This window comes from Lolium perenne, chromosome 5, assembly GCF_019359855.2.
Source record: "Lolium perenne isolate Kyuss_39 chromosome 5, Kyuss_2.0, whole genome shotgun sequence".
In the NCBI taxonomy this organism is placed as follows: domain Eukaryota; kingdom Viridiplantae; phylum Streptophyta; class Magnoliopsida; order Poales; family Poaceae; genus Lolium; species Lolium perenne.
Genome location: NC_067248.2, coordinates 204,432,886 through 204,577,064, shown reverse-complemented (window position 1 = coordinate 204,577,064; position 144,179 = coordinate 204,432,886). Strand labels below are relative to the sequence as shown.

General features: G+C 43.2%; 7 protein-coding genes across 18 annotated transcripts; 5 read left to right on the top strand and 2 right to left on the bottom strand.

The window, feature by feature from the left end:
* Nucleotides 1-25,187: 25,187 nt before the first annotated feature.
* On the top strand, nt 25,188-26,698 carry LOC127301431 (protein TIFY 10c). 2 transcript variants are annotated; one of them, XM_051331665.2, is made up of 4 exons: nt 25,188-25,508; nt 25,617-25,963; nt 26,048-26,105; nt 26,213-26,698. In XM_051331665.2, exons 1-3 carry the CDS (start codon nt 25,325-25,327, stop codon nt 26,057-26,059), a joined length of 543 nt encoding a protein of 180 aa, XP_051187625.1. In that variant the 5' UTR covers nt 25,188-25,324; the 3' UTR covers nt 26,060-26,105; nt 26,213-26,698. The 2 variants fall into 2 exon arrangements, with proteins under 2 accessions (XP_051187625.1, XP_051187624.1); XM_051331664.2 differs by having other exon boundaries at nt 25,193-25,508; nt 25,617-25,928.
* A 28,246-nt stretch (nt 26,699-54,944) lies between these two features.
* On the top strand, nt 54,945-60,919 carry LOC127301432 (uncharacterized). Its single transcript, XM_051331666.2, has 10 exons — nt 54,945-56,280; nt 56,893-57,051; nt 57,289-57,642; nt 57,726-57,789; nt 58,232-58,449; nt 58,529-58,642; nt 58,747-58,852; nt 58,928-59,139; nt 59,568-59,671; nt 60,254-60,919. Exons 1-10 carry the CDS (start codon nt 55,030-55,032, stop codon nt 60,405-60,407), a joined length of 2,736 nt encoding a protein of 911 aa, XP_051187626.1. The 5' UTR covers nt 54,945-55,029; the 3' UTR covers nt 60,408-60,919.
* Nucleotides 60,920-61,112: 193 nt separating this feature from the next.
* On the top strand, nt 61,113-66,114 carry LOC127301433 (20 kDa chaperonin, chloroplastic). Of its 2 annotated transcripts, none has more exons than XM_071820276.1 (6): nt 61,113-61,320; nt 61,413-61,582; nt 62,276-62,455; nt 62,761-62,916; nt 63,605-63,682; nt 65,801-66,114. In XM_071820276.1, the coding sequence occupies exons 1-6, from the start codon at nt 61,128-61,130 to the stop codon at nt 65,972-65,974; spliced, it is 951 nt and encodes a 316-aa protein (XP_071676377.1). In that variant the 5' UTR covers nt 61,113-61,127; the 3' UTR covers nt 65,975-66,114. The 2 variants fall into 2 exon arrangements, with proteins under 2 accessions (XP_071676377.1, XP_051187627.1); XM_051331667.2 differs by having other exon boundaries at nt 61,187-61,324.
* An 8,585-nt stretch (nt 66,115-74,699) lies between these two features.
* LOC127298137 (uncharacterized) lies at nt 74,700-76,036 on the top strand. Its single transcript, XM_051328080.2, has one exon. The coding sequence runs from the start codon at nt 74,818-74,820 to the stop codon at nt 75,829-75,831; it is 1,014 nt and encodes a 337-aa protein (XP_051184040.1). The 5' UTR covers nt 74,700-74,817; the 3' UTR covers nt 75,832-76,036.
* A 4,857-nt stretch (nt 76,037-80,893) lies between these two features.
* Nucleotides 80,894-97,396, top strand: LOC127301434 (uncharacterized). Of its 8 annotated transcripts, none has more exons than XM_071820271.1 (15): nt 80,914-81,377; nt 83,087-83,429; nt 84,513-86,305; nt 86,399-86,526; nt 86,600-86,875; nt 87,003-87,133; nt 87,667-87,698; nt 88,037-88,111; nt 88,297-88,362; nt 88,447-88,584; nt 88,666-88,781; nt 88,869-89,144; nt 89,243-89,373; nt 90,499-90,540; nt 90,754-91,073. In XM_071820271.1, exons 4-15 carry the CDS (start codon nt 86,407-86,409, stop codon nt 90,857-90,859), a joined length of 1,509 nt encoding a protein of 502 aa, XP_071676372.1. In that variant the 5' UTR covers nt 80,914-81,377; nt 83,087-83,429; nt 84,513-86,305; nt 86,399-86,406; the 3' UTR covers nt 90,860-91,073. The 8 variants fall into 8 exon arrangements, with proteins under 8 accessions (XP_071676376.1, XP_071676375.1, XP_071676372.1 ...); XM_051331676.2 differs by having other exon boundaries at nt 84,504-86,305; XM_071820270.1 differs by having other exon boundaries at nt 84,030-86,305.
* A 1,809-nt stretch (nt 97,397-99,205) lies between these two features.
* LOC127301436 (probable ethanolamine kinase) lies at nt 99,206-103,309 on the bottom strand. Its single transcript, XM_051331680.2, has 11 exons — nt 103,063-103,309; nt 102,715-102,806; nt 101,798-101,904; nt 101,381-101,486; nt 101,121-101,243; nt 100,892-100,983; nt 100,572-100,656; nt 100,325-100,430; nt 100,172-100,235; nt 99,680-99,772; nt 99,206-99,590 (listed from the first exon to the last, which is right to left on the bottom strand). The coding sequence occupies exons 1-11, from the start codon at nt 103,221-103,223 to the stop codon at nt 99,465-99,467; spliced, it is 1,155 nt and encodes a 384-aa protein (XP_051187640.1). The 5' UTR covers nt 103,224-103,309; the 3' UTR covers nt 99,206-99,464.
* A 7,965-nt stretch (nt 103,310-111,274) lies between these two features.
* On the bottom strand, nt 111,275-115,588 carry LOC127301437 (hypersensitive-induced response protein-like protein 1). Of its 3 annotated transcripts, none has more exons than XM_051331682.2 (5): nt 115,342-115,588; nt 112,883-113,103; nt 112,333-112,453; nt 111,975-112,163; nt 111,275-111,881 (listed from the first exon to the last, which is right to left on the bottom strand). In XM_051331682.2, exons 2-5 carry the CDS (start codon nt 113,069-113,071, stop codon nt 111,517-111,519), a joined length of 864 nt encoding a protein of 287 aa, XP_051187642.1. In that variant the 5' UTR covers nt 113,072-113,103; nt 115,342-115,588; the 3' UTR covers nt 111,275-111,516. The 3 variants fall into 3 exon arrangements, with proteins under 3 accessions (XP_051187642.1, XP_051187641.1, XP_051187643.1); XM_051331681.2 differs by lacking the exon at nt 115,342-115,588 and adding an exon at nt 113,733-113,891; XM_051331683.2 differs by lacking the exon at nt 115,342-115,588 and adding an exon at nt 113,745-113,853.
* Between the last annotated feature and the right edge of the window lie 28,591 nt (nt 115,589-144,179).

The window sequence follows — 144,179 nt, the reverse complement described above, 5'->3', positions numbered from 1 at the left end:
CTTGCTCAAATGAAAATGCTCAAATTGAATGAAAGTTGCGTACATATCTGAGGATCATGCACGTAAATTGGCTTAATTTTCTGAGCTACCTACAGGGAGGTAGACCCAGATTCGTAACAGCAAAGAAATCTGGAACTGCGCAGTAATCCAAATCTAGTACTTACTTTTCTATCAAAGACTTTACTTGGCACAACAAAACACAAAACTAAGATAAGGAGAGGTTGCTACAGTAGTAAACAACTTCCAAGACACAAATATAAAACAAAGTACTGTAGCAAAATAACACATGGGTTATCTCCCAAGAAGTTCTTTCTTTATAGCCGTTAAGATGGGCTCAGCAGTTTTAATGATGCACTCGCAAGAAATAGTATTTGAAGCAAAAGAGAGCATCAAGAGGCAAATTCAAAACACATTTAAGCCTAACATGCTTCCTATGCAGAGAAATCTTGTACACAAATGAATTCATGAAGAACAAAGTGACAAGCATAAGAGGATAAAACACGAGTAACTTCAAGATTCTCAACATAAAGAGGGGAAACTTAATATTATTAAGATGCATATAACCATATTTCCCTCTCTCATAATAACTTTCAGTAGCATCATTGATGAAATCCACAATATACCCATCACTTAAAACATTCTTATCATGGTTCATATGCATAGAAGTATCATTAATTTTGGCATAAGAAGAGTTATTCTCATTAATAGTAATTGGAGCAAAATTATTATCAAGAATTTGAACATGGTAAACAAGTTGCATATTAAAAGAATTGTTTTTGGTAATCCAATCATGACTATGACAAGTTTCATAAGGATAGTTATTACCTATATCATAGCATTCTTTATAATAATCATCAAAGATTGGAGGCACGGTGTCATCATAAGAAATAGAATAGTTATCTTTCACAGTCGGTTTATCTGTGTCCACACCATCATTGTTATTAGAAGGAGATGCATCAAGAACATAATGACCAGTAGCAAAAGGATTTTCAAACACCTCTTCCCCAAGCTTAGAATTTTCCATATCATTAGCAACAATGGTATTCAAAGTGTTCATACTAACACGTTCCATGGGTTTTTTAATTTTCGGATCAAACCATCCATGTCTTAAATCAGGAAATAGAGTAAAAAGCTCATTGTTGTCCATTATGCCAAACTAGTGTAAACAAGAAACAAAAAGTTGCAATTGCAGGATCTAAAGGAAATAGCTTTGAGTACTTACGGCGCCGGAGAATAGCTTAGTAGCCGAGATCCGGAGTGTGAGTACCTTTTACCTTTCCTCCCCGGCAACGGCGCCAGAAAATAGCTTGATGTCTACGTTCCCCCTCCTTTCCTGTAGACAGTGTTGGGCCTCCAAGAGCAGAGGTTTGTAGAACAGCAGCAAGTTTTCCCTTAAGTGGATCACCCAAGGTTTATCGAACTCAGGGAGGAAGAGGTCAAAGATATCCCTCTCATGCAACCCTGTAACCACAAAGCAAGAAGTCTCTTGTGTCCCCAACACACCTAATAGGTGCACTAGTTCGGCGAAGAGATAGTGAAATACAGGTGGTATGAATAAGTATGAGCAGTAGCAACGGTGCCAGAGAATAGCTTGCTGGTGTGTAGTTGATGGTGGTAGTATTGCAGCAGTAGTAACGCAGTAAAACAGTAAACAAGCAGCGATAGCAGTATTTAGGAACAAGGCCTAGGGATTACACTTTCACTAGTGGACACTCTCAACATTGATCACATAATAGAACAGATAAATGCATACTCTACACTCTTGTTGGATGATGAACGCATTGCGTAGGATTACACGAACCCTCAATGCCGGAGTTAACAAGCTCCACAATTTGTTCATATTTAGTAACCTTATAGTGTAAGATAGATCAACAGACTAAACCAAGTACTAACATAGCATGCACACTGTCACCTTCATGCATATGTAGGAGGAATAGATCACATCAATATTATCATAGCAATAGTTAACTTCGCAATCTACAAGAGATCATGATCATAGCATAAACCAAGTACTAACACGGTGCACACATCACACCTTTACACACGTGCAGGAGGAATAGAACTACTTTAATAACTTTGCTAGAGTAGCACATAGATAGTAGTGATACAAAACTCATATGAATCTCAATCATGTAAAGCAGCTCATGAGATTATTGTATTGAGGTACATGGGAGAGATGAACCACATAGCTACCGGTACAGCCCCGAGCCTCGATGGAGAACTACTCCCTCCTCATGGGAGCAGCAGCGGTGATGAAGATGGCGGTGGAGATGGCAGCGGTGTCGATGGAGAAGCCTTCCGGGGGCACTTCCCCGCTCCGGCAGCGTGCCGGAACAGAGACTCCTGTCCCCCAGATCTTGGCCTCGCGATGGCGGCGGCTCTGGAAGGTTTCTGTGGTTTTCGTCGAACGTATCAGGGTTTTCGATCCAGGGGCTTTAAATAGGCGAAGAGGCGGCGCCAGAGGGTCGAAGGGGTGCCCACACCATAGGGTGGCGCGGGCCCCCCCTGGCCGCGCCGGCCTAGGGTTTGGGTGGCCTGTGCCCCCTCCCTGGTGGCTCTCGGGTGTTCTGGATGGTTCCGGGAAAAATAGGAACCTGGGCGTTGATTTCGTCCGATTCCGAGAATATTTCGTTACTAGAATTTCTGAAACCAAAAACAGCAGAAAACAGGAACTGGCACTTCGGCATCTTGTTAATAGGTTAGTTCCAGAAAATGCACGAATATGACATAAAGTGTGCATAAAACATGTAGATAACATCAATAATGTGGCATGGAACATAAGAAATTATCGATACGTCAGAGACGTATCAGTTGGCGCCGGAATCTCTGGTGTTGCGCCGCACTACATCCCGCCGCCATCAACCTTCAACGTGCTTCTTGGCTCCTACTGGTTCGATAAACCTTGGTTTCATACTGAGGGAAAACTTGCCGCTGTACGCATCACACCTTCCTCTTGGGGTTCCCAACGGACGCGTGCTGTACGCGTATCAAGCTCTTTTTCTGGCGCCGTTGCCGGGGAGATCAAGACACGCTGCAAGGGGAGTCTCCACTTCCCAATCTCTTTACTTTGTTTTTGTCTTGCTTAGTTTTATTTACTACTTTGTTTGCTGCACTAAATCAAAATACAAAAATATTAGTTGCTAGTTTTACTTTATTTGCTATCTTGTTTGCTATACCAAAAACACAAAAAAATTAGTTACTTGCATTTACTTTATCTAGTTTGCTTTATTTACTACTGCTAAAATGGCCACCCCTGAAAATACTAAGTTGTGTGACTTCACAACCACAAATAATAATGATTTCTTATGCACACCTATTGCTCCACCTGCTACTACAGCAGAATTCTTTGAAATTAAACCTGCTTTACTAAATCTTGTTATGCGAGAGCAATTTTCTGGTGTTAGTTCTGATGATGTCTTGCCCATCTTAATAATTTTGTTGAATTGTGTGAAATGCAAAAATATAAAGATGTAGATGGTGACATTATAAAATTAAAATTGTTCCCTTTCTCATTAAGAGGAAGAGCTAAAGATTGGTTGCTATCTCTGCCTAAGAATAGTATTGATTCATGGACTAAATGCAAGGATGCTTTTATTGGTAGATATTATCCCCCTGCTAAAATTATATCTTTGAGGAGTAGCATAATGAATTTTAAACAATTAGATACTGAGCATGTTGCACAAGCATGGGAAAGAATGAAATCTCTGGTTAAAAATTGCCCAACCCATGGACTGACTACTTGGATGATCATCCAAACCTTCTATGCAGGACTAAATTTTTCTTCGCGGAATTTATTGGATTCAGCTGCTGGAGGTACCTTTATGTCCATCAGTCTTGGTGAAGCAACAAAGCTTCTTGATAATATGATGATCAACTACTCTGAATGGCACACGGAAAGAGCTCCACAAGGTAAGAAGGTAAATTCATTAAGAAACCTCTTCCTTGAGTGATAAGATTGATGCTATTATGTCTATGCTTGTGAATGATAGGACTAATGTTGATCCTAATAATGTTCTGTTAGCTTCATTGGTTGCCCAAGAAGAACATGTTGATGTAAACTTCATTAAAAATAATAATTTCAACAACAATGCTTACAGGAACAATTCTAGTAACAACTATAGGCCATATCCTTATAATAATGGCAACGGCTATGGTAATTCTTATGGGAATTCTTACAACAATAATAGGAATTCACCCCCTGGACTTGAAGCCATGCTTAAAGAATTTATTAGTACACAAACTGCTTTTAACAAATCTGTTGAAGAAAAGCTTGGGAAAATTGGTATACTTGCTTCTAAAGTCGATAGTCTTGTCTTGATGTTGATCTTTTGAAATCGAAAGTTATGCCTAGTAGGGATATTGAAAATAAAATTGTTACTACAGCAAATGCCATCCAAGTTAGAATTAATGAGAATATAAGATTGATGGCCGAATTGCGTGCTAGGTGGGAAAGAGAAGAAAATGAAAAAGAAGAGAATATAGCTAAAGTTTGGACTATTACCACCACTAGTAATGCTAATGCTACACAAGTTGCTGCACCTCCTACTATTACTAATAAAAGAATTGGTGTTAGCAATGTTTCCACTTCTAATGCAAAGCGCGAGAAACTCGCCTAAACCGCTAAATCGCTGAAACTGCCTGTGATAAAACTGCTGAAATTTTTTCCAACATTGGGGATGATGATCCCATTGCTTTAGATTATAATGGTTTGAATTTTGATGATTTCCACATCTCTGAAGTTATAAAGTTCTTGCAAAAACTTGCTAAAAGTCCTAATGCTAGTGCTATAAATTTGGCTTTCACGCAACATATTACAAATGCTCTCATAAAAGCTAGAGAAGAGAAACTAGAGCGCGAAGCCTCTATTCCTAGAAAGCTAGAGGATGGTTGGGAGCCCATCATTAAGATGAAGGTTAATGATTTTGATTGTAATGCTTTATGTGATCTTGGTGCAAGTATTTCCGTTATGCCTAAGAAAATTTATAATATGCTTGACTTGCCACCGCTGAAAAATTGTTATTTGGATGTTAATCTTGCTGATCATTCTACAAAGAAACCTTTGGGGAAAGTTGATAATGTTCGCATTACCGTTAACAATAACCTTGTCCCCGTTGATTTTGTTGTCTTGGATATTGAATGCAATGCATCTTGTCCCATTATATTGGGAAGACCTTTTCTTGACTGTTGGTGCTATCATTGATATGAAGGAAGGTAATATAAAATATCAATTTCCTCTCAAGAAAGGTATGGAACACTTCCCTAGAAAGAGAATGAAGTTACCTTTTGATTCTATTATTAGAACAAATTATGATGTTGACACTTCGTCTCTTGATAATACTTGATACACACTTTCTGCGCCTAGCTGAAAGGCGTTAAAGAAAAGCGCTTATGGGAGACAACCCATGGTTTTTACTATAGTACTTTGTTTCTATTTTGTGTCTTGGAAGTTGTTTACTACTGTAGCAACCTCTCCTTATCTTAGTTTAGTGTTTTGTTGTGCCAAGTAAAGTCGTTGATAGTAAAGTTCATACTAGATTTGGATTACTGCGCAGAAACAGATTTCTTTGCTGTCACGAATCTGGGCTGTTTTCTCTGTAGGTAACTCAGAAAATTATGCCAATTTACGTGAGTGATCCTCAGATATGTACGCAACTTTCATTCAATTTGAGCATTTTCATTTGAGTAAGTCTGGTGCCTCGATAAAATTCGTCAATACGAACTGTTCTGTTTTGACAGATTCTGCCTTTTATTTCGCATTGCCTCTTTTGCTATGTTGGATGAATTTCTTTGATCCATTAATGTCCAGTAGCTTTATGCAATGTCCAGAAGTGTTAAGAATGATTGTGTCACCTCTGAACATGTTAATTTTTATTGTCCACTAACCCTCTAATGAGTTGTTCTAAGTTTGGTGTGGAGGAAGTTTTCAAGGATCAAGAGAGGAGTATGATGCAATATGATCAAGGAGAGTGAAAGCTCTAAGCTTGGGGATGCCCCGGTGGTTCACCCCTGCATATTCTAAGAAGACTCAAGCGTCTAAGCTTGGGGATGCCCAAGGCATCCCCTTCTTCATCGACAACATTATCAGGTTCCTCCCCTGAAACTATATTTTTATTCCATCACATCTTATGTGCTTTTCTTGGAGCGTCGGTTTGTTTTTGTTTTTTGTTTTGTTTGAATAAAATGGATCCTAGCATTCACTGTATGGGAGAGAGACACGCTCCGCTGTAGCATATGGACAAGTATGTCCTTAGGCTCTACTCATAGTATTCATGGCGAAGTTTCTTCTTCGTTAAATTGTTATATGGTTGGAATTGGAAAATGATACATGTAGTAATTACTAAAATGTCTTGGGTAATGTGATACTTGGCAATTGTTGTGCTCATGTTTAAGCTCTTGCATCATATACTTTGCACCCATTAATGAAGAAATACATAGAGCATGCTAAAATTTGGTTTGCATATTTGGTCTCTCTAAGGTCTAGATAATTTCTAGTATTGAGTTTGAACAACAAGGAAGACGGTGTAGAGTCTTATAATGTTTTCAATATGTCTTTTATGTGAGTTTTGCTGCACCGGTTCATCCTTGTGTTTGTTTCAAATAGCCTTGCTAGCCTAAACCTTGTATCGAGAGGGATTACTTCTCATGCATCCAAAATCCTTGAGCCAACCACTATGCCATTTGTGTCCACCATACCTACCTACTACATGGTATTTCTCCGCCATTCCAAAGTAAGTTGCTTGAGTGCTACCTTTAAAATTCCATCATTCACCTTTACAATATATAGCTCATGGGACAAATAGCTTAAAAACTATTGTGGTATTGAATATATACTTATGCACTTTATCTCTTATTAAGTTGCTTGTTGTGCGATAACCATGTTTCTGGGGACGCCATCAACTATTCTTTGTTGAATATCATGTGAGTTGCTATGCATGTTCGTCTTGTCTGAAGTAAGGGAGATCTACCACCTTATGGTTAAGCATGCATATTGTTAGAGAAGAACATTGGGCCGCTAACTAAAGCCATGATCCATGGTGGAAGTTTCAGTTTTGGACAATATCCTCAATCTCATATGAGAATAATAATTGTTGTTACATGCTTATGCATAAAAGAGGAGTCCATTATCTGTTGTCTATGTTGTCCCGGTATGGATGTCTAAGTTGAGAATAATCAATAGCAAGAAATCCAATGCGAGCTTTCTCCTTAGACCTTTGTACAGGCGGCATAGAGGTACCCCTTTGTGACACTTGGTTAAAACATGTGCATTGCGATGATCCGGTAGTCCAAGCTAATTAGGACAAGGTGCGGGCACTATTAGTATACTATGCATGAGGCTTGCAACTTGTAAGATATAATTTACATGATACATATGCTTTATTACTACCGTTGACAAAATTGTTTCATGTTTTCAAAATCAAAGCTCTAGCACAAATATAGCAATCGATGCTTTTCCTCTATGGAGGACCATTCTTTTACTTTCATTGTTGAGTTAGTTCACCTATTTCTCTCCACCTCAAGAAGCAAACACTTGTGAACTGTGCATTGATTCCTACATACTTGCATATTGCACTTATTATATTACTCTATGTTGACAATATCCATGAGATATACGTGTTACAAGTTGAAAGCAACCGCTGAAACTTAATCTTCCTTTGTGTTGCTTCAATGCTTTTACTATGAATTATTGCTTTATGAGTTAACTCTTATGCAAGACTTATTGATGCTTGTCTTGAAGTACTATTCATGAAAAGTCTTTGCTTTATGATTCACTTGTTTACTCATGTCATATACATTGTTTTGATCGATGCATTCACTACATATGCTTTACAAATAGTATGATCAAGGTTATGATGGCATGTCACTCCAGAAATTATCTTTGTTATCGTTTTACCTGCTCGGGACGAGCAGAACTAAGCTTGGGGATGCTGATACGTCTCCGGCGTATCGATAATTTCTTGTGTTCCATGCCACATTATTGATGTTATCTACATGTTTTATGCACACTTTATGTCATATTCGTGCATTTTCTGGAACTAACCTATTAAGAAGATGCCGAAGTGCCGATTCTGTTTCTCTGCTGTTTTTGGTTTCAGAAATCCTAGTAACGAAATATTCTCGGAATTGGACGAAATCAACGCCCAGGGTCCTATTTTGCCACGAAGCTTCCAGAAGACCGAAGAGGAGACGAAGTGGGGCCACGAGGCGGCCAGACTACAGGGCGGCGCGGCCTAGGTCTTGGCCGCGCGGCCCTGTCATCTGGGCCCCTCGTGTGGCCCCCTGACCTGCCCTTCCGCCTACTTAAAGCCTCCGTCGCGAAACCCCCAGTACCGAGAGCCACGATACGGAAAACCTTACTGAGACGCCGCCGCCCCCAATCCCATCTCGGGGGATTCAGGAGATCGCCTCCGGCACCCTGCCGGAGAGGGGAATCATCTCCCGGAGGACTCTACGCCGCCATGGTCGCCTCCGGAGTGATGTGTGAGTAGTCTACCCCTGGACTATGGGTCCATAGCAGTAGCTAGATGGTTGTCTTCTCCCCATTGTGCTTAATTGTCGGATCTTGTGAGCTGCCTAACATGATCAAGATCATCTATCTGTAATTCTATATGTTGCGTTTGTTGGGATCCGATGAATAGAGAATACTTGTTATGTTGATTATCAAAGTTATGTCTATGTGTTGTTTATGATCTTGCATGCTCTCCGTTACTAGTAGATGCTCTGGCCAAGTAGATGCTGATGGCGTGTAACTCACACGTTCATTGGGAACCCCAAGAGGAAGGTATGATGCGCACAGCAGCAAGTTTTCCCTCAGAAAGAAACCAAGGTTTATCGAACCAGGAGGAGCCAAGAAGCACGTTGAAGGTTGATGGCGGCGGGATGTAGTGCGGCGCAACACCAGAGATTCCGGCGCCAACGTGGAACCTGCACAACACAACCAAAGTACTTTGCCCCAACGAAACAGTGAGGTTGTCAATCTCACCGGCTTGCTGTAACAAAGGATTAACCGTATTGTGTGGAAGATGATTGTTTGCAGAAAACAGTAGAACAAGTATTGCAGTAGATTGTATTTCAGTAAAGAGAATTGGACCGGGGTCCACAGTTCACTAGAGGTGTCTCTCCCATAAGATAAACAACATGTTGGGTGAACAAATTACAGTTGGGCAATTGACAAATAAAGAGGGCATGACCATGCACATACATATCATGATGAGTATAGTGAGATTTAATTGGGCATTACGACAAAGTACATAGACCGCCATCCAACTGCATCTATGCCTAAAAAGTCCACCTTCAGGTTATCATCCGAACCCCCTCCAGTATTAAGTTGCAAAGCAACAGACAATTGCATTAAGTATGGTGCGTAATGTAATCAACAACTACATCCTTAGACATAGCATCAATGTTTTATCCCTAGTGGCAACAGCACAACACAACCTTAGAACTTTCTGTCACTGTCCCAGGTGTCAATGCAGGAATGAACCCACTATCGAGCATAAATACTCCCTCTTGGAGTTACAAGCATCTACTTGGCCAGAGCATCTACTAGTAACGGAGAGCATGCAAGATCATAAACAACACATAGATATAACTTTGATAATCAACATAACAAGTATTCTCTATTCATCGGATCCCAACAAACGCAACATATAGAAGTACAGATAGATGATCTTGATCATGTTAGGCAGCTCACAAGATCCGACAATGATAGCACAATAGGGAGAAGACAACCATCTAGCTACTGCTATGGACCCATAGTCCAGGGGTAGACTACTCACACATCACACCGGAGGCGACCATGGCGGCGTAGAGTCCTCTGGGAGATGATTCCCCTCTCGGCAGTGGTGCCGAGGCGATCTCCTGGATCCCCCGAGATGGGATCGGCGGCGGCGGCGTCTCTGGAAGGTTTTCCGTATCGTGGCTCTCGGTACTGGGGGTTTCGTCACGGAGGCTTTAAGTAGGCGGAAGGGCAAGTCAGGAGGGGGCACGGGGGCCCCACACCACAGGCCGGTGCGGCCAAGGGGGGGGCCGCGCCGCCCTAGGGTTTGGGCACCCCGTGGCCCCACTTCGTTTCATCTTCGGACTTCTGGAAGCTTCGTGGCAAAATAGGCCCCTGGGCGTTGATTTCGTCCAATTCCGAGAATATTTCCTTACTAGGATTTCTGAAACCAAAAACAGCAGAAACAAGAATCGGCACTTCGGCATCTTGTTAATAGGTTAGTTCCAGAAAATGCACGAATATGACATAAAGTGTGCATAAAACATGTAGATAACATCAATAATGTGGCATGGAACATAAGAAATTATCGATACGTTGGAGACGTATCAGCATCCCCAAGCTTAGTTCTGCTCGTCCCGAGCAGGTAAAACGATAACACAGATAATTTCTGGAGTGACATGCCATCATAATCTTGATCATACTATTTGTAAAGCATATGTAGTGAATGCATCGATCAAAACAATGTATATGACATGAGTAAACAAGTGAATCATAAAGCAAAGACTTTTCATGAATAGCACTTCAAGACAAGCATCAATAAGTCTTGCATAAGAGTTAACTCATAAAGCAATAAATCAAAGTAAAGGCATTGAAGCAACACAAAAGAAGATTAAGTTTCAGCGGTTGCTTTCAACTCGTAACATGTATATCTCATGGATATTGTCAACATAGAGTAATATAATAAGTGCAATAAGCAAATATGTAGGAATCAATGCACAGTTCACATAGGTGTTTGCTTCTTGAGGTGGAGAGAAATATGTGAACTGACTCAACATTGAAAGTAAAAGAATGGTCCTCCATAGAGGAAAAGCATCGATTGCTATATTTGTGCTAGAGCTTTGATTTTGAAAACATGAAACAATTTTGTCAACGGTAGTAATAAAGCATATGTATCATGTAAATTATATCTTATAAGTTGCAAGCCTCATGCATAGTGTACTAATAGTGCCCGCACCTTGTCCTAATTAGCTTGGACTACCGGATCATCACAATGCACATGTTTTTACCAAGTGTCACAAAGGGGTACCTCTATGCCGCCTGTACAAAGGTCTAAGGAGAAAGCTCGCATTTGGATTTCTCGCTATTGATTATTCTCAACTTAAACATCCATACCGGGACAACATAGACAACAGATAATGGACTCCTCTTTTATGCATAAGCATGTAACAACAATTAATAATTTTCTCATTTGAGATTGAGGATATATGTCCAAAACTGAAACTTCCACCATGGATCATGGCTTTAGTTAGCGGCCCAATGTTCTTCTCTAACAATATGCATGCTTAACCATAAGGTGGTAGATCTCTCTTACTTCAGACAAGACGGACATGCATAGCAACTCACATGAAATTCAACAAAGAGTAGTTGATGGCGTCCCCAGTGAACATGGTTATCGCACAACAAGCAACTTATTAAGAGATAAAGTGCATAATTACATATTCAATACCACAATAGTTTTTAAGCTATTTGTCCCATGAGCTATATATTGCAAAGGTGAATGATGGAATTTTAAAGGTAGCACTCAAGCAATTTACTTTGGAATGGCAGGAAAATACCATGTAGTAGGTAGGTATGGTGGACACAAATGGCATAGTGGTTGGCTCAAGTATTTTGGATGCATGAGAAGTATTCCCTCTCGATACAAGGTTTAGGCTAGCAAGCCTTATTTGAAACAAACACAAGGATGAACCGGTGCAGCAAAACTCACATAAAAGACATATTGAAAACATTATAAGACTCTACACCGTCTTCCTTGTTGTTCAAACTCAATACTAGAAATTATCTAGACCTTAGAGAAACCAAATATGCAAACCAAATTTTAGCATGCTCTATGTATTTCTTCATTAATGGGTGCAAAGTATATGATGCAAGAGCTTAATCATGAGCACAACAATTGCCAAGTATCACATTACCCAAGACATTAATAGCAATTACTACATGTATCATTTTCCAATTCCAACCATATAACAATTTAACAAAGAAGAAACTTCGCCATGAATACTATGAGTAGAAACCAAGGACATACTTGTCCATATGCAACAGCGGAGCGTGTCTCTCTCCCATAAAGTGAATGCTAGGATCCATTTTATTCAAGCAAAACAAAAAACAAAAACAAACCGACGCTCCAAGAAAAGCACATAAGATGTGATGGAATAAAAATATAGTTTCAGGGGAGGAACCTGATAATGTTGTCGATGAAGAAGGGGATGCCTTGGGCATCCCCAAGCTTAGACGCTTGAGTCTTCTTGATATATGCAGGGGTGAACCACCGGGGAATCCCCAAGCTTAGAGCTTTCACTCTCCTTGATCATGTTGCATCATACTCCTCTCTTGATCCTTGAAAACTTCCTCCACACCAAACTCGAAATAACTCATTAGAGGGTTAGTGCACAATAAAAATTAACATATTCAGAGGTGACACAATCATTCTTAACACTTCTGGACATTGCATAAAGCTACTGGACATTAGTGGATCAAAAAATTCATCCAACATAGCAAAAGAGGCAATGCGAAATAAAAGGCAGAATCTGTCAAAACAGAACAGTTCGTATTGACGAATTTTAAAATGGCACCAGACTTGCTCAAATGAAAATTCCCAAATTTAATGAAAGTTGCGTACATATCTGAGGATCATGCACGTAAATTGGCTTAATTTTCTGAGCTACCTACAGGGAGGTAGACCCAGATTCGTGACAGCAAAGAAATCTGGAACTGCGCAGTAATCCAAATCTAGTACTTACTTTTCTATCAAAGACTTTACTTGGCACAACAAAACACTAAACTAAGATAAGTAGAGGTTGCTACAGTAGTAAACAACTTCCAAGACACAAAATAAAAACAAAGTACTGTAGGTAAAAACATGGGTTGTCTCCCATAAGCGCTTTTCTTTAACGCCTTTCAGCTAGGCGCAGAAAGTGTGTATCAAGTATTATCAAGAGACGAAGTGTCAACATCATAATTTGTTCTCATAATAGAATCAAAAGGTACCTTCATTCTCTTTCTAGGGAAGTGTTCCATACCTTTCTTGAGAGGAAATTGATATTTTATATTACCTTCCTTCATATCAATAGTAGCACCAACAGTTCGAAGAAAAGGTCTTCCCAATATAATGGGACAAGATGCATTGCATTCAATATCCAAGACAACAAAATCAACGGGAACAAGGTTATTGTTAACGGTAATGCGAACATTATCAACTTTACCCAAAGGTTTCTTTGTAGAATGATCAGCAAGATTAACATCCAAATAACAATTTTTCAGTGGTGGCAAGTCAAGCATATCATAAATTTTCTTAGGCATAACAGAAATACTTGCACCAAGATCACATAAAGCATTACAATCAAAATCTTTAACCTTCATCTTAATGATTGGCTCCCAACCATCCTCTAGCTTTCTAGGAATAGAGGCTTTGCGCTCTAGTTTCTCTTCTCTAGCTTTTATGAGAGCATTTGTAATGTGATGTGTGAAAGCCAAATTTATAGCACTAGCATTAGGACTTTTAGCAAGTTTTTGCAAGAACTTTATAACTTCAGAGATGTGGCAATCATCAAAATTCAAACCATTATAATCTAAAGCAATGGGATCATCATCCCCAATGTTGGAAAAAATTTCAGCAGCTTTATCACGAGCAATTTCAGCGATTTTAGCAGCTTTGAGCGGTTTCTCGCTTTGCATTAGAAGTGGAAACATTGCTAACACCAATTCTTTTATTATTATTAGTAGGAGGTGCAGCAACATGTGTAGCATTAGCATTACTAGTGGTGGTAATAGTCCAAACTTTAGCTACATTCTTCTCTTTAGCTAATTTTTCATTTTCTTCTCTATCCCACCTAGCACGCAGTTCAGCCATTAATCTTATATTCTCATTAATTCTAACTTGGATGGCATTTGCTGTAGTAACAATTTTATTATGATGATTTTCATTAGGCAAAACTTTCGATTTCAAAAGATCAACATCAGCAGCAAGACTATCGACTTTAGAAGCAAGTATATCAATTTTCCCAAGATTTTCTTCAACAGATTTGTTAAAAGCAGTTTGTGTACTAATAAATTCTTTAAGCATGACTTCAAGTCCAGGGGGTGAACTCCTATTATTGTTGTAAGAATTCCCATAAGAATTACCATATCCGTTGCCATTATTATAAGGATATGGCCTATAGTTGTTACTAGAATTGTTCCGGTAAGCATTGTTGTTGAAATTATTATTTTTAATGAAGTTTACATCAACATGTTCTTCTTGTGCAACCAATGAAGCTAATGGAACATTATTAGGATCAATATTAGTCCTATCATTCACAAGCATAGACATAATAGCATCAATCTTATCACTCAAGGAAGAGGTTTCTTCGATGTAATTTACCTTCTTACCTTGTGGAGCTCTTTCCGTGTGCCATTCAGAGTAGTTGATCATCATATTATCAAGAAGCTTTGTTGCTTCACCAAGAGTGATGGACATAAAGGTACCTCCAGCAGCTGAATCCAATAAATTCCGTGAAGAAAAATTTAGTCCTGCATAGAAGGTTTGGATGATCATCCAAGTAGTCAGTCCATGGGTTGGGCAATTTTTAACCAAAGATTTCATTCTTTCCCAAGCTTGAGCAACATGTTCAGTATCTAATTGTTTAAAATTCATTATGCTACTCCTCAAAGATATAATTTTAGCAGGGGGATAATATCTACCAATAAAAGCATCCTTGCATTTAGTCCATGAATCAATACTATTCTTAGGCAGAGATAGCAACCAATCTTTAGCTCTTCCTCTTAATGAGAAAGGGAACAATTTTAGTTTTATAATGTCACCATCTACATCCTTATACTTTTGAATTTCACATAATTCAACAAAATTATTAAGATGGGCAGCAGATCATCGTAACTAACACTTAAAATTGCTCTCGCATAACAAGATTCAGTAAAGCAGGTTTAATTTCAAAGAATTCTGCTGTAGTAGCAGGTGGAGCAATAGGTGTGCATAAGAAATCATTATTATTTGTGTTTGTGAAGTCACACAACTTAGTATTTTCAGGGTTGGCCATTTTAGCAACAGTAAATAAAGCAAACTAGGTAAAGTAAATGCAAGTAAACTAATTTTTTTTGTGTTTTTGATATAGCAAACAAGATAGCAAATAAAGTAAAACTAGCAACTAATTTTTTTGTATTTTGATTTAGTGCAGCAAACAAAGTAGTAAATAAAACTAAGCAAGACAAAAACAAAGTAAAGAGATTGAGAAGTGGAGACTCCCCTTGCAGCGTGTCTTGATCTCCCCGGCAACGGCGCCAGAAACAGAGCTTGATGGCGTGTAACTCACACGTTCGTTGGGAACCCCAAGAGGAAGGTATGATGCGCACAGCAGCAAGTTTTCCCTCAGAAAGAAACCAAGGTTTATCGAACCAGGAGGAGCCAAGAAGCACGTTGAAGGTTGATGGCGGCGGGATGTAGTGCGGCGCAACACCGCAGATTCCGGCGCCAACGTGGAACCCGCACAACACAACCAAAGTACTTTGCCCCAACGAAGCAGCTGAGGTTGTCAATCTCACCGGCTTGCTGTAACAAAGGATTAACCGTATTGTGTGGAAGATGATTGTTTGCAGAAAAAACGATAGAACAAGTATTGCAATGGGATTGTATTTCAAGAAGAGAATTGGACCGGGGTCCACAGTTCACTAGAGGTGTCTCTCCCATAAGATAAACAGCATGTTGGGTGAACAAATTACAGTTGGGCAATTGACAAATAAAGAGGGCATGACCATGCACATACATATCATGATGAGTATAGTGAGATTTAATTGGGCATTACGACAAAGTACATAGACCGCCATCCAACCGCATCTATGCCTAAAAAGTCCACCTTCAAAGTTATCATCCGAACCCCCTCCAGTATTAAGTTGCAAAGCAACAGACAATTGCATTAAGTATGGTGCGTAATGTAATCAACAACTACATCCTTAGACATAGCATCAATGTTTTATCCCTAGTGGCAACAGCACAACACAACCTTAGAACTTTCACACTGTCCCGGTGTCAATGCGAGCATGAACCCACTATCGAGCATAAATACTCCCTCTTGGAGTTACAAGCATCTACTTGGCCAGAGCATCTACTAGTAACGGAGAGCATGCAAGATCATAAACAACACATAGATATAACTTTGATAATCAACATAACAAGTATTCTCTATTCATCGGATCCCAACAAACGCAACATATAGAATTACGGATAGATGATCTTGATCATGTTAGGCAGCTCACAAGATCCGACAATGATAGCACAATGGGGTGAAGACAACCATCTAGCTACCGCTATGGACCCATAGTCCAGGGGTAGACTACTCACACATCACACCGGAGGCGACCATGGCGGCGTAGAGTCCTCCGGGAGATGATTCCCCTCTTCGGCAGGGTGCCGGAGGCGATCTCCTGGATCCCCCGAGATGGGATCGGCGGCGGCGGCGTCTCTGGAAGGTTTTCCGTATCGTGGCTCTCGGTACTGGGGGTTTCGTCACGGAGGCTTTAAGTAGGCGGAAGGGCAAGTCAGAGGGGGCACGGGGGCCCCACACCACAAAGCCGGCGCGGCCAAGGGGGGCCGCGCCGCCCTAGGGTTTGGGCACCCCGTGGCCCCACTTCTGCTTCGTCTTCGGACTTCCGGAAGCTTCGTGGCAAAATAGGCCCCGGGCGTTGATTTCGTCCAATTCCGAGAATATTTCCTTACTAGGATTTCTGAAACCAAAAACAGAAGAAAACAAAGAATCGGCACTTCGGCATCTTGTTAATAGGTTAGTTCCAGAAAATGCACGAATATGACATAAAGTGTGCATAAAACATGTAGATAACATCAATAATGTGGCATGGAACATAAGAAATTATCGATACGTTGGAGACGTATCATATGCTTGTAACTCCAAGAGGGAGTATTTATGCTCGATAGTGGGTTCATGTCTCCGTGAATCTGGGGAAGTGACAGAAATCTCTAAGATTATGGATGTGCTGTTGCCACTAGGGATAAAACATTGGTGCTATGTTCAAGGATGTAGTTACTGATTACATTACGCGCAATACTTAATGCAATTGTCTGTTGTTAGCAACTTAATACTGGAGGGGGTTCGGATGATAACCTGAAGGTGGACTTTTTAGGCATAGATGCATGCTGGATAGCGGTCTATGTACTTTGTCGTAATGCCCAATTAAATCTCACTATACTCATCATAATATGTATGTGCATGGTCATGCCCTCTTTATTTGTCAATTGCCCAACTGTAATTTGTTCACCCAACATGCTGTTTATCTTATGGGAGAGACACCTCTAGTGAACTGTGGACCCCGGTCCAATTCTCTATACTGAAATACAATCTACCTAATCGTTTCTACTGTTTTCTGCAAACAATCATCATCCACACTATACATCTAATCCTTTGTTACAGCAAGCCGGTGAGATTGACAACCTCGCTGTTTCGTTGGGGCAAAGTACTTTGGTTGTGTTGTGCAGGTTCCACGTTGGCGCCGGAATCTCTGGTGTTGCGCCGCACTACATCCCGCCGCCATCAACCTTCAACGTGCTTCTTGGCTCCTACTGGTTCGATAAACCTTGGTTTCATACTGAGGGAAAACTTGCCGCTGTACGCATCACACCTTCCTCTTGGGGTTCCCAACGGACGCGTGCTGTACGCGTATCACGCTTCTCATGAAATCCGCGCACGGGTAGTAAGAGGGGTATACTCCCTCTTCACGGTTCACTCTCATGACTTGTTGGACCTCCAATTCTTGTTGGTTAAGTTGATATCTATTCCACTCCATTTTCTGAAATTTTTCAACAAACAATATAAAATTTGATTTGGTGACATATAATCAAAGGGAACTACTATAGGAACTTGCTAGAGTACTAATCATGCATCAAAACTAGTTTATACAACTTAGAAGAAGCATGCAAGCTCACTAAACATGTTACCTACAGCAGCAAAATATTCAAGATATACTCAACCAAACAAAATTCTATTTGGATAATCGGAGGAGTCACATACCGAAGAGCAAATGTGCCAAATCTCGCATAGTAATCTGGGCTGAGCAAAGAGATCGAGAAATCTGGAGTTCTTGAGCAAAAACGCGAGTGAGAGGAACCTGGTGCGAGTTTTTCGGGAGAGAGAAGATGCTGGGAGAAAGAGATGAAATAGTGGGGCAAGGAGGGGCCCACACCACAGGGTGGCGCGCCCACCTCCTTGGCCGCGCCGGCTGGTGGTGTGGCACCCTGTGGTGCCCCACAGGTCATCCTCTGGTGCTCCCAGGTGCCTCGTCGAAAAATAGGACCAACGGTATAATTTTTGTGAATTTTTGAAAACTTTGAAAAATGCACATTTCTGGGTATTTAGTTTATTATTACTGGCCAGGAAATTTTTTTGAAAACTCTAATTAACTAAGGAACTTTGCAAATTAAAAAAAAGTGCTACAGCAACTAGAGCAAGTGGAGGAAGAAAGAGATGTTGTTTACCTCCTCTATGCATATAAAAAGTATTTGTTAACAAGGTTGATCAAGTCTTGCCACCAAATAAATTTTACATAGCATAAGAAGAAATAAACCTCAAATCAATCATGTTACCTTGAATTGTATTGATATGGATCCAATCACGAGAGTTTGATATTCTTCTTTAGGCTCATATATAGGACAATCAATAGTTCCCACTTTGATAGTTCTCACATTAGAAATAGTATTAACTCCACACGCTTTCTCAATCCTCTTGGGAAAATAAACGGTATGCTCCCTATCATCAACATTGAAAGTAACCTTTCCTTTATTGCAATCAATAACAGCCCCTGCGGTGTTAAGGAAAGGTCTCCCAAGAATAATAGACATATTATCATCTTCAGGCATTTCCAACACAACAAAATCAGTTAATATCAAGCAGTTATTAGTAATTTGAACAGGAACATCCTCACATATACCAACAGGAATAGCAGTAGATTTATCAGCCATTTGCAAAGATATATCAGTAGGTATCAACTTATCTAAGCAAAGTCTCTTATAAAGAGAAAAAGGCATAACACTAACACCGGCTCCCAAGTCACATAGAGCAGTTTTAACATAATTATTCTTAATAGAACAAGGAATAGTAGGTATACCTGGGTCGCCCAACTTCTTTGGAACTTTGCCATTGAAAGAGTAATTAGCAAGCATAGTGGAAATTTCCTCATTGGGGATTTTCCTTTTGTTAGTAACAATATCTTTCATATATTATAGTGTTTTACTTTGAATAAGGTGGCAATTTAATAGCATCAGTCAAAGGGATTTGCAAGAATAAAGGTTTCATCCAATCACAAAATTTATTATAGTGTTCTTCTTCCTTTGATTTTAGTTTCTTAGTAGGAAAGGGCATTTGCTTTTGCACCCAAGGTTCTCTTTCATTACCATGTTTCTCAGCAATAAAATCTTCTTTAGTATACTTTTTATTTTTAGCATGCTTTTCGTGTTCTTCTTCAACCTCTTCTTTATCAGAGTATCATTCTTATCATTATCTTTATCATGTTCATTACCACTTTCGGTTTCAGATCGTAAATAGAAATGCTCATAGGAACATTAACAGGTTCAGAGGATTCTACAACATTCTTATGTTTCTTTTTCTTTTTCTTAGATGGAGCACTAGTTTTAGTTCGTTGAGAATCTTGTTCAACTCTTTTGGGATGTCCCTCAGGATATAAAGGATCCTGAGTAGAAACACCGCCTCTAGTTGTTACTTCATAAGCATGTTTTTCTTTAGAATTATTCCCCAACAAGTCATTTTGCACTTTAGTGAGTTGATCAATTTGAGTTTGAACCATATGAAAATGTTTAACAAGCATCTTAACATCATTGGAGGTTCTCTCCACAATATCATGCAATTCACTAATAGCTTGAGAATTTTCCATTAGATGATTCTCTACTCTCATATTAAAATTTTCTTGCTTAACAATATAATTATCAAACTCATCTAAGCATTGTGCAGGAGGTTTTGAATACGGAATATCTTCCCTAGTAAAACGCTGAAGGGAATTTACCTCAATCATGGATGAAGGGGGAATTATCTCACATATATCTTCTATGGGAGGAAGATTCTTCACATCTTCAGATTTAATACCTTTCTCCTTGAGAGACTTCTTGGCTTCCCTCATATCTTCATCATTCAATTTAATTAAACCCCTCTTCTTTAATATTGGCGTTGGAGTTGGTTCAAAGCGTAGTCCAATCATCATGATTCCGCCTATTTTAGCCAATAATTCTTCAAAGATCGTCCTGGAGTTCTTTTCCGAAAACACAACCAGCACAACTATCCAGGTATGCCCTAGACTCAATGGTTAGTCCACTATAAAATATATCAAGTAAATCATGATTTTCCAAATCATGGTCAGGCCGAGCTCTAATAAGAGAGCAAAATCTCGCCCAAGCCTCAGGCAATTTCTCTCCATCTCCCTGGTCAAAATTATAGATTCTCTGCAAAGCAATATGTTGAGCACTAGCAGGAAAGTATTTTCAGAAGAAAACATCAAGCAATTCTTTTGGACTTTTAATAGAATTAGGTGGCAAACTATTATACCAAGTTTTAGCGTCATCCTTTAATGAGAATGGAAAGATTTTAGCAACAAAGTAAGTACGCTTCTTAACATCATCAGAAAACAAGCTACTCGTAGTAGATAGCTCAATCATGTGTTCAACAAGACTTTCTTTTTCAGTACCACAAAAGGGTGTTTTCTCAACAATAGCTATATGAGATAAATCAAGAGAAAAATCATAATCTTTATCCTTAATGTTTATAGGAGATGTGGCAAACTTAGGATCGTGGAGATAGTTTATATCTAACAAAGCATGTTACGCAAGCAACTTTTTAATTTTTCTTGCATCGTAGTAGCATTGCATTTTTCAATAAAATCATCATCAAGTTCCACATAATCTTCATCAAGATCATCACTAGAGTATTCAACAAATGCATCGTGTGAATTAATAGGTGTAACAGCATTTTCATTAGGAATTTCAGTATTTTCAATTTGTCTAGACCTAGCAATTGTAGCATCTAGAAAAGATCCCAATGAACCACTATCATCAAGCACAGCAGAAATATTATCAATATTATGAGAGTTTTCAGATTCAGCAGAAGTACCCGCATGTGAAGCATGTGGCGGTGAAACAAGTTTATCAATCACAGATGGTGAATCAAGAGCAAGCAGAGGTACTCGTGAGTTGTACCTTTTCTTGTAGTGGATGGTAATATGGCGACCTTAGTATCGCGAGGTTTACCCATGATGGAGAATTTGCAGCGAACAATATCAATCCAAGTGAACTTCCAAATAAAGCTATGCTCCCGGCAACGGCGCCGTTAAAATAGTCTTGATGACCCACAAGTATAGGGGATCGCAACAAGCCTTCGAGGGAAGTAAAACCCAATTTATTGATTCGACACAAGGGGAGACAAAGAATACTTGAAAGCCTTAACAACGGAGTTGTCAATTCAGCCGCACCTGGAAACAGACTAGCTCGCAAGAGTTTATCAAGAGTAACAGCTTTATAGCAAGAGCGATAGTGAAATAACAGCAGAAAGTAACAAAGACAGCAGTAGTGATTTTAGTAAACAGCAGGATTAAAATACTGTAGGCACGGGGACGGATGAACGGGCGTTGCATGGATGAGAGAAACTCATGTAACAGTCAAGCAGGGCATTTGCAGATAATAATAAAACGGTATCCAAGTTCTAATCAATCAATAGGCATGTGTTCCATATATAGTCGTACGTGCTCGCAATGAGAAACTTGCACAACATCTTTTGTCCTACCAGCCGGTGGCAGCCGGGCCTCTAGGGAAACTACTGGATATTAAGGTACTCCTTTTAATAGAGTACCGGAGCAAAGCATTAACACTCCGTGAACACATGTGATCCTCACATCACTACCATTCCCTCCGGTTGTCCCGATTTCTGTCACTTCGGGGCCATTGGTTTCGGACAGCGACATGTGTATACAACTTGCAGGTAAGATCATAAACAACGAATATCTTCATGAATCAATAACATGTTCAGATCTGAGATCATGGCACTCGGGCCCTAGTGACAAGCATTAAGCATAACAAGTTGCAACAATATCATAAAAGTAACATCTACGGATACTAGGCACTATGCCCTAACAATCTTATGACTATTACATGACCAATCTCATCCAATCCCTACCATCCCCTTCGGCCTACAGCGGGGGAATTACTCACACATGGATGGGGGAAACATGGCTGGTTGATGTAGAGGCGTTGGCGGTGATGGTGGCGATGATCTCCTCCAATTCCCCGTCCCGGCGGAGTGCCAGAACGGAGACTTCTGGCTCCCGCGACGGAGTTTCGCGATGTGGCGGCGTTCTGGAGGCTTTCTGGCGATTTCGACTTCTCCCCATGCGTTTTTAGGTCGAAGGCAATTTATAGTCCGAAGGAGGGCGTCAGAGGCCGGCCGAGGGGGCCACACCATAGGGCCGCGCGGGCCCCCCGTAGGCCGCGCCGCCTTATGGTGTGGGGCCCTCGGGCCTCCACCTTATTTGTCCTTCTGGCTCCGTCAGTATTCTGGGAAAATAGGGCCTTCTGCATAAATTCTGAGGATTTTCCCGAAAGTTGGATTTCTGCACAAAAACGAGACACCAGAACAGTTCTGCTGAAAACAGCGTTAGTCCGTGTTAGTTGTATCCAAAATACACAAATTAGAGGCAAAACAATAGCAAAAGTGTTCGGGAAAGTAGATACGTTTTGGACGTATCAGTCACCATCATCGTCGGCCCTCCTCCAGGAGAACGTAGCTACGATGACATTGTCAATGTTCTCTCCCTAAATACGCCGATAGCGAACCGCGCAGTGGATTAAACCCCAACGCCTTGTTTTCCCCGAGCACCACTGAACATGTCATATGTCTCCTCGACCTAAATCGTACCTACAACGGCTTGCGGTCGCATGGGTTTGCCGCCCTGAAGGGGGGCACTCCAGTTCGGCGCTCCAGGCAAGTACATCTCTAAAGGAGGAGTCGCTGGCAAAGTGTTCAATGGAACAAAGCCGAGTGTTTACGACACATATAACGTACGAGAGCTGCTTCATTTTGTGGATATTTGAACAATATGATCGTAGGCTTAAGTGGCCTTATATTTATGCTAGATGGATGGGAGAGATGCCATGGCCGCCATTATAATTCATAAATGATGGAACCGCCACACAATATAAAGTCGAGAAGGAGGAAGAGGGAGACAGAGAGCAAGAGGAAGATGAAGAAAATGCCAGCGATGTTAAGGAAAGCTAAAGAATATATGTCATCAAGGGCCCAAGTGTATGTCGTTGGAAGACCGATGCTTGTGTGATTCTTGGAAGGCGGTGAGTATTGATCCCATCACCGAAGTGGCGTTTATTGGAAGAGTCTCATAAAAGAATTCGATGAGCGCAAGATCGTCGACGCTGACTATGTCGTGATACACAAGAAGAGGACCCAAAATGCTATGTTAAACTGGTGGGAAATCATGCAAGCAGTCGTCAACAAATTCGATGGCTATTTCAAGAGCATCCACAACTGGCTCATCTAGATTCTCGACCGATGCACAACTTTGCTCCGTCTTGGTTGCCTCTATAACATATGGAGAATCGGAACCTATTTATAGAGGTGTCACACGGGTTAGAGGACACAAGAAGAAATACTTTTATACAACATAGATGGCAGCGTGATGCACGGATTAGTCTTTCTTCATCGCCACATGCATCTTCTTTCCAGTTTCTATGAGAATTGCTTGTATTGTTTTTTTTAGGAATTGAGGTCTACGCGTGGGGTGTTATGCTTAATTTTGATAATAATAAAATACCCTAAAAGATAGTAATATTTGTCGCTGAAACGAATGACTAGACACACTAAAATGTGTGTCTACACGTGTGACTCAATGAAACGTATTATGGACCTGAGACTAGAACGCAGCGATTCTACCGGCGCCTGTAGGTAAAGGACTGATGACGTCATGCTGACATCATCCATGTGTTGATTTAGTTTCCAAAAATTTGTGAAATATTTCTGAAATTTGTGAAACATGTCTGAAACTTATGAAAAATTATTTACTGTTCAAAGTATGTTTCAGAAAGTTTCACAAAGTTTCACATCTGTTGTTAACGTGTTTATGAAACTTGTGAAATATTTTGTACTGTTTAAATTTATTTCAATTATGTTTCAGTTTAATCAAAAAGGGAACAAAAAGTTTCACCAATCTCAAAGCACAAAGTGTGGTGGATGACACTCCTACACATACAGTTGCCTGTAAAAAGGAGTTTTCGCCTGAGACTACCCATAATGGAAGTATAGTATCATGCATTCCATGCATGCAAAATGCTGATGTGGCAATGCACTTAAGGATGAGAGAGAGTGTACTAGTATCATAGGTACCGTATCATAGCACATACTACTAGAAAAAATAATGTCAAGTAAATCTTGTACACTTATTTGTATTGAGATTCTACAAAACAATTAATATATGGAGACTATGATACCAAATGATACCATGATCGTTATGGAGATAAGAATAACGTAGTAGATCATAACGCATTTATACTTCTATATGATACTATGCATTGTGACTAGTCTGAGGGTATAAGAATTTGCTTCACATGATATTTTTTCTTGATAGTATACTTTATTTATTATACAATCAATAGCATAATTATTTATTTATATTTATAATATAAAATAATACCGAATTAAAAAATAAAATCTAAACGAAGCAAGCAAATCTTGGATAACAAACATGCAAAAAACCTACCGAATGTGGATCAGCCACGAAGACGCATGTACGACGGCCAGACGTACTCCCATCACGGACATGCCCTTGTGTAGGTCACACGTCGCGTCTCCTTGCCCCGTAGTGTAGGTACTCCTCCCCTCCATCCATCGACCGAGAGAGCGCGCGGTCACTGTCCCGTCGGTCAATTTGGTGCCCGAATACGAGCTCAAAAACCACGTGCCCCCAAAAATTAAAATCGCCATTACTCCACGACCTTTTGCCCCTCGATTGGACCGTCGCGGACGGAGACCTCGCCGCTCCGGTCGTGGCGCACACGCCGGCCCCGAGACGGACCTAGTGAGCTCCACTATATTCGCTCACGTTTTCCATGCCCGGCCCGACGGGTCCCTGTCTTGTCCCGCTCCCACCTCGCCGTTCATCACCAAGACCTGCCCCGTTTTTAAAGGGCAAGGGCGCGCGCTTGGGAGGAAAGTGCACTGCACCTTAGTTTTTTGCCGCCGGCGAAGGAGGGAGGAAACTCCTAGCTAGCCGCCTAGTTGAGCTCTACTCGCGGTGGGAGAGACGGCTCGTCTTGTTCGTGTGATGACTTACGCGGAAGGCGAAGGGAGCGGGAAGACGACGATGGCGGCGGCGAAGGAGAACTCCAAGTCCAGCTTCGCCGTCACCTGCGGCCTCCTCAGCCGCTACCTCAGGGAGAACAAGGGCGGCGCGCTGCAGGGTCTCGCTGGCCTCGGCATGGCGCCGCCGGCCACCGCCATCGAAGGAGGTTAGTTATTCGCGCCTTGTCAACCTGTTTCCTGGTTAATTTGCTATTATTTTCATGTCACAAGTTGCTCATGGCATGTACACACGGCTGTTCTGTTCATCTCTGCAGGAGCTTTCCAGCCGCCGACCACCATGAACTTGCTGTCGGGGCTCGAGGACCCAAAGCCAGACACCGTCGACGTGCAGCTCGCCGTCGGCAAAGGCCAGCTCCTCCAGGCGCCAACTGGCAACCAAGATGCGCATCAGCTGACCATCTTCTACGGTGGGAAAGTGGTGGTCGTCGACAACTTCCCGTCCACCGAGGTCAAGGCTTTGCTGCAGATGGCGAACGCCGCCGGCGATGGCGCCGTAGACAGGGCCGGCAGCGGCAGCGGCGCGGTTCCGCAGAGCCTGCCCGGACCTGCAGACAACAATCTTCCTGGTACGAGCTCTTACATCTTTTGCAGTTCAGACAAGGTACCTGAATTCGCGCAATGGATTCCTCACGTACAAGTTCAGACACTGTCTCTGACAGAGGTTTAATCTTTCCACGTGTTACAGATCTGCCGATAGCGCGGAGGAACTCACTCCATAGGTTTCTCGAGAAAAGAAAGGGCAGGTACCTGATCGAGCTGTTTTCAGATTATATTTTTCGCGAACGAGAACAATTTTGCTCAGCTGTGGAGTCATGTTTAGGACTTACGTTTTCGTGCTCGTTTGCTTCAGGATAACTGCCAAGGCGCCTTACCAAGCTAACAGCGCGTCGTCTGCTCCGTCCAAGCAAGCTAATGGTGACAAGTTCTGGCTCGGGCTAGGCCAAGAAGTGGCGATAAAGCAAGAGATATGATCAAATTATGAGCACTCTGCTTGTTGCTCCAAATTCACAGGGCAGTTGAACTGTGGGTACCGGTAGTATAGTTTACTCGAAGCTTCGAAGCAACAATAATTGACTGTTGGTTATTCATTTCTACCGTTAAGTAGTACTATAGCCGGTGGTTAATTCTAATTGCCCACCAGCATAGATAGTTAGAGTACATGTTTAAGCACAGGCCCTGTGTTCCTATGCACCATTGTTTGCTGCTGGAGCTGTATGCTAGCTCTTGGCAGTTTGGCTGGTTAGGTCGAGAGTGTGCTAGGACTATGTGTCGTGTTATGTTGCAACAGATGGTTTAACACAAAGATATTACTATTCAAGACTGCAATTTTAGTTCACTTGAACGTCTGCTTTGAAAATATCGAGTTCTATGGATCATGTCTGGTCATGTAGCAGACTGTGGTGTTGTTATCTTATCTATTACTAGACCGTTTACCTTCGGTTCCTTCTTTAAAGAAAGGTAAAACATTTCAGATATGCACTTTTGATCTTGGATGCATACACTCCTGCCATCAAAAAATATTTTTAAAATGTAAAAAATCGAATAATTTATTTGCACCATTAGCCTATGCTCCCGGTGCAAAAACCTTTTTAAACATATTATAATAGTTTAAAGTTCATTCCTAAAACTAGAAACATATGCTCTCGGGTACAAAAACGCTATGCCCAAAACATTTGACTTACACAACCCAAGAAACAAAATGTTGGATTATTAGGCAATTTCCGTGTGAGTTTAATTACCGAAAGCAACATTACAGATGCACAAGCATACTTAACCATACACATCAGACTAAGCACATGCATCAGATCTGAACATGGAACAAGTAGCAGTGCAAGGTAGGAGAGGAAAATCACGTACATCGCGATCGGGAAGGTCGCACCAGCAGTAGCACCACCACCACCATGGGAGTTGTTGATGTCGCCCATGGTGTAGTCGAAGTCGTCGAAGAAGCAGACGAACCAGCGAAGATGAACACGAACAGCAGCGAGCAGTCGCGCCGAGACGCTCCCCAAAAACCTTATCGCCCGTCTCCCGGTGCAAGATCTCAACGGATGGGGTTTCGGAGGCCTGCTCTCCCGGACGGTTGTGCACGCAGTCGCCGGGATGAGGAAGACTAGAGAGTAGCACACCAAAAGGAACTTCGCGAGAGAGAGATCTAAGAGCACTGTTTTCCAGATCTGATCGGTCTCCTTGTATAGCCTGGGAGGAGAGCCGCCCCGACCGCGTTGACACGCGCAGGAAGCCAGGGACACGCGGCGAGCATGCACATGCAGGCCGACACGTACCCAACACAGTTGGTGCACCAAGCAAAAAATTTAGGCTTCCTTGAGTGTGTCTCGAACTCGAACCCGAGTCACGAAACGCGACGTGCGTGCGTGCGTGACGAGGCGAGGCGGGGCGGGCGGAGGAGGAGGAGTGCGCGAGGGCTCTTTCTATTCTCACTCACTTGGAATGACTAGAACATCAGCCCTTATATACCACTCCAACTCTCTCCCAACTAGCAATGTGGGACTAAACTTTGTCCCCCAAGACTGTCCCAAGCTGCCAACGTGATGGGCCTTGAGATTTTAGGAATTGTAGACTATATGGGCTGTCTTACTGGGCTGCAGCCTATCTACATTCAACAATCCCCCACCAGATCTCATATGCACATCAGATGACACATTAGTTCCATTCACTGTTTAATATACCTGCACTTCAGTGGAGACTTTTAAGTTGAACTTCCACCTAGGCAAGGTGCTACACTTGTCTACAACTGAACAATGTACTATGCCTTGAATTGTCAGTCTTTGTGCAGCAAGTTTCGCTCAATGCCGGCACGGTACTAGGCTACCTTAACCTTCCCCTCGGGTGGAGCTTATAAGTCATACTCCTCGGCCCTTCATGAGCTTACTAGAGATTCACCCAAATCTCCCACACTATGACCAGTAGTGTCACTCATATAGGTGTGTTCTTCAAAAGATCACCCTGTAGGACGGCGTCTTCGCTCATCAAGAGCCGCTCAGAACACATTAAGACATTGTCAACTCGCTCTTACAAAGAGCTATGAGAGAATTGCATCTGCAGCGGAGTGGGAGTATTAAATTTTCTCTCAACTCAGTTGCTCCGGTTTGTTTTCCCAGGTCCTACTTCACAGAATTTCCGATCACATAGGTTGGGTTACTGATACGTCTCCAACGTATCGATAATTTCTTATGTTCCATGCCACTTTATTGATGATACCTACATGTTTTATGCATACTTTATGTCATATTTATGCATTTTCCGGCACTAACCTATTAACGAGATGCCGAAGAGCCAGTTGTTGTTTTCTGCTGTTTTTGGTTTCAAAAATCCTAGTAAGGAAATATTCTCGGAATCGGACGAAATCAACGCCCAGGATCTTATTTTTCCACGAAGCTTCCAGAACACCGGGGGAGAAACGAAGTGGGGCGACGAGGCGGCGACACGCCAGGGCGGCGCGGCTCACCCCCTGGCCGCGCGGCCCTGTTGTGTGGGCCCCTCGCGTCGCCCCTAAACCTACCTCTCCGACTATAAGAAGCCTTCGTCGATAATAACTCTAGTACCGAGAGCCATGATGACGCGTAAAGCACACGCTCGTTGGGAACCCCAAGTGGAAGGTGTGATGCGTACAGCAGCAAGTTTCCCTCAGTATGAAACCAAGGTTTATCGAACCAGTAGGAGTCAAGAAGCACGTCGAAGGTTGATGGCGGCGGGATGTAGTGCGGCGCAACACCAGGGATTCCGGCGCCAACGTGGAACCTGCACAACACAACCAAAGTACTTTGCCCCAACGAAACAGTGAGGTTGTCAATCTCACCGGCTTGCTGTAACAAAGGATTAACCGTATTGTGTGGAAGATGATTGTTTGCAGAAAACAGTAGAACAAGTATTGCAGTAGATTGTATTTCAGTAAAGAGAATTGGACCGGGGTCCACAGTTCACTAGAGGTGTCTCTCCCATAAGACAAACAGCATGTTGGGTGAACAAATTACAGTTGGGCAATTGACAAATAAAGAGAGCATGACCATGCACATACATATCATGATGAGTATAGTGAGATTTAATTGGGCATTACGACAAAGTACATAGACCGCCATCCAACTGCATCTATGCCTAAAAAGTCCACCTTCAGGTTATCATCCGAACCCCCTCCAGTATTAAGTTGCAAAGCAACAGACAATTGCATTAAGTATGGTGTGTAATGTAATCAACAACTACATCCTTAGACATAGCATCAATGTTTTATCCCTAGTGGCAACAGCACAACACAACCTTAGAACTTTCTCACACCGTCCCTGTGTCAATGCGGGCATGAACCCACTATCGATCATAAATACTCCCTCTTGGAGTTACAAGCATCTACTTGGCCAGATCATCTACTAGTAACGGAAAGCATGCAAGATCATAAACAACACGTAGATATAACTTTGATAATCAACATAACAAGTATTCTCTATTCATCGGATCCCAACAAACGCAACATATAGAATTACAGATAGATGATCTTGATCATGTTAGGCAGCTCACAAGATCCGACAATGATAGCACAATGGGGAGAAGACAACCATCTAGCTACTGCTATGGACCCATAGTCCAGGGGTTGACTACTCACTCATCACACCGGAGGCGACCATGGCGGCGTAGAGTCCTCCGGGAGATGATTCCCCTCTCCGGAAGTGTGCCGGAGGCGATCTCCTGGATCCACAGAGATGGGATCGGCGTTGGCGGCGTCTCCGGAAGGTTTTCCGTATCGTGGCTCTCAGTGCGGGGGTTTCGTCACGGAGGCTTTAAGTAGGCGGAAGGGTAGGTCAAGAGGCGGCACGGGGGGCCCAAACCATAGGCCGGCGCGGCCAGGGGTGGGGCCGCGCCGCCCTAGGGTTTGGCCACCCCGTGGCCCCTCTTCGTTTCGTCTTCGGACTTCTGGAAGTTTCGTGGAAAAATAGGCCCCTGGGCTTTGATTTCGTCCAATTCCGAGAATATTTCTTTACTAGGATTTCTGAAACCAAAAACAGTGAAACAAAGAATCGGCACTTCGGCATCTTGTTAATAGGTTAGTTCCAGAAAATGCACGAATATGACATAAAGTGTGCATAAAACATGTAGATAACATCAATAATGTGGCATGGAACATAAGAAATTATCGATACGTCGGAGACGTATCAGCATCCCCAAGCTTAGTTCTGCTCGTCCCGAGCAGTAAAACGATAACACGTATAATTTCTGGAGTGACATGCCATCATAATCTTGATCATACTATTTGTAAAGCATATGTAGTGAATGCAGCGATCAAAACAATGTATATGACATGAGTAAACAAGTGAATCATAAAGCAAAGACTTTTCATGAATAGCACTTCAAGACAAGCATCAATAAGTCTTGCATAAGAGTTAACTCATAAAGCAATAATTCAAAGTAAAGGCATTGAAGCAACACAAAAGAAGATTAAGTTTCAGCGGTTGCTTTCAACTTGTAACATGTATATCTCATGGATATTGTCAACATAGAGTAATATAATAAGTGTAATAAGCAAGTATGTAGGAATCAATGCACAGTTCACACAAGTGTTTGCTTCTTGAGGTGGAGAGAAATAGGTGAACTGACTCAACATTGAAAGTAAAAGAATTGTCCTCCATAGAGGAAAAGCATCGATTGCTATATTTGTGCTAGAGCTTTGATTTTGAAAACATGAAACAATTTTGTCAACGGTAGTAATAAAGCATATGCATCATGTAAATTATATCTTATAAGTTGCAAGCCTCATGCATAGTGTACTAATAGTGCCCGCACCTTGTCCTAATTAGGTTGGACTACCGGATCATCACAATGCACATGTTTTTACCAAGTGTCACAAAGGGGTACCTCTATGCCGCCTGTACAAAGGTCTAAGGAGAAAGCTCGCATTGGATTTCTCGCTATTGATTATTCTTCAACTTAGACATCCATACGGGACAACATAGACAATGATAATGGACTCCTCTTTTATGCATAAGCATGTAACAACAATTAATAATTTTCTCATTTGAGATTGAGGATATATGTCCAAAACTGAAACTTCCACCATGGATCATGGCTTTAGTTAGCGGCCCAATGTTCTTCTCTAACATTATGCATGCTTAACCATAAGGTGGTAGATCTCTCTTACTTCAGACAAGACGGACATGCATAGCAACTCACATGAAATTCAACAAAGAGTAGTTGATGGCGTCCCCAGTGAACATGGTTATCGCACAACAAGCAACTTAATAAGAGATAAAGTGCATAATTACATATTCAATACCACAATAGTTTTTAAGCTATTTGTCCCATGAGCTATATATTGCAAAGGTGAATGATGGAATTTTAAAGGTAGCACTCAAGCAATTTACTTTGGAATGGCGGAAAATACCATGTAGTAGGTAGGTATGGTGGACACAAATGGCATAGTGGTTGGCTCAAGTATTTTGGATGCATGAGAAGTATTCCCTCTCGATACAAGGTTTAGGCTAGCAAGGCTTATTTGAAACAAACACAAGGATGAACCGGTGCAGCAAAACTCACATAAAAGACATATTGAAAACATTATAAGACTCTACACCGTCTTCCTTGTTGTTCAAACTCAATACTAGAAATTATCTAGACCTTAGAGAAACCAAATATGCAAACCAAATTTTAGCATGCTCTATGTATTTCTTCATTAATGGGTGCAAAGCATATGATGCAAGAGCTTAATCATGAGCACAACAATTGCCAAGTATCACATTACCCAAGACATTTATAGCAATTACTACATGTATCATTTTCCAATTCCAACCATATAACAATTTAACGAAGGAGAAACTTCGCCATGAATACTATGAGTAGAAACCAAGGACATACTTGTCCATATGCTACAGCGGAGCGTGTCTCTCTCCCATGAAGTGAATGCTTGGATCCATTTTATTCAAACAAAACAAAAAACAAAAACAAACCGACGCTCCAAGAAAAACACATAAGATGTGATGGAATAAAAATATAGTTTCAGGGGAGGAACCTGATAATGTTGTCGATGAAGAAGGGGATGCCTTGGGCATCCCCAAGCTTAGACGCTTGAGTCTTCTTGATATATGCAGGGGTGAACCACCGGGGCATCCCCAAGCTTAGAGCTTTCACTCTCCTTGATCATGTTGCATCATACTCCTCTCTTGATCCTTGAAAACTTCCTCCACACCAAACTCGAAACAACTCATTAGAGGGTGAGTGCACAATAAAAATTAACATATTCAGAGGTGACACAATCATTCTTAACACTTCTGGACATTGCATAATGCTACTGGACATTAGTGGATCAAAGAAATTCATCCAACATAGCAAAAGAGGCAATGCGAAATAAAAGGCAGAATCTGTCAAAACAGAACAGTTCGTATTGACGAATTTTAAAATGGCACCAGACTTGCTCAAATGAAAATGCTCAAATTGAATGAAAGTTGCGTACATATCTGAGGATCATGCACGTAAATTGGCTTAATTTTCTGAGCTACCTACAGGGAGGTGGACCCAGATTCGTGACAGCAAAGAAATCTGGAACTGCGCAGTAATCCAAATCTAGTACTTACTTTTCTATCAACGGCTTTACTTGGCACAACAAAACACAAAACTAAGATAAGGAGAGGTTGCTACAGTAGTAAACAACTTCCAAGACACAAAATAAAAACAAAGTACTGTAGGTAAAAACATGGGTTGTCTCCCATAAGCGCTTTTCTTTAACGCCTTTCAGCTAGGCGCAGAAAGTGTGCATCAAGTATTATCAAGAGACGAAGTGTCATTATCATAATTTGTTCTCATAATAGAATCAAAAGGTAACTTCATTCTCTTTCTAGGGAAGTGTTCCATACCTTTCTTGAGAGGAAATTGATATTTTATATTACCTTCCTTCATATCAATAATAGCACCAACAGTTCGAAGAAAAGGTCTTCCCAATATAATGGGACAAGATGCATTGCATTCAATATCCAAGACAACAAAATCAACGGGGACAAGGTTATTGTTAACGGTAATGTGAACATTATCAACCTTACCCAAAGGTTTCTTTGTAGAATGATCAGCAAGATTAACATCCAAATAACAATTTTTCAGCGGTGGCAAGTCAAGCATATTATAAATTTTCTTAGGCATAACAGAAATACTTGCACCAAGATCACATAAAGCATTACAATCAAAATCTTTAACCTTCATCTTAATGATGGGCTCCCAACCATCCTCTTGCTTTTTAGGAATAGAGGCTTCACGCTCTAGTTTCTCTTCTCTAGCTTTTATGAGAGCATTTGTAATATGATGTGTAAAGGCCAAATTTATAGCACTAGCATTAGGACTTTTAGCAAGTTTTTGCAAGAACTTTATAACTTCAGAGATGTGGCAATCATCAAAATTCAAACCATTATAATCTAAAGCAATGGGATCATCATCCCCAATGTTGGAAAAAATTTCAGCAGCTTTATCACAGGCAGTTTCAGCAGTTTTAGCAGTTTCAGGCAGTTTCTCGCGCTTTGCATTAGAAGTGAAAACATTGCTAACACCAATTCTTTTATTATTAGTAGTAGGAGGTGCAGCAACTTGTGTAGCATTAGCGTTACTAGTGGTGGTAATAGTCCAAACTTTAGCTACATTCTTCTCTTTAGCTAGTTTTTCATTTTCTTCTCTATCCCACCTAGCACGCAGTTCAGCCATTAATCTTATATTCTCATTAATTCTAACTTGAATGGCATTTGCTGTAGTAACAATTTTATTATGATGATTCTCATTAGGCAAAACTTTTGATTTCAAAAGATCAACATCAGCAGCAAGACTATCGACTTTAGAAGCAAGTATATCAATTTTCCCAAGCTTTTCTTCAACAGATTTGTTAAAAGCAGTTTGTGTACTAATAAATTCTTTAAGCATGGCTTCAAGTCCAGGGGGTGTACTCCTATTATTGTTGTAAGAATTCCCATAAGAATTACCATAGCCGTTGCCATTATTATAAGGATATGGCCTATAGTTGTTACTAGAATTGTTCCGGTAAGCATTGTTGTTGAAATTATTATTTTTAATGAAGTTTACATCAACATGTTCTTCTTGTGCAACCAATGAAGCTAATGGAACATTATTAGGATCAATATTAGTCCTATCATTCACAAGCATAGACATAATAGCATCAATCTTATCACTCAAGGAAGAGGTTTCTTCGATAGAATTTACCTTCTTACCTTGTGGAGCTCTTTCCGTGTGCCATTCAGAGTAGTTGATCATCATATTATCAAGAAGCTTTGTTGCCTCACCAAGAGTGATGGACATAAAGGTACCTCCAGCAGCTGAATCCAATAAATTCCGTGAAGAAAAATTTAGTCCTGCATAGAAGGTTTGGATGATCATCCAAGTAGTCAGTCCATGGGTTGGGCAATTTTTAACCAGAGATTTCATTCTTTCCCAAGCTTGAGCAACATGTTCAGTATCTAATTGTTTAAAATTCATTATGCTACTCCTCAAAGATATAATTTTAGCAGGGGGATAATATCTACCAATAAAGGCATCCTTGCATTTAGTCCATGAATCAATACTATTCTTAGGCAGAGATAGCAACCAATCTTTAGCTCTTCCTCTTAATGAGAAAGGGAACAATTTTAGTTTAATAATATCACCATCTACATCTTTAAATTTTTGCATTTCACATAGTTCAACAAAATTATTAAGATGGGCAGCAGCATCATCAGAACTAACACTGTAAAATTGCTCTCGCATAACAAGATTCAAGAAAGCAGTTTAATTTCAAAGAATTCTGCTGTAGTAGCAGGTGGAGCAATAGGTGTGCATAAGAAATCATTATTATTTGTGGTTGTGAAGTCACACAACTTAGTATTTTCAGCGTTGGCCATTTTAGCAACAGTAAATAAAACAAACTAGATAAAGTAAATGCAAGTAAACTAATTTTTTTGTGTTTTTGATATAGCAAACAAGATAGCAAATAAAGTAGTAAATAAAACTAAGCAAGACAAAAACAAAGTAAAGAGATTGAGAAGTGGAGACTCCCCTTGCAGCGTGTCTTGATCTCCCCGGTAACGGCGCCAGAAATTTAGCTTGATGACGCGTAAAGCACACGCTCGTTGGGAACCCCAAGTGGAAGGTGTGATGCGTACAGCAAGAAGTTTCCTCAAGAAGAAACCAAGGTTTATCGAACCGCAGAGGAGTCAAGAAGCACGTCGAAGGTTGATGGCGGCGGGATGTAGTGCGGCGCAACACCAGGGATTCCGGCGCCAACGTGGAACCCGCACAACACAACCAAAGTACTTTGCCCCAACGAAACAAAGTGAGGTTGTCAATCTCACCGGCTTGCTGTAACAAAGGATTAACCGTATTGTGTGGAAGATGATTGTTTGCAGAAAACAAGAGAACAAGTATTGCAAGAGATTGTATTTCAAGAAAGAGAATTGGACCGGGTCCACAAGCTCACTAGAGGTGTCTCTCCCATAAGACAAACAGCATGTTGGGTGAACAAATTACAGTTGGGCAATTGACAAATAAAGAGAGCATGACCATGCACATACATATCATGATGAGTATAGTGAGATTTAATTGGGCATTACGACAAAGTACATAGACCGCCATCCAACTGCATCTATGCCTAAAAAGTCCACCTTCAAAGTTATCATCCGAACCCCTCCAGTATTAAGTTGCAAAGCAACAGACAATTGCATTAAGTATGGTGCGTAATGTAATCAACAACTACATCCTTAGACATAGCATCAATGTTTTATCCCTAGTGGCAACAAGACAACACAACCTTAGAACTTTCTCACATCGTCCCTGTGTCAATGCAGCATGAACCCACTATCGAGCATAAGTACTCCCTCTTGGAGTTACAAGCATCTACTTGGCCAGAGCATCTACTAGTAACGGAAAGCATGCAAGATCATAAACAACACGTAGATATAACTTTGATAATCAACATAACAAGTATTCTCTATTCATCGGATCCCAACAAACGCAACATATAGAATTACGTATAGATGATCTTGATCATGTTAGGCAGCTCACAAGATCCGACAATGATAGCACAATGGGGAGAAGACAACCATCTAGTTACTGCTATGGACCCATAGTCCAGGGGTAGACTACTCACTCATCACACCGGAGGCGACCATGGCGGCGTAGAGTCCTCCGGGGAGATGATTCCCCTCTCCGGCAGTGCCGGAGGCGATCTCCCGGATCCCCCGAGATGGGATCGGCGTTGGCGGCGTCTCCGGGAAGGTTTTCCGTATCGTGGCTCTCGGTGCTGGGGGTTTCGTCACGGAGGCTTTAAGTAGGCGGAAGGGTAGGTCAAGAGGCGGCACGGGGGCCCAAACCATAGGCCGGCGCGGCCAGGTGGGGCCGCGCCGCCTAGGGTTTGGCCACCCCGTGGCCCCTCTTCGCTTCGTCTTCGGACTTCCGGAAGCTTCGTGGAAAAATAGGCCCCCGGGCTTTGATTTCGTCCAATTCCGAGAATATTTCCTTACTAGGATTTCTGAAACCAAAAACAGCAGAAACAAAGAATCGGCACTTCGGCATCTTGTTAATAGGTTATATCCAGAAAATGCACGAATATGACATAAAGTGTGCATAAAACATGTAGATAACATCAATAATGTGGCATGGAACATAAGAAATTATCGATACGTCGGAGACGTATCAAGCCACGATACGGAAAACCTTCCAGAGACGCCGCCGCCGCCAATCCCATCTCGGGGGATTCAGGAGATCGCCTCCGACACCCTGCCGGAGAGGGGAATCATCTCCCCGAGGACTCTTCACCGCCATGGTCGCCTCCGGACTGATGAGTGAGTAGTTCACCCCTAGACTATGGGTCCATAGCAGTAGCTAGATGGTCGTCTTCTCCTAATTGTGCTTCATTGTTGGATCTTGTGAGCTACCTAACATGATCAAGATCATCTATCTGTAATGCTACATGTTGTGTTTGTTGGGATCCGATGAATAGAGAATACTATGTTATGTTGATTATCAATCTATTATCTATGTGTTGTTTATGATCTTGCATGCTCTCCGTTATTAGTAGAGGCTCTGGCCAAGTTTTTGCTTGTAACTCCAAGAGGGAGTATTTATGCTCGATAGTGGGTTCATGCCTCCATTAAATCTGGGACAGTGACAAAAAGTTTTAAGGTTGTGGATGTGCTGTTGCCACTAGGGATAAAACATCGATGCTATGTCTAAGGATGTAGTTGTTGATTACATTACGCACCATACTTAATGCAATTGTCTGTTGTTTGCAACTTAATACTGGAAGGGGTTCGGATGATAACCTGAAGGTGGACTTTTTAGGCATAGATGCATGCTGGATAGCGGTCTATGTACTTTGTCGTAATGCCCAATTAAATCTCGCAATACTCATCATATCATGTATGTGCATGGTCATGCCCTCTTTATTTGTTAGTTGCCCAACTGTAATTTGTTCACCCAACATGCTTATTCTTATGGGAGAGACACCACTAGTGAACTGTGGACCCCGGTCCATTGTTTTAATCGAATACAATTTACTGCAATACTTGTTCTACTGTTTTCTGCAAACAATCATCATCCACACTATACATCTAATCCTTTGTTACAGCAAGCCGGTGAGATTGACAACCTCACTGTCACGTTGGGGCAAAGTAATTTGGTTGTGTTGTGCAGGTTCCACGTTGGCGCCGGAATCTCTGGTGTTGCGCCGCACTACACTCCGCCGCCATCAACCTTTAACGTGCTTCTTGACTCCTACTGGTTCGATAAACCTTGGTTTCTTACTGAGGGAAACTTACTGCTGTACGCATCACACCTTCCACTTGGGGTTCCCAACGGTCACGTGTTGTACGCGTGTCAAGCTAAATTTCTGGCGCCGTTGCCGGGGATCTGAAGAAAAGTTACACCACAAAGATTTCTAACTCCCACGTCAACTACACGCCAGCAAGTAAATTTCTGGCGCCATTGCCAGGGAGATCAAGACACGCTGCAAGGGGAGTCTCCACCTCCAATCTCTTTACTTTGTTTTTGTCTTGCTTTATTTTATTTACTACTTTGTTTGTTGCACTAAAACAAAATACAAAAAAATTAGTTGCTAGCTTTACTTTATTTGCTATCTTGTTTGCTATATTAAAAACATAAAAAAATTAGTTACTTGCATTTACTTTATCTAGTTTGCTTTATTTACTGTTGCTAAAATGGGTACTCCTGAAAATACTAAGTTGTGTGACTTCACAACCACAAATAATAATGATTTATTATGCACACCTATTGCTCCACCTGCTACTACAACAGAATTCTTTGAAATTAAACCTGCTTACTAAATCTTGTTATGCGAGAGAAATTTTCTGGTGTTAGTTCTGATGATGCTGCTGCCCATCTTAATAATTTTGTTGAATTATGTGAAATGCAAAAGTATAAGGATGTAGATGGTGACATTATAAAATTAAAATTATTTCCTTTCTCATTAAGAGGAAGAGCTAAAGATTGGTTGCTATCTCTGCCTAAGAATAGTATTGATTCATGGACTAAATGCAAGGATGCTTTTATTGGTAGATATTATCCTCCTGCTAAAATTATATCTTTGAGAAGTAGCATAATGAATTTTAAACAATTGGATACTGAGCATGTTGCACAAGCATGGGAAAGAATGAAATCTTTGGTTAAAAATTGCCCAACCCATGGACTGACTACTTGGATGATCATCCAAACCTTTTATGCAGGACTGAATTTTTCTTCGCGGAACCTATTGGATTCAGCTGCTGGAGGTACCTTTATGTCCATCACTCTAGGCGACGCAACAAAGCTTCTTGATAATATGATGATTAATTACTCTGAATGGCACACGGAAAGAGCTCCACAAGGTAAGAAGGTAAATTCTGTCGAAGAAACCTCTTCCTTGAGTGATAAGATTGATGCTATTATGTCTATGCTTGTGAATGGTAGGACAAATATTGATCCTAATAATGTTCCGTTAGCTTCATTGGTTGCTCAAGAAGAACATGTTGATGTAAACTTCATTAAAAATAATAATTTCAACAACAATGCTTACAGGAACAATTCTAGTAACAACTATAGGCCATATCCTTATAATAATAGCAACGGCTATGGTAATTCTTATGGGAATTCTTACAATAATAATATGAATACACCCCCTGGACTTGAAGCTATGCTTAAAGAATTTATTAGTACACAAACTGCTTTTAACAAATCTGTTGAAGAAAAGCTTGGGAAAATTGATATACTTGCTTCTAAAGTCGATAGTCTTGCTGCTGATGTTGATCTTTTGAAATCGAAAGTTATGCCTAATGAAAATAATAATAATAAAATTGTTACTACAGCAAATTCCATCCAAGTTAGAATTAATGAGAATATAAGATTGATGGCCGAATTGCGTGCTAGGTGGGAGAAAGAAGAAAATGCTAAACAAGATAATATAGCTAAAGTTTGGACTATTACCACCACTAGTAATGCTAATGCTCCACATGTTGCTGCACCTTCTACTATTAATGGTAAAATAATTGGTGTTGGCAATGTTTCCACTTCTAATGCAAAGAGTGAAAAACTGCCTGAAACTCGCTAAAAACCGCTAAATCGCCTGTGATAAAACTGCTGAAATTTTTTCCAACATTGGGGATAATGATCCCATTGCTTTAGATTATAATGGTTTGGATTTTTATGATTGCCACATCTCTGAAGTTATAAAGTTCTTACAAAAACTTGCTAAGAGTCCTAATGCTAGTGCTATAAATTTGGCTTTCACAAAACATATTACAAATGCTCTCATAAAAGCTAGAGAAGAGAAACTAAAACTTGAAACTTCTATTCCTAGGAAGATAGAGGATGGTTGGGAGCCCATCATTAAGATGAAGGTCAATGACTTTGATTGTAATGCTTTATGTGATCTTGGTGCAAGTATTTCCGTTATGCCTAAGAAAATCTATAATATGCTTGACTTGCCACCATTGAAAAATTGTTATTTGGATGTTAATCTTGATGATAATTCTACAAAGAAACCTTTGGGGAGAGTTGATAATGTTCGCATTACCGTTAACAATAACCTTGTCCCCGTTGATTTTGTTGTCTTGGATATTGAATGCAATGCATCTTGTCCCATTATATTGGGAAGACCTTTTCTTCGAACTATTGGTGCTATTATTGATATGAAGGAAGGTAATATTAAATATCAATTTCCTCTCAAGAAAGGTATGGAACACTTCCCTAGAAAGAGAATGAAGTTACCTTTTGATTCTATCATTAGAACAAATTATGAGGTTGATGCTTCGTCTCTTGATAATACTTGATACACACTTTCTGCGCCTAGCTGAAAGGCGTTAAAGAAAAGCGTTTATGGGAGACAACCCATGATTTTACTACTGCACTTTTATTTTATATTTGAGTCTTGGAAGTTTTTACTAGTGTAGCAACCTCTCCTTATCTTAGTTTTGTTGCATTGTTGTGCCAAGTAAAGTCTTTGATAGTAAGGTTCATACTAGATTTGGATTACTGCGCAGAAATAGATTTCTTGCTGTCACGAATCTGGGCCTAATTATCTGTAGGTAACTCAGAAAATTATGCCAATTTACGTGAGTGATCCTCAGATATGTATGCAACTTTCATTCAATTTGGGAATTTTCATTTGAGCAAGTCTGGTGCCTCTTAGAAATTCATCTTTACGAACTGTTCTGTTTTGACAGATTCTGCTTTTTATTTCGCATTGCCTGTTTTGCTACGCTTGATGGATTTTTCTATTCCATTAACTTTCAGTAGATTTATGCAATGTCCAGAAGTGTTAAGAATGATTATGTCACCTCTGAACATGTGAATTTTGATTGTGCACTAACCCTCTAATGAGTTGTTTTGAGTTTGGTGTGGAGGAAGTTTTCAAGGATCAAGAGAGGGAGATGATACAATATGATCAAGGAGAGTGAAAGCTCTAAGCTTGGGGATGCCCCGGTGGTTCACTCCTGCATATTTCAAGAAGACTCAAGCGTCTAAGCTTGGGGATTCCCAAGGCATCCCCTTCTTCATCGACAACATTATCAGGTTCCTCTACTGAAACTATATTTTTATTTCATCACATCTTATGCACTTTGCTTGTAGCGTCTGTTTGTTTTTGTTTTTGTTTTGTTTGAATAAAATGGATCCTAGCATTCATTGTGTGGGAAAGAGACACGTTCCGCTGTTGCATATGGACAAATATGTCCTTAGGCTTTACTCATAGTGTTCATGGCGAAGGTTGAATCTTCTTCGTTAAATTGTTATATGGTTGGAAACAGGAAATGCTACATGTAGTAATTGGTAGAATGTCTTGAATAATTTGATACTTGGCAATTGTTGTGCTCATGTTTAAGCTCTTGCATCATATACTTTGCACCTATTAATGAAGAAATACATAGAGCTTGCTAAAATTTGGTTTGCATAATTGGTCTATCTAAGGTCTAGATAATTTCTAGTAAGGGTCGAACAACAAGGAAGACGGTATAGAGTCTTATAATGTTTACAATATGTCTTTTATGTAAGTTTTGTTGTACCGCTTCATACTTGTGTTTGTTTCAAATAACGTTGCTAGCCTAAACCTTGTATCGAGAGGGAATACTTCTCATGCATCCAAAATCCTTGAGCCAACCACTATGCCATTTGTGTCCACCATACCTACCTACTACATGGTATTTCTCCGCCATTCCAAAGTAAATTGGTTGAGTGCTACCTTTAAACAATTCAAAATTTATCACCTCTGATTTGTGTCAATGTTTTATAGCTCATGAGGAAGTATGTGGTGTTTATCTTTCAATCTTGTTGGTCAACTTTCACCAATGGACTAGTGGCTTCATCCGCTTATCCAATAATTTTGCAAAAAGAGCTGGCAATGGGATTCCCAGTCCCAAATTAATTAACCATCATAATGTTACAAAAATAGACACTCCTCCATGGTATGTGATTGTTGGACGGCACCCGAAGATTCGGTTAGCCATGGCTTGAGAAAGCAAAGGTGGGGAGGAGTGTCATCATAATAAAACTAAAATAAAAAGGCACTCCTTCATGGTATGAGATTGTTGGCAGGCACCCGAGGATTCGGTTAGCCATGGTTTGTGAAAGAAAGGTTGGAAGGAGTCCCACCCAAAAATAAAATGTTTCATGGGAGCCGCTCTTTGATGGTTTGTCTGGCAAGGGGGTTAGAGTGCCCACTACCATTCGTTGACAACAACAAACACCTCTCAAAATTTTACTTTTATGCTCTCTTTATGTTTTCAAAATCAAAGCTCTAGCACAAATATAGCAATCAATGCTTCCCTCTGCAAAGGGCCTTTCTTTTACTTTTATGTTGAGTCAGTTCACCTATTTCTCTCCATCTCAAGAAGAAAACACTTGTGTGAACTGTGCATTGATTCCTACATACTTGCATATTGCACTTATTATATTACTTTATGTTGACAATATCCATGAGATATACATGTTATAAGTTGAAAGCAACCGCTGAAACTTAATCTTCCTTTGTGTTGCTCCAATGCCTTTACTTTGAATTTATTGCTTTATGAGTTAACACTTATGCAAGACTTATTGATGCTTGTCTTGAAAGTACTATTCATGAAAAGTCTTTGCTATATGATTCATTGGTTTACTCATGTCATTTACCATTGCTTTGATCGCTGCATTCATTACATGTGCTTACAGTAGTATGATCAAGATTATGATGGCATGTCACTCCAGAAATTATCTTTGTTATCGTTTACCTACTCGGGACGAGCAGGAACTAAGCTTGGGGATGCTGATACGTCTCCAACGTATCGATAATTTCTTATGTTCCATGCCACTTTATTGATGATACCTACATATTTTATGCATACTTTATGTCATATTTATGCATTTTCCGGCACTAACCTATTAACGAGATGCCGAAGAGCCACTTGTTGTTTTTTGCTGTTTTTGGTTTCAGAAATCCTAGTAAGGAAATATTCTCGGAATTGGACGAAATCAACGCCCAGGATCTTATTTTTCCACGAAGCTTCCAGAACACCGGGGAGAAACAAAGTGGGGCGACGAGGCGGCGACACGCCAGGGTGGCGCGGCCCACCCCCTGGCCGCGCGGCCCTGTTGTGTGGGCCCCTCGCATCGCCCCTAAACCTACCTCTCCGACTATAAGAAGCCTTCGTCGATAATAACTCCAGTACCGAGAGCCACGATACGGAAAACCTTCCAGAGACGCCGCCGCCAATCCCATCTCGGGGGATTCAGGAGATCGCCTCCGGCACCCTGCCGGAGAGGGGAATCATCTCCCGGAGGACTCTTCACCGCCATGGTCGCCTCCGGAGTGATGAGTGAGTAGTTCACCCCTGGACTATGGGTCCATAGCAGTAGCTAGATGGTCGTCTTCTCCTAATTGTGCTTCATTGTTGGATCTTGTGAGCTGCCTAACATGATCAAGATCATCTATCTGTAATGCTACATGTTGTGTTTGTTGGGATCCGATGAATAGAGAATACTATGCTATGTTGATTATCAATCTATTATCTATGTGTTGTTTATGATCTTGCATGCTCTCCGTTATTAGTAGAGGCTCTGGCCAAGTTTTTGCTTGTAACTCCAAGAGGGAGTATTTATGCTCGATAGTGGGTTCATGCCTCCATTAAATCTGGGACAGTGACAGAAAGTTCTAAGGTTGTGGATGTGCTGTTGCCACTAGGGATAAAACATCAATGCTATGTCTAAGGATGTAGTTATTGATTACATTACGCACCATACTTAATGCAATTGTCTGTTGTTTGCAACTTAATACTGGAAGGGGTTTGGATGATAACCTGAAGGTGTACTTTTTAGGCATAGATGCATACTGGATAGCGGTCTATGTACTTTGTCGTAATGCCCAATTAAATCTCACAATACTCATCATATCATGTATGTGCATGGTCATGCCCTCTTTATTTGTCAATTGCCCAACTGTAATTTGTTCACCCAGCATGCTTATTCTTATGGGAGAGACACCACTAGTGAACTGTGGACCCCGGTCCATTGTTTTAATCGAATACAATCTACTGCAATACTTGTTCTACTGTTTTCTGCAAACAATCATCATCCACACTATACATCTAATCCTTTGTTACAGCAAGCCGGTGAGATTGACAACCTCACTGTCACGTTGGGGCAAAGTAATTTGGTTGTGTTGTGCAGGTTCCACGTTGGCGCTGGAATCCCTGGTGTTGCGCCGCACTACACTCCGCCGCCATCAACCTTCAACGTGCTTCTCGACTCCTACTGGTTCGATAAACCTTGGTTTCTTACTGAGGGAAACTTACTGCTGTACGCATCACACCTTCCACTTGGGATTCCCAACGGTCGCGTGCTGTACGCGTGTAAAGCTCAATTTCCGGCGCCGTTGCCGGGGATCTGAAGAAAAGTTATACCACAAAGATTTCTAACTCCCACGTCAACTACACGCCAGCAGTTACCCCCTCGGCAACTCAAGTGGGTCTCAAACCCATCTCCCTCGATGCAAGGTCTATAATATTTCTTGATAGTCCTTTTGTGAAAGGATCTGCCAGATTTTTAGCACTTTGGACATAATCCAATGCTATCACTCCGGAGTTTCTCAGTTTTCTGACAGACTTCAATCTCCTCTTGATATGTTTGGAACTTTTCATATTATCCTTAGAACTTTTCACTTTGACAATCACAGTTTGATTATCACAGTTCATGAGGATGGCCGGTATTGGTTTTTCAACCATAGGCAAGTCCATCAAGAGCTCACGAAGCCATTCCGCTTCGACAGTAGTTGTATCTAATGCTGTGAGTTCTGCTTCCATAGTTGACCTCGTTAAGATGGTCTGCTTGCAAGACTTCCAGGAAACAGCGCCACCACCAAGAGTGAAAACATATCCACTTGTGGCTTTGATTTTAGCATCAGAAATCCAATTGGAATCACTATACCCTTCAAGTCCTCTTGGATACCCGGTATAATGAATTCCATAACTCATGGTTCCTTTTAGATAGCGCATCACTCTCTCAAGAGCATGCCAATGATCATCTCCCGGGTTGGCCACAAACCGGCTAAGTTTGCACACAGCAAACGAGATATCAGGCCTCATAGCGCAAGCTAAATACATGAGTGAACCAATGATTTGAGAGTATCTCAATTGATCTCTAGTTGCCTTTTCATTCTTTCGAAGCAAGACACTAGGATCATAAGGTGTGAGAGAAGATTTGCAATCAGCATAGCCAAATCTGCTCAACACCTTCTCTACATAATGAGATTGCACAAGTGTAATCCCATTATTCTCATCTCTCAAAAGCTTGATGTTCAGTATAACATCAGCTTCTCCAAGATCTTTCATCTCGAAGCACTGAGATAAGAAGGTCTTTACCTCCTCAATCACTTTGAGACTTGTCCCAAAAATTAGTATGTCATCCACATACAAACATAGGACAACTCCCTCACCCCCACCATGGCGGTAGTACACACATTTGTCGGCTTCATTAACAACAAAGCCCACGGATGTCAAAGTTCTTTCAAACTTCTCATGCCATTGTTTGGGTGCTTGTTTGAGACCATACAAAGATTTCTTTAATTTACACACCTTTCTTTCTTGACCTTGTAGTACAAAACCATCAGGCTGTTCCATGTAAATTTCCTCGTCCAACTCTCCATTTAGGAAAGCCGTCTTAACGTCCATTTGATGAACGAGAAGACCGTGTGAGGCAGCCAATGACAGTAGTACTCGAATGGTGGTCAATCTCGCCACAGGTGAGTAAGTATCGAAGAAATCTTCGCCTTCTTTTTGGGTATAGCCTTTGGCTACAAGCGAGCTTTGTACTTCTCAATAGTTCCATCAGCTCGAAGCTTCTTCTTAAATACCCATTTACATCCTACGGGTTTGCACCCATAAGGACGCTCAGATAACTCCCACGTTCCATTAGCCAAGATGGAATCCATCTCGCTTTGAACCGCTTCCTTCCAGTAGTCTGCATCAGGAGATGCGAGAGCTTCTGAAATGGTAGTGGGAGTATCATCCACAAGATATACAATGAAATCATTACCAAAAGACTTTGCAGTCCTTTGTCTCTTACTCCTTGTGGGAGCTTCATTGTCATCTTCATCAGAATCTGAACTTTCATCATCAGATTCCTCATCAGACTCCATAGGAGTTTCATGTATTGGATCAGATTCCCAACTAGACATGCCATGCATATCTCTCATAGGGAATATATCCTCAAAGAATGTAGCATCTCTTGATTCAAAGATGGTGCCAACATTCATGTCGTCCACCTGCATTTCACCACAAGAAATCTATAAGCAATGCTATGGGCAGCATAGCCAAGAAAGACACAATCCACGGTTTTTGGTCCAAGCTTTCGCTTTTTGGTGATTGGCAAATTCACTTTTGCCAAACAGCCCCAAGTTCGTAGGTAGGAGAGTGTTGGTCTTTTCTTTTCCCACTCCTCATAGGGGGTAATCTCTTTATTCTTGGTTGAAACACGATTTAGGACATGACACGAAGTCAATATAGCCTCCCCCCACCATTCCTTGGATAAACCCAAAACATCCAACATGGCGTTAACCAAATCTGTTAGAGTACGTTTTTTCCTTTCCGCAATCCCATTGGATTGTGGGGAATTGGGAGGCGTCCTCTCATGGATTATACCATGTTCCGCACAGAATAAATTGAACTCATTAGAAAAGTTCTCTCCGCCACGATCGGACCGAACCCTTTTTATCTTTCTTTCAAGTTGATTCTCAACTTCAGCCTTATAGATTTTAAAGAAATCAAGAGCCTCATCTTTAGTTTTCAGTAGATACACATAACAGTATCTAGTGGAATCATCAATCAAAGTCATGAAATATTTCTTTCCACCTTTTGTCAACTCACCATTCATCTCACATAGATCTGAATGCACGAGCTCTAGTGGTGCCAAGTTTCTTTCCTTCGCAGGCTTGTGAGGCTTGCGAGGCTGCTTTGCTTGCACACAAGCATGGCACTTAGAGCCTTTGACAAAGGTGAATTTCGGAATTAAACTCATATCAGCAAGCCGCGTCATACAACCGAAATTAACATGACAAAGTCATGAATGCCAAACATTAGTTTCATTAACACTAGTGCTTACATGGTTCACAACATTATCACAGAAGTCTTCTAGGGAGAAGCGAAACATTCCCTCACATTCATATCCCTTTCCAACAAAAGTTCCATACTTGGACAGTACAACTTTATTGGATTCAAACACCAACTTAAACCCATCTTTCATAAGACGGGAGCCGCTAACGAGATTCTTCTTGATAGAAGGGACATGCAGCACGTTCCTCAGTTGCACGATCTTTCCCGAAGTAAACTTCAGATCTACCGTGCCAACACCACGAACAGTAGCATGTAACCCATTCCCCATCATTACTGAGGAACCTTGGGCCTGATAAGAGGTAAACATGGAGATGTCAGCACACACATGAACATTGGCACCTGTATCAACCCACCATTTCGTGGGCTGAAACACCGAAAGAATGGTAGGTAACATATTACCATACCCTGTAGTTCCTTCCTCTGTGTTGCCAATGACCATGCTGACAAAATTTGAGTTCTGTCCAGCCTGATATTTCTTTCCTTTGCGTTGTGGACAACGATTAGCCCAATGGCCTGTCTCGCCACACACCCAGCAAGGATCTTTCTTCTCCGTTTTCCCCTTCTTCTTGAAGTTGGTAGTCTGGGAGACTCCCTTGTTCTTTCCCTTGGACTTGTGGGCATTTTTCTGTACCATATTGGCAGCAGAACGTCCTTCAGTTCCTCCAGTGTGTTTGTCTTTTGCCCTCGCCTTCTCCTCAACATCCAGAGACCCCATGATATTCTAAACAGAAAACTCATGCCTCTGATGTTTCAGGGAAGTGGCAAAGTTCCTCCATGAAGGGGGAAGCTTAGCGACAATGCATCCCGCGACAAACTTGTCCGGTAGCACACACTTGAGGAGCTCGAGTTCCTTTGTCATGATCTGTATCTCATGAGCATGTTCTACCACAGATCGGTTCTCAACCATTCTGTAGTCATTGAACTGCTCCATAGCATACAGTTCACCTCCGACATCGGCAGCACCAAACTTAGCGTCCAGTGCATCCCACAGTTCCTTCCCATTTCGGATGTGCAGATAAGCATCAACCAACTTATCTCCAAGCACACTTAGAACGGCACCCACAAAGATTACGGTGGCATCCCCGAACGTTTTATCCTCATCAGGAGTAAGCGGACCTCTGGGAGTACCTTCCGCAACCCGGTGCACGCCCATAGAAGTGAGCCACAAGAGGGTCTTACTCTGCCATCTCTTGAAATGAGAACCCGTAAACGGGCTCGGTTTGAGCGCAGCAGCAAAACCAGATGGTGAAAATTGCCTAAGCATATAAGGTCTTTGGATTGTTGGATTATTAGGCAATTTCCGTGTGAGTTTAATTACCGAAAGCAACATTACAGATGCACAAGCATACTTAACCATACACATCAGACTAAGCACATGCATCAGATCTGAACATGGAACAAGTAGCAGTGCAAGGTAGGAGAGGAAAATCACGTACATCGCGACCGGGAAGGTCGCACCAGCAGTAGCACCACCACCACCATGGGAGTTGTTGATGTCGCCCATGGTGTAGTCGAAGTCGTCTATGAAGCAGACGAACCGGCGAAGATGAACACGAACAGTAGCGAGCAGCCGCGCCGAGACGCTCCCCAAAAACCTTATCGCCCGTCTCCCGGTGCAGGATCTCAACGGATGGGGTTTCGGAGGCCTGCTCTCCCGGACGGCTGTGCACGCAGTCGCCAGGATGGGGAAGACTAGAGATTAGCACAACAAAAGGAACTTCGCGAGAGAGAGATCTAAGAGCACTGTTTTCCAGATCTGATCGGTCTCCTTGTATAGCCTGGGAGGAGAGCCGCCCCGACCGCGTTTTAACACGCGTAGGAAGCCAGGGACACGCGGCGAGCATGCACATGCAGGCCGACACGTACCCAACACAATTGGTGCACCAAGCAAAAATTTAGGCTTCCTTGAGTGTGTCTCGAACTCGAACCCGAGTCACGAAACGCGACGTGCGTGACGAGGCGAGGCGGGGCGGGCGGAGGAGGAGGAGTGCGCGAGGGCTCTTTCTATTCTCACTCACTTGGAATGACTAGAACAACAGCCCTTATATACCACTCCAACTCTCTCCCAACTAGCAATGTGGGTCTAAACTTTGTCCCCCAAGGCTGTCCCAAGCTTCCAACGTGATGGGCCTTGAGATTTTAGATATTGTAGACTATATGGGCTGTCTTATTGGGCTGCAGCCCATCTACATTCAACACAAAGACTACTCTCCTGGAGCGAGAAGACCTAAGTGCTTTGCTCTGGCGAAAATCCAATATCTTTAGACGCGGACTAATGACGGACGCACAAAAATGCTGCAGGTTGGGCATACCTCTCTAATTTTTAGTTTTTAGTGTTTATGTATGATAAAAATTTGCTCAAAAGACTAAATATATAATGCTTTCCATAAAATTCAGGGTGGGTCACGGCCCACCCGGCCACCCTGGTGCGTACACCCCTAATGCACACACCCACACACCCGCAAGAACGTATATACGCCCATCTCTATGAATACATGCAATCCGAGAAACTAATGGTCCTTACTAGACCGAAGGTACCACAACCCTCCTAATAATCGAACAAAAAATTGGTTCTCTTCACTATTGTGATAAGTAAACCTGTTTTCACGGAGTAAATTGTACAGAGCTAATTACTTATGTGATGTTGGGTGTACAATGCCATTCACTAAAGGAAATCGTAAAGGTGCCGACGACAAAAACCTGTGTCGGCGGCTTTTTATCGGGGTCGTCGGCATAGGCCCCGAATAGGGTAGACCACGAAGAAGGTCATCGGCACATCAAAGCCATCATCACAGGAAAGTTTGTGCTAACGACCATCGTCGGCACAGAAAAAGGCCGTCGGCACAGGTGCCTTCAATCCCTTCATCGTGATGGCGAGCCAACGACGTTTGGCGTAGGCCCTATGCCGTCGTCGGCACATACATTTTTTCCCTTCCTGCACTCCCCCGCGCGCCGTGGATTGATATGGCCTTTTCAGTTTTGGAAAAATAAAAGAAAATGATAGAAAATTCAAAAATGCCATTTGTTATGTCATCTAGTTTTAAGGAAAATTAACGAAGATAAATTTCTATATTATGCAGAATGCCATCATGTTTCGGTAAAACGGCATTTTCTAGTTGCATACAACCTTTGATGAAACTTTTTTATATGAAAATGTATGTACGCAAAATTTTACATCCAAACTCAACCACCTACGGTTGTTTAGAATTTTTTTAGATTTCTCAAATTCAAAACGGAAGCGGGACTTTTTCAGATTTTAATTTTCGGATACAAATATTAGTTTTAAAAAATAAATTTATTTAATTGTTTCAAGATTTGTTATCGCTTATCTTATTCATTGTTATTTAGTGAAATAATTGTTTGAAATTTCAAAAAATAAAGAAGTGTGACGCCATGGAACAAGAGTTAATAGGATTGATACGGTGCTATTGTCAACAAAGAATAAGCTCACCTAGAAGAAATAGAGAAGTTAAACGTGTTAGGCCTAAATAGTACGAGGATGGGTGACTGATTGGGTGTGCCGACGCGTTTGCTGTAGTGATTATGTACAGGCCACTGCACGAAGTGTACGTCAGCACTTCATTGTGGCATGTTCCTATTGCCTTTTCAAAATTGCTCCTTCCGCTTTAGCCAATTTCTTTGATTTAAATGTACTCAGTATCTAATTATATTTCATGTATAGATATATTTAAATCTAGGATAATTAATAGTATGAAACAAGAATGTAATGATCTAGGGACATAGGGACATTATCAAGCTCGTGAGATCAATAATTCGCAAAAAGCGAATGAGGTCGATCGATGAACTTCGTGGTCACACGGAATACTGTTCTGCCAGAAGTATTATCATGCCTGCACGTCTACGTTACCGTTTGTTTTGACTCCTGCAGTCCTGCTTTACCCGCCATCGTTGCCTAATTTTGTGGCCACGTGAAACACGTGCCTATTAACTTTGCGGGGTGGGAGGCCAATGTAGATCGGAGATACCGAAAGCTCGAGAGGAATTGTCAGCTGATGGCCTAGGCAGATGAGTAGGAATATCTTGCTCCTTTTTCAAATGCAAAAGGTATGTACAGTAGGAATTGGACATCGTTCCTCTCCGGTGATGCAATAATTAGTTGGGCGACAAATTGGCTTCTTTCCGATCGACGATTGAAGCGTGAACGTGATGCGCGCGCAGGGGTCGCTGAAGAAAGACACGTGCCGTACTAAATGCTAATGGACAAATGTGTCTAGCGATGATAATCAACGAAAATGGTCCCTAGTACTGCCACTTATTGAGACGATTCTCAGTTTGCATTAAGCATCTCACTGCACATGTACACGAGTACCATGCGTCTACGTTGAAGATTCAAACAACGGACAAGCGTCACGTAAAAGGGGTGTAAATGTAAATCAAAGGAGGACTGTTTGTACAAGTGCGTGCTCCTAAGTTTCAAAATAATTGACATTCTAGATCTGTCATAAGTCAAACCACTTCAAAAAAAATTAACCAAATTTACAGAAAAATTATCAAAATCTATAACATAGATTCATTATAAAATACATTTTTCATACCGTATACATTGGATATTGTGGATAATAGCATATTTTTTCTACTTCCCTCCATCACCAAAAAGATGCCACTGATTTTTCTAACTTTGGACGTATCTTGAATATCGCACATGTTTCTAAATCTAGATGTATCTTGTGACATCCTTTTTTTTTAGACTGAGAGTCTATAAACCTAATTAGACTAGTTTTGTATTGGAATTTAGCGAGTTAGTGTAACACCTTGATACCAGAAAAAAGAGAGCTCACATACTAAATTGGGTTATTACCTCATAACATGCTAAGAAAATGGCTACGAAGTCAGGAAATACACCAAAAAACATCATTAGACAAACGGAAATATGTAATGCCAAACAAAGAAGAAAAAAACATCAAATTTATCCTCAAAACTCCACACATGTTCTAGTAAAATGTTAGAGAATATTTGACTTCGACTCCTAGACTCGTCCTTCCGTTAGTCAACCCCCCTCTACAATTAGTCCTCATGTGCGGAGTTTTGAGGATTAATGGTTCATGTTCTTACAAAATCAAACCGGTGAGGAAAACAAGGGCAATGCACACGTACTTCAACAATTAGTCCTCATGTTTCATTAGTAGTATGCGTTGTGGAACTTATTCCATGATGCTAGGGTGATGAATCAACTCTCTTACAACCTACCATGCAAGGGATGTGTTTACGACGACATCGGGTTCAACTCCACATATTATCACTTATTGATGTAGGCATCTCATAGTTTTTTCCACTAAAATTTTGGAGATCTTCAAGATACAAAAGGTCAAGGTAGAGACGTAAACCGGCACGTCTCGAGAGAGGCGATCAAGGAGGCGATTAGGGTTCCTGTCTGCCTCCGGTCGGTGCCGCCGACCTGCCCTAGTTCTATGGCCTTCGAGCAATGGAGGCGAGGTGGATCTCGACCCCCGTCGGCAGGAGGGCTCCGTTTTTCTGGTTTTAGGGTCAAGGTTTGGTGTGGCGGCGCTTAGGTGGTGGCGGTGGTGTCTTCTTCAATCAAATCTCCCTAGCTTTAGCCCCACCTCGACGACGACGTCGAGAAGGTTGTGGGAGTGGTGTGGTTCTCGAGGACTTGTTCTGGCTGGGGGTGTCTCCGTATCTCCATGGAGCTTCATACGTGGTTATTTATTATTCTTCGTCCCTAGGATGGATGTGATCTTCTTGACACGTTCGGCGACTTCCCGTCCGCAACCAACAATTGTCGACACAGTCTAGAGGTTGATGACGAAGGGCACCTCAGATTTCATTGTAATTTTCATTTTTATTGAGGTGCTTTGTATTATTCGATATTTCACTTAATGCCAGGGTTATGTTCGCAAAAAAGTAGAGATGACAAATGTATATGTCTTTGATGTAACTTTTAGCTTTTATCAAGATTTTCTTATTTGATCAAGAATAACTGTTATTCGTATGTGTTCTTATTTTATATATTATATACCTATTAGTTAGTTTGTGCGTAAATTCCAATGTTTAGTTTCGTTTTTAGCTAGAAAACTTTGCATTCCATTAGCCCGTGGTCATGACGAAATTGACGGCCACTACACGAGATACATCACTGGGATCCGGGAAGATCCATTAAGGTTCTCCCGAACACCTATACGAGCCAGCACATGTGCTGGTTTATTAGAAAGACAAGGGCAATATTTATACTTTGAAAAAAAATCATTCAAGTTAGGACACCCATTTTTTAAGTATCACAAGGTTGGACTTTTTTTTAGGTATATCAAGGTTGGAGTTGGACACCCTATAATGGTGAAGAAGCAGATTGCACCAATAGTTGAAGGACTGGACTATCTGGCGGCGCCGCACATTTGATTTTCCGTGCTGCAGTTCCCACTACTCACATGCATGCGTAATTAATTAGTCTCTTACACTCACATGTATGCAATTATTAGTCATCACACTCACATGCATGCCACTAATTAGTATTCACGTGGAGCCATCCCACCTCTATATGTACGATGCATGCAAACAATGATGTCATGCAATATTCTCTCACTTCTGAAATTTTGAAATGTTTTATCTCGTAAATCATCTGCCCAATTGATGTTCTGTTTTCACAATCGACTTAGTTGCGACAAGATCTTCGAAACTAGATCTCATGTCGCTATGTTTTGATAACATTTTTTTTCATCAACAATTGCCAGATTATTCTCTCATACTTCCCAGATTATCAATTCTTAGCTGCCAGACTAAAAAAAATTGTTTATCGATATTTATAAGATCGTCACATATTTGTTGGGTTATGCATGACTAGATGCCGACAGTTGTTAGATTTTGTGACGTGTTTGTCATATTTATTCGCTACTTTATTGTCGGATTGAAATAACGTATTTGCCAATTTCATTACGCCATTCTACATCGATGCAAAATGCATGATACATGTTTTTTGTTGCATGGTATCATCTCCTAGTTGATGGACACATTTCAAGGCTCGCTCTCTAAATTTTGTAGATCATTTCTCTGTCTAAAAATATGGAATATATGCACATAACTGTGATGGCAATTGTATGTTGATAATCTGGCAACCATGTTAACATTATCTGGCAACTGAACCAATAAAAAAATTTCATCAAAACATAACAATATGTGATCTAGTTTTGAAGCCCTCGTCGAGACGAATTTCGTGGTGAAACGAATCACTAATCGGATTAATGGTTTAGGAGATAAATCATTTTTAATTTTTGAATCTAGTAATTAATGCGATGATGTCAGCGTTAGATTACTGCATGCATGCATGTTACGGCTCCTATAGGAAAAACCATCCAAAACCTGACGCCGCACAGGTTTGAGTTTGTGTGGGACGCTTGTACATAGATTTTCCCTTCTTTCAAAGCCCAATTACTGAAAGGCCCACGGCGCCCAAATTCTAGAAAGTCGAAGGCGTTTGCGCGTTTCAGTACGAAAATAGGCGCGCCATTTTCCATTTCATTTCCTTCTCAAAATTCAAAAAGCCTCGGCGAAAAAATTCCACCTCCCACTCCCAGTTCCACACCCAATTCCTCACCTCGCCCAAATGCAGGCGAAAACCAAACCCTCCGCGAAGCCATGGCCGCCGGCGACCTCCACTTCCCATGCCAAAACCACAGCCCGTCCCTTCATCGCCGCCGTACGCACCGACGACGACGACGACTTCCAGATCCCTCTCCACGCCAGCGGCGCCCGCCCCTTGAAGCCCCCCAATGGCGCCGTATCCCGCCACCTCCGCAAGAAGCTAAAACTTCCGTCACCACACCCCGGGAAGGAGAACCATCCCGTTGCCGGCGGCACGGCTTCCGCGGGGAGGGTTGCGGCGGCGGCTGCCGAAACCCTAGCGGCCGGTTCGAGTGTTGGCCGCGCCGGCCTACGCTGCGTACCCGAGGAGAAAGAAGCCACGGGGGAAGGAATCCGCGGCATATCGAGGTACGGTTCCGGTGACCCCAAATTATCAGGCGCTACCGAGGAGGAAGGATTGGGCGGATACGACGGTTGCAAGGCGAGTTCTAGCCGCTTCCCCAATTCTACGGAATCGAGGGCTTTGGAGCCAGGTAAAACATGTGATTTGGGAGGTGGGCACTGTGAAGAGGCGAAAGGGGTATCCAGGGCCAGTAACCCAGTTCCTGGGAAGGGGGCGGTGGGGGCAAGATCTGGTTCTTGGCTCCATGGCCCTGCCTGTAATGGACGGGGTGTGGATGCAAAAGCTCATGTTGCATCTCTATCCGGGACCGAAAAGGAGTGGAGTAGATTTGGACTCGATGACGGGAATCACCACTCACATTCAATAGAATCAGAGCTACTAGTGCCGAGTTCAAAATCTGGTTTTGAAGGTGCAGATTGCAAAGGTTTCCAAGATCCTGGTTTAGGAACATGTAGCTTGGTTTCTGAAGGGAGGAAAGTTGTGGTAGAAGATGTTGATATTTCCAAAACTGAGCCTGCAGAGAAGAAATCAAGTTCAGCTGCAGATAGTGTGGAGTATCACTGCTCGAATTCAGCTGAATCGGTGCATCTGGAATCACGTACTGTCCATCGTTCTGAAGCCGTTGACTGTGATGATTTTGAGATTGGTACCCAGCTTAATGAGCTCATAAACCTGTGCATGCGGGATCAGGTGGACGGCCATCATAACAGTAGTGCGTCTCCTGCTGAAGGGAATACAATGGATTCAGGGAGGTTCGAGTCGGTATATAAAGTGCAATGCCCATTATGTGGATCAGACATTTCTGATCTGAGTGAGGAGATGCAGCTAGCGCATACTAATAATTGCCTCGACAAAGATGAACCTGCTAAGGTGATATATAGAACTGCTGTGCTAGTATGCTGTTTATATTAATCATTCATGCTAAATTGCTGGGCTTATTACAAATCTCAAATGCTATTTAGTTCATGGGAACCTTAGGTACTGATATATACAACTGCTGTGCATGTGTACTGTTTATATTAGTCATTCATGCTAAATTGCTGGGCTTATTACAAATCTCAAATGCTATTTAGTTTATGGAACCTTAGGTACTGAAATGATTCTTGTTTTTTTCTGTTAGTTTTCGCTCTTAATCCTAAGCACTCTTGGGCTTTGGTCATGTGAACTGTTGCAGCGCAATTGTTATCTGCCTAGTTAGGATGATAGATGAACCTATCTTCCCAGTAACTATTTCTAGAGTGTGGGGTTTAGGTAATATGGAGACTTCTGTTTCTGTGTCATGTTAGCATGATTACACGAGCTCACATGAACTCAAGTGAGGGGTGGAGACTCTCAATTTGATCTTTTGGTTAATTATTTCATCTTTGACAAAGTTAGTGGGGATTAAAGATAATTCGATATTTCCTATGGCATTCATTTTTCAGTAGATTTTTTTGTTAATCTTTTCTTATGAGCATGATGTTTGAATTACCTCCGTTCCAGGAATCTGATCACAATCATGAAAGAAGACCTTGCACTGGAGAGAACACTGAAAACGAATGTGTTGTAAAATGGTTAAGGAACCTGGGGCTATCTAAATATGAAGAAATTTTTACCAAAGAAGAAGTTGACTGGGAGACCTTGCAGTGGCTCACAGAAGAGGTAGTTACTGCATTAATCTTGACATGCAGGTTTATTTTTCAAGCACTAGAGCTTAAGTTATGTGATATACCATCTTACATACTGGAGGTTGTTAGGGGGGTGGAGAACATGAGTAGATGCCAACCTTCTCTTCTCAATTAAGTAATTAAGTTTTGAGAGTACTTGGTTGATGTATTGAATTGACAGTCCTTCTAGTTATAAGTGAAAAACTAACATATTGCTGACTATGTATTGTAGGATCTTCTAGGTATGGGGATCACTTCCCTTGGACCTAGAAAGAAAATTATCCATGCCCTGGGTGAATTAAGGAAGAAAAATGATCATACCAATGATATGGAAGAAGATGTGGTAATTTCTGAAAATACAAACAGAACTAAAGTCCCTATGAATGGGAACAAATTAATTACGGAGTACTTTAGGTGTTCCCCATCTGATCAGAAACAAAGAGGCAGCAAAGTTCAGCGACCATCTAATGTAAATAACCAGAAAAATTCTAGTGCCAAAGTGGCTACTAGCAGAAGTCATACCCGTAAAACGAAGGTTAAAGATACACCTATATGGTGTTGCATCCCAGGAACACCCTTTCGAGTGGTATGTCATTTCTGTACACGAGTCAACTGAAGCATTTATCGTTCAAATGTCACTCTGTTCTGTAACCAAATATGTTGCTGCAGGATGCATTTCGTTACTTACGGGGAGAGTGCAGCCACTGGTTTTTGACACACTTCCATCTAGATCGTAAGTCAAGGTTCTTTGTTGCTGAATGGTTCCAGTGCCAACTGATAAAGTAATTATTGTAAATGATTGCCAAACTTCCTAGTACACATTTTTTCTCTGTTTGAATGAAGGTTTCTCACTGAACGGATAAAGTTATTATCATAAATAATTGGAATATACAAAATGGAGTCACCAACGGCCTCTTCTGTACTAAAGAGATATTGATGTGTAGATAATATTTGTTTAACTAAATAACCATTTTATTTGTCTCACTCTCTATTGAAATATTATCTTTAACGTTTGTCTAGACTATTTTACTTACCACATGAATTAGTCTATTTACATGCCCATTGGTTGTTCACTCTATCTGTAACTGTCTGTTTTAGTCAAATGAGTGCTTCCCACCTCTGTGATACTTATGCTTGATGTTTGATGCCTAAGCCTGTCTGTTTGTCTTAAACAGATTACCAAGGCTTGACCAAGAACTTTTGTCATGGGAAGATTTACTGCTCCTCAATAACAGCAAATCTTGTACATCATAAGATCGGTGTTGCATGGGATAGATTGCATGTATTGCCACTGAACACAAGGATTACTGTTGCAGGAGTTAATTTGACATGTTTTGATGCCAACCATTGTCCTGGATCAATCATTATCCTTTTTGAGCCACCCAATGGTAAAGTAAGTATTGTTCCGATTTGCTTCTCTCATCTGTTTGGCACAACTAGTCGATATCTTATTTTCCTTGCTTGTGTTTTAGGCAATTTTACACACTGGAGACTTTCGATATTCTTCCGAGATGGCCAACAATCCTATTTTGCAGTCTTCTCACATTCATACTCTAATACTTGACACAACCTACTGTAATCCACGAGTAAGTATTTTTCCTGACCAGAAGTGGTGCCAAAGTTAGAGTTGAGTTCTTACACGACCAATCTTCCATGTATCCTTCACACAAACTAAAAAAACATTTTGCAGTATGACTTCCCTAGCCAAGAGATCGTAATACAGTTTGTCATCGAGGCTATACAAGCAGAAGCTTTCAATCCAAAAACGCTGTTTTTGATTGGTAGCTATACAATTGGTACAGTTCCATCTTTGGTCTCTTTGATAATCAAGTATTTCTGTATCTCATATCTTATGATGTTCCTGGTTGCAGGAAAAGAACGATTGTTTACAGAAGTTGCTCGTTTGCTTCAGAAGAAAATATTTGTTGGAGCTGCAAAGCTGCAAATATTGAAGCACTTGGAGCTTCCTCAGGAAATCATGCCCTGGTTGACAGCCAATGAAGCCGAAAGTCACATACATGTTGTGCCGATGTGGACTCTAGCAAGCTTCAAACGGTTGAAACATTTATCAAGCCAATATGCTGTAAGGCCAACTAGTCTATCCTACCAGTTATATATACTTAAGTTACTAGCACCTCAAAGCTACACTCACTTGTGAGTATTGGTCATGTCTTATTTAGTCAGCTTTAGTTCAGCCTGCCCACTGTTACTAATATACAGGATGACATATTGATTTTGTTTAACTATATTTATTATGCCGACCGCAGTCCAAGTACATTTACATATTCCTACAATGTTAACCGGCTAGGATACAATTTGTAATTGCTCCACAGTAATGATGATGTTTGATTGTATTAAAGTAACAACCAAAAGTCTGATAATTAGTTCAGTACTCATGGATGTTACAGTAGAAGGTTGCTATTCATCACTTCACACACCAAAGGAACAATGTTATTTCTGTGCTCCTTATTACCATCTTTTATGATTTTCTGATAGCTACTTTGCTTTTAGAGCCGGTTTGACCTCATCGTGGCATTTTGTCCTACTGGTTGGGCATTTGGTAAAGGGAGGAAAAAAACACCTGGGAGAAGGTGGCAACAAGGAACAATCATCAGGTACGGTTCTAAAAGTGCTTAACGAATATTGCCATATGTTTGATGTGTTTGACATCGGTGGTTTGGCAATGTCTCCAATATGCAAGTTTTTTCGTCATTTTATATGAATATGCCAATATTTTCATAGATTATATCATGGAAGCAGTTCTGGTGACAATTCATCTAATGCTACCATTCTTCCTAACAAATACAGATATATCATTTTTTAGGTCTTATAGTACACCGCTACAGTATTTTGACTGTAAGTATTCACACTATTTACCCCGAAGGAAATTGCAAAAATGTATTCAATCACTCTTTAGGTATTTTGCTAAAGAGGAGTGTAGTACAGTAGTTTTCACCTTACCTTAAAATATTTGTCAAACAAAAAGAACACGGTTCTAAAAGCTGGAGTCCACATTCCTTTGGCCAAAACAGAATGCCTTGCTGTCTGCTGTCTGCATGGTTAAGAAAACTGCGGATCCTTTCTAGTCCAATGTCTTTCAGAAGATATCTTCAGGACATAAAGAAACCCACACATGATGATTACCATGTACTTGCATTGACTCTAAAATATTGTTTGCTGTTTCTTAACCTCTGCAGATATGAAGTACCGTACAGCGAACACAGTAGCTTCACAGAACTCCGAGAGTTTGTGCGGTTCATATCACCAGAGCATATAGTTCCCAGTGTAAACAATGACGGCCCTGAGAGCGTAGATGCTATGCTGGCCCAATTGTTGAATGAGGACCAGTGAATTATATCACTCCACTGTGTCGGCCTGATTACTAACTACTGTCATAAGATCACCTACATTAACGTCCAAGGATTACATAGCTGAAGGTAAACACTGTGTTTTCCTTGCTGATGGTGATGCCCACAATCCCCATTGAGTAAAGCGTGATGCTGGATCCAGGACGTACTTTGTTGGCAGGTTGGTGCAAATGATTGATGGTAAATTTTCAGCTGAGCTATTGGCACCGGACAAATGGTGCGGTTCGATACATCCTCGTGAACAATTCACGAGTCAATGTAAAATGGTATGGACGCATCAAAGTTTATGCATGCGTTTGCACAGCTGATTGTCATCTTGTCAATAGCTTGCAAGACATGAAAGACCTCTGTGATGGATATTCTATGATTGTAGCCTCAAGGTTTATGTTTGATTTGTTTGGTTGGTTCCCTTGTACTGAACAGTGAACACTATTAAGCAAAATAAATATGCCATCCCTCTGGAAATATATGTGAGCACATGTTTTTGAGAATTTATCTCCGATTCTCTGGTTGACACTGAATTGAATTTGTTGGACTTGCTGATCCAAGATACATGTCTGGTTTTCCACTTTTTTTTCCTGATTGTGACGGTCGTTATGTATGGGTGCACCTTTGCTGGGCTGCCATGCGTCCAAGAGGGCTGTACACGGACCCAACTGGCACGCTCCAACGCACAGCATGAGGCCCAGACTCCAAATTCCTAATGGTTTCCGGGAGTCCGAATCTTGGCGACCTCCCTCTTCTAGAACCATCCGGCGGCCTCCTTTCTCCCCTCCTAAACTCGAGGGTAAACCAACCCAAATCCTTATCCCAAAGCTCAGCACCCTCCCTGTCTCGATTCCTCCTCCGCTCCCTCACTCTCCCACTCTCGCGCGCGTGCTCAGCTGAATCCTGCCGTAGGTACGCCTCCCTCTGCCTCCTAAGCTAAGTTTGTCCGATTTCCCCCCTAGTTCACGGTGTTGATTTTGCGAGCTGTTGGTTTCGGCAGGAGCCATGGCGTCGCTGCATCTGTGCGGGCAGCAAATGGCGTCGGCGGCGATGGTGAAGCCAGCGTCCGCGGACGGGCTCCGCGTCGCGGCCTCGTCGCCACGTGCCGTGCCGGCGCGGCGGAGGTTCCGAGGCCTCGTCGTCAGGGCCGCCACGGTCGTGTCGCCAAAGGTAACCATGATTGCTGGGCCACAAATTGCTAGCTCAGCTGCTGTCTACCTGCATAATTTGTGCTAGTTCTATGGTTTTACCGAGCATCTGGTGGTAAGGGTTTAGCTGGATGGAGGCCGGTAGTCTGCTTGGAGTAGATGTTGTTCTTGTTTGTTCGAACGAACTCTATTCGAGTTACCCTCATTTCCTTTAATGAAATATTATTCTTCAGTACAAATTTAGTTTGTGTTAACGAAGTAATTTGTAGCAAGGAGAGGGATTACATTAACCAATACACTGAGTAAACGACAAGCGTAAAATGCCCAACCAAAGCTTAGGAGTTGTCAATGGTGATGTAGCTTCAGTTTGGAGAGAGGAAAGATTAGCTACTCGTTAAGAATGTGCTGGCAACAGCAGAACCTTCTGTAGTTATATTAGAAATCACGCTCACAGAACGAGCCTTTTCCTAACTTGTGGTGTGGCGCGTCGCTTCGTTAGCGCCAACCAAGTACGTTTGTGTGCAAAGCTGCAGCTCTGTGCAGTATGCTTTGTAGACCACGTTGCCCACCCTAACTCGCAGTTGTGCAGGCGATGCGGGTCCATTGCTCATTACAAGTTAGCTGAGATGCTGTTTTAAACTTCTGAGAATGTAATGTGCAATCCTCTGGCCTCTTATCTAAGGCACTGGTGTTCATAAACTTGTGATATGTGCAGTATACATCTGTCAAGCCATTGGGAGATAGGGTACTAGTGAAGACCAAGACCACTGAGGACAAAACTGCTGGAGGGATATTGCTTCCAACAACAGCTCAGTCAAGACCACAGGGAGGGGAGGTTGTTGCAGTTGGAGAGGGGAGAACCATAGGCAGCAACACCGTCGAGATCAGTGTTCCGGTATGTACCCTATCTGATTGACTAAGATTATCTGGTTTTTGATGGTAGGACTATGACTTATGCCTGCTTAGTGAAGAATATAAAATAAATAAAAAGGAAGATAAATCAAAACGTGTTATTACTGGAGTGCCATCCACGGGTAAATAAATAAGAACAAATTAGCTGCATGTGTCATACTATTTGTTTTCTAAGACAATTATTTAAAGACATCTTTGTGGTGACATGTTTATGTTATTTTCCTATCTGACGTACTATATTTCTGTGAAACTGACGAGAGAAAATAACAATACATTACCATGTTCCAGGTTGGTGCTAAAGTTGTCTACTCTAAATATGCTGGCACAGACTTAGAATTCAATGATGCTAACCATCTCATCATGAAAGAAGATGACATCATTGGTGTTCTTGACACTGATGATGTGAAAGATCTGAAGCCACTGGGTGACCGTATTCTCATTAAGGTCTGTTTAGAAACATATTATTTTGATACTTTTACTGAGTGATCACTGCATTCCTATTATGAACAGAATGTTTATTCAAATCCTGCCTCGTTCAGTATTGCAACTGCACGCTCAATTTGTATAGGTGTTATCGCCAAATAATATTCATGGTTATGTATCAATTTTAGAATTAGGGACATTATGGTGTAGCATCTATTTGAACTGAAAAGGACATAATTTTATTCACTAACGATAGGGCAAGGAATGATGAACAACAGGGCAAGCATGCTCTTTCGAACAAAAAATACAACGTAGAGCTAGAAAATATCCCTTATGTTGTTTGCTCTGATCTGCTTTGGTCATGGGCTTGACAACTTAATTTAATAGAAGCAGAAAATGCCTGCTTGTGTAACTCCTTGATTTTGTGCTTTCTATGCTCTGCTCTTCCTTTCTGCTTGATTGCCTTTGGCCTCAGATCCACTATATCTGCAGCGACTACGCATTATTGCATCGTGATAGTCAGCATGCCAATTTTTTTTTTGCTTGGAGCATTCAGATTAAACATAGCAAAGCTATATTCTTTAAACCCTTTCATTCATACTGTGAACATCTATTTCTTTCTTGTTTTGAGTACCAAGTGTAACAATAACGTCTAACATCACCATTATCACTATGCTTACATAAGTTCTATGTCCCCCCTTTGAATCAGGTTGCAGAGTCTGAAGAGGAAACTGCTGGTGGTTTGCTATTGACACAGGCGACGAAAGAGAAGCCTTCTGTTGGAACGGTGAGCAACTTTGTTATGCAGTCTTTACCACAATTAATCTGATGATCGGTTATCATAACTGCTTATAGTTCCAAACTAAGAACATATTGGCTACAAAATAGTTGCATCTATTCACATAATCATCTTTCTTTGCTGTGTTGATTTTACCTTTTATGTCAAGCAGCAGTGGTGTCATGAGTATGTTTACTGGCCATTTGTGCACTTAATACTAATAGTTTATTTTCTGTTAAGCTGCATGAAAACAGGAACACAAGATCTGTGTTGAAGTATTGTGATCTATATTCTTGTCTCAGTTTATGAGTGTAATTTAGTTAGTGACCAAGACTTCCTTTGACATGCTGCTTTTTTGCCCATCTATTTGTTTCTGCTTTTACAACAACAACAACCAAGCCTTTCAGTCCCAAACAAGTTGGGGTAGGCTAGAGTTGAAACCCATAAGATCTCGAAGCAAAGTCATGGTTCCGGAACGTGGATAGCTAACTTCCACGCACCCCTATCCATGGCTTTGTCGATATTCCAAACCTTCAGGTCTCTCTTAACGGACTCCTCCCATGTCAAGTTTGGTCTACCACGACCCCTCTTAACATTTTCATCACGCTTTATCCGTCCGCTATGCACCGGCGCTTCCGGAGGCCTCCGTTGGATATGTTCAAACCATCTGAGACGATGTTGGACCAGCTTCTCTTCAATCGGTGCTACCCCAACTCTCTCCCGTATATCGTCGTTCCGTACCCGATCCTTTCTTGTGTGGCCACATATCCATCTCAACGTCTCTTCGTTGGCCAACACTTAGCGCCATACAACATCGCAGGTCGGATAGCTGTCCTATAAAATCTGCCTTTTAGCTTTTGTGGCACTCTCTTGTCACAGAGTAAGCCAGAAGCTTGGCGCCACTTCATCCAACCAGCCTTGATTCGGTGGCCCACATCTTCATCGATATCGCCATCCTTCTGCAACATGGACCCCAAATATCGAAAAGTGTCTCTCTCCGGTACCACCTGCCCATCAAGGCTAACCTCTCCCTCCTCGTTCCTAGTAGAACTGAAACTGCACCTCATGTATTCAGTTTTAGTTCTACTAAGCCTAAAACCTTTCGATTCAAGAGTTCGCCTCCACAACTCTAACTTTCTATTAACCCCCGTTCGGCTATCATCGACTAGCACCACATCGTCCGCAAAGAGCATACACCATGGGATGTCTCCTTGTATATCCCTTGTGACCTCATCCATCACCAAATCAAAAAGATAAGGGCTCAAAGCTGACCCTTGGTGTAGCCCTATTCTAATTGGAAAGTCATCAGTGTCGCCATCGCTTGTTCGAACACTTGTCACAACATTATCATACATATCCTTGATGAGGGTAATGTACTTTATTGGGACTTTGTGTTTCTCCAAGGCCCACCACATGACATTCCGGGGTATCTTATCATAGGCCTTCTCCAAATCAATGAACACCATATGAAGGTCCTTCTTTTGCTCCCTGTATCTCTCCATCAGCTGTCGTACCAAGAAGATGGCTTCCATGGTAGACCTCCCAGGCATGAAACCAAATTGGTTTTTGGTCACGCTTGTCAACCTTCTTAAGAGGTGCTCAATGACTCTCTCCCATAGCTTCATAGTATGGCTCATCAACTTGATTCCACGGTAATTAGTATAACTTTGAACATCCAATTTGTTTCTGCTTTTGTGATCATAATTTTTTTCCTGGTGTTTTTGTGGTTACCATTTTGTGTACATCATTAGTAGTCAAATTAAAACAACTTTAGAGTGTAGCTTTTTATGTGGAGATCGTAGGTGCCTAACAGTAACAAAACCGAACACCTCATTTTACTAGTTGACTAGAGTTGGCTGATAGACTAGACCTTAACCGCGGTACCTTAAATTTATTTTGACTATCATATGAAACATGAGAAATCAGGTATAACGAATACAACATTTTATCTTGTTTTACATTCCCTCTGTGTTCTCCATAGTTGGGGCATGACTACATGACTGAGGAAGTCTCCTGGATATGCTATCCATGTTGATATAGTTATATACCCTTAATTTTTTAGAGACTTGTAGCATGAATTCCTGAGCTATGGTCACTTCTTTGCTAATCAATATTTTTCTGAAACAGGTCGTAGCTGTTGGCCCTGGGCCATTGGGCGATGATGGCAGCAGGACGCCCCCGTCACTCACTCCGGGAAGCAGCGTGCTGTACTCCAAGTATGCAGGAAGCGAGTTCAAGGGCTCCGAAGGCGATTACATCGTTCTCAGGGTGTCCGACGTGATAGCCGTGTTGTCATCGTAAGCATATGATGTGTCACGTGAGATAGGAATTTTGATATCGAGTCGATAACTTTGTTTCATTACCCACTATCTGGAATTTTCTTGCTGTGCTGTCTTATGGTTGAAATGCTGTCTCATAATAAGGTGACTGCTTAGATTTCAGACATGAATGTCTTTGTGCTGCCTGTACTTAGCTTCGTGGTTGGTGGGTGTGTTGAGCTTTGGCCGATTGGCAGGGTTCGGTTCTGCTGTTCAGTTGTTGTACTTGATGGCCAGGTCAGCGTATCTGCACGAAGATTGACCAACTGGAAACAGTATTTTCTGTGAAGAGTCGAGAGAGGTTGAGAGGAAATGAAGTGAATGGATGCTTTATTGATTGTGACTGCAGGCTATATATACTAGCCGAACAGACGTGGTACATATGTCGGTTTACATCTTTCCGTCGCTTCGGAAGAGTCACAGCGACGGTTCGCTATAGACAGCGTTTGGACAACACGAGATTCTAACTGCTAGGCAGAATATTCCATAGAATATTCCTATACAATTATAACTGCCTAATTAGCCTGATACTAACGCTAATAACAGTTCCTAACACTCCCCCTTGGACAAACGTTGTATTCCAAGCTTCATTGTCTTAAGAATCTTTATATGTCTTGAGTGTTGCAAAATCCTTCTTTGATCTTGAAATCTTGAGAATCATTGATCTTGTATAGTCTTATATCTTTCTAAATCCTGTGGAAAAATATAAGAGGAAAATATAGAAATTTTGATATACCGTGGGTATATTATTCTCTCATTAAAACCTATATGAGAAATCCGTTGGAAAACTCATAAGGAAGAGAATACAATATTTATTTATCAGATGATAATTAATAAGTTCAGTTATAGGAGTTTTCTCCCCCTGAACTTTGCATTCATTTTCAATATTGTTCTATATAGAAATCATATGCATTTGAGTAATACAAATGCTATTATCTTGATAGATAATGGTAGATGATTCTGTTGAATCTGAACTACATAATATCCGTCTAGATATGATTGCGAACACATTATGTATTGAATAGACTCTGATGATAAAATCATCGGCATATACATAGGTCATGTAGAATCCAGGGAGGGATTTTCTTAACAACTAAATGTATGCAATCTTATCCGAGTATCCTTTTGAATAGGGAACTCTCATAGTCGATTGTACCACACAATCTTCGACTTTATTAATTCATGGAGTGACTTTTGAATTTTTTTTTTTACACAATATATGTTGTGATTGTTCTTGGACATACATATAGATATCCAAGATGAGTGATCCATATGAGTATGAAATCACCGCGTCTATCAACTGCATGGATAGTTTATTTGAACTGCCAATAATATTGATATCGAAACGTAATTCCACTTATACCAAGAGGGTATGTTACATCATAATCGATGTCGGGTCTCTGCGTGAACCCTTTGTGCTACAAGCCTCGCTTTCTCACCACCTCATTGTTTTCGTTATGAACGAAAAGTCACTTGTCTTCCAAGAGGGAAGATGACTATGTGGAGAGTCTATTACTGTGGTAAATACCTCTCTCTTGTTGAGTGAGTGCTATTCTTATTTAATTGCCTCCTTCTAGTTGAACCAATATATGAGTGCATGAGGCACTCTACCATGGATTTTGGTTCAGGGCCCTAAAGGTTTAGCAATCTAAGAATAAATATTTGTCGACAAATGTAGTCTTTATGTTATATGATTCTGTTGAATCAAGAAAAATTGTGGAAATAATATTTACATCTTTTTAACTCCGCGTGATTTCCCATAACAATGGAGTCAAGGTGTTTCGATTTTCCAACATTTCAAATAGTGTGCACATTTATGTTGGGTTTGGATGATGAGCATCCGTTATGTTTTATTCAACTTGAGGTTGAACTACATTTACTAGTTGAGGAGATAATTTCCTCTATTTCCGCGGATACATATGAGAACTCATTTCTCATGTGACCATGTTTCTCCCCCTAATGCTCTCATTTGGGGAGAATAGTGGTGGTACGAGATACTTCCACTATTTTATGGCACATTGCATGCATGCATAATGTAATTTCATGACGTCTTTGTCATAAGTAAATGTATGTGGCAAATTTGCAATGTGTTGCAAATATATTGAACTTTTATGTTCAGTTTTTAAGTACGTGAATATGAGGACTGAATGTCTGATGGCATTTGTAATTTATCGGCATTCTTTGTGGTACGAATCTCCCCCTAATGCCGAAAATGTCCTTATATTAAGTGTAATCAGCGTACGGGTTATAAGCTATTCTCCTGATAGGAGCTTGAGATATTCATGATTGACGGATAATAAATAAATAATAATATCTCACATAGATCCTATACGCTGGAGTGGTGATATTGGTAAGAACCAAAATATCGCAGATAGGAAATACTTGTTTCATTTCCACGTACTTACTGCAAGGGGAAGCAGTATGATATGCAGTTGGAATGATCTAGAATAGATCTGCGCATGTAAGACCGCAGGTCTACAACAAGATGTTGGTATATTAAGAATATGTATAAGTGGTCATTGTAATTTTAAGGTGAGAGAGCTTTAAAATTATTTTTCTCATGGCACATGTGGTGCACATAAAGTCTGATGACTTGAGATTTGCAACTTTTAAGTTGTGACCAACATAATTGTTAATAATTTTCTTATCATACCTATTCCAGGATGATCAAGGCAATCTTGCCAAGTCTTGAATTTATCAAGGTTTTGAAAATTATCTTGTAACATAAGGTACGGGTTTTATGTATGTATAACATAATCCGAATAAAGGTATAATCAGAACACAAGAGTGCATTCTGAACTACAATAATAGTACATATAGGGAGTATGAATATGGTTCTTTAGGAACCAATAATTGTTCTGTTATGCCTATTTACGGTCATAACATCGTCCTTACTCTTAGTAAGAGTTTGGAAATGTTTTGTTTCCCTTAAAAATGATAGTAGTGGTGGTACCACTCACTTAAATAGGATTTTTTTTTCATCGGATTGTTACCCGTAAATAAAATAGAATGTATAGAATATATATTTATTCATATTCACCAACATAGTATTTATGTTACAAATATCAAATATAAATACATTACAGTATTATGTCTGATTCACATAATACAATATACATAGTCTGATAGACTTTTATTCTACATAGTCTGATAGACTTTATTCTACTAATTGTTATACAATATAACATTTTGTAGTATTTTTAATGGCTAAATGACATCAAGTGTTTACGGAGTTTAATTGAGGTCTCCAAAAACATCTTGGGTGTAGTCCACAAGCATGTCTTCATCGAGGATGATATCATCCTTTGGCTTGAATTCTTCAATAGAACTTTGAGATGGACCAACTTGAGAGTTGTCTTGTATGTCGTTGAAGTGAGCTTCAGCTTTGTTTCCATGAACTTGTTTGACTTCTTTGCCATACTTCATGTATAATTCCACGAGGTGGTCGGGCATATTGCATTCATTAGTACGATGATTCGTACATCCACACCTTTGACAAGTTTGAGAGTTGTCAATTTGGTTATTTTTATTGAAATGACTATTGTTCGATTTCCACTTTCCCTTGAATTTTCGGAAATTCCGTTTACGGTTTCCAAATTTACTAGTAAAATGAGCATTAGCATGTGCTTCAGGGATTGGCATGGCGCCCGTTGGGCGAGCATTGTGATTTTCCATGAGAAGTTCATCATGCTTCTCAGCCTGAAGTAATGTGTATATAAGCTCAGAATACTTTGTGTATTTCTGTTGACGATACTGCTGTTGCAATATCCTCATCGAGGGGTGGAAAGTGCATAAGGTTTTCTCCATTAAGTCCTCGTCTGAAACTTGCTTATTGCAAAATCTCAGTTTGGAATTAATCTTATGCACTGCAGAATTGTATGCAGCCACAGACTTAAAGTCCTGGAACCTTATGAGAGACCATTCTCTCTGGGCTTCTGGCAACATTACTGCTCTTTGTTGGTCATATCTCTCCTTTAGGGAGTTCCATAAAGCTAGTGGGTCCTCTTCCATCAGATATTCAGTTTTTAAATCAGGATGGAGGTGGTGCCTTATGAAATGCAATGCCACATACTTTACCACTTGTGGTATTTCTGGAGCATTTTCAGGGGGTGTGGCAATGCAAGGGCCAAGGTTACGTCCAGTCAAATTTATTTTCATATCCATGGCCCATGATAGATAGTTACTTCCATCAACTTGTAGTTCTTCGAATTCTTTCTTATTGATGCCAGCCATTTTTCCTGCATGTATAATCATGCATTTTATTAATTTTACTTGATAGTAAAATTATTTTGGTAAACAAAAAATTTGTTCTAGAGGAACAATTTTAAGCTGATGCTTTTCAAACCAAATATGTGTAGATCTTCGAATTTGAAGTTAACACATTGTAGATAATCTCCATTTTATGGAGTACATCTCTCAGTACTAGGAAGCATAATCTGACGTATGTCAGTAGACGCCCATCTAGCACCCTGTGTTATACTTTGACTGTAATATATTTGGAAGAGCACTTTGGAGATAATCATTCATTGTAACGACAAATGAATATACCTCACAGTAATGGATAATCTGTATTTGTACAGTAGATGCCATTACCTTGTGATTCGCAAATATGATTCGAGATAGTCACATTTTTATCTCTTAATGAGAAATTTGCACGAAATTTAAATTTCAAATGCAAAAATAAAATTATTGTACCAAATAGACATGTTAGAATATGCTACAGGCACATATATAAATAACATGGCACATTACATACTTGTGACTTCTAATAAACATAAGGTCTAGAATAGATGTATTTACATCACACTACACTGCTAATCTGAGTAAAGCAAACAGAGATTTTCAGACAGTAGTACTACACGTAACAGTAGTAAACTAGACACATAGCTTTCCAGACTTTTCAGTACACCGACTGTCTGGGCACATCGCTGCATCAATAGAAAAATAGGGACTAGAGTCTGGGAGGAGCGACTTGGGGAAAATAAAATCCCCTCCGGCCCGTCGTCCTCCTCGCATTATCCTCTACATCCTTCTTCACCTGACCAGCGACCGACTAGTACTTCTTCAGCAGCGGCGCGGCCCCTCCGCTGATGAGGAGGAGTGATGGGAGGCCTCGTTGAGGCGGAGCTCTGCGACGCGGCCGGTGAGGCCGAGGGCCTCGGGGGACCAAGTCCCTCTGCGGATGCCTGCAGGGCGGGCCGCCATGGCCGAGGCGAAGCGGCGGAGGAGCACCCTGGCCTCCGGCGAGGGCGTGGGAAGGGCGAGCACCGGCTCGTTTTCCTCTTTCTCCGGCGCTGGGAGATTGAGGTCGGGGAGCACCGGGGCGGCCGGCGCGGGAGCCACGGCCTCGACCTCCTCCATCGCTGCCTCCGGCTGGACCGCGTTGGGTGGCGCGAAGAACTCCGGCACGGGGTCGTAACCCGGCGGAGCAAAGTGCGCGCGGTCCTCGTCGGAGGGCGTCGGGGATGGGAGGCATGGCTGAAATCCATGCCGCATGCAGTAGTACATCGTCGGAGGCGATGCCGGCGGTGGCGGTGGCACCAGGAGTTCCTCGTCGCCGAAGTCGCGCTCGGGGTCGTCGACAAGCCAGCCGGCGCTTGGTCCGCCCAGCAGCCACTCCATGGGTGGAAGGGCGAACTCCGGCGGCACGGGCATCAGTTCGTCGATGTCCGCGCTGATGTTTGAGGCTGAGGCCTCGTCTTCGTACACTGCATCAACCACTTCTTCGGCAGCGACCGCCGGCGCGGCGACGACGACGGACGGTTCGGCAGCGACCACCGGGGTTTGTTCCCGGCGCACAACAGCCGTGGTGCTTGGCCCCGGGTCTCCAGGGGCGCGGTGGCGCCGCATCCAGTGGCGGTTGTGGTGCTGGGGCGTCCGCCGGTTGCTGCGGAGGCGGTTGCCGCGGAGGCGGTTGCTGTGGAGGCGACGGCGGAGGCCACCACCACGGAGGCTGAGGCCTCGTCTTTTTCCACCGCGTCGGGGTACCCAGCGGTTGCCGCGGTGGCGGAGGCCACCATTCCAGTCTGGGCGGCCATGACGGCGAGGGCCGAAGTACCAGTGGCTGTGGTTCCGGCGAGCGGCAGTGCGAGCGGAAGCCCGGCGAGGATGGTGTTCCCTTGCCACAAACCGAGCGAAGGAAAAAGCGAGGTCTGAGATGGAAGACATCTTTTTACTCACCTTTCTGTCTCTTCTACTGTGGCCTATTGCTTTTGGCAGGGCGCGTGCATGATAACGTGTGAAGAGTCGAGAGAGGTTGAGAGGAAATGAAGTGAATGGATGCTTTATTGATTGTGACTGCAGGCTATATATACTAGCCGAACAGACGTGGTACATATGTCGGTTTACATCTTTCCGTCGCTTCGGAAGAGTCACAGCGACGGTTCGCTATAGACAGCGTTTGGACAACACGAGATTCTAACTGCTAGGCAGAATATTCCATAGAATATTCCTATACAATTATAACTGCCTAATTAGCCTGATACTAACGCTAATAACAGTTCCTAACATTTTCAAGAACACTTGGAGTTGTAGTCAACAAAGCGTGCAAACATTGGGTCGGTTGGTGAAAACGATTATACTGGAGAATGATAGGCTGCTGGAGTTGGTGTGTTGGTAAAACCGTAAAAGGAGTATCTCGCGTGCAAACTAGTCGTATAAAATGATACAGTATTGGATTGTCACCTAACCAGATCCTTTTTGCTGGCGAGGGGATGATGATTTGGTGAAATCGTCAATGCGGCATTTGAAAGACAAGGTCCGACTGAGACTGCGGGGATGTGAAGGCGGTGTGTAGTGGATCTGACGGCTATAGAAAGAGTTTAACAAGAAACGAAATTTCTCCAGTCAATTCTGACGACCTAGCTTTTCTAACTCTGAGCCATCTTGTAAGACCATTTCACATAGAACCCACAGTGTACGTGTCATCTGGTAAATAGAGACCGGAGAAGCAACAATCGTTCCGCATGTTGCACGGCACGCTCTAGCTTCTAGATTGATCTGGAAAACAGATACAGTAACACGAATTGCATATACAGTCTAGGGTGTCATTTTCGCTCGGCCACATCTCTAGCCGATCCCTTATCCATGCAATCCTTAAAATATTTGTTATTTTAAAATTTCGAACAAAAAAAGCAACCGAACAAATACGCGATATCCTCGCCAACTTTAATATTTCTTTAAGTGTTGGAAAAACTAGAAAGGGTTGTGCGGGCGAACCGAGGGTGCCCTATATCGCTCGTGGAGTTTGGCGGGAGGGAAATTTCAGCACCGCCATTTCCCACTCCCCCACCTAGCCACCACCGTCACTGATCTCATCCCTTCCCCTCCCTCCACCTTCACAATGGCCCCTCCCAGCCGCCGCTTGTTGCTAGCCAGCTCGCCCGGCCAGATCAACCCACCCCCACCGAAAGCTCGCGCGGCCACCTGTGACATTGGCCCGCTCATGCCTGCCTCCGGCAGTGTCAAGGATGCCATGGAGGAGAGAAAATTTTGATGTAATGGTGAAATCCAAGTAGATGTTGGTGAACAAAACATTGCGAACAAAAAATACTCATGGTCGATGAAGAATCAAGAGAAGAAAACAAGGTAGCGAGAACTCCGCGAAGGAGAACAAAACAATGATGATGGATCCGACTACATGGACGCCTACACAAGAGAGTGGTGGGATTTGACAAGGATGGACATCTTGTAATCAAGAAGGGAAGCGGCTAGTGCTCGCGGTGCTCCGGCTAGTGGTGGCGGTGGTGGTGGAGGAGGAAGTGGTGGTTATCCGACGAGTGGTGGTGACGGTGGTGATGCCGTGACGTGCTTGTAGTTGATTGCGAACATTATCGGTCATTTTGGCTTTTTAAAACTATTGTCGGAAGTTGTTCAAACTTACAAAAAATCATACTATATTCGGTTTTACCGTTTGTGTTTTTCGCATCATTTCGGCCTTTGGGTTCAGGTTTTACCGTTTGCGGCATCTGTTCGGACGCATCACGGATATCGGGACATGCCTTTAAAACACGTTTACAACCGGAGAGTGCTTTTGACTCCCGATCTCTAGTGCTCTCGTCGTTTTAAAATAGACATTTTTATAAGTTATCTTAAAATCTAAAAATAATTGTGGAGATTGTGAGTGATACATCTCACAATCATGCAAAGTCTCAACCCAATTTATTTATTTATTTTGTGCTACGCAAAAAATGATAAAATATGATATGTTTTGGAGATTTGAAAATGACTACTCATATCTATCTTTAATTTTTTTGTGTAGATTAGAATATAAAGTATTTAAAAATAATATTTTACACGTTTATGTGATACATCATTAACTATATATGATTCTTTTCAGAATTTTCTTATCATTTTTAAAATAAGATCACTGATATCCATGTGCACTAAATCTTCATCCGGCCTTTATTTCCGTTTTAAAGACCGCGGATATAAGTGATCTTCCAGAGATGGCATGATTCTGCGACGTCTACCACGCCATGCCTGTAGTTTTCTCGAGATGCCAGAAATTGTCCAGGTCGATGCCGCTGCCGCCCTTTCATGTACTCCGCCGTCCCCTGCCACCTGGTCAAGCAACGGCCCGGCTGCGTCCTCATCACCCGCGGGCAGCGGTCGACCGAATCAAAACAACACAAAGTAGTCCAAAGGCCCTCGTGCGGTGCCGCCATTAAAAACTGCGCCTCCGGCACGCACGAGACCGTGCCGTCCGACCCGACACGGTCACACTCGCACCTCCAGACTTTATCACGGCGCGGCGACCGCGCTCGCGCGCTTATATAGCCCCGCTCGGCGCGCCCGGCACGGCAGGAATTTGGCGCGGATCGATCGATGGCGAGCCATGGCCACGACGCGCTGTGGGCGAAGCTGTGGGAGCTGGAGCTGCAGCTCGCGGCGTACAAGCTCATGCACGCCGCGCGGTGCGGGGAGGACGACGACAACGACGGCGCGGGCGCGCCCGAGACTGCGTGCTGCCGCGGCAGGCAGTACGACGCCTACATGCGCCGCCGCGACGCCAGGCGAGCGTCCGTCGCCGCGGCCGAGGTCCAGCGGCGGCAGAGGCCAGGCGCCGGCACGCGCGGCAGGCCGACCCCGCTGACCGTCAAGTGCGCCGCTCGGGACACGCCGCAGGTGAGGCGGTCGCTGCCGGCCGTACCGACCACCCCGAGGAAGGAGCACGGCGCGCTGCCCCTGGCCAGGAGCAAGACTGTGAGCGGCGGCAGCGGCGCTCCAGCGGCGAGGCCGCAGTCGCACCACAGGCGGAACAGCGTCGGCGGCGACCTCGGCGACTGCGGCACGCCGAGGCCGTTCCTCAGGCGCGGCAGCGGCACGGGTGGCGCGACCGCGGTGCACCTGCGTTCGCCGAGGGTGCACGACCTCCCCGGCAGCAGCCCGAGCCCGAGGCGGCCGCGGCCGCAGGACCAGCTCGCCACGAAGCCGCGCCACCTCCGGTCCGTGTCGGAGGTGCCGTTCCACGCGTCGGCGGCGACGGAGTCCCCGTCCCCGAGGTGGGCAGAGACGCCGGGGCCGGCCCATGCACGGGTGCGGAAGCAGTGGGGCAGCGCGGAGAACCCGCCGCCGGTGCTCTTCTCGGCCGCGGCGACAAACCCGCACATGGACCTGGCAAAGGGGCTCAAGAAGCTGCTGAGCTTCGTGAGGAAGAGCAAAAGTAGCAGCGAGCGTCAGCAGCACGGCGGCGGCGGACGTGACTCCGGCGACGGGAAGCCCGTGAAGGAGTGGGCGAGGGCGGCAGCCTGCTCCGGCCTTGATGATGGCCCGTTCGATCGTGCGAGGCTGGAGGGGCACCGGTTCCCCATGACACGGCCAGTCGGCACCTCTCGGTGAGCTAGGCGTGCGCGGTGCCTCATGAAACAGTGATATCTGATAGGAACGTCGTTAGACATTCCGTGTGCTCGAGATCGAGAGAGACTTTTTGGTTAACGGCCATTCTTTTGTGCCGTGAGTGTTTGTGTTAGTAGCATGTGCTCTGCTTTTGCCTTAGCGAAGAGGAAAGTAAAGAGAAAAAAAAGGAGCTAGGCGTTTTTTTGCATCCGGAGCATATGATTCCAGTTTTTGAAATGACTTTCAAACAAAGTTTAAAATGGTAGTACAAAAATTAAAACAAAATATTGACGCATACATCTTGATGTTGTATGCGTTCATAAAGTCGTTTCACCGATAACCGATATTTTTCGCACCTTGTGCAAAAGAGACAAAAATGATGCTTAAGAAAAGGTTTTTATGAGACACTTCTTTATCTTTTTACATAGGACATAAAAACTCTTAATTTTCGTAAAATTTAACGTGCATATATATAATATTAACATATACACATCAAATTTTTATTCAGATTTTTTTGTCATTTTAAAATGTGATTATCGGGTACCATGAGTATATGCTCTCAAGTTCAAGACTGGTTTTCGCTCCAAAACGATTTTCTGAACACGACTCAGTTATAGAGCTGAACGCGCAACAAAAGAACACAAAAACATTCATCCCCTTTCATCTTTTATTTTTTCTAAAAAAAGGGAGGCACACGTTTAGCATCTGTCCATCAATTTAGTGAGAGAATCTTTTATATATATAGATGGGAGCAAAATCTATACCTATATCTATATCTAATCTATATTATTACATACTAATAAAAGCTTCAAGATTTCTCTCTAATTTTGGATAATTCACCTCTAAATGACAGATTTACCTTCCCACTAAATTATATGGGCACGTTCAAAAGGGTTTCCTCCAGAATACATAGGCCACATCGCCTTTGTGTGTACCACATAGCCACAACCAACTGACAATTCAAGTCATTTGGGGGTTTGGAAATCTTGATTGATGTAAATTGGGGGGCTTATCAGGGGGTCCATGGAATCCCGCCTTCAGCCGTCGGCCAAGAAAAAAAAGTCGACAAATCCAGCAGCGCCATGGTGGCCTCCGTAGTCCGTGACAAAGAAACTCACTTCGAATCTTGACCTTGGAGGTGCGGTGCCCCCACCTCACAGAGTCATAGGTGGCAAAGCCGTACAAAGGGCGCTAGACCCTGGAGGCCCTGTGCTTGGTCTATGAGTGAGTTTACACCCACAAAATTGATCTTTGTAGAGCAGGAATGTTGAGTATTCTCCGCTAGTTGTGTGGTTCCAAACAATTGTGTCTTCCACGTCCCCGCGGAGTTGAACACCATTAATCTCCACCCAAAGCGAAATGAACTTGTGGATGCGTGGTATTGTCAGCTTGGTGTTCGTTTTAATCTTTTTAGTATAAGCATTCTCATGTGTAGCTTGTTTGACGCTCTACTTCCACCTTATAGAGGCATCGAATATAAGAGGTGCAATGTCTTTCGGTTTCTTGTCGTTTAACCATGGGGATTCCCAAAACGGGTCAATCCTACCACTTCTAATGATGGTTCTGGTGGAAGCGTAAAAAGAGGCCCATGCATGTTCACATAATCACAAGGGTTCCCAAAACTATTCCAAAGCTTGTTGAAGTACCTCTACTCGAACCAAGACCATCTTAACCGCAAGGCACACTCGAATTTTCCAAGGACATTGATCCAAGCCTCCCAAGATGGGTACACGGGCACACCATCTCCTAATTTATTTTGCATCCACCAGAAACATTGCTAGTTCTTGACCACAAGAAGGCATGCTCAAACTTGTTCTTGTTGGTAATACAACCTGAAGGGATGGATATGCTTCTCTTATTCTTCATACATCGGTGCAAGCTAGGTTCCATATGATGTGCCCATGGACCATTTCCGAGCTTCTATGAACCCCTACTTTGGAGGCTCACCTTGTGGTTGTTGACTTCCCCGTTGTGGGCAAAGCAACTTTGGTGGCGGTGGTGCTCAATTCTCCTCGGGGCAACATCCAAAACAATGGTTGGCTTCGTCAACCCCAAAATCTCCATCCATTGACAAGTTCTCTAGTTGGTCTTCGACCAGTGTGGTGGATATAGTCTTGGGGCATAAAATATACATGGCACCTAACATCTATACTCCCTCCGATTCCTATTAATTGACTTCAATATGGATGTATCTAGAACTAAAATGTGTCTAGATACACCCATATTAGAGTCAATTAATATGAACCGGAGGGAGTATATAGATTCGTGAATTATCAGTTCTCCTTCATCGAAAACCATTGAATCAGCTAATTGTTACACATACATTCACATACATATACCATCAGGGTTTAATTATCATTTTGATATTTATGAAAAAAGGAAGTATAAAAATACTAAAGAGAGACATAAAAAAGAACCAGAACCGTAACCAGAACCAGAAAAAGATTTTTTTTCTCTACTACTTAAAAAGAAGGAACGTGTTCCCCCTTCTCTCCCTATTCGTCGTCCTTTTGGTCGTCGCCGTCGCCCACCTGAATTTCGCAGAAAGGAAAGTAAAGAAAATCAGAAAGAAATCACCGCACCATTAGAAAGGAAAGTAAAGAAAATCAGAAAGAAATCATGGCACCATCAAAATTGAGTACCATTAGAAAGGAAATTTCACCAATTACACAATCATGACCGCAGATCAAAGAAGCCCATTATTTTAGGAATTTCTGGGATCCCGCACGAACACATAACTTTCCCCAGGGAACTCCACCGCATCATCAGGCAGGAAAAGAAAAGGAAATTACACAACATCGTGACCATAGGGAAACTCGGCCAATTACAGGAAACTTGCCCTAGATCAGAGAAGCCCAATTTTCCCTATTAATTGAAGAAATTACTGCTCCAGGATTATATACACGTATGATAGGCAATTCTCCCACTAATCACGTCCAATAATTGCTCCGTCCAGTGGGTCCCGTTGGAGTCCCCGGCCGCCGCTAGCTCCCACCAGCTCGTCCTCGGCACCAATGCCGACGACTCCCCCAACCACCTCATGCTCGTGGATGCCATGCTCCACGCCGCTGAGGGCGGCGCCGTCCCAGCCCCCTCTGAGTCCATCTTCCGCTCGGCGCGCCACCACAGCGAGATCAACCGCGCTCGGTGCATGCTGCAACATCCTTATACCGTGGCCACCAAGACCTACATCGATGAGTTGCACGTGTATCACCTTGCCGACGACGTTCAGAAGGCCGGTGCCCATGTCGTGCTCAGGGGCCATGGCGCAGCGGGTTACGGGCTGGCGTGGAGCCCGATGAAGGAGGGTCGCTGCTGAGCGGCTCGCATGGATCTCGCATCCGGAGTGGAGTCCCATTTATGGATGCGCAACAGGTGTTTGAGGTAATCTCCTCAACCAAATCATCATCTACCTCTGGTTTTCTCAGTAAAAGTGTGAATTATGCAATACTGGGTGATTTGGTTGATTTGTCGGTTTTCATCAGCGCCCAGGTGCAGAGCACCACCTCACGATATTGAGTGTTGCTCCTGCAAGTTTCGCTTGATGAAGATTGAAGTGGCAGTTTGTGGCTCACCGTAGCTCGTATGAAGCTAGATGTGGGCAATGGCATCAGGCCAGCTAATCTCCTGAATTTCACTAGAGCTGCGAGTTATTTAAGTTCGATTGCAAAAATTACTTTTTCTTACGATATATGACTTGGAGTCAATTATTTAAGTTATTGCCCATCAAATCTGAACAATATGGATGCGCATAGTCGCCATTATATAAAATCATACTTTGCCTCTAGATGCAATGCACAATAGTATAAATGTGTGTTCTACTGGTCCAAGTATCTGTACATATTACAACTTCATGACTAATGTTGAAACATATTATTCCTATAGGAATGGTTTAAGCACAAGTTCAGTTTGCAACGCTTGAGGTGCTCCGAGTTGCACTTATATTCTCCTAACTTTGGGAGCAATTTGTTTTCGAGTCAGATAAAATAATTGGTTCGGAATATGTGTGATGCCCAAATGTATAAGGGTTTTGACATGCTTATGCATACTTTTAGATACACATGATGTATACAAAGATTGGAAAGTTAGTGTTGAGTTTATCTTCTTTACTTTTGTGAGGTTCGCCAGAAATTTGGAGGTTGCTAGCAATACACCAATGCATTTTACAGATAAAATCATTTCCCATGCATGTTACTCCTCCTCCCCGGTGGCGGCGGTGTAGCGATGGGGCCCTAGGGCGGCATCGCAGGGGATTTTCCTATAAAATAATATTTAGGTGTAAGACTATTGCTGATCCTAAAGTAACGGATTTTCCTTCATTTGCCATCTCAGCTTATTTACATAAGGATGCAAGCTGGGGACACACACACACACAATATGCAGTTTGCAAATTCAGTGATGTGTGGTATAGTCTGTTGTGACAAACAATGTCGATCTGATTTATGGTTCAGTTTAGCACTTACCTACACTCCTTGATTAAGCAACTAATGAAAGACCCCATTTACCTACTAACAATACCACAACAGTTTTAGAGAGGAGTTCCCATATGGCTGGTTAGACCAACACATATGTATATTTACTTTAGGTAGTGTTTAACCCACCTCTTCTCTATCTCTATCTCTACTACTTAAAAAGAAGGAACGTGTTCCCCCTTCTCTCCCTATTCGTCGTCCTTTTGGTCGTCGCCGTCGCCCACCTGAATTTCGCAGAAAGGAAAGTAAAGAAAATCAGAAAGAAATCACCGCACCATTAGAAAGGAAAGTAAAGAAAATCAGAAAGAAATCATGGCACCATCAAAATTGAGTACCATTAGAAAGGAAATTTCACCAATTACACAATCATGACCGCAGATCAAAGAAGCCCATTATTTTAGGAATTTCTGGGATCCCGCACGAACACATAACTTTCCCCAGGGAACTCCACCGCATCATCAGGCAGGAAAAGAAAAGGAAATTACACAACATCGTGACCATAGGGAAACTCGGCCAATTACAGGAAACTTGCCCTAGATCAGAGAAGCCCAATTTTCCCTATTAATTGAAGAAATTACTGCTCCAGGATTATATACACGTATGATAGGCAATTCTCCCACTAATCACGTCCAATAATTGCTCCGTCCAGTGGGTCCCGTTGGAGTCCCCGGCCGCCGCTAGCTCCCACCAGCTCGTCCTCGGCACCAATGCCGACGACTCCCCCAACCACCTCATGCTCGTGGATGCCATGCTCCACGCCGCTGAGGGCGGCGCCGTCCCAGCCCCCTCTGAGTCCATCTTCCGCTCGGCGCGCCACCACAGCGAGATCAACCGCGCCCGGTGCATGCTGCAACATCCTTATACCGTGGCCACCAAGACCTACATCGATGAGTTGCACGTGTATCACCTTGCCGACGACGTTCAGAAGGCCGGTGCCCATGTCGTGCTCAGGGGCCATGGCGCAGCGGGTTACGGGCTGGCGTGGAGCCCGATGAAGGAGGGTCGCTGCTGAGCGGCTCGCATGGATCTCGCATCCGGAGTGGAGTCCCATTTATGGATGCGCAACAGGTGTTTGAGGTAATCTCCTCAACCAAATCATCATCTACCTCTGGTTTTCTCAGTAAAAGTGTGAATTATGCAATACTGGGTGATTTGGTTGATTTGTCGGTTTTCATCAGCGCCCAGGTGCAGAGCACCACCTCACGATATTGAGTGTTGCTCCTGCAAGTTTCGCTTGATGAAGATTGAAGTGGCAGTTTGTGGCTCACCGTAGCTCGTATGAAGCTAGATGTGGGCAATGGCATCAGGCCAGCTAATCTCCTGAATTTCACTAGAGCTGCGAGTTATTTAAGTTCGATTGCAAAAATTACTTTTTCTTACGATATATGACTTGGAGTCAATTATTTAAGTTATTGCCCATCAAATCTGAACAATATGGATGCGCATAGTCGCCATTATATAAAATCATACTTTGCCTCTAGATGCAATGCACAATAGTATAAATGTGTGTTCTACTGGTCCAAGTATCTGTACATATTACAACTTCATGACTAATGTTGAAACATATTATTCCTATAGGAATGGTTTAAGCACAAGTTCAGTTTGCAACGCTTGAGGTGCTCCGAGTTGCACTTATATTCTCCTAACTTTGGGAGCAATTTGTTTTCGAGTCAGATAAAATAATTGGTTCGGAATATGTGTGATGCCCAAATGTATAAGGGTTTTGACATGCTTATGCATACTTTTAGATACACATGATGTATACAAAGATTGGAAAGTTAGTGTTGAGTTTATCTTCTTTACTTTTGTGAGGTTCGCCAGAAATTTGGAGGTTGCTAGCAATACACCAATGCATTTTACAGATAAAATCATTTCCCATGCATGTTACTCCTCCTCCCGGTGGCGGCGGTGTAGCGATGGGGCCCTAGGGCGGCATCGCAGGGGATTTTCCTATAAAATAATATTTAGGTGTAAGACTATTGCTGATCCTAAAGTAACGGATTTTCCTTCATTTGCCATCTCAGCTTATTTACATAAGGATGCAAGCTGGGGACACACACACACACAATATGCAGTTTGCAAATTCAGTGATGTGTGGTATAGTCTGTTGTGACAAACAATGTCGATCTGATTTATGGTTCAGTTTAGCACTTACCTACACTCCTTGATTAAGCAACTAATGAAAGACCCCATTTACCTACTAACAATACCACAACAGTTTTAGAGAGGAGTTCCCATATGGCTGGTTAGACCAACACATATGTATATTTACTTTAGGTAGTGTTTAACCCACCTCTCTCTCCCTCTAATTGTGGTCTGAACTGAAATCATATAACCCATATTTTAAAATTTACCTAGAATCCTGAAACAAGTGTGTTTGCGTGTCTGAGCATGTGTGCATAATTAAACAGAGTGTGAAGAACACTAACAAATACTCTGGAATCTCTAATGAGTAATAGAACCTGCACTAATAGCTTCCTTTCCTGACTCAATATCGGCTCCTCTCTCATCCAACACACCTCATAACACATATGCAAGCATGGTTTCGTCCTATTCAGGGAAGGTTGTTGGAAGATGCCCAAATCCAATTGTGGTGGTGATCTCCTAATTCATGCATCAAATTACAGTTTATGGAGTAAACGGAAGATTACCACATAAGCAAGCTGGGTACCAATTCGTCCAATTCATGCATCATATTACAGTCTAGAGAGTAAATGGAAGATTACAATTGAAGCATAGTTCACCAATTTATTATTTTTATTTTGCCTTCTCTTTTATATCCTTAGTTCCTCACCTGGTTGGCTACTTGCTCGACCATCCACTCCAGTAGAGCGACCGGAATCAACAAGAATGGGCGGAGAACAGGATGGGCATGCGAGTCACTGTGCCAGCGGTGTGGAGTCAGGGAAGGCGCAGCTTGTCGGGATAGAGATGGAGCAGGAGGGGGCGCAGGACCTCGCCGGGGTGGTGGGAGGACATAGGAGAGGGCGCAGGACCACGTTGGGGTGATGGGGAGGCAGGTGAGGGTGCGCCGGGCATCGCCGGGGTGATGGGGAGGCAGCACGGGCCCTCGCTGTCGGCAGTGCGATTTAGTCAAGAATACCACATCCATCAATCTCGCAGTCAAATGTAAGTACTTCATATTTCTGTGATTTTTTCTCTCACACTAAACATTTGGGAGGGGGCAGTTGGCCACTGTGATTTCATATTTTGATAACACATAAACAACCTTGTTTGATTGCGAATCTATCTTGGCAGATACACGAAGTATTGGAATATCTATATGGCTATATTAGTGGAACATTAAAGCTCAACCTGAAGTGAATTTATTTGGCATGCTTAACTCCATTTCATATCTTGCTAATAAAAGCATATGGCAACGTCGAGGGCATCGAGTTCATTGCCTCATGTCTCCACATGGTCCAAAAATTCAATGCCCGTATGTTTTTGTTTCTGCGAAAATCCTGTGTAGTCTGAATCTTTGGTGGCACAATATTCTCTCAATTTTTTGTGCATAACAAATTTTCCTTACAGTTTATCTGCTTCTGCAATGTAGGCTTGGTTAGCACGTATGCAAACTATTATTGCTAGCAACCTGATGCGTGATCGAAATCTCTTCTGAAATTTCTCTTATTCTAAAAGCTATTTGACTAAAATGAAGTCAACAAATAGAGCAGTTGTATCATTCGCAATAGCAATCTAATTTTCCACTCAAAACAATCAAACTAGAATGAACCAAATAGACTGAAGAATTGAGATGTCCTTGGAGATCAACGTGGCAGCAGCGACGCGCTACTGTCCCGGTGCGGTGCATGTGACGAAAGTCCCTCTTCTTATTGAGAGGCAAGTAACCCGTTGAATTTCACTTTTGTATTCTATGACCTTTTGATCGAGCATGTCAGAAACACACATCAAATCGACTTGAAATAGAGTATATGAACTATGTTATGCCTGAGGCTTCAGATCCGAAAATATTTGCTTTCAATCTGTGTATGTTGCAGTAGAGAGGAAAGTTGTGGGGAACGTATGTGGAATTGATGTGCTTAATTAACTCAAAAGTTTCTTGATTTGTTTAGATGCAATCTTTATGGTTTCGCGGTGAGATTTCAGTGAAAATTTTCATGTACGAAAATGTTGGTTAACCTGACGATTAGTGTTATTTTTTATGCGTCATGGTAGAAAATATTAATTTTATTATTGTAGATTTTGCAGAATATAGCAGGTTAAGCTCGATGAAGACTTGAAGCGGTGATAACTAAGCTGTGATGGACCAAATTAGTTAGAAGTTGGTTTTCTTGATCACTTCAACATATAGGTGACATCTATATTTCTTTTCATGTGAATTTCTTTGAAATTAGTTGATTGAATGCAAATTTGATCAAACTGATTAGAAGTTTAGTTGGGACTTCACGGGCTGGAGCAGATGGATTTGGCATGCAAAGCTGTCTATCTTTCTTTCCATATGGAGTATTTGTGTTCGCTGGAAGTAGTGTTCTCGTGGCCATCTCAATAGAAGGTTAAATTTCTGCGTAAGTATGCACAGTTGTAGACGCGTTTAATATATGAAACTTAAGTAATAGTTCAGGTTTAGCTGATTGTGTGCTTTTTTTCCGCCTCCCTCTTAAGATGAAAGATGCAATAATGCTTTTGAACATTTAGTTGCAGTTTAGTAGTGCAATGTCAATGCTTATGTGAAAAAAAGTTATTCGTTATTGAGCATGTCCTTAGCAAATATATGTGAGATGTGGGAGACTTTTGATGAAATAGGGCATTTTACTTAATCAAGTCTTCATTTTAAATTTTGGTGTGGGAGTCTATAGTATTTTTTATTAATTTTTTTTCAGTGTATAAAGAAGGGAACTATAAATATGGAATATTTGAACACTATAAATGGGAAAAAGGGTAAAAAGAGACAGAAAGAACATGTTCAAGGATGATAGGAAAAAAATGCCGTTGTATATGTGGAGTATTATGTTTAGTGTAGAGTATTCAAAAACTATAAATATGGGATATTTGAACACATAAATGGTAAACTATGAGTGTCCTTGAATATCCCACCAAAATCAAATCGTTTTTGTTAATGTTTTGTTTTCCCGTGGCAACGCACGGGCATTTGTACTAGTTTGAAAGAAACAGCAAAACAAAGTAAGATGGAACACAAAAAAAAAATGCAGCCGCTGGGCCGGACCAGCAGCAAATAGGATTTACCCCCGTAGTCGCTGGGCCGGACCTCCTATTCATCAGGGACGCCACAGACGCCCGCGTGGATAGCAAGATGGGCCGGGGCCCAGCAAGCTTCTTCTTCCTCATCTCAGGTTGTCTTCAAAGCTAAAAAAAAAATCTCAGGTTGTCTTCTTTCTCCTTCACCTCCCCGAGCCCCCGCCTCCAACGCCGTCCGGCTCGCCTGCTGCCGCCACCCACGGCCGGCCCCGCTCCCCCGGTGCCTCTGCGAACCGCATTCTTCCATCTGCCGCCCACCCCCGGTCCGCCGCCGCCGCGGAACTCCCTCTAAACCCACCCACCTCCCCCAACTCCGGCGAACCCCCCCGCACCCCCGGAACCCTACGTCCGTCGCCGGTGATCCCCTACCCTAAGATCTTGGCCTCACCTCCGCCGGCGACGCCGCAGCCAGCCACGTCGTCCCCGTCTCCGGTGAGGTCCTGGCCTCGCCTACGCCGGGGACGCCGTGGCCAGCCGCGTCTTCTCCGTCTCCGGCGAGGTCTGTTTCTTCTTCTCCGGTGAGTATCCTCTCCCTAACAGGCCGAGGCCTATCCCGCTCCCTAGGCAGGTGCCTAAATTCCCCAGTTCGGAACGATGCTGAAGAGAAGGCGAGAATACGACTGCACAACAGGGAGTACTCACGCAAAAAAAAAAAGATTTGGTTGATACTTTGGAAGAGCAATTTGGCTGCTTGAACACTTCTGGTCAAGGTGTCTGGGGTGAACTCAGTAAAGAAGTTGCATCAAAATTGTCTAAAAGTGTTTTCGCCATTGCTTCTTTCGATGGTAATTTTTTGCTGGTATATGTGCGCCATTATTTCCCCTAGGCGTCTTTGCTCATCGTCAATGACTGACTGGAATTACGATCATGTTTACAAGGCGATGAAATGCGATGCTCATGCTCAGGCATAGTTATACATTGGAGACCACGCCTCATTACCTTGCTTACTTCGGCAAGTTTAGTGAGATCTCTTCACGATGAAAGCAAGATAGATGAGGACTTGACGGTTGGTGCTGCTAATCATGCTCATTTTACTTTTTCATTTGAGATACTGATTAAGTCTCGCTCTATTATGACAGATTAGAGTGTGGAATCAGCATCTTCATTATGTCGATGGGTGGTTGGAAAAATATGATTTGCATTATAATATTGCTCTTGTCAGCATTAAAGTCCGTGGTTTTGTTTGTCCAGCAAGTCTACATCATGAAATGCAACTTGAGTCAGGTAGCAAGGTAGTAGCTGTAGGATGTTTGTTTGACTCAAGGAAAGTGATGGCCACAAGTGGGATAGTGATGGACAAAGTGAGCAGATTTGGTAATGAGGAGTTTCTGAGTTCCACTTGTAAAATCAGTAAGGTACACCATTTTGATTTCTCTTATTCATGCGGTGGAATAAATTGTTATTGTACTCTTTCAGTAAGGCAATAGAAATGATATCTCTTCTTGCTTACCCTTGTTCACTGTCATTTTATTTATCTGCTAGGCTGGGACTGGAGGGCCACTTGTTGATTTCAATGGAAATTTTCTTGGCATGAACTTGTACGATGCAGAGCAAACAACCGTTCTTCGAAGAAATATAATTATCAAATGTTTGGAGCGTCTTGGAATATTTCAGTAAGTCTCCTTGTACTTTATGAGCTAAAGCTTCTCCATTACCATGCATGCTTGTGAGTCTTGTGAGTTTGACACCCCCAGTAATTTAGAACTCTTATTTCATTTGCGTCAAGCCTGTTCAAACACATCCTGTAGTGTATCGATGCTAGGTGTTACTGAAGCTTAATTAACTCAATTGTTGTGAAAGTCTAGGTTTTCTCATATCAGAAAAGAGAACCCAAAATATTACTGCTGTGCTAGGTTATGTGTGAAATTACATATAAGGAGACATGATTTTTTTGCATTAAAAATATATCTAAATAGTAATTGGTTCTTCACTACCATGTGTAAGCATGTGCTCTCATTTAGTTTTTTTGTTTGAACAAATATATGAACATACTCATGTTTATGAGTCCTCTAGATGTGAGTTCTCTAGATGTGCTATGTAATCAGTTATTTCTCTGTTCTATGGAATATTTTAGCCACGCGACTCCTATCTTTTGATTAAGCACTTCTATGGAGTTATTATAACATATTTGTACATTGTAATGCAGGCCTCAAAATAAGCAAGGAGGTGGTTGCACAAGTAAGGATAAAATTGCACTATCAGTCGCTTAGAACTCTCAGTTATTATCACACAATTCTTGTTTGTCAATCCTAACTGTAGCGCAAGGATGGTTCTAATCAGTGGCATGCTAAGTTCTCTAAGTTGACTGTGATCTCTGTGCTAATCACTTCACCTTTTTCCTTGAAATAAATCACATAATCTCGTTTCTTAAATTAAAGTAATAAACCACTTCACCTTGTTCCTTAAAAAAGACCACTTTCACACTATTCACTTATTAGTCCCATTGTATGCTGCATGATAATATACTACTGCATGAGCTTGTGTATCCAGTCTTTCATCCATCTTTTCCATCATAGGTGACATAATGGTGAGAAGCACAAACAATGACAATGGTGTATATCTTTATGCAAATTCTTACTTCGACCCAGAAGGTGAATCTTTAATGACTGCTGAAATGTAAATTAGTATGCAAGTTGCTACCGTATCCTAATGCTACTTATTGATCATTGTTGTTCATAATTTCTACAAGTAAGATAGAATGTTAGTTTTATATTGGTACTTGGGATCCTAGTTTTGATATATCAGCTGCGCTAATTGGTTGACCTTGTTTCCCTAGTACCTATTGATACAGTACATAAAAAGCTGCGCTCACTTGGTTATCCCATGCCCGAAAAAAATTGTGGTGAGTTGTGGATTCCTTTTTACCGACCTTTTTATAGCTTTGTTCTACTTCTTACTATCGTGCTGTGTCACATTTTTTAACCAGGAGGCATGAGATTAATTAATCGTTTTGAAGAGAAATTTCCCTATGTGGATGGTTCTTGTCGCAGTGTCATGAAGGACCTCAGTGAAGAAGTTGCTTTAAATTTGTCTTGCAGTGTTGTCTCACTTGCTTCTTTCAAAGGTGAATATACTAATAATATGTGATTTTCCTCATTTGTATTTGATCATCAGCAGTTAATGATCTGAAATATGTCATGTGCAGGGAATACCAGGTTATTTGCATGCACTGGCATACTTATAGAACACACGAGTGTTCTGACGTCTGCAAGCTTAGTCAGGTCTTCTGATGATGAAAATAAAATTGATAATGACTTGAGGGTTAGTATTGCTAATTATTCTTCAGTATTTATGCTTGTTCAATAACATACAGTGCGTCAGTGCGTAGGTCTAACTTTAACATCGCAGATTGAAGTGCGTCTTCCCAACAAACAATGTGTCACAGGAAAACTGCAGCATTATAGTTTACACTATAATCTCGCTGCAGTAAATATCATGGCCTCTCCTGATCTTCATACAGCAAAGCTCTATCATGATGTACAATTTGAGCCCTGTTGTAAGGTGGTAGCTGTGGGCCGCATCTTTGCAAGTGGCTCATTAACAGCCACAAGTGGAATGTTGACTGACGAACCGAGCAAATTTGATTGCACAGAGCTGTTGACCTCCACATGTAAAATCACAAAGGTACGCGGTGGTCTGGGTGCCTTAATCTGTTTTTCTTGACTGTCATCTTATCCAATATAATATAATCATTGTACAATGTTACTTGCTTTTTGTGTTAGGCTGGGATTGGAGGACCCCTTTTTGATTTTGATGGGAACTTTATTGGCATGAACTTTTATGATGAGGAAAACACTCCATTCATACCTAGGAACATAATTCTGAAATGCCTGAGGCATTTTGAGACAAAAAGGTATGTCTTACAGTGTTAATTTAGATTTGTGTGGCATGCAAGTACATGAAATACTTCCACTTGCAAATACTCAAGTTTCAGGGAACTCCAGTACCTCCACTTGCAAATACTTCAAAAAATTAAATATTGCTGAAGCTGGTTCTGTTGTGAGCGCAACATCATATTTTTTTTTCGAGAAAACGCAAAAAGCCTTTGCGTTTCATTTCATTGAAAAAGAAGAAGGAGAACAATGTTTTTTGGAGTTACAACCCAGGCATAGAAAGGACATCAAAAGATTAATGTACATCCCAGGTGCTCGGCAGGATGGCACGCAGGCCTAGTGCGCCGGCCCTGGCCCATAGGTTGGCCTCGTCCCGTATCTTGGCGGTGACGTCGTTGATGGAATTAGCTCAAAGACCTATATCTTTTCTGACTGAATTTAAGACCATTTCCTAGAATCTTGAAAACTATTTGCTAGTTTGTGGCAAGTTTGGTTGACCTATGTACCACTTTAATTTGGAACTCGAGTCCTCTTGGGTTTTACACTTTCTCGGCCATTTTGACATTATTTTATAAATCATCTTGGTTGGAGATGTCACACTGATGCACTGATGTTGCATGATTATAATGATGTTTGTGTGGTCCTTAGCTCGATAAGTTAGAGCTTAGGTAAAGGATAGAGCATTTCTAGTACTCCTTCAGTCGCAAAAAGGATGTCTTAGATTTGTCTAAATTTGGATGAATCTAGACACTTTCCTGAAAAGGATGTCTTAGATCTGTCTAGATTCAATGTATTTATATACTAAATAGTGTCTAGATTCATCCAAATTTAGAAATATGTCTAGATTCATCCAAATTTAGACAAATCTAAGATATCTTTTTTGGGGAGGGAGTAGCTCCAATGCCTATGGTGAAATGTGGGCTTTTGATGAGTTTTCCCCTAATCTCTGCACTTCTCCCACACCTGTCCTACTGTTTGGACCACAAGAATCCCACTCATGTCCTATTCTCTCTATCAAGTCCATAAACGTCAGGACTGTCTTGCATTTCAAATAGCCCAGCTTGTAAATACAATCACATGCTCTGTATGCTATGTAAGTGCAATTCTTTTGGATGCTAAAGCTGTAATTGTGTGGTGTTTGACAGGACCATTACTACCAGCAGTACTGTAGACTGTAATTTAAACAGGTTCGAACATGTCTCAGAACTTTTATTACTACCTCTGTCCATAAATAAATGCCAAAAGTTTGTGTAAATTTGAATGTATCTAGACACGATTTAGTGTATAGATACATCCGAATTTAAATAAATCTTTGGCATCTATTTATGGACGGAGGGAGTACTACAGTGTTTTACACGAATTTACTCATCGGCTTACTCTAAAATGTTTCTTCTTGACAGATGGCCAGTGCCCAAACCTTGTTGGGTTTATCCGGCGAGTGACTGGGATTTGGGCGTGTACCAGAAGATCAATTTGAGAGCAGCTCCACTTCCAATGTTGCTTTAACTTACTACATTCAGCTAGCCTTGCGGCGCTCACTTGAGCTGCTTCCGCCCTGATCTAGGCAGTGTTGAGCATTAGATAGAATAACTTGTTTTGGTTCCTGATGTATCTGCTAGCAAGTGCTGAACCATTCTGTCTCATGGGAACTTTGATTTGTACATGAGCTGTGCCAGTGTTACAATACACGAGTTGCACTGCAAACACCATGCACCAAAAGGCTCTTTGTTTTACCATTTAAACTTTTCACATGTTGAAGGAGTTTGGGGTTTTTGGTTCACGCCACCTCCAACGGGCCGCAGACAGACAATATTCTGTCCGTTGTATGCGTTTCCAAAAACGAGGCCCAATGGTGAACCGTAATTAAGAGCAAACGCAATTTTGTTTGTTTAGCCCGCAATTGCAGCCCAAATTTTTTACCGCAAACACGATGATGTTTTTGTCCCAAATTTGGGCTGGGTCTAGTGCTCGTTGGCGCTAGATTGGAATAGATACATAACGTAACATTGGAAGCTGCATGTAAGAGCATCTCCACCCGTCTCCTCGACGAGATCCCCATGACGCTATTTTTTCCCATCCGGATGAACGAAAACGGCCCAATCGCGCCCCCGACTCCTCGATTTCATCTGGATTAGGCCTTTCATCCTTCCGGAGAGCCCAGGTCATCCCCGCCCCCTGGGAGCGCTCGGGGACTCCGGACGAGAGAAAAGCGCGGGAACCATCTGGTGGCCCCGACCTGTCGGAGACAAAGGTCTGGTTTCTACGATAATACCCTCGTCTTCCCGATAGATGGCACACGTGCGTTTCCGGCGAAATTTGTAATTCTACGGCAATACCCTCGTCGAACGAAAGCTTTGAGTGCAACATAGACAAATTGCATATAAACCTTCGAATAAACATAAAAATTACATATAAAAACTTTAAAATAAACTTAAACTACTTCTTCTTCCTAGATGGCCCCGCCTCATCGTCCTGGCGGCGACGCTTTCGGCTCGACACATCCTCCGAAGAGCCGGTGTCCTTCGACGTGTCGGAGGAAGTTGAGCCCTCCTCGTCGCTCGCTGGCGCCTTCGCGTTCGCCCGGGCCTCCGCGTCCTCAGCCTCCTCCTCCTTCTCCTCCTCAGCCTCTTCCTCGGCCTGCTCCTCGGCCTCTTCGTCCTTGTCGTTGCCTATTCGACGGTACCTCGGAGGAGGGATCCTCACGAGGGGGAGAAGAAGTAGGGGTCATTGGGCGGAGAGTCCTCGGGACGGTGGTAAACGATTTACCCAGTTTCGGAACAACTGCTCGGAGACAGGGCCTACTGCTGCTTGTCTGGAATTATCTGGGCGCTTTCGCGTTGTTACAATGAGTTGTGGTTGTGTCTCTAGGGCTCCCAGGATCCGGCTTATAAAGGCGCACGGATCTAGGGTTTACATGGAGAGTCCTAGCCGGAATACAAGTCACCTAACTATGGTACAATATCTTGCCGTGCACGTCAAGGATCCGCCTTCCCTTGTATGTCGTACCAGATCCGGCTACCCCTGATGGGCCAGGCCGGATCCGACTTCCAATGTCGGTCCGGTGGATCCGGCTCCTTGTTCCTAGGCTGGACTTCATCCTTCTTGATCTACAACAACTGAGCCGCCCGATGGGCCTCATGCCACCTTCGTCGTCTATGGGCCACCCGGGCTTGCCGGATCCAGGCACTGTCGATGGTACACCCATGAAGTATACCCACAACAGTAGCCCCCAGAGTTCTCCGAGATTCACCTCCTGTTTCCGCCTTGCTAAAGCTTCGTGGCTTCTGACAATCCTCTCGGTAACATGGGGAAACTTGAAGAACTCAAACTTCACCTTTTCTTCTTTTCCAACTTTCAAGTCGGAAAAAACCTTTATCCCGCGGGACTTCATCCATCGACATCATTTTTACAATGCGTCTCCGGGTTACTCCCCTGCTGAGATAACAGTTGACAGTTTTCAAACTGCTACCCGGAACCTTGAAAAGTTCAAATGGTTACGCCAATCTTGGCGCCATTTTTGGGTGATTTGAGCGGTAACTTATCCTTAGCCATTTTCACTGCTTAGGGTTTTCGACACGTGTCAGCCGTCCAACGGCGCGACGCTTTTGTTCCGACCACAGGATGCGGAGCACGAATCTCTTCCCCCAGCCTATAAATATCCCACCGTTCACCCCTAATCAACCATTCGCCCCCCTTTTCACCTCTCAACACAGCGCCGCCTCCGAGCTCCTCCTCCGCAGCACCGGAGTTCGTCGGAAGATCGCCGGAGTCCAATTGCCTCCGTGAGCTGTTCATCGAGTTCGTCCTGTTCTTAAGTCCGGCGAGCCACCGCAGCGAAAACTTCACCGCCGACGACTCCGACCACCGCGGAATCCATTCCGGTAAGTCCTTCGAGCTCCACCTTCTCGCCGTACTTGGTAGGGATGACTAGGGCGTTAATAATGGATCCGGCTAAGTTTAGTCAACTCGCATTTTCTTGTAGATGTCTTCTTAGACTCCGCCTCCATCAACGTCTGAGCCGATCATGGCGACGCCAATCTCCTCCGCCCCTCCTCCCTTCGCCCCAGTCCAGCTGGAGCCTTCAAAGGACTCCGACAAAGACATCGAGGGTGCCTCGGCGAATCCGGAAGAAGCTACCGGAGCCGATCAAACGGAAAAGAAGGCGGAAGAAGCTACCGCCAAGAAATCCAAGGCTCGCTCGCGAGACAGTGAAGCCAAGGGAAAGTGGTGGCCCTGCACCACCACAGAGACCGAGCTCCGCAACCTCGAGGCGGAGGGATTCATGAGGCCCGGATCCTGGCGTACGGTTCCGGATTATCCAGCTCCCGAAGCCGGAGAATGGGTGGTGACCAAGGCGCTCGTCGAGCGAGGCTTCTCCTTTCCGCCTAGCGACTTCTTCTCGGAAATCCTGAAGGCGTATGAACTTCAACCTCACAACATCTCGCCGAACTACATCTTGGCCATCAACAACCATGGGACGCTGTGTGAAGGCCACCTTCGGGTAACCCCGAAACTCTCTCTCTTTCAGTACTATTTCTCCGTCAAGAAGGAGAAAATCTCGCAGACTTCCACTCTGGCTACCTACCGTAGCATTACCTTCAAGCTCCGTCCCGGCCGCGTGTACCCGCACACAGACCGCCATGAGTCCGTGCGGTACTGGTCCGGCAACTTCTTCTACCTAAAGGATGTCTCCGATCCAGCTTCCCCGAGGGTGCTGCCGGACTTCAAGGATGGTCCCCCCAGCGAGACTCCGGCCTGGACCCAATGTCCCCATCTGTCCGAGTCTCCTCAATTGACTCGAGCAGTAAGGCGGATCTGCAAGCTGACGGACGAGGGACTGTCAGGGAAGGACCTTACGATGTCCTGGTTCACGAAGCGGATCTAGCCCCTACACATTGGGACCGCCTAATGTTCCAGTACACGGGACGCGGCGACCTCGTGCTCGCCTCTAAGGACAACCTTTCCGCCGACGCCTTGGACAAGCGGATCCGGGTAATGCTCAAGGTCCCACGTGACCTCCGGATCCATGTGTGCAGTAACGATATCCACACCAACAGCTCCGGGATCGCGGTACGCTCCTTGTCTTAACCATCGGTTCCTTTTTTGTCTTTGCAATATTTGCCTAAGTGTTTGTTATGTGACTAGCTTGAGGCCCTCGAGGAAAAAGATCTCGGAACTCTAACCCGGGTCCCTCACGCGGGCAACACCGACCCGGAAGTCGCGTCCGACGCGGAGGCCCCTGAGGCTTCGGCTCCTACCAAGAGGAAAAGGGGTGCTTCCTCGGCCCAGCCGCCAAGCATGCCCGCGAAGTGCCAAGCACCGCGGCTAACCGGAAAGCGGAGGCGGAGAAGAAGCGCCTCAAACTAATTGACACCAGCAAGCAGTCCCAGCCCAACATCGACTAGTTTTTCTTGTCGTTCACGTAAGTGCTTGATTTCCGTCTAAAATTCTTTCGCTACTGTAAGCCAGCATATGCTAAGTGTTATGCCTTCCTTGTATGCAGCAAGAGTTCCGGAAGCAAGCCCCCCAAGAACCCCAAGAAGAAAACCAAGCCGTCTTCGGCCTCAATGCCCGTTACCCCGCAAGTGGAGGCTCCGCCAAAGCCTTCTTCGTCTGCCGCGCCGAATCCAAAGGACGTCATCAACCTTGATGACCTTCCTGAGGATCCAACTGCTGAATCCGGCAAAGGCGAGTCCGGCAAAGACGCGTCCTCGTCTCATCCTCCACCTGAGCAACCAGATGTCACTTCGGCTGAAGCTACGACTAATGATGCCAAACAAAAATTGCCATTAAGTGGTGCAACTGGTACGCCCCAGACGCATCCACACTTGTTTCCGATTCTCCAAAAGGTTCCCCTCTCCCAACGCCATGCGGAACAGTCACATCTGATGAACGAGGTGTGGGGGAGCCCGGAAACGGAAGAGCAAGTGCTGACGAAACTTGAGGGCGAGATCAAGGTTTTCTTTGCCCAACACAAGCACGTGCGCCAGGTAACACTAGCCCCCAAGCATTGGGTTAGAAATTTTTCCGAGTAACATGTGTGAGCCGATGCTTTAACTGTGCACCTTAGCGGAAACTTAAAATTTTCCCAGCATAAGGATTTTAACTTCTCGTCCAGCCCCCATAATTTTGAATTTCCGGCTAACTTCTACCTGCTTCTCAGAACACTCGGAAACTGCATGAAGATCTGCGCGTACATGTGCTCAGGGGCGGATCTCAATGAGGCTACCCTGATGCACAGGCATACGGTAAGCAAAAAAAATTACTAGCACTTGGCGTCAAAAAGTGGGTCGTGCATCAGGCTTGGCCCAGACTCACTTTAGCTGAATGGAAACATGTCGAGGAAAGACTTCAGAAGCGTTTATCAAGTTGGAAAGGAAAGTTACTATCTCTAGGTGGGCGGTTGGTTCTTATTAACTCAGTACTACGTAATATGGTACTGTATATGATTTCCTTCTTCCAGTTGCCTAAAGGAGTATTGCGACGGTTGGATTATTTCCGATCTAGATTCTTTTGGTAAGGAGATAGCGAGAAAAAGAAATACCAACTGGCTAAATGGAATGTAGTTTGCCGACCAAGAGACCAGGGAGGACTTGGAATTCATGATCACGAGATCAAGAATTGAGCCCTACTTGGAAAATGGTTATTTAAGCTTCTTTCAGAAGAAGGTATATGGCAAACAATTCTCAAAAGAAAGTATGTAGGCTCGAAGGCTTTGTCCCAGGTGATATGGAAACCTGGCGACTCACACTTTTGGGCTGGTCTTATGGCGACTAAGAAATTCTTCTTCCCATATACATCTTTCTCAATTAAGGATGGATCTCAAATAAGGTTCTGGGAAGACAAGTGGTTAGGGAACACCACTCTTCGGGAACAGTATCCAGCTTTATATAGTATTGTACGCCACAAATCCGATACCCTGGCAACGGTGATGCAAAATTCACCATTGGAAATGGCTTTCAGACGTGACCTCATAGGTCCCAGGCTTGTGGCCTGGAATACCTTGCTTCAACGACTCGAGAGGGTCCAGCTGTCGTACGGGTCTGATGTGGTTCGATGGAATCTAGATGAGAGCGGTAAATTCTCTGTTGATTCTATGTATAATGCGTTGATCCAATCCGATACGCCAGTTTTTAAGAATACAAAAATCTGGTCTATGAAGATTCCATTGAAGACGAAGGTCTTTGCTTGGTATCTTCGTAGGGGGTAATTCTTACTAAGGACAATCTTGTTAAGCGTAATTGGAAAGGTAGTAAAAGTGTGTTTTTGTCTTCATGATGAGACTATCAACCACCTTTTCTTCGAGTGCAAATTTGCGAGATCTATATGGTCAATAACCCAAATAGGTTCTACCTTATACCCACCTCGGAGCGTGGCACATCTTTTTGGTAGCTGGCTCAATGGGGTGGAGCGTAGGTTTAAAACTTTTATTCGGGTGGGGGCGATCGCCATTATTTGGTCGCTATGGCTATGTAGAAATGACAAGATTTTCCATGATATTAACTCTTCATGTTTGCAGGTTATCTACCGGTCCACCGCTTTTTGCTCCGTTCATGGTCTTTGCTTCAACGCATAGAGAACCGCGACCTCTTTATGGAGGTATCTACACGATTGGAGGATGTGGCGAAGGATATTTTTTCCCAACATGGATGGCGGCGTAATCTACGGATAGAGCCTTCTGCGCTATAGACGCTCTCTTTGTTTTCGCTGTTTTCAGTGTTTCATGTAATGGTCTGATACTATGTGTGAGTGCGGCTGTGTGCATCAGGTTACGCAGAGGCCGGGTGTAATACTTTTTCTAAAGTAATGAAAGCGCCCTTTATCGAAAAAACTTGATTTTTGCGTTAGGCTGGGATTGGAGGACCCCTTGTTGATTTTGATGGGAACTTTATTGGCATGAAATTTTATGATGAGGAAAACACTCCATTCGTACCTAGGAACATAATTCTGGAATGCCTGAGGCATTTTGAGACAAAGAGGTATGTCTTACCGTGTTAATTTGGATTTGGTGTGACATGCAAGTATTTGTCCCTTGCATAAGTACTCAAGTTTCAGGGAACTCCACTTGCAAAAAAATCAAACAATTACAATATTTCCTAATTTTAGATCATTTCCTAATTTTGGAAATTATTTGCTAGTTTGTGTTAAGTTTGGTTGACCTACGCACCGCTCATGGATTTCGAGTCGAACGACTTGTCGACGAGTCGCATTTGCAAGGTCCACTCAACTCATTTGATGAGTCGATCAACTAGTCTTGACTAGTCCAGGTTTGATAATTTTTTCCATTCCCCGCCCCCTTCCCATTTTTAAACTACTGAATCAATAGAGAATATGCATTCTGGCCAGATCTTGATGATAGATTGAAGCTGCAATGCAATCTGCGTGGCAAAAAGTTTGTTATGGGCCTTATAGGATGAAGAAGCATCTTGCTGGGGTTGGGGGGCGGGGGGATTAAAGTGGTCAATATGTGCACCAAAACAACCCCTGCAATTCAAAAAGAGATGCGTGAATTGTCCAGTTTTTCCCCCACTCCCCTGTCCCCATCCTTATATTATATCCTACATATACATATTACTAATTTAGTATTAAACATGAGTCTTGCTGAGACAAGCTAGTCTCTGAGTCGCTGCCCCAGAACGACTCGAAATCCATGGTACCGCTATAATTTGGAACCCGAGTCCTCTTGGGGTTTACACTTTCTCGACCATTTTGACATTATTTGATGACTCATCTTGGTTGGAGATATCACACTGTTTATGCACTGATGTTGTAAACAACGATTGTAAGCTACTTGGTCTCAGTTATCTATAAAGCTCTTTGTTTTCTCAAAAAAAAGTTAGCTCGATAAGTTGAAGCTGAGGTAGAGAATATAGCATATATAGTAGCTCCAAGGCTCCAACGCCTATGGAGAAATACAGGCTTTTGATGAGTTCGTCCTTAATCTCTGCACTTCTCCCACACCCGTCCTACTGTTTTTACCACAATAAACCCGCTCATGTTCTGCTTTTTCTCTCTGTCAAGCCCATAAACGTCAGGTGCTGTCCTACATGTCAAATAGCCCAGCTTGTAAATACAATCAATTGCTCTGTATGCATTGCAAATGCAATTCTTGTGGATGTTAAAACTGTAATTTTGTGGTGTTTGACAGGAGCATTACGGCCAGCAGTACCAACGTAGACTGTAATTTAAACAGGTTTGAGCATGTCTCAGAACTATTATTGCTGCAATGTTTTACATGAATTTACTCATCGGCTTATTATACTCTTAAAAATCTCTTCGTAATCTCTTCCTGACAGATGGCCAGTGCCCAAACCGTATTGTGTTTATCCGGCGAGTGACTGGGATTTGGGCATGCACCAGAACATTGATCTGAGAGCAGCCCCACCTCCAATGTTGCTTTAAATTGCCTAGAATCAGCTGTCCTTTCAGCCTGCATCATGATAAATACCACCATGCCCTTGCGCTAATCGATTAAGCTGTTTCTGTCCTGATCTAGATAGTGTTGAACATTAGATAGGATAACCTGTTTGTTTTTGTTCCTGATACATTTGCTAGCAAGTGACCATTCGGTGACTCATGTGAACTTTGACTTGCACATGAGCTGTACCAGTTTGACTGAAGTGTCAGACTCATGTGTGCGGTAGTCACCTTGTTTAGCAGCTCCGGCTTGTATGTTCATTGTAAGGCTTTTGCCGGTCTTTGTTGAATAAATGAAAGAGTAGATTCCAATTTGGCGAAGTATCCAGTGAAAACTGGAATTCAGTGCAAATCTGGAAACTTCCTATATGGGCCGTTGGACGTGACACAACACATTACTTCCAATGGCACAGATCTCATGTAAGGCTTACATGATGATACAAAAAGCAGAATTCTTTCGCCTGCCTTTGTTGCAACCAAACAATTGTACATTATTCACAGACTGTACAACTTTCTATAAGCAGTACAAGGCTCCTGCAGGAAGAACGGAACAGAAAGAATTCCAAGAGCTGGCACAGTCATACAACAGAGACACAAGAATGGCTAATTAACACGAGTACAACAGCTGATCATTCATGCCTGCCACCATATATAAGGCGATGGCAAGCAGTGTCCCAGGGACAACGTCTAAGCACTAGCCACTTCTCAGAGAAAGGAAGTCTTGTGCCAAGGAAAAGCAAGACTCCCGCTGTTTCTTGTATTCACCGTACCGTAGGAAAAAGTACCCAAGGTAATCGAAATCAATTGGGGATACCTTCGCCTGCAATCAAATGAAAAAAAGTACATTACGTTGTGACAGTTGCATAGTGCTCAAACTCTATGCACTAAAGGAAGTACTCTAGTGTTTACCTGAATGAGTGCCCACAGTGCCCAGTAAACGTGCGATGCTAATCTGTAGGTGTTCGTTTCAGCATAAAGGGCTTCCAGATCCTGCACTTGGACCTTTTGGTTAAAAATTAGTTAGATACATAATAGTGGAACTACATCACGCAAAAATTATCTATGTTCTGCTATTCGAGGAAGACACTTGTTTTCTCAAAGTAACACACTCTGTCCTAGTATAAATGCCAAGCATACTACATTTCTCTTCTCAGAAAAGACAAATCATATTTAGCTTGAAGGATGTGATAATGTCAAGTACATGGAGCACATGGCATTGTGTTTGTGATTTTGATAAAAATAAGAAAACGAATCTACCGATAGAATGAGTACAATCTAACTATCTAAGTTTTAGTAGTGGGAACTTATGTGTAGCTTTCTTTACTCAGACAAAAACTGCATAACAATAAATAGCTCTCAGTAGGTTTTGTCCAGAGAAGATGATGTGTTGAATTGACATACCTCACTTGGTCTATCAGATAGATAATTCCTGAAGAAGTGATATTGTACATCTTTGTCTGGGTACCTACAAGAAGCAACCGAGTGGGTATTACTGGGCATGACCATAAAAGCTCCATCAGATTATTCTACTGGCAAGAAGAGAAGAGAACGTACAGGTTATAATCACAATCAAAGCCTGCGTACTCATTGAAATGGTTTCCAATGTCAAAGCCGCGGTAGCTATATGATCCATACTCAAAATCAATGAAATAGAGCTTCTCTGTAAAAAGAAATAAATGACCACAAACACAAAACACCATCTCAGCTTTGCAAATGGAAGTCAGAAGATACGAGATCTGAAGCTTAAAAGATACTGCCAGTGAATAATCACAAGAATGTGATAAGTGGATGCGATATTTACCTTCCAAATCATTCAACATCAAATTCCCCGAAAGCAAGTCATTGTGTGCAAAAACCACAGGGGCATGCAAAAGATCTGAGAGATCCTATAAGAGGAGAGAGAGAGACACACACTCATGCATATCAATATCACAAACAGGGATGTAGCCCTTTGATTGAATGATTGTGTTATAGAATTTCTATTATTATAAATATACCCTAGTGACAAAGCGAAAATAGAAAAATGAAGATACTCCTGTTAGGTTATGCAACTGAAGTGGGCTCAAATTGCTGCAAGTTTCAATAGCACATAACAGTAATACGGGCACTACAACAAGGTACCTTAAGTTCTTTCACTTCATCTTTTATTTCTCTAAAAGAGATCGTCTCATATCTCTCCTGCTTCTCATCATCTTCAAACTTCAACACGGAAGCTGCAATAAGTATTTCACGGCACACAATATTACAAAATATGGATTTGCCTCCTTTTTCAAAAAAAAGGTACGGATGTTGATGAAATAAAAGCAGCCAGACCCAAAATGAAATATCCAAAACAAGTTAAAAGTGTTACCTTTTTTCAAAAATTTGAATACATCATTCCACAGTTGTGGTTCTTTAGATCCTGGAATGTCTAGCTGATGAAATTTATGTAGCTGCTTGGCAATTTCAGCGGCTATTCTAGGCTCCCTCATGTCTGAATAACATAAAAATGGGAATCAACAAAGTTATTTTCAAAGCATTTATGGCAGCCTCTCTACACACCTATGGATGCAAAATACCTAAAACGGCAAGTTAAGCAACCCCATTTGTAGTATGAAAAAAATGCCCTACCTGAAGGTGACAGTGTTCTTGCATGGATGAATGACTGAATCACTCCATTCTCAAATACTCCTAGTAGCTGAGCCCCGAACCCTGCAGCTGAGATATAGGGTATGGCCTAACCATGGTTGTAATAGATATATGCATTAGGAAACAGCACAGCTCCAAAAATGACAGTATGAATACTAGCAACTTGACGACTTGTTTTTATTTAACACAATGAGATATTTTGTGTGTTATAGCATAGGTTTTATTTCAATGAAACCAATGAACTACTGTATCTCCAAAAATATAAAACTGAAGCCCAGCTAAGAAAGTACAGCACCAACACTAGGACGTCCAATCAGAAGAACCCTATAGAATGCATGCAGGCAGATATTACATGCCAGTACCATATACAATTTCATAAATTACGATTCACATGCTCACCTGCAATTCCCTCTCCCGGTCGATCACCAAGTCCGTATTTGGGCCGTACAACCGAACAGTGACAGCAGACTCACTGTCCGTGCCTTCTTTGACAGATACCTTTAGCACTGCAAGTAACAGACATTATGAACGATAAAAGATAACCATTTAGGATAATTATTATTTTAGAGATGACATATAGAGGTAAATTACATCCAGATGCACAGAAACATGGATATTGCTTTCTAAAGGCTCAGTAACATATTGGGGCCAGGGCTCTCAGCAATGACAACAGGAACGATTTTGAAGCAGAAATGAGCGCAAATCACTGATGCTAAAGATACAGGTTGCAAAATGCAGTTAAGCACGGGTGCCATATCTGAAACTAGGATGAAATAGTAGCAGCAGGCAGTCTTAAGGTGTTGCAGCCATTGAGTTGTGTGATGTTTTGCGTGGACAAGTGAGTGAAGCAACTAAGGCTGGTGCCAACGCGGGCTGGAGGGCGGGCGGTACCGCCCGCGACGGGGCGAGAGGGAGGCGAGAGGGGGGCGAGACGCTAGCGGCGGGCGGTGGTTCCACCGCCTGGCGGTAGGGGCGGTACCGCCCGCCTATAGCCCGCGTTGGAGGCGAGAGCGGGGCGAGAGGGAGGCGATAGCGGTGCTAGTGGGGGCGGTAGGGAGGCGGTACGGAGGAGAGAGAAGTGAGAGCTGGCACTATAGCCCGTGCACTGGCACCGTGGGGTGAGAGTAGGATAAGAGTGAGGGTAAAAACTGACGTGGCGAGGCTATAGTGGGGTGATGCATTGGCACCAGCCTAAGCAATCTTAAGTTGGTGCAGTCGTCAAGCTATGTGGTGGTCTGTGTTTCCTCTGTTGGAACATGTAGATCAGGTGAGGGGACGGGATGGGTGAGGAGACAGGGCAGGGGACCGGAACTCACGTAGGTTGGTGATGCCGCCGGACACGGTGGAGATGGAGAAGCGGGAGCTGTCCAGCGACGACCACCCTGCCACCAGCTCCTTGCAGAGATCTCTGGAGAAAGAATCCAGCGTACAGTATTAGAAAAAAAAAAATCCAAAATGGTAGTAAACGGGGAAATTAATCAGGCCAGTCCTGCCTATCTGTCGCTCGCGGTGAGGCATTTCAGCAAACACTATCAGCTCATAGGAGCGGGCAGAAGGCGCGCACGGACAGACCACGGCCTCGCCAACGCATTTGACGGGCGCACACACACGCCCGCGTGCAGAAGCAAATCGAAATAGAGAGAGGGAGGGATCAGGAGACTTGCATGACGCGGGGAGTCATCTCCGGGAGCGGCAGCGAGATGTCGACCGCGGCGGCGGACGTGGGCACCTCCGCCGCCGACACCGGCGCCGCCACTGTGCTCATCTTGTCCTCCCCGCCGGCGGCGGAGGCGACCCTGTTAAAGCTCCGGCCTTCCGATCCCATGCCGCCTCGCTCGCTGGCTGGCTTCTCGGTCTCGCCGAGCAATTCTGGTTGGAGCCTCCGATTTGATTTGATTCGATTCGATTCGATCGGGAGAGGCGAGCGAAGTGTGGCGGAGGAATGCGCGATTTATAGAGAGCCACTCGCATCCAGCCTCGTGGCGGGGACGAATCGCGCCACGTCAGCTTTGGTAACGGCCCCACCGACCTACCCACCGTGTAGAGTGCGCGAGTCAGCAACCCTTGCGTGGCGTGATGGACGGCCGAGATTCGGCTAGATGCTTGGACGGCCCCACCTTGCAGTCACGTTCCCTCTGAATCTGATCCTCCGCTTTGTCTCTTTGCTCGCCGGTGCGCTGTCCGGATTTTGGACGCGATCGCCGGCTCTGGTTCTTGGAGATCTTTTCTTTTGGATCGATGGCGATGTCGGTTTTGGGTTAATGAGGCGTGCTAATCATTCGCCGCTGAGCGATGAGACGTGACTCCTCCGGTTTTTAAAAGGAAATTCACACTTTAAGCACAAGGTCGCGCACGGGAATGCAGACCTCTTTTCATGGAAAAACGTGGAAACTAGATTTATCGTTCCACTTTGTCAAATCGTCCCAACGTCTTGTTCTGGTGTGTTTACCTTTAAAAACCGTCGGTTTGTTGACTCAACCCGCAGGCCTTCTCTCTTCCATGACAATGATTTTAAATTGAGGTAATTGCACCGGAGGTGCACAAACTTGCGTTTCGGGTGCATTTTAGTACACAAACTTGAAAAATGTGGTACACTGGTGCAACAACTTGTTTTTCGGGTGCAATTTGGTACACAACCAATCAGAGCGCGACACGTGGACACTCCAGCGTGGAAAAGAACCAGGTCTTCTCCGTTGGCGTTTTTGCACGGAGCCCCCTGCTGTCTTTCCATTTTACGTCGCCACCGCGCCCACCTGGTCGAGCCGCACCGCGCCCACCTGATCGAGCCGCACCGCGCCCACCTGGTCCGCACCGCGCGCTCACCTGGTCGAGCCCAATTCACCTGGTGAGGGAGCGCGAGCGGCGAGCGGCGACCGGCGAGCGGCGGCGCCAAATACTCTACACAGCCGTCGCCATTCTCCACGACGAGCTCCAGACCCGCCGCATTTGTCCTCCTGCATCTCCTCCACCAGCTAGACATCTGTCTGGGCGTTCCAATCTTCAGGTAAGTGTCCTCCCCTAACCCTAGCTCGATATCTGTCAGAGCCCCTAGCTCCTAATCCGTCGCCGTTCTTGTGCAACGGCGGCCCACGATGCGAATCGTGAAGAGGGAGTACTGCAGGGCCTTCCAAAGAAGGCCGAGATAGGCGAGAAGCGGCGGCGACTTTGGCTGATTTCGCGGGATCGGAGCCGGGGAGCACAGGCTGGAGGTGGTGTATGTACCGGCAGCTGAAGATGAACTAGCTGAAGATGCAAGTGCAGGCTTATGCATATGTAGTAGTGGCTTCTGTAGTGCCCTTGTGTAGTCGATGAATTGCTAATGCAATGTAGTCAGGCTTTTGGTAAATGCAAGTTGTAAAGACAAGTTGTTGATGAATTGGTAATGCAATGTTCTTCACTATAATGAAAATGGCCTCTATTTTACCTTGTCATTTGCTACTGTACACGTGCGGCGGCGCCGCCAATATATGGTCGCCGGCGGCCATATAGTTGCAGTTCAGAGCATAATTCAGAGAATAAATAACAGAGCACCCCTTCCTCTTGTTGGTTGTGATGTTGAACAATAACAGAGCATATTTCAGAGCATAATTCAGAGCATAAATAATTCAGAGCATTATACTCTGTTCAACAATAACTGAAACATAAATTGCAAAAACACCATTGCACATAAAACACAATATTTGAGTACACCATTGCATAATTGTTGCATCTAGAAGAAATGCAAATCTGTGACATAGTATGATATAAAACATTGTTGTAGCAACACATTGCACTTATTTATTACAGCTTCATTCAGGTGCATTCTGTGTGATCTGCACCTCTTCTTGAGGGCAAGGTGCATTTAGGTCAGGCAACCTATCTCGCCTTGCAGCTGCATCAGCTGCCTCATCACCCACCAGCAGGTGATACAAGGTACCTTCCTCTCCTTGCTTCTTCCTTTTCCCAGCACCCTTTCTCTTGTTGGTGTGATGTTGAACCCACTGCCATTGTCTTGTTCTTCCCTCTTCCTCTGTCACTGATGGAGCAAAGTAGCCCTCCCTCTCCCTCTTCCTCTGTCACCTGATGGAGCAGTAGCCCTCCCTCTCCCTCTTCCTCTTTCAGTAGCATTTGATCCAGCCCTACCTCTTGCTCTTTCAGTTGCATTTGATCCAGCCCTACCTCTTCCTCTTAAGCCTCCTCTAATTTGTGCTGTAGTAACTCTACCTTGCTGTGGCAGAGCATCTCTTGCAGCCACAACAAAGTCAGGCTCATCAGGCAATGGTTGGAACTGAAATGGTTGCCTAGTGTGAGCCATTTCCTGCATAATGACATGTCAACAATAATGAACCACCTCTTTTAATTATGCACCACTTAAAATTCAAAATTAATTTAAATGAATTACCTCCTGTCCCAGTTGGTACACCATGCTATCCATAGAATTAATTGGATCCAACCTCTCATCTCTTTCTTGGGGAATAATGTGCTGCATAAACATAAAATGTCATAATAGGAGACATATCAAAATTAAACAAGACATGAATACTTGTAATTGTACTGCACCTCTAGTATTGATGGGTCATCTGGATCATCAATTTCCTCCTCCATGTCAACACCTCCATTCAAATTCAGAGCTTCCAAGTATTTTCCATGCCCTTTTTTATTGTGATTTGCTTTTCCACAAATAGAGCAATGCATTGGCACACCTGCCTTGTTCAAGTACTTAACTCCATCCTTCTCTTTCTCTTCTGGTGTCTTCCTTCTATTCTTCTTGGGCCTGCCCATTACCTTGGTAAACAGTGGAGGATACCTTTGTATTTCCACCTAATTTTTCCCAATGAACATTAGATCTCAAAGGCACCATGTTGTATGCATATGCCTTCTTGTGGGTATCTATGCTGTAGCAGCTATGCACCAATGATTCAGGGCTGATCCTATGTGTCCTGCAGCAAGCTATTGCATGGTGGCATGGTATTCCACTTAACTGCCACCTCCTGCAATCACATGTTTTTGTCACCATGTCAACATTGTAAATTCGTTGGCTCTCTCCAGTGGTAACTTTATACAAACCATTTCCAGCTACTTCAACTCCGGCGTTGGCAGCCCACTCTGTGAATTTATCTAGTTTCTTCTTGATCTTGGGACAGATAGTACCAGTGAATTTTGCTCCTTCTTCTTGCTTACTTACAATTCTATGTAGGATCTTGTAGAATATTGTCTCCATCATGGACAACATAGGCATTTCCCTGGCCTCCAAAATGTAACTGTTAAAAACTTCAGAGTGATTGTTCAGTAACATGTCACATTTAGGGAAATCCATGAAAAAAGCTTTGATCCATGTGTGGGGAGGCAGTGCCTCAATCCATTTGGCGGCATCTGCACTGTCTGTCTTCATCTTTTCAATGTTTTTCTCCCACATTGGAATGTTTGTGGATCTAGCAACAGCCCACAAATCATTTTTCAAAGTTTCACCTTTGTGTAGTTTGTGAAAATTCTGATACAAGTGCCTGACACAATGGCGGTGCTCGGAATCAGGGAAAATCTTTTGGACTGCATTAATTAGTCCCTTCTGTCTGTCACTCATTATAGTGAAATAACCTGTGTTACTGATCTGCAGATCGTCTCGCAAGGTTTGAAGGAACCATTCCCATGAGCTAGTGCATTCCACTTCTACAAGCCCAAATGCAATGGGAAAATGCAATCATTTGCATCAATTCCAACAAATTGTTAACAACTGACCCTTGTACTTGGTTTTAATGTGACAGCCATCCAAGCATATAAATGGTCTACATCCTTTAAGAAATCCTCTTTTACATGCATCATATGACCAGTAAAGTGTTGCTAGGTGCTCTTTTGGTTCCAAATCTTCATTATCCATGGCATGATTAGTGGTCAGAAAAAATGTGGACCCAGGATTCCTTTTGCACATCTCATTACCATAATCTCTGAGTTGCCTAAACTGCTCTGCCTCATCTCCATGGATGATTGTCAGTGCTTCCTTCCTTGCTCTTCCCAATTTAAATCTGTTTGGGCACATGTTGAATTTTCTCTGGACTTTTGTTGCAAATGTCGACAGATCCATCTTCTGATTATCCCTAAACTCATCTATGAAGAACTGGGTCAAAAATGGAGCAGTAAGAACTTTCAGTTCCCATACAGACTCACATACATGGTTGGGCTCATATTTCTTGACAACAATTCCCTTCTTCCTTTCATCCCATGATGCATTGATGAACATTGTACAACCATGCTCCCAAGCACAATGTGCATTTATCCTCTTGTCTGTATTTCTTGTTTTCTTCAGCCTCACTCTCCTTCTGATGCTGTACACAGTTAAAGCATTCCTCAACTCTTTCATGGAGTCAAATATCATGCCTATTTTGAATTGAGGATCATTAATATCAACCTCAGGGTTGAAGTAGCTGAACTTGTATTTTAACTGAAGCTTCTGCTCACTGGTCAGTTCAATATCTTCATTCTCTAGACCTGCATCATCTTCTTGCTCAACTATCTCTTCGTGCTCATTATGGTCATTCACCTCCTTATCAACATGAGCATCAAAGATGTCATCATCACCGTCCTCAGCATCATAATCAGAGTCATAGAATTCATCACTGTTTCTTCATCACATCCTTCTTCATTTGTAAGCGAGAAGAACATCCTTCATCTCCATCTCTCCTTCTCTTCAAAGGTGGTTCCCTCACAATTACAGGCACTCTCTCAACTGGTGGATCATTGTCATCAGCTGGTGGTTCCCTCTCCCATGGTCTATCCCTGTCAGCTGGTGGTTCCCAAGCAACAATATTTTCTGGCCTAGCAACTTGCAGAAAATTGCTATGATCAACAAGCACATACAACTCTTTCCTCTCCTGTCCTTTCAATGAAGCTGTCATGGCAAGGATATCAGCATCACTCTGAATGCACACCAACCCTTGATCTAGACCTCCAGTTGGACTCCAATACAGAAAAGTAGTGGAGTCAATGACAACCCCAAGCTGACCCAAGAAATCGTCTATCCATAGCCTAGAAAATGTATCAATGCTACAATGGTCAAACCAATCTGGATTTCCAGCTGCATACTGCAAATTCTTGCCCATACCACAGAATATACCACCATGCTCTATTGAAAGTGAGAAACTATCCAAGTCATCTGCATTGCACAAAATAAGAAGCAAATTATCAATTGCCAAAAAAATGTCTTATAATATGGGACAGCACAAAACCCAAATAAATTTTGGCAGAAAAACCCCATAATACAATGCAATGCAACAAACTATCTAACTCATATAACAATGCAATGCACTCAATGAAGTAACTTCATCTCCAAACTATTCCCTGAAACTGAACTTGACAGTTTCAGTTTGAAAGGTGCAGTTTTTTGCGGTTTTTTTTGGCTAACTTGTGCATCATCGTTTTCGACTAAAACTTGCAAATTCAATCCCATTTTCTACTCGAAACGATCAACCAGACTACCAAGTGTGGAATGAGGTCTTCATATTGTACTAACGCTCGCTAGATCATCCACGGGAAGCCGCACAATTCTCCGAAAAAGAGGCGGATCCCAAAACAAGACACTTTGATTTGGACCAAACAATCGATGCCAATCCTCCAAAACGCATGGAGATCACCTACGTACCCATAGCAACGTGTTCCACGTCTCAGATCACGGATCGAACAACCCTAACCTAGCTGTCGTCGGAGGCACGGCCATGGCGGAGGAAAACAGAGGAGGAAGAACGAGGAGGAAAACAGAGGAGGCTTACAGTACTCCGGTGGGTCCTCATTCCAGAGCCGAAGGCTGGGCTGGTTCGCCATCTGCGTCGCGTCGCCGACGCCGTCGTCGTCCTCGCGTCGCCAACTGCCTTCGATAGAGGTGGTGCAGCGGCGCTGATGGAGGAAGTGCGTCGCGCTGATCGAGGAAATACCCAGGCTTGCCAAAGTGCGCGCGGTCTGGTGCGGCTCGACCAAGCATCTGGAGTGAGGTTGAATTAGAAAGACAGCAGGGGGCTCCGTGCAAAAACGCCAACGGAGAAGACCTGGTTCTTTTCCACGCTGGAGTGTCCACGTGTCGCGCTCTGATTGGTTGTGTACCAAATTGCACCCGAAAAACAAGTTGTTGCACCAGTGTACCACATTTTTCAAGTTTGTGTACTAAAATGCACCCGAAACGCAAGTTTGTGCACCTCCGGTGCAATTACCTCTTTTAAATTTGTCCAAAACTGAATAACATACCCCCTCCGGTCCACAATAAGTGTCAGAAACTCAGAACAAAATTGCACGAACTTGGTACTAAATCTTAAACTTACTATGGATTGGATGAACTATTTTTCTTTGGGAGTTTAAACACTAAGAAGTCGTTTGGAAGCCAGGCTTTCATTTCATTTACATTGTATTTACATTGTAATTTCAGAAATAGACACGTGTTTGGTTGCCACATGAATTGCAAATAACAGCAGAATTCAATATTAAATTTGTAAATGGCTTCCATAGAGAAACGCAAATGACATGTCCCAGCTCGGAATCATGTTTACCCATGGCATCATTTTGCTGGATTCAATAAATGAAATAACGGTCCAATTCTATGGCAACCAGCCTACCTATGGAATTTCAAAATGAATTCCAGGATTCCGGACCCAAATGATGCATACCAAACGACTTCTAACATCACATAGGAGCGAATTGCCTGAGCCACTGCCATTAATAAAATCTCCTTACCCCCCGTTGAGAGGTTTGTTAAAATTCCATTCGTTGATTATCTAGCGCATACAATCAACAAGACGCTGAAAGCAACCCTAACGGCCAACCCCTACATGAGATGGGAGACCCAAATAATCCTCTGTTAGAGCTTCTAAGTTGATATTCAAAGCAGTACACACTGCCTCTTTACCCTCAACCCTTGTGTTGGGGCTAAAAAATACACTTGACTTTAGGTCACTCACCAGCTGGCACAGTACATGTCCAACACTTTCCGAACGGTAGCAGCATTAGGCGCATCCGCTTTCAGTAGGATCAACGAATCATCGGCAAAGAGTAGATGAGATACCGATAATGCCCCGCGACACACTCTAACCCCTTGAATATCTCCACTCTCTTCTTCATCCGGTAACAAGCTTGAGAGTCCCTCCGCACAAAGTAAAAATAACTAGGGCAAGAGCAGGTCCCCTTGCCGTAAGCCCCTTGTAGGAATAAATGTATCAGTCTCGTCTGAGTTAAACCACGCACAATACTGAACACTTGACACACAAGACATGATCAGATGTACCCACTGGTACCACATACGCGTGCTCTCATCTTACCTTTTTTCTTCATATTTTCAATATAAAAAAAGTGATTTATCTTGCTGAGCTACAAATATCAAAGTGAGCATATGATACCCGACGTCGCAATCGGTGCATATAATGGTGTGCCGTGTTCGCGGCGCGTCGAATGGAACAATTGTCAAGAGTTTTGCGCTTGGCGATCGCTTCAGTGCTCTACCCGGCCGGCACGCTAAATCTCTCTGAACCAACCAAAGGGAACTTGAAGCGAGGAATTTTGAGTTTAACGACCAAGTCGCTAGGTCAATGGGGTTGCGATCTGTGGCTTGTAGCGGTGACACGCGACCGGTGCATCTCCGTTCCGAAGGAGCGGACGCGCCGCCGTCACCCTCACCGTCACGGCGATAACGAAGACGCTGCGCTGCGCCTCGCGCTTCTCCATGCCGCCAGTCACCGAGATCCCTGCTCTCCTGTTCCGCCCTGAGCAATCCAGGTGAGCTCGCCAGCCAAGATCCTTGGCATCCTCTCAAGTATGTTTTCCTTTCTCCCTACTGACAAAGAAAGAATCTGCTTCAGTTCAGTAGCACTGGTCTCTCAGATCTCACTGACACACCACAAGCCAAAGGAAACGAGGCGACAAACATCAGACCAAATTCATCACCACCATTTCATAATGTGCATATACCATGCCGAATCCCCAATAGGTTAATAGTAAAGTCTTGCTTCCACGCATCATCTAAGGCACGACATGCCACAACCCACACACGGTCCCAGAGAAGTCTTCTACGATAAAGTAAGGCATATATAGAGCTACCAAACCACAAACCACCATCAGCTGCCGCCTGTATGTCCATGCTGGTGAAGCCAGCCAGCCAGCCCGCCAAACTACTGCTGGGTAGCAGACTGGCCCTGGAGAAGGCCGTCGCGGATCTGCGTGGCGATGTCGCGCACCGCACCGGGGCCGTGGGGGATGAACACAGCCGAGGACTTGGAGGACGCGCCGATTTCCTTCATCGTATCGAAGTACTGGGTGATCAGCACCATGTCCATCACGTCCTTGGCGCTCGTGCCGGGCACGTTCTCCGCGAAGCCGATGACGCTGTCCCTCAGCCCGTCCACGATGGCCTGGCGCTGGCGGGCGATACCGAGTCCGGAGAGGTACTTCGCTTCCGCCTCGCCCTCGGCGCGCTTGATCTGGACAATCTTCTCGGCCTCCGCCTTCTCGTTCGCGGCCAACCTCATCCTTGCAGCTGCAAAAAGGGTTATGGCATCAGATCACAATGTCACTACATGATTAGGCCAGAATTAAGCATTTTATATCATGTCAGAGCTTGGCAAATAACCTGCATTGATCTCATTCATGGCCCGCTTGACATGCTCGTCTGGCTCAATGTCAACAATGAGTGTCTGCACGATCTCAAAGCCATACGCTGACATAGCCTTCTCAAGCTCATCCTCCACAGCCTTTGCAATGTCATTCTTCTGCTCAAAAGCATCATCCAGGAGCAGCTTTGGAACACTTGCCCTGATCACTGTAGATACCAGCCAAACAAGGAAATTAGTGGATACATGATAACATGAAAGATGAGATACAATGAGTTGTAATGTTGCATCCGTGATGAAATGAATATTAGCAGGAACTGCTGGAGACTAGCAACTGAAACAGCATATAGAAATCTTCGCTTGTTTAAGAATTCTTACCATCAAAAACATAAGCCTGGATCTGGGACCTTGTGTTGGTCAGTTTGTAGAATGCATCACTTTCTTTGCCAGCTAGTGGGCGGTACTGAATTGATGCAACAACAGTGACAAACACATTGTCCTGCAGAAATTCAGATGTCAGCAACATCACAACGATAGAAGAAAAATATAGAACATAATTTTTATATGGCACTGTGATACTTAACTAACGATGAATAAGTATTAGTACAATACGGTTTTATATGGAAATGCTTCTTAACATAATGTGGTACGTAGTCATTCTCTAACTTCAACTAAATTCTAGATGGCAAGTCAAAGTGCTGAAATCTAGAAACTGAAGGAAGTAACTTACCATCAACATAATTTAACTTTCAGTGTCGTTCATTTTATTAAAGAAGGTAACCGAAAAAACAATGGGCCTTGAAACAGAAATGTGTTTCACAATCCTTAAAGAACTAATGTTTACTGCAATATTAGGCTTTGAAACTTTTGCTAAGATAGCACCATTTCCTTGGAAAATAAAACACAGCTAGGCATGCTTATGATATACCTTTGTCTTAGTCTCACAGCGCACATCCAGTTGCTGCAACCTGAGTGTGAGATGGCCAGCTACACGTTTCCCAACCATCCAAGGCAGGCAGTGGCATCCTGGCTCAAGCACACTGTCGAACTTCCCGAATTGCTCTCTGATGGCCACGGTCGACTGATCAACTTGAACACAGCACAACAAATTGCCCATGACTGCAGGCTTCAGATCGCTTCTGATAGTACCTGAATATTTCATGCATTATAAGGCCGAGTAAGTAATCAGAAATATGTTGAAAACATTTATATGCATAATCAGCACTAACACTGTTTACAAAAAAAAAAACACCAATAGCAGAGTAATGGTTTTGTTCAAAAAAAATTCCTTAGGCGCACCATCAAGTCAGCTAGCACTCCTAGACTCAAGAGTCAAGATAAGAACAAAGTGGAACACCTTATAAATTCCCACAAACAAAAATTATGATCATATCAAGGGAGAAAAACAAACAGTTATTGCTCTCTAAACACCTAGGATATACCCAAACAAAAGTTTTTACACAAAATTTCCAGCTATCGGTGCTGAATTTTCATTGTTTTAGTGAACAAGACTGATGTCTAAAACTTAATACTTAATCATTCAATGAAGCTGCAACGCAATTTCAGAAACAAAAGGTATTCAAGAGCAAAACAATTTAGTTCGTCTGTAAACATAACAAGGCTTCAGAGATGAACATATCTCTAAAAGAGCTTTCTGTAGAACTGCACAAAAACAGGAGAGCAATCTAACAAAATTAACAACGCCATGTAGAACAACATCAAATCTTGAGAACATGTCTAATACAGAGCAATCAATAGAAGAATGCGATGGAACATGCCTTAATTGAGACCTGAACTGGCTGGACAAGAGAGAATGATCAGCTGGTACAAGGATAGGGCCAACTGACTAACAGGGTGTATCTTTACGAGGCACGAAAGGTATCTGAAGAAATGCGCCTTATTTATAAGCACAAGGACTACAGGTCTACCAGCCTGCTGAACTACGCGTTGTGATCTGTATCCACGTCTAACGGACAAAAAAGAGAACCAATCAGGGAGGACTAATCGCCCACTTGCGCGTTTGAGGAAACTTACAAAAATATGAATCGGTTTCAGGAATTCGTAGTGGGGACAGGGTATTTGTAAAGCAGTCAATTGCGTACGAAACAGACAGTTAGATAAGACAATGTCAAGAGACTCGAAATTTGCAGTTCTACGTAGTGAAATAATTATTAGTTCCAAATTTCTAATGGGTTGCTCTGCAATTGGCAGACGATTCTATGGATCCACTGCTACCACACCACAAAAAGTCAGCAATTTCGGTGGACGATTCATGAAAATGCAACCCGCCCAACTAGTTCAACTAGGGAAAAGATATCTGAGCCCAGATGTACCTTCAGTGGAAAAATCAACAGATGAAAACTAGTCTAGATTCACTCGTTATTACTTCTTGTCTAGGAAACACTAAATTGCCTACAAAATCACTCAATCGCACAAAAGTCTTTTCAGTTTTATAATTATTATCAGGAACTTGCCGAGGACAAGATACTAACAACATGGCAGCTGTGGTTCGGGCAATCATTATCAACTCCAAATTTCCAATGGATTGATGCGCAATTTGCAGACGATTCTATGGCCCCACTCCTACCACATAAAAAAAAAACCTAAATTTCGGCTGGCGAGCTTCCATGAACATGCACTCTGTTCCAACTAGAAGTATAGAAAAATCAACTAGGAAGTATAGAAAAAGACAACTAGGGAAAACATATCAGACTGGGGAAAGGATATCCGGCCCAGACCTACCTTCCATGGAAAGAAAATAAACAGAAGAAAAAAATAAAGACTACTAGATTCATTCATTATTGGTTCTTGACTTCTTCTTGTCGAGAACACAAAATTGCCCACGAAATCACTCAACCGCACAGTCTTTTCAGTTTCACAATTATCAGTAAACTGCAGCGGATAGAGATCGAGGAGAGGACAACGACTTTCGAGTCGTCGCACCAGACATCAAGAAAGAAGGAAACGGCGCGAGGATAGGGCAAAAAACCCTCTCCGACGATTGGTTCGTCTTCTTTTTATATATGCGAGAAGATAGAAACAGTAATGGCAACTGGACAAGAAGAAGAAATCAAGGGGGAAATTGCGGGAGCGAACCCTCAACGACGCGCAAAGACTGGGCACTGCAGACTTCGCAAGAAGAAGAACGAACAGGAGCAATTCAGGGTAGAAGCAGAGCAGAGAAACGCGAAGCAAAAAAGAAAAATCAAAGGGGGCAGATCGATGTTCCTCCAGATCGTACCCTACCACACAACCAACATCAAGAAGCAAAGCATAATCCGGACGCAGAGCAACCGCAACAAAGTGCTTTGGATCTTACACTATGGAAAGCATTAATCTGGGAAGGAGAAAGGGAAAAGGAGGGTTTTTGGCAGCGGCCTTCTTTACCTCCGGTGCTCGGAGACGCGGCGAAGGAAAGGGGGGAAGTGGAGTGAGCTACACTGCGACGGCGGCGTCTGTTTCTCTCCAGCCCCACCCCACCACCCCGACCCTAAATACTCGGGCGCGGGGCGACACATTGTCTAGGATCAGCTGAAGATTCGACGATATTTGCTGAGAAAACCATCGCAATTAGCGTCAGTGAGTGGCGGATTATCGAGCAAACCCGCTGCGCAGCTGCTCGGACCGGATAAGAAAGAAAGCTTGGATCTTTTCCTCCGCCTATCTGCTTTCTTGACTGACCAGCTGGTCTCCGGGTCCACACGACCATCTTTCTCCCCAAGCTGAAGACCGAAGCTGGCTGGCCCGCGCTATTGCGACAAAGAAGGAGGCGATGGAAGATATTGCCAACCAGCACAGCAGCACATGGTTTGTGTTGCTCACTCTTCGTACTCTTCTCCCACTGCTTTTCAAATTTGTTTCGATTAGTGTGAGCCTAATCGCAACCCAAACCATATCCTCGGGAAAACCTTCATGCCCGACACGTGGAGCCTTGGCACATCTATGACTTGTTTGTTTCAAAAAAGAGAAAATCTTCGGTGGCAGTATTATCCGTTTGGTAAAAAATAATTGAGTAAAGATAAGGAATTTTTGTTCTTCAAATTTCTATGCACCAAGAGTCCAAGAATAAGAATTATCTATACGCTAGCATAATAACATCATAATTAAACTTCAACATGTCATCTGACTTTGATTTGACCATTTCATTAGGATTCCAGTGTTTTTTTCATTTACTATGACCAAACAATCAAGTTACAAAATTCTTGTGTTTTTCAATCCTTTATTTTGCACGTGCATTTCCATCCCATTCCCGCCTTCTTCCCATTCCCGTTCTTTTAGATTCTTGTGAACCAAACACGTCCCTAATGTCCATTGACCGGTTCATACCCCTAACGCCGAGCAATATCATTTCCTCTGTTCACGGCGCGTGGTGGTTCATCTCCACCTGTGGTCGTTGGAGTTTTGGACTCATAAGTGATATGAACCTAGCCCTCTTATTGTGTTGTAGTTGGGCTGCATTTATCATGAACCCTTGGCTATATTTTCAGGGCCCCATCCCCCAAAATTTGAACTATGTATACAAGTTTCTTTTTATTATGTCCAGTTTTGATCGTATATTCTATTGCGCACATGATCGCAACTAGTAGCCATGCATGCAAAATTGCACGAATGGGATTGATCCGTTCTCAAGAGGCTGGAAAGGAGAATTGATAGGCGAAAGAAAGAAAAATAGAGGAGCTTAGAGCATCTCCAAGAGATTTCCTATATTTTAGATTGTCGAACCATCTTCGGACGATAAATAAATTAGCAATCCAAAAATTATCCTTCAAAAGCATCGCTAAAGCTATATTGATGTATTTGCTTGTGCAAAAAATGACATATGGGTACCAAGGGCGGTGTGGCCCAACTAGAACCAAGGGGGCGACATGGGCCACCTGTCAATGTGATAAAGAGGGTGAAGGAGAACACTTTTAGCGATTGGAGTAAAGATTTAGTAAGAGGAGAGAGAATAAGAAAATATGCTCAGCCGACCATAAAACTTAGGGGCTTCCTAAATATTTGGGCTCGAGGCCACTTATAGGAATGCTCTTGGAGCAAGGTATTTTCTCCCAATATCTAGAAAACATGGTATTTAGGAATTGGGAGGAAAATGTAGGATTGCTCCTGCAGATGCTCTTAGGAGAGAAGAAGTTGATTTGCTCGGGAGGCAAAAACAAACCCAAGTCATGATTGACAACTAGATGGATAATGAATATAAATATTGGTTATAACAAGGAAGGGCATATTGGTTGTTGCATAGTGACCATAACACACCATTTTTCACAATGCAATGACAACAAGGGAAAAAAGGAATCCAATTTAGCGATTATTAATTATACCAGAATATGGAAATAAGGTGCTCAACTAAACCCCACGCAGTTGATATTTTGCATTTGGTGAATGCAAAAGAAACATGAGTTGTGAATAATGTTCTTCTAGCTCCTTTTTTCTGTTGAAGAGGTAAAGAAAGCATCATCTAGTATATAGGGGGTCCAAAAACCCTAGGTAAGGATGTCTTACACATTGTTATCTATAAAATATCCATCCACCTATTAGGCGTTGATTAAGTTGATGAGGTTCTACAAGCCGTCGATACTTGTGTTGTCACGAAGGGTTGGAATAATATGACTTCTCCATGATTCCTAAAGTAAAGTCAGCCAAGAAAATAACATAAATTTGGCCTCTCAGTTTATGAATGTGGTTACGAGGTAATTTCCAAAATGTTGGCTGCTAGAAAGAAAGTTCTTCTACGTGAAACTGTTAGCTCTACTCAAACAGAAAAACAGACCCAAGTTCAAGTTCTAAAGTAATTACACATATAAATTCAAAAGGAAATTGATACGACCCACATCATAATCCATATTGGATTCCCCAGTTTATTATAAAAATATGACCAATTGAAGAATTAGAGAAAGTCCTACAAAAGAAAATTCACACTATAAACCAGAGAAAGTTCCATTGTACCAGGTAGGCTAATAACATATAATTTTTTGTGGCATATGAATGTTTTCATACAATTAAGAAGAAGAGGCAAGGAAATAAGGCTATATATGTGGTCAAACTTAATATGCATAAAGCCTATGACCATGTAGAATGGGTTTATCTGGAGAAGACTATGTTTAAAATCTTCTTTGCTTCAAACTAGGTCAAGTTGATCATGTGTTGCCTGCCAAAACCCACCGGCGAGCAGTGGTTAAGCAACACGAAGAGCCGGGAGACTCCCAAGACTGCTAAGTGGGCCCTGGTGCCTCGCGTCGTCCCGCAAAGTCCCAGCACACGTCCTGGCGGTTGCAAGGGCGTGCCACCTGACCTATACCTGATCAGGAAGGTGTTGGATTGCTTCAACTAGTCTCCTGCATGGTAGACACGTAAACATTAAATACGAGCCCGATCGGCTCTCAGGTTGCCCTGTGGATCGGCTCAAAGAGCCGATCGCCCCATGGTTCACGTTGGATTTACGATGACATGGGGATCCTGCTTGATCAAAACAAAGCTAAACCAATCTACGACAGTTTAGGGTTTTCACCGCATAATCGGAACATCCTACGCGTAGTTGGGCCTAGCAGATACGAAAGATGATGGAAACTATCCCTAAAAGAGGCCTAAAAACCAACTTTAAGTCAATTCCCGGAACATCCCTTATAGGAATGGTAAAACAACACCTCACGCACTACCGGATCATCCAACCCCAGCATAAGGCCTAATCATGCAGATATTAAACTAATCCTTGAAACAAGGAGCAACTATAACAGATTGGATCTACTAAGTAACGAACAAGCAAGGTGCTGCCCTTACACCTGAATAGGTGTAAGGACAGCTAGATATCGAGGGACGGCATTGCTAAGCAAATATGCATAAGAAAAGCATCAATGCAAGCCCCAAAACATCTACGATAAATAGTGCTACTCGCCATCAACAACGCTTCAGCACGAGTAACACAAGGTAACGAATAAACGTATACTGCCTAGATCGCAAGATGCGATCTAGGCAGCATGATGCTTACCCGGAAGAAACCCTCGAAATAAGGGGTGGCGATGCGCCTGGTTTGTGTTTGTTGTGAACGTGATTGTCCTCCTTTCTCAATAACCCTAGATACATATTTATAGTCCGTAGACTTTCTAACGTGGGAGTAATCCCAACCGTGCACGAGCCAAATTCTATCTAACCGACACGTATCCTACTACATTTACAGATACACGGGCAAACTAGCCCAAACTTTGTATACAGAGCCGATTCATGTAATTCTTCCAGGTATATTCTTCAAGCCCATCTTAATCTTGGCCCAACTCCAATGCGGTCAAATTCTGGCGATAACACATGCCCCCCTGGTTTTGGCAATAGTAATTCCAAAACCACTCTGTTTTTCCCTTTCTTCGTCGTGTCAAATCTGGGCAGAACATAACCGCCACGGTATCCCTTCATCATGATACCTTGCCTTCTCAACTTCTCCGCATGATTTGACGGTTTTGGCACCACATCCTCGGGAACCGCTGCAGCATTGAATCATCTCCACTATATCGCCTCTATTTTAACCGCATCCTGCAGTTCACTTCTTCATCCCCTTCGCATTAGCACTCCAAAAGCCCTCCTCTGCCATCATGTCTTCTTCCTCCTCTGCCTCGTCGGGTCTTTCCTCCCAGTCCTCCCCCTCCCGCGAGCCGACGCCGGAGTGGGACCCGGAGGAGGCCCACGAGGCCTACATTCGCCGCGCCATAGAAGACGGGGACGAGTCCAGTCACGACTTCTGAGGACGACAAGTCCTCGACCGACGGGGAAAGTGATCTCCGCTTCCTTGCCGACGGGGAAACGGAGGAGGAGAGCGATGACGATCGCTTCTCCTGGGATGACTTCACCTCCTTCGAGGAGGAGGAGGAGGAGGAGGAGGACGACACCTCCTCCGATGAGCCGCCGGCCAAGCGCTTCTGCCCCTGGCCAGGGAACCTCAGCGACTTCGACAGCGACGACGACGCTGACGAGGAGGACGAGGACAACGAGGGCCCTGCCGGCGGCCGCGGCAGCAGCGACGACGAGCAAGCTGGGAGTAGCGCCGACAGCGGCGACGACGGCGACGACGAGGGCAGCGACGGCCCATAGATAGGACCCTTAGCATAGGATCAGTAGTAGTAGATGGGGCAATGGATCCCCTGGTACTTCCTTTTGAGAGCAATCAGCTCTTTATGTAAGGAATCCCGTTATCAATGAAGAATTTCCTTTAATTTGATTTTGCTGATTTCCTTTATGCTAATTTAGCCGATTTCCCCTCATACTGACTTTGCCGATCGTCAACTTGGTCAATGCTCAATGAGCCGATGGCAACGCATCGGTCCCTCACGATAAGTTACGAGATAGGTCAATTTAGTCACCCCCTCAAACGGTAACCTGCAAACCTTGCTCAAATTCAGATCCCCAAATTTCTAATCGAACAGGTCCAGACCGCAATCGCGCGAACCCTAGATCTTGGACACGCAAATCCAAACTCCGCAGCGAACCCAATGGCGGAATCATCCAGCGCCAACGCCACGGTCTCTGGCGTGAAGGTAATCCTTAACCGCCCCAAGTCACCTGAGCGTAATGTTAGATTTAACGGCAAAACTCCTGAATTAATGCCTGGTCTCATCATTAATTTTAGGTTTCAGACATTCTTCTGCCGCATCCTTCTCTTCCAAATTCCCTTTGCCTTGGTCCCCGTTCCACCAAAAATCCATCCAATTTGATTTCCTACGAGGCCAATAGGATTCCCTTCGTGAACCAAAACCTGGATCTAACCTCCTGGGCCGACTGCTTACGAGCCTGGCCTAACCCTCCCGAGGACTGGGTTTCTTGGTACAATAGAGTAGCCAAAACTCACCAAGCCAAATGGGAAACCACAGGAATAGCCGATGCTCTGTCTTTGTCATTGTCTCCCCTTGAGAAACATGAAAATCTCCTGAAAACCATCGGCTACTTTTGGTCTGACGCGCTAAACTGCTTCATGTTTGGCCATGGCCCCATGACGCCAACCTTGCTGGACGTGGCCATGATCACTGGCCTAGACATTTCATCCCCACCCCTCTGCTTTCATGCTGCCAAAGGTGCCATTCAAACTCTCCTCTAAGGAAGAGTGCACTAACTGGGGTGCCTATCTTAGACGCCACATGAAAACCAAGGGCCCTGTAACCGAGAAAGAACACACGGCCTTTTGAACTTCTGGTTGGAGCATTTCATATTCTGTGGTCCTTCCCTCGCTCCCACCAAGAACTATCTCTCTTTGGCCTATGAACTTGCCAAAGGCACCCAACTTGGCATTGGCAAGCTGTTTCTGGGAGAAGTCTATCGATACCTCCAACTGATGTCTGTTAAACTATTCTCCCAAAAGACGATTAAAGCAGGAGGCCCCCTGGTGGTTTATTCGGTTATGGGCTCAACTGTACTTCGAGAACCACATCCCTAACTTTCCACCTTTGGCTACTGCACCTTTCCAAACACCAACGGGAAGCCAATCCGCTGTACCAGCCTACGGCCAAGCCTTGTACGATCTTCCGGCAGCAAACTGAACCCTAAGGAAGCATCAGGATGGTTCAGAACTTTTTACCAGGGCCTGGATGACCCTCTCTTCTTTCCTTATCAGGAGTCTGAAAATTTTGAAAACCCAGTCTCCTTCAGGTTAGACAGCTTTGCCGATGACGACAGCACTCGGCAGTTATATTCCATCATGATCCGTCCCTGCTTCCTCCCAGTTGGCATGAGCACCTCAAACAGGATCATAAAACCTGGTTATGAATCTTACCAGCCGGTCGTAGTAGGCCGGCAATTCGGTCTTGGGCAGGTGTCTCCTCACCTCTTTCTCCACCATCTAACTGAGAGCAGGGCTGACTTGCCTGATGTTATCACCAGTCAAAGATGTTACTCCTTTTTTGATGCTCTAGTCATCCCAATCCCTCACAATCTATCCTTCATCTCTTCGACTGATGACTTTGAGATCTGGTGGACAATGTGGAAGACCCATGCCTTCAGGAGAGCCCTAGGACCGTTGCTGAAACAACTTGACGCTGAAGCTGATACTGCAGAACAGGTACCACTTGCTCGCAAATTTCCTTGCGATAGTTTCCAGTGATGCTTTATAACCCTGCTCTGTTTCTTTGCAGCAACAAGATGGCCCAGAGCCTGTCAATGATGATGGATCCCCCTTCAAATTCCTCCCACCAGCTCCAGTGGTCCTTTTCTGCAAGAACTCACCACCTTTTAAAAAGGTTGTGATGCAGAGCCAGCCGATTCCAATAAAATCGGCTCCCCAGAGTAAAGACTCTTCAGGGCCAGCTGCCCCCCGAGCCTCAGACAGGGCGAGAACAACAGTGAGAAAAGTAGCTGCCAGGAAAACTTTGAAGGGCAAAAACCCTGCGCCAGCTCCAGAAAGCTTATATGTAAGCTGTTCTATACCCCATCTTGTTCCATTCATCCTTCTAGGCTTTTATAGCATGTCAGTGTCCATTAATCCTGCTCTTGCAGACCTCTACTGAAGACAATACCAGCGAGGAGACGCAGTCCAGCCGACGAGGCTCAAGCTCGGGCACCTCTGAGGACACCACCACGCAAAAACAGCCAGATGTGCCACCATCGGCTTCCAAGAAAAGGTCAGCCCCTGAACCTGCTGCCCTTCAAGCTCCCATCAAAACAGGGCAAGGAAGATTACGCACAAAGAGTCAATGCACCAAGAGGGCTCGGAAGGATCAGCAAACCCCTTCCTCGAACCAAGAAGCTTCAAATGTAATGGCTCTCCAACTCCTCCTAGCTTAGTTCTTGTGCTTTGCTGCCCAGATCGGCTCATCATCTTTTTTGCAGACTGATGAAACTTCCAGTGGGGATGTCGAGGAAGTTCTGATGCCCTCCACAACTCCGGAGGTAACAACCTCTAAAGGTGACATCGACCAAGTTGCCACCTTGGCCAAACCCCAGGCAGAGACGCCACAGCCGATTACTTCGTCATCGGCTGTTCCCATGGTCATAGGAGAGGTATGCTCCCTTTGTTGGGCTTGCCCTTACCCTGATCTGCAGACTTATGCTGCTTTTTGTTGTTTGTCAGGGCTGTGATCTCTCAGGCTTGCTGTCGTTCGACCCTGAATCTATCGAGCCGGCCCACTCCACAGCACGTGATGAACCGAGCCCCAGCGTCATCGCTGACCAACTCCAACGCCTCAAAGCTCTGCTTTCTTCACCCATTGAGACATTAGTCGAAAACTCTGAGGAGGTGAAGAACATTCTTGAAGAAATCCAGCCTCACGTCCCAGTGACGCTGCAGTTGAAGCTCTGGCCAGTCGTGACGTTGTCTGCCTTCAGGTCAAGGGTGCAGTTGGCTCGTCAGAGAATCGACTTACGCCACACCCAACTCCCGCTGAAAGCCGATATTGCAGACAAATGTCAACGGCTTAACGAGAAAAAGGCAGCTTTGGATGCCAAGACTGACACCTCTGTCAGCACTGCTGAGCTTGAGATCTTGCGAAAGGAGCTGAAGGATCTCGAAGAAAAGGTGCGGGTCACCAAAGAGCTCATCTGTGACAAGGAATCTTCCATTGCTCGCTCCCAACGGGAAGCAGAAGGCCTCAAGGCTGAACTGAAAACTGACTTGGCAGAGATACGTGCCTTGAACAAGCAACTGGTGACAGGCAAGGATGATGACGACAAGGCCGAGATCGCAGAGGTGGATCACGTCCGTCTTTGGTGCACTCCGCGCCTTAGAAACTTTCCTTCAGTAGGGCCTGCGCATGTGGCAGTTTGTGCTTGTAATTCTAGAGTCGATGGCTGTGCATCGGCTTTTTAGTCTAGAGTCGATGGCTGTACATCGGCTGTGCTTAAAAAATTTATATTTTTTCCGGCCGATCTACTTATGCATCGGCCCCGGTATTCCAATGTCCATCATCTTCGAGGAATATATCTTGAGCTGCTGGCCATTGACAGCCACTTCATACTTCGTAACCTCGTATCTTATCCGTTTAAGTGCCCCCCGAGCCGATTTTTCAAAGGGATTGAAGATATCGGCTCTTCAGGCATCCTATCTTAGATCAATGCTGAACACAGGCAAAATGCATGTCGAGGATAATTTTGGCCGATTGCTAGAATCGGCCTCCTTTTTCATCGCAATGCCCAATGAGGGTCTACAACTTCTTGGTTTCCTACTATGGCTACGTGACATGCTCGAGATGAGATTCAGGCTTTTTATTTTTTGGGGCCGATCGCAGGGATCGGTCTTGCCACGTACACCTACTGATTTAGATCTTGCTACTCTGTCAGGCCGGTGGATAAGACCAGCCTCACCCCGTTTTTTGAAGCTTCGATGCGTTCACAACCGTCCAAACTGATTCCAAAGAGCGGCTCTTGGTCGTTCGCATCCCAAATATTCATGGCAGCTAGTGAGATCTCGATTGAGTCATCTGTCTGAACAACCTCCACTTCATCTCCATCCCACTGTATGATGCATTGGTGCATTGTGGATGGGATGCAACAGTTAGCGTGAATCCAATCCCTTCCTAACATGACAGCGTAATTGCTTTTGCTGTCGACGATGAAGAACGAGGTAGGTATGGTTTTTCGGCCTACGGTCAGATCTACATTCAGAACACCTTTTGCTTCTGATGCTTGGCCGTTGAAATCGCTTAACGTGACGTTGGTCTTGATCAGATTGTCATTGGAGTGTCCCAAACGTCGTAGCATAGAATACGGCATTATGTTGACTACCGCCCCCGTGTCAACCAACATCTTGCTGACAGGCTGCCCATCGATATAACCTTTCAGGTATAGAGCTTTCAAATGCCTGTAGCTCCTCTCTCGTGGCTTCTCAAAGATCACTGGCCGTGGACCGCAGTCGAATTGAGCCACCAATACTTCCTCGTCCTTTGGAGCACAAAATTCCGACGGGAGTATGAACACCATGTTTGTATCAGCCGATGCCTCTGCATCGGCTTTTGTCCGTTTAGGGCGCCACACTTTCTTTGGAGGGCGCATCTCTGTCTCCAGCGTTTGCTGAATTTGCACGGCCATATCGGGCCGTGCCTTCCTCAACGTGTACAGGTACTGTGCTTCGGCTTCCTCCAGGTTTCGCAGCCGCTGCACCCTACGCTTTTGCGAATGGCTGAGTCCATCAGGGCACCACCTTGGCCGGTGGTACCTATCCTTGATACGTCTCCAACGTATCGATAATTTCTTATGTTCCATGCCACATTATTGATGTTATCTACATGTTTTATGCACACTTTATGTCATATTCGTGCATTTTCTGGAACTAACCTATTAACAAGATGCCGAAGTGCCGATTCTGTTTTCTGCTGTTTTTGGTTTCAGAAATTCTAGTAACGAAATATTCTCGGAATTGGACGAAATCAACGCCCAGGGTCCTATTTTGCCACGAAGCTTCCAGAAGACCGAAGAGGAGACGAAGTGGGGCCACGAGGTGGCGACACCATAGGGCGGCGCGGCCCAAGCCCTGGCCGCGCCGACCTAGGGTGTGGGCCCCTCGTGCCCCATCCTGACCTGCCCTTCCGCCTACTTAAAGCCTCCGTCGCGAAACCCCCGATCTGAGAGCCACGATACGGAAAACCTTACTGAGACGCCGCCGCCGCCAATCCCATCTCGGGGGATTCAGGAGATCGCCTCCGGCACCCTGCCGGAGAGGGGATTCATCTCCCGGAGGACTCTACGCCGCCATGGTCGCCTCCGGAGTGATGTGTGAGTAGTCTACCCCTGGACTATGGGTCCATAGCAGTAGCTAGATGGTTGTCTTCTCCTCATTGTGCTCTATTGTCGGGTCTTGTGAGCTGCATAACATGATCAAGATCATCTATCTGTAATTAGGGATGGCAATGGGTACCCATGACCCACGTACCCACCGGGTAAAAACCCAATAAGAGTACGGGTATGGGATAAAATATTACCCATGGGTTTGTAAATGGGAAAAATATCGTACCCATCGGATAGAGCGGGTACGGGTATGGGATGGTAGAACCCATACCCACATACCCATTTACCCATCTAAATTTAACTAGTGGGTCATTGTAATATTGTAAACCTACATAATTCCCTTCTAATCACGTCTTCACGTTGCTAGGCTGAAGCTCACGCTTTCCAGTCTCACAATCTTCGGTAGGTTAGTGAGGCTTAGACCCATATTTAGGATCGGTTCACCTCATATCATACTTTTTTATCAATTAGATGTGTTGTAAGCACGGGTATTTTTTACCCACGGGTACCCATTTACCCTGTCGGGTGACGGGTATGGGAAAAACTTGTACCCATTGACAGGTATGGGTACGGGTGACGGGTAAGATTTAAGGCGACGGGTACGGGTCTGGGATGGCTCTACCCGTACCCATACCCTGCGGGTGCCATCCCTATCTGTAATTCTATATGTTGCGTTTGTTGGGATCCGATGAATAGAGAATACTTGTTATGTTGATTATCAAAGTTATGTCTATGTGTTGTTTATGATCTTGCATGCTCTCCGTTATTAGTAGATGCTCTGGCCAAGTTGATGCTAGTAACTCCAAGAGGGAGTATTTATGCTCGATAGTGGGTTCATGTCTCCGTGAATATGGAGGGGTGACAAGAACCTCTAAGGTTATGGATGTGCTGTTGCCACTAGGGATAAAACATTGGTGCTATGTTCAAGGATGTAGTCACTGATTACATTACGCGCAATACTTAATGCAATTGTCTGTTGTTAGCAACTTAATACTGGAGGGGGTTCGGATGATAACCTGAAGGTGGACTTTTTAGGCATAGATGCATGCTGGATAGCGGTCTATGTACTTTGTCGTAATGCCCAATTAAATCTCACAATACTCATCATAATATGTATGTGCATGGTCATGCCCTCTTTATTTGTCAATTGCCCAACTGTAATTTGTTCACCCAACATGCTGTTTATCTTATGGGAGAGACACCTCTAGTGAACTGTGGACCCCGGTCCAATTCTCTATACTGAAATACAATCTACTGCAATACTGTTCTACTGTTTTCTGCAAATAATCATCATCCACACTATACATCTAATCATTTGTTACAGCAAGCCGGTGAGATTGACAACCTCACTGTTTCGTTGGGGCAAAGTACTTTGGTTGTGTTGTGCAGGTTCCACGTTGGCGCCGGAATCTCTGGTGTTGCGCCGCACTACATCCCGCCGCCATCAACCTTCAACGTGCTTCTTGGCTCCTACTGGTTCGATAAACCTTGGTTTCATACTGAGGGAAAACTTGCCGCTGTACGCATCACACCTTCCTCTTGGGGTTCCCAACGGACGCGTGTTGTACGCGTATCAAGCTCTTTTTCTGGCGCCGTTGCCGGGGAGATCAAGACACGCTGCAAGGGGAGTCTCCACTTCCCAATCTCTTTACTTTGTTTTTGTCTTGCTTAGTTTTATTTACTACTTTGTTTGCTGCACTAAATCAAAACACAAAAAAATTAGTTGCTAGTTTTACTTTATTTGCTATCTTGTTTGCTATATCAAAAACACAAAAAAAATAGTTACTTGCATTTACTTTATCTAGTTTGCTTTATTTACTGTTGCTAAAATGAATACTCCTGAAAATACTAAGTTGTGTGACTTCACAACCACAAATAATAATGATTTCCTATGCACACCTATTGCTCCACCTGCTACTACAGCAGAATTCTTTGAAATTAAACCTGCTTTACTGAACCTTGTTATGCGAGAGCAATTTTCTGGTGTTAGTTCTGATGATGCTGCTGCCCATCTCAATAATTTTGTTGAATTATGTGAAATGCAAAAGTATAAAGATGTAGATGGTGACATTATAAAATTAAAATTGTTTCCTTTCTCATTAAGAGGAAGAGCTAAAGATTGGTTGCTATCTCTGCCTAAGAATAGTATTGATTCATGGACTAAATGCAAGGATGCTTTTATTGGTAGATATTATCCCCCTGCTAAAATTATATCTTTGAGGAGTAGCATAATGAATTTTAAACAATTAGATACTGAACATGTTGCACAAGCATGGGAAAGAATGAAATCTTTGGTTAAAAATTGCCCAACACATGGACTGACTACTTGGATGATCATCCAAACCTTCTATGCAGGACTAAATTTTTCTTCGCGGAATTTATTGGATTCAGCTGCTGGAGGTACCTTTATGTCCATTACTCTTGGTGAAGCAACAAAGCTTCTTGATAATATGATGATCAACTACTCTGAATGGCACACGGAAAGAGCTCCACAAGGTAAGAAGGTAAATTCTGTCGAAGAAACCTCTTCCTTGAGTGATAAGATTGATGCTATTATGTCTATGCTTGTGAATGATAGGACTAATATTGATCCTAATAATGTTCCGTTAGCTTCATTGGTCGCCCAAGAAGAACATGTTGATGTAAACTTCATTAAAAATAATAATTTCAACAACAATGCTTACCGGAACAATTCTAGTAACAACTATAGGCCATATCCTTATAATAATGGCAACGGCTATGGTAATTCTTATGGGAATTCTTACAACAATAATAGGAACACACCCCCTGGACTTGAAGCTATGCTTAAAGAATTTATTAGTACACAAACTGCCTTTAACAAATCTGTTGAAGAAAAGCTTGGGAAAATTGATATACTTGCTTCTAAAGTTGATAGTCTTGCCTTTGATGTTGATCTTTTGAAATCGAAAGTTATGCCTAGTAGGGATATTGAAAATAAAATTGTTACTACAGCAAATGCCATCCAAGTTAGAATTAATGAGAATATAAGATTAATGGCTGAACTGCGTGCTAGGTGGGATAGAGAAGAAAATGAAAAACTAGCTAAAGAGAAGAATGTAGCTAAAGTTTGGACTATTACCACGACTAGTAATGCTAATGCTACACAAGTTGCTGCACCTCCTACTAGTAATAATAAAAGAATTGGTGTTAGCAATGTTTCCACCTCTAATGCAAAGCGCGAGAAACTGCCTGAAACTGCTAAAACTGCTGAAACTGCCTGTGATAAAACTGCTGAAATTTTTTCCAACATTGGGGATGATGATCCCATTGCTGTAGCTCATAATGATTTAGATTTTGATGATTTCCACATCTCTGAAGTTATAAAGTTCTTACAAAAACTTGCTAAAAGTCCTAATGCTAGTGCTATAAATTTGGCTTTCACAAAACATATTACAAATGCTCTCATAAAAGCTAGAGAAGAGAAACTAAAACTTGAAACTTCTATTCCTAGAAAGCTAGAGGATGGTTGGGAGCCCATCATTAAGATGAAGGTTAAAGATTTTGATTGTAATGCTTTATGTGATCTTGGTGCAAGTATTTCCGTTATGCCTAAGAAAGTCTATGATATGCTTGACTTGCCACCATTGAAAAATTGTTATTTGGATGTTAACCTCGCTGATCATTCTACAAAGAAACCTTTGGGGAAAGTTGATAATGTTTGCATTACCGTTAACAATAACCTTGTCCCCGTTGATTTTGTTGTCTTGGATATTGAATGCAATGCATCTTGTTCCATTATATTGGGAAGACCTTTTCTTCGAACTGTTGGTGCTATCATTGATATGAAGGAAGGTAATATAAAATATCAATTTCCTCTCAAGAAAGGTATGGAACACTTCCCTAGAAAGAGAATGAAGTTACCTTTTGATTCTATTATTAGAACAAATTATGATATTGACACTTCGTCTCTTGATAATACTTGATACACACTTTCTGCGCCTAGCTGAAAGGCGTTAAAGAAAAGCGCTTATGGGAGACAACCCATGGTTTTTACCTACAGTACTTTGTTTTTATTTTGTGTCTTGGAAGTTGTTTACTACTGTAGCAACCTCTCCTTATCTTAGTTTAGTGTTTTGTTGTGCCAAGTAAAGTCGTTGATAGAAAAGTTCATACTAGATTTGGATTACTGCGCAGTTTCAGATTTCTTTGCTGTCACGAATCTGGGCTAAATTCTCTGTAGGTAACTCAGAAAATTATGCCAATTTACGTGAGTGATCCTCAGATATGTACGCAACTTTCATTCAATTTGAGCATTTTCATTTGAGCAAGTCTGGTGCCATTTTAAAATTCGTCAATACGAACTGTTCTGTTTTGACAGATTCTGCCTTTTATTTCGCATTGCCTCTTTTGCTATGTTGGATGAATTTCTTTGATCCATTAATGTCCAGTAGCTTTATGCAATGTCCAGAAGTGTTAAGAATGATTATGTCACCTCTGAACATGTTAATTTTTATTGTCCACTAACCCTCTAATGAGTTGTTCTAAGTTTGGTGTGGAGGAAGTTTTCAAGGATCAAGAGAGGGAGATGATACAACATGATCAAGGAGAGTGAAAGCTCTAAGCTTGGGGATGCCCCGGTGGTTCACCCCTGCATATTCTAAGAAGACTCAAGCGTCTAAGCTTGGGGATGCCCAAGGCATCCCCTTCTTCATCGACAACATTATCAGGTTCCTCCCCTGAAACTATATTTTTATTCCATCACATCTTATGTGCTTTTCTTGGAGCGTCGGTTTATTTTTGTTTTTGTTTTGTTTGAATAAAATGGATCCTAGCATTCACTTTGTGGGAGAGAGACACGCTCCGCTGTAGCATATGGACAAGTATGTCCTTAGTTTCTACTCATAGTATTCATGGCGAAGTTTCTTCTTCGTTAAATTGTTATATGGTTGGAATTGGAAAATGATACATGTAGTAATTGCTATAAATGTCTTGGGTAATGTGATACTTGGCAATTGTTGTGCTCATGTTTAAGCTCTTGCATCATATACTTTGCACCCATTAATGAAGAAATACATAGAGCATGCTAAAATTTGGTTTGCATATTTGGTCTCTCTAAGGTCTAGATAATTTCTAGTATTGAGTTTGAACAACAAGGAAGACGGTGTAGAGTCTTATAATGTTTACAATATGTCTTTTATGTGAGTTTTGCTGCGCCGTTCATCCTTGTGTTTGTTTCAAATAACCTTGCTAGCCCAAACCTTGTATCGAGAGGGAATACTTCTCATGCATCCAAAATACTTGAGCCAACCACTATGCCATTTGTGTCCACCATACCTACCTACTACATGGTATTTCTCCGCCATTCCAAAGTAAATTGCTTGAGTGCTACCTTTAAAATTCCATCATTCACCTTTGCAATATATAGCTCATGGGACAAATAGCTTAAAAACTATTGTGGTATTGAATATGTACTTATGCACTTTATCTCTTATTAAGTTGCTTGTTGTGCGATAACCATGTTCACTGGGGACGCCATCAACTATTCTTTGTTGAATATCATGTGAGTTGCTATGCATGTTCGTCTTGTCTGAAGTAAGAGAGATCTACCACCTTATGGTTAAGCATGCATATTGTTAGAGAAGAACATTGGGCCGCAAACTAAAGCCATGATCCATGGTGGAAGTTTCAGTTTTGGACATATATCCTCAATCTCATATGAGAAAATTATTAATTGTTGTTACATGCTTATGCATAAAAGAGGAGTCCATTATCTGTTGTCTGTGTTGTCCCGGTATGGATGTTGATGGCGTGTAACTCACACGTTCGTTGGGAACCCCAAGAGGAAGGTATGATGCGCACAGCAGCAAGTTTTCCCTCAGAAAGAAACCAAGGTTTATCGAACCAGGAGGAGCCAAGAAGCACGTTGAAGGTTGATGGAGGCGGCATGTAGTGCGGCGCAACACCAGGGATTCCGGCGCCAACGTGGAACCTGCACAACACAACCAAAGTACTTTGCCCCAACGAAACAGTGAGGTTGTCAATCTCACCGGCTTGCTGTAACAAAGGATTAACCGTATTGTGTGGAAGATGATTGTTTGCAGAAAACAGTAGAACAAGTATTGCAGTAGATTGTATTTCAGTAAAGAGAATTGGACCGGGGTCCACAGTTTACTAGAGGTGTCTCTCCCATAAGACAAACAGCATGTTGGGTGAACAAATTACAGTTGGGCAATTGACAAATAAAGAGAGCATGACCATGCACATACATATCATGATGAGTATAGTGAGATTTAATTGGGCATTACGACAAAGTACATAGACCGCCATCCAACTGCATCTATGCCTAAAAAGTCCACCTTCAGGTTATCATCCGAACCCCCTCCAGTATTAAGTTGCAAAGCAACAAACAATTGCATTAAGTATGGTGCGTAATGTAATCAACAACTACATCCTTAGACATAGCATCAATGTTTTATCCCTAGTGGCAACAGCACAACACAACCTTAGAACTTTCATCCTTTGTCCCAGGTGTCAATGCAGGCATGAACCCACTATCGAGCATAAGTACTCCCTCTTGGAGTTACAAGCATCTACTTGGCCAGAGCATCTACTAGTAACGGAAAGCATGCAAGATCATAAACAACACGTAGATATATCTTTGATAATCAACATAACAAGTATTCTCTATTCATCGGATCCCAACAAACGCAACATATAGAATTACAGATAGATGATCTTGATCATGTTAGGCAGCTCACAAGATCCGACAATGATAGCACAATGGGGAGAAGACAACCATCTAGCTACTGCTATGGACCCATAGTCCAGGGGTAGACTACTCACACATCACTCCGGAGGCGACCATGGCGGTGTAGAGTCCTCCGGGAGATGATTCCCCTCTCCGGCAGGGTGCCGGAGGCGATCTCCTGGATCCCCCGAGATGGGATCGGCGGCGGCGGCGTCTCAGTAAGGTTTTCCGTATCGTGGCTCTCGGTACTGGGGGTTTCGTCACGGAGGCTTTAAGTAGGCGGAAGGGCAAGTCAAGAGGCGGCACGGGGGGCCCACACCATAGGCCGGCGCGGCCAGGGGTGGGGCCGCACCGCCCTAGGGTTTGGCCACCCCGTGGCCCCTCTTCGTTGACTCTTCAGTCTTCTGGAAGCTTCGTGGCAAAATAGGACCCTGGGCGTTGATTTCGTCCAATTCCGAAAATATTTCGTTACTAGGATTTCTGAAACCAAAAACAGCAGAAAACAGCAACTGGCACTTCGGCATCTTGTTAATAGGTTAGTTCCAGAAAATGCACGAATATGACATAAAGTGTGCATAAAACATGTAGATAACATCAATAATGTGGCATGGAACATAAGAAATTATCGATACGTCGGAGACGTATCAGCATCCCCAAGCTTAGTTCTGCTCGTCCCGAGCAGGTAAAACGATAACACAGATAGTTTCTGGAGTGACATGCCATCATAATCTTGATCATACTATTTGTAAAGCATATGTAGTGAATGCAGCGATCAAAACAATGTATATGACATGAGTAAACAAGTGAATCATAAAGCAAAGACTTTTCATGAATAGCACTTCAAGACAAGCATCAATAAGTCTTGCATAAAAGTTAACTCATAAAGCAATAATTCAAAATAAAGGCATTGAAGCAACATAAAAGAAGATTAAGTTTCAGCGGTTGCTTTCAACTTGTAACATATATATCTCATGGATATTGTCAACATAGAGTAATATAATAAGTGCAATAAGCAAATATGTAGGAATCAATGCACAGTTCACACAAGTGTTTGCTTCTTGAGGTGGAGAGAAATAGGTGAACTGACTCAACATTGAAAGTAAAAGAATGGTCCTCCATAGAGGAAAAGCATCGATTGCTATATTTGTGCTAGAGCTTTGATTTTGAAAACATGAAACAATTTTGTCAACGGTAGTAATAAAGCATATGCATCATGTAAATTATATCTTATAAGTTGCAAGCCTCATGCATAGTGTACTAATAGTGCCCGCACCTTGTCCTAATTAGCTTGGACTACCGGATCATCACAATGCACTGTTTTAACCAAGTGTCACAAAGGGGTACCTCTATGTCGCCTGTACAAAGGTCTAAGGAGAAAGCTCGCTTTGGATTTCTCGCTATTGATTATTCTTCAACTTAGACATCCATACCGGGACAACATAGACAACAGATAATGGACTCCTCTTTTATGCATAAGCATGTAATCAACAATTAATAAATTTCTCATTTGAGATTTGAGGATATATGTCCAAAACTGAAACTTCCACCATGGATCATGGCTTTAGTTAGCGGCCCAATGTTCTTCTCTAACAATATGCATGCTTAACCATAAGGTGGTAGATCTCTCTTACTTCAGACAAGACGGACATGCATAGCAACTCACATGAAATTCAACAATGAATAGTTGATGGCGTCCCCAGTGAACATGGTTATCGCACAACAAGCAACTTAATAAGAGATAAAGTGCATAATTACATATTCAATACCACAATAGTTTTTAAGCTATTTGTCCCATGAGCTATATATTGCAAAGGTGAATGATGGAATTTTAAAGGTAGCACTCAAGCAATTTACTTTGGAATGGCGGAAAATACCATGTAGTAGGTAGGTATGGTGGACACAAATGGCATAGTGGTTGGCTCAAGTATTTTGGATGCATGAGAAATATTCCCTCTCGATACAAGGTGTAGGCTAGCAAGGATTATTTGAAACAAACACAAGGATGAACCGGTGCAGCAAAACTCACATAAAAGACATATTGAAAACATTATAAGACTCTACACCGTCTTCCTTGTTGTTCAAACTCAATACTAGAAATTATCTAGACCTTAGAGAAACCAAATATGCAAACCAAATTTTAGCATGCTCCATGTATTTCTTCATTAATGGGTGCAAAGCATATGATGCAAGAGCTTAAACATGAACACAACAATTGCCAAGTATCACATTACCCAAGACATTTATAGCAATTACTACATGTATCATTTTCCAATTCCAACCATATAACAATTTAACGAAGGAGAAACTTCGCCATGAATACTATGAGTAGAAACCAAGGACATTCTTGTCCATATGCTACAGCGGAGCGTGTCTCTCTCCCATAAAGTGAATGCTAGGATCCATTTTATTCAAACAAAACAAAAAACAAAAACAAACCGACGCTCCAAGAAAAAGCACATAAGATGTGATGGAATAAAAATATAGTTTCAGGGGAGGAACCTGATAATGTTGTCGATGAAGAAGAGGATGCCTTGGGCATCCCCAAGCTTAGACGCTTGAGTCTTCTTGATATATGCAGGGGTGAACCACCGGGGCATCCCCAAGCTTAGAGCTTTCACTCTCCTTGATCATGTTGCATCATACTCCTCTCTTGATCCTTGAAAACTTCCTCCACACCAAACTCGAAACAACTCATTAGAGGGTTAGTGCACAATAAAAATTGACATATTCAGAGGTGACACAATCATTCTTAACACTTCTGGACATTGCATAATGCTACTGGACATTAGTGGATCAAAGAAATTCATCCATCATAGCAAAAGAGGCAATGCGAAATAAAAGGCAGAATCTGTCAAAACAGAACAGTTCGTATTGACGAATTTTAAAATGGCACCAGAATTGCTCAAATGAAAATTCTCAAATTGAATTAAAGTTGCGTACATATCTGAGGATCATGCACGTAAATTGGCTTAATTTTCTGAGCTACCTACAGGGAGGTAGACCCAGATTCGTGACAGCAAAGAAATCTGGAACTGCGCAGTAATCCAAATCTAGTACTTACTTTTCTATCAACGGCTTAACTTGGCACAACAAAACACAAAACTAAGATAAGGAGAGGTTGCTACAGTAGTAAACAACTTCCAAGACACAAAATAAAAACAAAGTACTGTAGGTAAAAACATGGATTGTCTCCCATAAGCGCTTTTCTTTAACGCCTTTCAGCTAGGCGCAGAAAGTGTGTATCAAGTATTATCAAGAGATGGTGCATTCTCAGCGGGGTGTGGAGTTTTCTCAACCAGGCATAATATATTTGATACATAAGTTTTAGCATCTCCCTTTTCATTAGTCTTAGGCGTGCTACTCTCATCAAACAAATTTTCAGGAACAAGCCAAGCATAGTTATTTTCTAGTGCATCATTCATAGCTAAGAGTTTACATGGTATTGGTGCTTTGATCTCCCCACCATCATCAATATTATTAGTGTATCTTATTCTATCCATGTCCATCTTTTCAAGGAGACTAACAAAATTAGTATGAGAACCAAGCATATTAAATTTAGCAAAGACTTTTCTAGCTTCTCTTGCTAGACCACCAAATTCTCTAAGAAGGGTTTCTAACACAAAATCTTTCTTTTCCCCTTCTTCCATATCACCAAGTGTGAGAAACATGTGTTGGATTATAGGATTAAGATTAACAAATTTAGTTTCCAACAGGCGAACTAAATGCGCAGCAGCAATTTCATAAGTAGGCGCAAGGTCTACCAAGTGTCTATCTTCAAAATTTTCAATGGTACTAACATGGTTGAAAAATTCTTCTATATTATTTCTCCCAACTATAGACCCATGTCCTACCGGTATATCTTTCGTGGTAAAATTAAAAGGAAACATGATGAAATAAGTAAAGTAAATGCAAGTAAACTAATTTTTTTTTTGTGTTTTTGATATAGCAAACAAGATAGCAAATAAAGTAAAACTAGCAACTAATTTTTTTTGTATTTTAATTTAGTGCAGCAAACAAAGTAGTAAATAAAACTAAGCAAGACAAAAACAAAGTAAAGAGATTGAGAAGTGGAGACTCCCCTTGCAGCGTGTCTTGATCTCTCCGGCAACGGCGCCAGAAAAAGATGCTGCTGGCGTGCAGTTGACGTGGGAGATAGAAATCTTTGTGGTGTAACTTTTCTTCAGGTCCCCGGCAACGGCGCCAGAAAAAGAGCTTGATGGCGTGTAACTCACACGTTCGTTGGGAACCCCAAGAGGAAGGTATGATGCGCACAGCAGCAAGTTTTCCCTCAGAAAGAAACCAAGGTTTATCGAACCAGGAGGAGCCAAGAAGCACGTTGAAGGTTGATGGCGGCGGGATGTAGTGCGGCGCAACACCAGGGATTCCGGCGCCAACGTGGAACCTGCACAACACAACCAAAGTACTTTGCCCCAACGAAACAGTGAGGTTGTCAATCTCACCGGCTTGCTGTAACAAAGGATTAACCGTATTGTGTGGAAGATGATTGTTTGCAGAAAACAGTAGAACAAGTATTGCAGTAGATTGTATTTCAGTAAAGAGAATTGGACCGGGGTCCACAGTTTACTAGAGGTGTCTCTCCCATAAGACAAACAGCATGTTGGGTGAACAAATTACAGTTGGGCAATTGACAAATAAAGAGAGCATGACCATGCACATACATATCATGATGAGTATAGTGAGATTTAATTGGGCATTACGACAAAGTACATAGACCGCCATCCAACTGCATCTATGCCTAAAAAGTCCACCTTCAGGTTATCATCCGAACCCCCTCCAGTATTAAGTTGCAAAGCAACAGACAATTGCATTAAGTATGGTGCGTAATGTAATCAACAACTACATCCTTAGACATAGCATCAATGTTTTATCCCTAGTGGCAACAGCACAACACAACCTTAGAACTTTCATCCTTTGTCCCAGGTGTCAATGCAGGCATGAACCCACTATCGAGCATAAGTACTCCCTCTTGGAGTTACAAGCATCTACTTGGCCAGAGCATCTACTAGTAACGGAAAGCATGCAAGATCATAAACAACACATAGATATAACTTTGATAATCAACATAACAAGTATTCTCTATTCATCGGATCCCAACAAACGCAACATATAGAATTACAGATAGATGATCTTGATCATGTTAGGCAGCTCACAAGATCCGACAATGATAGCACAATGGGGAGAAGACAACCATCTAGCTACTGCTATGGACCCATAGTCCAGGGGTAGACTACTCACACATCACTCCGGAGGCGACCATGGCGGCGTAGAGTCCTCCGGGAGATGATTCCCCTCTCCGGCAGGGTGCCGAAGGCGATCTCCTGGATCCCCCGAGATGGGATCGGCGGCGGCGGCGTCTCAGTAAGGTTTTCCGTATCGTGGCTCTCGGTACTGGGGGTTTCGTCACGGAGGCTTTAAGTAGGCGGAAGGGCAAGTCAAGAGGCGGCACGGGGGGCCCACACCATAGGCCGGCGCGGCCAGGGGTGGGGCCGCGCCGCCCTAGGGTTTGGCCACCCCGTGGCCCCTCTTCGTTGACTCTTCGGTCTTCTGGAAGCTTCGTGGCAAAATAGGACCCTGGGCGTTGATTTCGTCCAATTCCGAGAATATTTCGTTACTAGGATTTCTGAAACCAAAAACAGCAGAAAACAAGAATCGGCACTTCGGCATCTTGTTAATAGGTTAGTTCCAGAAAATGCACGAATATGACATAAAGTGTGCATAAAACATGTAGATAACATCAATAATGTGGCATGGAACATAAGAAATTATCGATACGTCGGAGACGTATCAGATGTCTAAGTTGAGAATAATCAATAGCGAGAAATCCAATGCGAGCTTTCTCCTTAGACCTTTGTACAGGCGGCATAGAGGTACCCCTTTGTGACACTTGGTTAAAACATGTGCATTGCGATGATCCGGTAGTCCAAGCTAATTAGGACAAGGTGCGGGCACTATTAGTATACTATGCATGAGGCTTGCAACTTGTAAGATATAATTTACATGATACATATGCTTTATTACTACCGTTGACAAAATTGTTTCATGTTTTCAAAATCAAAGCTCTAGCACAAATATAGAAATCGATATTTTTCCTCTATGGAGGACCATTCTTTTACTTTCAATGTTGAGTCAGTTCACCTATTTCTCTCCACCTCAAGAAGCAAACACTTGTGTGAACTGTGCATTGATTCCTACATACTTGCATATTGCACTTATTATATTACTCTATGTTGACAATATCCATGAGATATACATGTTACAAGTTGAAAGCAATCGCTGAAACTTAATCTTCCTTTGTGTTGCTTCAATGCCTTTACTATGAATTATTGCTTTATGAGTTAACTCTTATGCAAGACTTATTGATGCTTGTCTTGAAGTACTATTCATGAAAAGTCTTTGCTATATGATTCACTTGTTTACTCATGTCATATACATTGTTTTGATCGCTGCATTCGCTACATATGCTTTACAAATAGTATGATCAAGGTTATGATGGCATGTCACTCCAGAAATTATCTTTGTTATCGTTTTACCTGCTCGGGACGAGCAGAACTAAGCTTGGGATGCTGATACGTCTCCAACGTATCGATAATTTCTTATGTTCCATGCCACATTATTGATGTTATCTACATGTTTTATGCACACTTTATGTCATATTCGTGCATTTTCTGGAACTAACCTATTAACAAGATGCCGAAGTGTCAGTTGCTGTTTTCTGCTGTTTTTGGTTTCAGAAATCCTAGTAACGAAATATTATCGGAATTGGACGAAATCAACGCCCAGGGTCCTATTTTGCCACGAAGCTTCCAGAAGACCGAAGAGGAGACGAAGTGGGGCCACGAGGTGGCGACACCATAGGGCGGCGCGGCCCAAGCCCTGGCCGCGCCGACCTAGGGTGTGGGCCCCTCGTGCCCCATCCTGACCTGCCCTTCTGCCTACTTAAAGCCTCCGTCGCGAAACCCCCAGTACCGAGAGCCACGATACGGAAAACCTTACTGAGACGCCGCCGCCGCCAATCCCATCTCGGGGGATTCAGGAGATCGCCTCCGGCACCCTGCCGGAGAGGGGATTCATCTCCCGGAGGACTCTACGCCGCCATGGTCGTCTCCAGAGTGATGTGTGAGTAGTCTACCCCTGGACTATGGGTCCATAGCAGTAGCTAGATGGTTGTCTTCTCCTCATTGTGCTTTATTGTCGGGTCTTGTGAGCTGCATAACATGATCAAGATCATCTATCTGTAATTCTATATGTTGCGTTTGTTGGGATCCGATGAATAGAGAATACTTGTTATGTTGATTATCAAAGTTATGTCTATGTGTTGTTTATGATCTTGCATGCTCTCCGTTATTAGTAGATGCTCTGGCCAAGTTGATGCTAGTAACTCCAAGAGGGAGTATTTATGCTCGATAGTGGGTTCATGTCTCCGTGAATCTGGAGGGGTGACAAGAACCTCTAAGGTTATGGATGTGCTGTTGCCACTAGGGATAAAACATTGGTGCTATGTTCAAGGATGTAGTACTGATTACATTACGCGCAATACTTAATGCAATTGTCTGTTGTTAGCAACTTAATACTGGAGGGGGTTCGGATGATAACCTGAAGGTGGACTTTTTAGGCATAGATGCATGCTGGATAGCGGTCTATGTACTTTGTCGTAATGCCCAATTAAATCTCACAATACTCATCATAATATGTATGTGCATGGTCATGCCCTCTTTATTTGTCAATTGCCCAACTGTAATTTGTTCACCCAACATGCTGTTTATCTTATGGGAGAGACACCTCTAGTGAACTGTGGACCCCGGTCCAATTCTCTATACTGAAATACAATCTCTTGCAATCTTGTTCTCTTGTTTTTACGCAAACAATCATCATCCACACTATACATCTAATCCTTTGTTACAGCAAGCCGGTGAGATTGACAACCTCACTGTTTCGTTGGGGCAAAGTACTTTGGTTGTGTTGTGCAGGTTCCACGTTGGCGCCGGAATCTCTGGTGTTGCGCCGCACTACATCCCGCCGCCATCAACCTTCAACGTGCTTCTTGGCTCCTACTGGTTCGATAAACCTTGGTTTCATACTGAGGGAAAACTTGCCGCTGTACGCATCACACCTTCCTCTTGGGGTTCCCAACGGACGCGTGTTGTACGCGTATCAATCCTCTTCTTCATCTGACTCCTCGAAGACTTCATCTTGAGACGACTCAGCTCGTTTGTCCTGAGGTGGGAGAGGCCCGAGACGCTTGAACACTGAAACTTCATTAGTTCCCTTCCTCTGCGGTCTACATTCTGGGCAGTTCTCGATCGTAGGCAATCGGCTCATTCCTGAGTCCCAGCAGTGTTTAAAGAAAGGACAGTTCCAATGCCTATCCATATCTTCTTGCTCTCTTGACTTCCCTCTAGCGTGACGCTCGTACCCTTCATCGTCTCTATCATATCGATGATACCTCCTGTCATCTGCATCAGACCGATGATATCTTTCGTCATCCACGTCGTAGCGCCGACGTCGGTCATACTGCTGCTCATATTTGTTAAGGAGATGCGCGGAGAGTGGTCGTTGATACCGCACGCTTCTCACTTCTTTTTCTGTCAGGTACCGTCTGTTATCATGTTGGGGCCGGTCGCGTGGATCGGCCTCCTCTTTCTCCTTGCCACGGGAGTGACTGCTTTCTGCTTTATCTTCGCTATGGCGGGTCCTAAGCCCTGCCATGTTGACATCAAAAGAGAAACCTGGCTCGCATCTCAGGGAGTGACTGAGATCCACCATGTTGACGCCAGTAAACGGATGTGTGTCTACTTTCATGGTAAATTGTCCGAAGATTAATCGGCCTGACTCTATCGCCATTTGAATCTGTGCGCGCAACACCTTGCAGTCGTTGGTGGCATGGGTGAACGTGTGATGCCATTTGCAGTATGGCCTACCGTTCATCTCTTGTGACGTAGGAATTTTGTGGCCTTCGGGTAACTTCAGCTGTTTCTCCTTCAGCAGCAAATAAAAAATCTGCTCAGTTTTGCTTAAATCAACGGCACACCCCTTTGCAGGCCCTGGTTGTTTCACCCATTTGCAGGACACGGGAACTGCCGTCCGAGTCCATTCAGCCACGGCGACTTCCTGATCTTCCGCAAGGTCTTCATCCTCCTCAGCGTCGACCAGGCCTATCGTGCGCTTGAACTTGTCTTGGTACAATTCTGGGTGGCGCTGTTCATACGAAGTTAGTCTCTGGACCATGTGCGCCAACGAATTGTACTCCACTTGGAACGTCAGATCCTTGAGTGGCACTGCGAGGCCTGCCACGGCCAGCTCGACTGCTTCTTTTTCAGATAAATGAACCGAATAACATCGGTTCTTGACAGTTCTGAAACGTTGAATGTATTCAGACACCGTCTCTCCTCGCCTTTGCCGAACCTGCGTCAGATCGGCAATGCCCGCTTCGGTAACCGAATGATATTGTATGTGAAACTGCTCTTCCAGTACGCTTCCATGTCCGAACTGAATGCGGGGGTAGCGAGGTATACCACCCAAAGGCTGGACCCGTGAGAGATTGGGCAAAGAACCTCACACGTAGCGGTTACGATCTTTGAAACCATGCCCAGCTGTGCCAAGTATCGGCTCACGTGCTCGATGGAGCTAGATCCTTCTGATCCACTGAATTTTGTGAAGTCAGGGAGCCGGTACTTAGGTGGCAGCGGGATCAGGTCATACTCATTGGGATACGGCTTGGAATAGCCGATTGTTTTCTTCTTCGGCAGGATACCGAACTGGTCTCTCAAGATTGCGCTGATCTGATCCACCGTAGGGGCTGTAGGGGTTGAGCTTTCATGACTCGTTGCAGTGGCATATTTAGTTAGCCACGCCTGTTTCTCAGCATCTGCTCCAAAACTCCCTGCTGTTCCAGCAATCCCTCCTGCCGTAACAATCGCTCCTGCTCCGGCAATTCCTCCTGCTGAAGTTTGGATCGCGCGCGTCCAGTTGTTGCAGTCCGGCACGTATATGCACACGTATCCATGTGGGATTTCCTTGGGCGGCTCATACAAGAATTGGTAGTCGCCAGGATCACCTCCAACCTTGTAGACAACGTATGCCGGTGAACCTTGTTGCTGTGGAGCTGCCATCGCGAATGGCAGTGGTGGCCTGGTGTGGAATGGTATCTCTCCCTGGTGAGTCCCTAAAGCAGGTCCTGAATGAATACTGATGTTTCATGATTTCTTGCACCACACGAAGCGCAACTCGTTCAAGCGTATTCACCAGGCTCTCAGAATGCCGATGTAGAGAATGAGCCACAGCATAGTTAATTTCTTGGCGCAGGGCTCTGGTACGTTCCTCCGAAGGGAGAGACAGATCTAATCCCTCGAACGCGCCTTCGGGTGTGAATCCTTTGAACCTGATGCCGTGCGAACGGGTCTTCTCAAAAGAGCCGATGAGATCCGCTTCAAAGATGGCCTTCAGCTCATCGTATTTCTTCTTATGCTCTGCAGGTAGATCCTCGTACTTGATCAGTTCGTCCGACATCTTGGCTGCCGATGTTGACGTGGTTGTTGTAGAAAGTGTCCCACCGGGCGTGCCAGAATGTGTTGCCTGCCAAAACCCACCGGCGAGCAGTGGTTAAGCAACACGAAGAGCCGGGAGACTCCCAAGACTGCTAAGTGGGCCCTAGTGCCTCGCGTCGTCCCGCAAAGTCCCAGCACACGTCCTGGCGGTTGCAAGGGCGTGCCACCTGACCTATACCTGATCAGGAAGGTGTTGGATTGCTTCAACTAGTCTCCTGCATGGTAGACACGTAAACATTAAATACGAGCCCGATCGGCTCTCAGGTTGCCCTGTGGATCGGCTCAAAGAGCCGATCGCCCCATGGTTCACGTTGGATTTACGATGACATGGGGATCCTGCTTGATCAAAACAAAGCTAAACCAATATACGACAATTTAGGGTTTTCACCGCATAATCGGAACATCCTACGCGTAGTTGGGCCTAGCAGATACGAAAGATGATGGAAACTATCCCTAAAAGAGGCCTAAAAACCAACGTTAAGTCAATTCCCGGAACATCCCTTATAGGAACGGTAAAACAACACCTCACGCACTACCGGATCATCCAACCCCAGCATAAGGCCTAATCATGCAGATATTAAACTAATCCTTGAAACAAGGAGCAACTATAACAGATTGGATCTACTAAGTAACGAACAAGAAAGGTGCTGCCCTTACACCTGAATAGGTGTAAGGACAGCTAGATATCGAGGGACGGCATTGCTAAGCAAATATGCATAAGAAAAGCATCAATGCAAGCCCCAAAACATCTACGATAAATAGTGCTACTCGCCATCAACAACGCTTCAGCACGAGTAACACAAGGTAACGAATAAACGTATACTGCCTAGATCGCAAGATGCGATCTAGGCAGCATGATGCTTACCCGGAAGAAACCCTCGAAATAAGGGGTGGCGATGCGCCTGGTTTGTGTTTGTTGTGAACGTGATTGTCCTCCTTTCTCAATAACCCTAGATACATATTTATAGTCCGTAGACTTTCTAACGTGGGAGTAATCCCAACCGTGCACGAGCCAAATTCTATCTAACCGACACGTATCCTACTACATTTACAGATACACAGGCAAACTAGCCCAAACTTTGTATACAAGGCCGATTCATGTAATTCTTCCAGGTATATTCTTCAAGCCCATCTTAATCTCGGCCCAACTCCAATGCGGTCAAATTCTGGCGATAACATCATGACATATGCCTAATGTTACAAAGTTCGTGTCAGTTTACCGGGGATTTAAATATTCGCTCCTTCAAGGGGATGAGGCGAGAAGA

What these genes read in the sequence shown, in the direction of transcription:
- LOC127301431 (XM_051331664.2), top strand. Translation starts at nt 25,325, where the DNA reads ATGACTTACGCGGAAGGCGAAGGGAGCGGGAAGACGACGATGGCGGCG. An exon ending in TGCAGACAACAATCTTCCTG is followed by an intron (nt 25,929 to 26,047) that starts GTACGAGCTCTT and finishes CACGTGTTACAG; the next exon opens with ATCTGCCGATAGCGCGGAGG. An exon ending in CTCGAGAAAAGAAAGGGCAG is followed by an intron (nt 26,106 to 26,212) that starts GTACCTGATCGA and finishes CGTTTGCTTCAG; the next exon opens with GATAACTGCCAAGGCGCCTT.
- LOC127301432 (XM_051331666.2), top strand. Translation starts at nt 55,030, where the DNA reads ATGCAGGCGAAAACCAAACCCTCCGCGAAGCCATGGCCGCCGGCGACC. An exon ending in TTGAGCCACCCAATGGTAAA is followed by an intron (nt 58,450 to 58,528) that starts GTAAGTATTGTT and finishes CTTGTGTTTTAG; the next exon opens with GCAATTTTACACACTGGAGA. An exon ending in ATTTATCAAGCCAATATGCT is followed by an intron (nt 59,140 to 59,567) that starts GTAAGGCCAACT and finishes CTTTGCTTTTAG; the next exon opens with AGCCGGTTTGACCTCATCGT.
- LOC127301433 (XM_071820276.1), top strand. Translation starts at nt 61,128, where the DNA reads ATGGTTTCCGGGAGTCCGAATCTTGGCGACCTCCCTCTTCTAGAACCA. An exon ending in GTGCTCAGCTGAATCCTGCC is followed by an intron (nt 61,321 to 61,412) that starts GTAGGTACGCCT and finishes TGGTTTCGGCAG; the next exon opens with GAGCCATGGCGTCGCTGCAT. An exon ending in AGAAGCCTTCTGTTGGAACG is followed by an intron (nt 63,683 to 65,800) that starts GTGAGCAACTTT and finishes TTTCTGAAACAG; the next exon opens with GTCGTAGCTGTTGGCCCTGG.
- LOC127298137 (XM_051328080.2), top strand. Translation starts at nt 74,818, where the DNA reads ATGGCGAGCCATGGCCACGACGCGCTGTGGGCGAAGCTGTGGGAGCTG.
- LOC127301434 (XM_071820273.1), top strand. Translation starts at nt 86,407, where the DNA reads ATGCGATGCTCATGCTCAGGCATAGTTATACATTGGAGACCACGCCTC. An exon ending in CTCACTTGCTTCTTTCAAAG is followed by an intron (nt 88,585 to 88,665) that starts GTGAATATACTA and finishes TGTCATGTGCAG; the next exon opens with GGAATACCAGGTTATTTGCA. An exon ending in GTAGACTGTAATTTAAACAG is followed by an intron (nt 90,541 to 90,753) that starts GTTCGAACATGT and finishes TCTTCTTGACAG; the next exon opens with ATGGCCAGTGCCCAAACCTT.
- LOC127301436 (XM_051331680.2), bottom strand. Translation starts at nt 103,223, where the DNA reads ATGGGATCGGAAGGCCGGAGCTTTAACAGGGTCGCCTCCGCCGCCGGC. An exon ending in CGGCGGCATCACCAACCTAC is followed by an intron (nt 101,905 to 102,714) that starts GTGAGTTCCGGT and finishes TGTTACTTGCAG; the next exon opens with TGCTAAAGGTATCTGTCAAA. An exon ending in ATGAAGTGAAAGAACTTAAG is followed by an intron (nt 100,657 to 100,891) that starts GTACCTTGTTGT and finishes CTCCTCTTATAG; the next exon opens with GATCTCTCAGATCTTTTGCA.
- LOC127301437 (XM_051331682.2), bottom strand. Translation starts at nt 113,071, where the DNA reads ATGGGCAATTTGTTGTGCTGTGTTCAAGTTGATCAGTCGACCGTGGCC. An exon ending in GCTGTGAGACTAAGACAAAG is followed by an intron (nt 112,454 to 112,882) that starts GTATATCATAAG and finishes GAATTTCTGCAG; the next exon opens with GACAATGTGTTTGTCACTGT. An exon ending in CATGAATGAGATCAATGCAG is followed by an intron (nt 111,882 to 111,974) that starts GTTATTTGCCAA and finishes CCCTTTTTGCAG; the next exon opens with CTGCAAGGATGAGGTTGGCC.